This window comes from Equus quagga, chromosome 13 (assembly GCF_021613505.1).
Source record: "Equus quagga isolate Etosha38 chromosome 13, UCLA_HA_Equagga_1.0, whole genome shotgun sequence".
Taxonomy (NCBI): domain Eukaryota; kingdom Metazoa; phylum Chordata; class Mammalia; order Perissodactyla; family Equidae; genus Equus; species Equus quagga.
In genome coordinates, this window is record NC_060279.1 from 7,418,659 (window position 1) to 7,562,837 (window position 144,179).

General features: G+C 41.8%; 3 protein-coding genes across 6 annotated transcripts; all 3 read left to right on the forward strand.

Moving 5' to 3' along the window:
- Positions 1-11,823: 11,823 nt before the first annotated feature.
- Positions 11,824-38,355, forward strand: FMO2 (flavin containing dimethylaniline monoxygenase 2). Of its 2 annotated transcripts, none has more exons than XM_046681568.1 (9): positions 11,824-11,940; positions 12,272-12,442; positions 21,806-21,994; positions 24,127-24,289; positions 25,800-25,942; positions 29,156-29,355; positions 30,865-31,220; positions 33,317-33,389; positions 34,396-38,355. In XM_046681568.1, exons 2-9 carry the CDS (start codon positions 12,311-12,313, stop codon positions 34,745-34,747), a joined length of 1,608 nt encoding a protein of 535 aa, XP_046537524.1. In that variant the 5' UTR covers positions 11,824-11,940; positions 12,272-12,310; the 3' UTR covers positions 34,748-38,355. The 2 variants fall into 2 exon arrangements, with proteins under 2 accessions (XP_046537524.1, XP_046537523.1); XM_046681567.1 differs by lacking the exon at positions 11,824-11,940 and adding an exon at positions 11,949-12,170 and having other exon boundaries at positions 12,250-12,442.
- Positions 38,356-43,475: 5,120 nt separating this feature from the next.
- FMO1 (flavin containing dimethylaniline monoxygenase 1) lies at positions 43,476-77,362 on the forward strand. The gene is made up of 9 exons (XM_046683143.1): positions 43,476-43,602; positions 52,750-52,887; positions 62,558-62,746; positions 65,581-65,743; positions 68,916-69,058; positions 72,173-72,372; positions 74,119-74,474; positions 75,015-75,087; positions 76,637-77,362. The coding sequence occupies exons 2-9, from the start codon at positions 52,756-52,758 to the stop codon at positions 76,980-76,982; spliced, it is 1,602 nt and encodes a 533-aa protein (XP_046539099.1). The 5' UTR covers positions 43,476-43,602; positions 52,750-52,755; the 3' UTR covers positions 76,983-77,362.
- A 10,079-nt stretch (positions 77,363-87,441) lies between these two features.
- LOC124250837 (dimethylaniline monooxygenase [N-oxide-forming] 4) lies at positions 87,442-116,646 on the forward strand. 3 transcript variants are annotated; one of them, XM_046683086.1, is made up of 9 exons: positions 87,442-87,698; positions 91,624-91,766; positions 94,236-94,424; positions 95,055-95,217; positions 107,199-107,341; positions 108,235-108,434; positions 110,094-110,446; positions 112,483-112,552; positions 114,559-116,646. In XM_046683086.1, exons 2-9 carry the CDS (start codon positions 91,635-91,637, stop codon positions 114,980-114,982), a joined length of 1,674 nt encoding a protein of 557 aa, XP_046539042.1. In that variant the 5' UTR covers positions 87,442-87,698; positions 91,624-91,634; the 3' UTR covers positions 114,983-116,646. The 3 variants fall into 3 exon arrangements, with proteins under 3 accessions (XP_046539042.1, XP_046539043.1, XP_046539044.1); XM_046683087.1 differs by having other exon boundaries at positions 91,627-91,766; XM_046683088.1 differs by lacking the exon at positions 94,236-94,424.
- The last annotated feature ends 27,533 nt before the right edge of the window (positions 116,647-144,179 follow it).

The window sequence follows — 144,179 nt, forward strand, 5'->3', positions numbered from 1 at the left end:
CTGGGTGCCTGGATCTCTGCAGGCAGGAAAGTGGGTCTGCCTCTGCAGGGCAGTGTGGGTGTGAGGAGCAGGCAGAGAGTGTGGGGCATTGGTGGAGCATCTGAGGGCTTCTGCAGTGGGGTGACTGAGTCTGCTCCAGGTCATTGGGATGTGTTCATGGGCCAGGACTGTGTTGATGGTGGGTGTGGACCTGTAGACCATGGAGCTTATCAGAGGCAGAAGACCTGTGTTTCTCAAACAGCCACATAGGGGATCAGCCCCATCTTCCAAAGCCTGAAACAATTGTGTATTTCCATGCCTAGGGCCAGCCGGACTCAGCTGCAATCCTGAGAGAGCTGACAACAGCTTTGCAGGCTGGAGGCCTACAGCAATTGTAAGCCCCTGAACCTAGCAACCAGCCATGCTGGGGGCCTACTCACTTAACAGAAAAATGAGAATAGGAGTGTGCTGTTAGACCTTGCAGCCAACTGTGACTGTGCTGGTGCTCCCCAAACCCAATAAAGATACTGAAGGGTCCATAGCAGCCAGACACAGCTGAGAATTACAACCAGCTTGCCAGGGGGACAGTCTAGCCTCCCTGGTCACCTGCAGCAAGAGCAACGCTGCCACAACAGAAGGACACACATAGCCTACACAGGGGTCACTCCTGGAACATTTGGATTGGTGATGAGAGGGAAGCACACTGCTGGATCTCATAAGGCATCTCATACATAAGGCCACTTCTCCAAGATCAGGAGACGTAGCTGACTCACCTAATACATAGATATAAGCACAGAGAAAGAGGCAAAATGAGGAGGCAAAGGAATATGTTCCAAGCAAGGGAACTGGACAAAACTCCAGAAAAAGAACTAAATGAAACAGAAGTAAAAAATCGATCTGACAAAGACTTCAAGCAAAAAGTCATAAGGTGCTCACTTATCTTGGGAGAAGAATGGATGGACACAGTGAGAACATGACCAAAGAAGTGGAAAATATAAAAAAGAACCGATCAGAAATGAAGAATACAGTACTGGAAATGAAAAATTGCACCTGCAGTGGAAGGCAGAAAGGGACAAGGAAACTTAGAAGCTTTTGAGTAGCCAATAAACACGTGCATGTTTACTGTGTGTCATCTCTCATATGTCTCAAGTGTACTACTTCTAGCCTCATACTTGATTGGTAGTTCAGTTGGATATAAAATCATAAGCTGAAAATGATATTACCTTAGACTTTTGAAGTCCTTGCCCCTGTCTCTTCTAGCTTCAGTATTATTGTTAAAAGTTCATTGTCATTTTTATTCTCTGTCTTTATACATGACTTTTCCTTTTTCTAGAAGGTTGTGGGGCCTTGTTTTTATCTCTGCAGTTCTGAAATTTCATGGTGAAGTGCCTTGGTTTGGGGTCTTTTTTGTATCTCCAAATCTAAAACTCCACCAGTTCAATTTCTACAAAGATCAAACCTCCAGCATCTATCCTAAATGGAGGAAGGTCAGCCTCATGGTTGTGCAAGATGGGAGAGAGACATATTTGTTCCTTAAACAAATTTTCTATCAATACTGCTGTGTCTCCTTACCAACATCTTGCAGTTCCTGAGGCCTCCAATCCCTGAGCCATCCTGACATCCACTGATATGAATTCACCTTTCTCACGTTGGATCCCCCTGCAAGTACTCGGTGTTAACTTTCTCATTTCTGATGACTCATCAACTTACTTCCCATCTTCAGAAAATGTGTTGATGTTTCTTCTCTAATGTATTCTCCCTTCTTATTCTGTATATCCTTTGAGTTTATGCCTTTTTATTTTTTATTCTTATTTTAGTGGAGCCTCAAAAGGAAGCAGAAAAAAACATATGTTCATTTCACCATATTTAACCTGAAGTTCTCTTAATTACACTTGCAAGTAAAGAACGAATTGGAGGTGGTGGGGGGTGATGGAGAGTTAAGGTAGAGGGCAGTGATGGGCCAAGACTGAGAGCAAGGAGACAGTCAGGATTTTTTCAGTAAAAAGTGATGAAGATCTGAACTATGATAGTAGCAAGAATAACGGAGATAAGAGGACAAATTTGAAACAAGCTAAATTGATAGAAACAACTGGGGTTGGTGATTGGTTGTAAAAGAGAAGACAAACAGATACAGTATGCGAAAGGAACTTGCACAGCTTACAATTCAACAGTAGCAACCGTAAGTTCTAATTTCTAGCTGGTGGACAGAAGACTCCAAAGTTGGGTAAGAATCTGGTAGATGAACACAGAGGCAGAGAATTCTAAGGTAGATGAATAATCATTACCGTTTATTTGTAACAAGTGTTCTGCAATGACTGGAACTTAGAATATTCTGAAACTGATAAAACTGCCATTTTGACAGATACAGTCGGCGTCTGCTTTCCTAAGTGAACTGCCATTTACTTTTTGGAGTATATCCTCCCTCTGTTCCGTTTGTCCCTTTGTTCATTGCTGCATTGTATTAGCAATGACAATGTCAGACAAGTGCTCATGCGCTTTGCTTAGGCAAGCCTAGAATTCAGTGAAGTAATCCAAATGCAGACACTTTTTTGATCATGGACTAACAATAAGCGTTGTGTTTGTGTGTGTATTTGTTGCGTTTTCATAGTTTTATTTTTTCATGGTTCAAGAATTTTTAAGTAGGGGCCAGCCTGGTGGCGCAACGGTTAAGTTTGCATTTTCTGCTTCCGTGGCCAGGAGGTCACCAGTTCGGATCCTGGGTGCAGACCTACGCACTACTTGTCAAGCCATGCTGTGGCGGACGTACCACATATTAGAATAGAGGAAGATGGGCACGGATGTTAGCTCAGGGCCAATCTTCCCCAGCAAAAAGAGGAGGATTGCCAGCAGATGTTAGCTCAGGGCTAATCTTCCTAAAAAAAAAAAAAAAAAAGAATTTTTAAGTAAATAATGAAAAATCTTTCACATTTGGCCTCTATCTGCCCAAGTCTTGCCCCCTTCTTTTCAGTTCCCATCCTCTGATCTCCTCAGGTATCCACTTTTATTAATTCCTGAAGTTTTTCAGAAAATCATTAATTTTCTGAATATTTTTCAGAGTTTATTTATGCAAATGTGAGAAAATTAGAATTCACTTTCTTATTTTTCCTTGTTTTCACACAAAGTACAGCATAGTACGTACACTGTTCTGTGCCTTGCTTTTACAGTTAATAATATATCTTGGCAATTAACATACAGAGAACTTTCTCATTCTTCTAAAAGCTGCATATTATTCAATTGTATGGATGCACTGTAATTTATGGAACCAGTTTCCCATTGATTAACATTTCATTTATTTCCAATGTTTTGCTATTTTCTTCATTAAATAATCTTGTGCATGAATCGTTTCACATACATTCAACTATATTTATAGGATTAGACATTTTGTTTAGAAATAAACGTTGAGTGTTTCAGCAAAGCCATGATCCTTCAGACCTAGTGAAATATTTGGCATTGTTTTTTGCTTTGTTTTTATTTTCCATAAATCTGGAGCTAGACCGGTTGGTCTATGCTTAAAAGCATCGTTGAGTGATGCATGTGAGTTGTGTTTATTTACAATTTGGTTTCCAGGATGCAAAAGTAGAAAAGAGAATACAGCAAAAAGGAACATTCAGGCAGTCACTCCCCGAGAGGAAAGAGTGGGATAGGAAGATATTGGCCTTGGCAGCACAACATATCCCAACTGTTGGTGTCACCCACATGGTGTTGAAACTCCATAACTCCACCTTTGGAATATCTTTACTGTCGTTCTGGGAGTCTATTATACTCTTGTTCTATTCTTATGGTTTGTCCAGACATTAGAGACAGAAGATACCCTTCTTTATGGGCATGGAGTTTCCGTGAAGAATATGAAGTGCCTATTGTCAACTTTACTGAGAATGGGATAATCCTAAAGAAGCGAATGAGATAGGCAATGGTGATTTTGCTCCCTGGGTTTGAAGACAGCCAGGCCTGGGCTCTAAGGTTAGACTCTGCTAGAAGCTAAGCAGAGAGTCAATCTGGCAAGGGACTCAGATCTGATTTGGGGACACGGGCTTTCAGAGGAGACAATTCCAGTGTCAACTATAACTTACTCTCTCTATTGTACTATTACCCCCAAGCCTTTGTTAATTCATAGCATTGACTAGTAATCAAGCAAATGTAAGTTAAAACCATAATGAAATATCATTTTACATCATTTATATCAGCAAAAAGATTAAAGTCTGACAGTACCAAGTACCAGATAGAATAAGGACCAAGGAGAATTCTTCATTGTTGGAGGGAGCATTAATTAGTACAAACATTTTAGAGAACAATTTATCAATATCAAGTAAAGTTGAAAATATTCATACTGTATAACCTAACCATTCCACAGTGAGGCATGTGTGCTGTAGAAACTCTTGCACAGGTGCACAAGTACACAAATACAAGAATATTTATGGCATCATTGTTTGTAACAGAAAAAAAATGAAAGAATCTAAACCTTCATCAGTGGAAAAGAACTAAATGAATTGTAAATATTTGTATACAGGAATTCTCACATGATGCAAATAAATGATAAAGTTGCTTAGATTTAGAAAACATGGATCTCACAAAGATACCATTGGGTAAAAAAAAAGGTTGCACAAGAAATTTTATGGCATGATACATTTTTGTGATACTGTATATTGTTTTGATTCCTATATATTAGTAAAAGTATAAAGAAATACACAAAAAAGATAATAAATTCAAGAGACTGGTTACCTTTGGTAAGCATGGAAAGGTATAAAATCAGGGAGGGTACAAGAGGCCCCAGTTGGGTAGTGAGGACATGAATGTGAGTTAAATTATACCTTTCACATACTTAAATATTTTGTAATATATTTATAAATACTAGAAATAAAGTTACACCTCTGTCTTTGCAGTGCAACAGTGATTTAAGGAGAAGCCGTCTCAGGGTGAGGGTTTACACAGAGTTGAGCAACAAAGAACAGCTATGCCAAAAAGACATTGTCTCACAAAGTTCATCCATAGTTAAATGTTGGCAAGATGAAGAGATCAAAGCATAAAAAACAAAATAATGTTTTTCTGAACCTATAAGAGATAGAAACCTAGGAAACTATTAGAAATAGCTGAATATCATTGAAATTTTCCAGCTATGACTAGCTAGCTTGTATTTGGCCAGCCTTTCCACTGATAACAACTAGAAAAACTGTATAAAACATTATTTTTTTAAATGTTTATTTAAAGTATCAGAGAGCTACCAAAGCAGCCAGAAGCAAGATCCTGGAAAGAAGGAAAGCTCAGAGAGCATAGCCAGACATTCAGCTTCACTATTTCTTTGAGGGCGTGTACCATTAAGAAAGCAGAAACTGAAAACTTGGATTTCTAGAAATCTAAAGCAGCTAAGGAGGCAAAATTTGAAATTCAAACGGAAAGGGAAATTGGCAAATACCCAATTTGACTTGCCTGGGATTCAGAAAGGACTTTTTAGTCAGGCAAACACAGCCTCACTGCCTTCCAGAGCCCCCCAGAGAGATAATTTATGCACCTTGTAGTAAAACTGAAGAAAACCAAATACAAAGAGAATATTTTAAGACTAGACACAAGGGAATAAAAAGGATACCCTGTCTTTGAAAGACAAACAATAAGACTTACAGCTGACTTTTCAGTTGAAATAACAGAAGTCACAAAACAAATGAATAATATCTTCCACGTGCTTGGGGGGAGAATACTGCCAATCCAAAATTCTATACCTGTTGAAAATGTCCTTTAAAAATGAAGGTAAAATAATTAATGCTCAAGAAAAAAAGGAAAGAAACTGAGATAGTCACCAGCAGAACCACACTAAAGGAAATATTGGAGTTCTTTGGGCAAATGAAAATGATCCTAGATGGAACTACTAAGGAAGGAAGAGGTAAACATGTGTGTACATTTAAATGAATATTGACTGTATGAAGCAATAAACAAAACGTCTTGTGAGGTGTTAAACATATGAAGAATCAAATATACATGACAACACTACTACAAAGGTTTGAGGGTAATAAATGAATTTAAAGATTTGTGTAGACCTGACGCTGGGAAGTAGTAAAAATACAAATATAAACTTTAAGAAGTCAAGGATGCATATCGTAATCTCTAGGGAAACTCCTAAAAGAATAGTAGATGACAATTTAACAAACAAGCTAAGGGAAAAGGAAGGATAAATGTATTTTATCAATTCAAAAGTAACCACAACAGGAGAAAAGGAAAAATAAAACAGGTGAGGCACATAGAATATAGATGGTAGAATGGTAGATATAGTTTAAATGTAAACACAGTATTCCAGTTACAGACAAAAGTGTCAGACTACATTTTTCAAAAGTAATAACTGTGAGACTCTTTGTAAAAGGCTAAGTTAGAGGGAAAGGCAAAAAGTTACATGACAATGAAGTCTAGGAACTCAAGGATATGGTAGACTATGAGAATGAACATATTATTCTAAGGACTTTGAATTTTATCCTGTTAATTAGAATTAATCCAGCAAATACTGGGGCTCCCAGTCTCTATGCAGGGAGGTGATGGGTAAAAACATGAAGAACCAGCACAGCTGTTTCATAAACTCTCATTTAATTAATTACCTTGATTAGAGTCCCACAATATACTCCTTGCCCCACATCTGCCACTTCTGAATTTAGGGCTTAGAGGTAGTTTGCTGCAGTGATTATGAACACACCCTGTGGAGTTAGATGGCCCAGATTCTAAGCCCTCATTGTTGTGTGATTTTCAGCATTTTACTTAATTCTTCTGTGTATCAGCTTTCTCACTCATAAAATGTAGCTAACAAGACTTACTCTCTCAGAGGATTGTTGTAATGATCAAGCAAGTTAATCCCTGTAAAATTTAGGTAATGTTTGGTAAATAATAAGCACTACATAAATGGTTGACCTGATGGAGCCTCTCATACCTCCACTAGTAAACATATCTCCCATCTCTGGTCCAGCCTTCTCCCATGCGTTCAGAGCCATGGCTTCTACTCTGGTTTGTCAAGATGATCTCATCTAAATTCCATCTGACAAAAATTTCATCAAAATCTGGTCCACAGATAGGCAAAGTCTTCTTAGATATGACACCAAAAGTACAAGCGACAAACGAAAAAGAATAAATGGACGAATTGTCTTTTATCAAAATTAAACTTATGTGCTTCAAAGGACACCATCAAGAAGGTTAAAAGACAACCCACAGAATGGGAGAAAATATTTGCAAATCATGTAACTAAGGGATTTGCACCTAGAATATATAAAGAACTCTCACAACTCAATAATAAAAAGGCAAAATTGGTAAAGGATCTGAATAGACATTTCTCCAAAGAAAATATACAACTGCTAAGTACATTAAAAGATGGCCAATATCATTAGCCCTCAGGAAAATGGAAATCAAACCCACGATAAGAGAACACTTCACATATACTAGGATGGCTATAACCGAAAAGACAAATAATAACAAATATTGGAGAGGATATGGAGAAACTGGAACCTTCATAAATTGCTGGTAGGAATGTAAAATGTTATAGCTGTTTTAGAAACAGTTTGGCAGTTTCTCAGAATGCTAACCATAGAGCTACCATATGACCTAGCAATTCCACTCCTAGATATTTACCCAAAAGAAATGAAAAATACATCCACACAAAAATTTGCACATCAATCACATAGCAGCATTATTCATGATGGCCAAAAAGTAAAAACAACCCAAATGTCCATCAACTGATGAACGGATAAATAAAATGGGGTATCCATACAATGGAATATTATTTAGCAATAAAAAGGAATGAAGTACTAATATGTGCTACAACATGGATGAACCTTGAAAGCATTATGCTAAGTGGAAGAAGCCAGTCACACAAAATGGAATGGAATAATTGTATAATTATTGTATAATTATAATTGTATAATTCCATTTATATAAAATGTTCAGATCGGCAAATGTAGAGTGACAGAAAGTAAATTAGCAGCTGCCTGAGACTGAGGGATGCTGGAGGGAAATGGGTAGCGATTACTAATGGGTACAGGAGTTCTTTTGGGGATGATGAAACGTCCTCAAATTGGTTGTGATGATGGTTGTACAATTCTGTGACTATACTAAAAACCATGGAATCGTACCCTTTAAATTGGTGAATTATATAGCATATGAATTATATCTCAATACAACTGTTTTTTAAAAATCTAGTCCATAGAACATTTCCTTTTCTCAGTGCCGTCATCAATTTATTCCTTTTGTATAACTTTCCTACCACTTCAACGAGATTTTGGGAGGAGTAGTAAACGTGCTTGCTCAGTTCACCCTCTTGATCCAGAAGCTCCCTGGGAAGCACTTTTAAAGAGAACTGCTCCAGAAATACAGAAGGGATGGGACTACACACAGCACACAGGAGACACAGATGAGTTCATCTAAACAGAAAAAAAGTGAGTCATGGTCGAGGGATAATAAGACTAGTTTAGCTTGTCATTTGCCTAAGCTCTAAAGGAACTTAGTGAGAGAACTTGTCCTCCTGGCTCTGTGATTCCTGTTCTCATGGTTTTAGGAAGAAGTTTTTCTGTTGAAATATATAATGGAAAGTTAAAATTGAAGGAGGAAGAGATACCAAGGCTGATATATACATTGTTCTCACGAGAGTAGCCAAAATTAAGGGAGCTTGCACTCTTCCAGGAATGGTTCAGGGGGGTACCGCAGGACCCCAACCACGTGGATGGCTGAATGGTGCCGACAGCCTCCCATTCCCCTAATAACCTGCACACTTTCAATCCACTCTAAAGCCTTCTCAGCTCCCTGTGCCTATCTCGGAACTGCAATTGATAAAGATAGAATCTCAGCTCTCAGACCTCAGAATCTTTGGCAACACTTCACTATCACGTTCTGCCTGAATCCCTCTATTATCCGCCAAAAGTGGTAATCTAGCCTCTGTTTGAATACTTACAGTGACAGGGGATTCATACCTTCCACAACAGTCCATTCTATATTTGTGCAGCATTGTTAACCAGAAGTTCTTCCTTATTGTTGAGGGAAGTTCAGCTTTTCTGTAACATTCACATATTTGGTCCTAGATAGATTTTTGTGTCTACTCAAAATAGGCTTATATGACCTTTTCCATATAACAGGTTTTTTTTTTTTTTTTTTTTTTTGCTGAGGGGGTTGGCCCTGAGCTAACATCTGTTGCCAATCTTCCTCTTTTTTTTTTCTCTCTCTCCCCAAAGCCCCAGTACATGGTTGTATATCCTAGCTGTAAGTCATTCTAGTTCTTCTGTGTGGGATGCCACCACAGCATGGCCCGACAAGTGGTGCATATGTCCACACCCAGAATCCGAACCTATGAACCCCAGGCCGCCCAAGCGGAGCACATGTACTTAACCACTGGGCCATGGGGCCGGCCTCATGTAACAGCCTTTTTGAAGGTAATTATCATGTACTCTTCAACATATATCCTCTAGGCCAAACATCAAAAGTTTCTTCGGTGGCTCTTTATGTGACAAGGTTTTAAGACGCTCATTATCATCCTTGTTATTCCTGAACTTCCTGGTAGCCAAGCCAAGCTTGTTTCCACATTCGTAAAACAAGGAGGGGTGATAATGCCTATCCTTGCCTTGGTTAACCCTGAACTAATCAAATGAATGAATGTATGTGAAAGTATTTTTACATTTTAAAGCACTATTTTGTAAACATAAAATACTATTATAATGTATCTGCTTCCTGAAAGACAACGTGTCAAAACATATTAGAAACTGGTGACTCAAGATGTGGTCCAAGAACCAGCAGTGTTGGCATCACCCAGAAGCTGGTTAAAGATAGACTCTGAGGCCCACCCCATATCTATTAAATCCACATCTGCAGTTTTAAGTTTCATACACGCATTAAAGTTTAAAGAGCACTGTAGACTTAAGAGTGTGCGTATATTTTCCCTCAGCAATTCCTCTTTCAGGGTGTTTGTCTTGAGAATATGATTAGCTAAGTGTGGAAGAGATCTCCGTGAGAAGCGTTCATCACAGCATTTTTATAATAGCAAAAACATAGACACTACAGGTCCATTAACGGAAAGCTGTTGTGTGCTTTATGGTTTATTTGTGGATACTCCCATTGTCCTCAGGAGGCTTATCAGTACTCAGCCCTCCTAAGTACCATTTGCCAGCCAGCGCTATCTGCAGAGCAAGCTTCTCAGCTGGTGCTGGTGTCAAGAAGATGCCTGCTCCTAAGCTGATGGCTGCTGCTGTGGACACAGGTACATGTTCAATTTGACATAAAAGAACATTAACATCTCCAGATAAGTCACCTCCTGGGGGAGAACCATACCATTTGTCCAAGGGTTCAGTCAGCTAAAAAATTTGCTAACACATGCTTTGTTTTCTCTGTAGACTTGTCAGGTACAACGATTACTGACAGGACTTCTATTGAGATTATAATTAACTAAAGAAAGGAGAGTGAAGATACAACTGGGGAATTTTTCACAGGCTAGTTACAAAATCTGTGACCCAATTGTCAATGAGGTGATTTATCTTTTTCCTTTTTAATTGAGAAATGCGTTCAGCTCCTGTTCCCTAGTCATTGATCATCACCTTTGTTGTGTCTTTTACTCTTTTCACAGAGTTGTTCTATATATTAGACAGAAAAAGCCTTTTATCATGACCAAATTCAGTTGGGGAAATTCCAGGAAAATGAGGTTTCCTGAAAACCTTATTTAAAATAGTCAGTCTGCCCTTCACTCCTGTACTCCAGAGCCCACTTCTCTGCTTTGTTTTTCTCCATAGCACTCAGTACCATCTACATACTTGTTTAGTTTGTTTTATCAGTTCTTTCTCTGTGTCCTCCCATTAGAAAGCAGCTTCCAGGAGGGCAAGGAGTTTCGTCTTTTTTGTTCATTGGTGTGTCTGGTACCTAGGAGGTATTCAATAAATATTTGGTGAATGAATTTATGTGAAACATCTCAGGGTCCTTAGATTCACTGGTCTTGTTGGTTGAAGAACAGAGTCCTTTCCCTTCATCTTTTAGACTATATCCAAAGTGCACAGGGCTTTGTAGCCACTTGATTTACTCTTTCTAATTAATGTTAGTGCTAATAGCTGCAATTGCAAGCAAAGGTAAGTTATCCAGGTCTGTACCAAGCCAAAAAAGAGAGCAACAGACAGGGAGATCTTAGAAGTCCCACTAGGTTCATCCAAGCCAGCATCTACCTAAGGGAAAGATCAAGATGAGACATGGGTCTGGGCAGGGTAAGCCATCTTGGAACAGATAAGCTCGGTGTGCTAGGATCCAGAAGTTGTCAAGTCCAGGAACACCAGACCATAATAAGAATCTAAATTCCATGAGATCAAGGACACAATCTGTCTTATTCATTTGGGCACAGTGATATGCCAGATACAGTACCTAACCCTTGAAATGAATATTTGTTAGATAGATAATTAATCCATCAACTAAATGGAATTCATGCAGCCACTGAAAAAAGGCTGCTATAAATATAAAGTTATTGATATACTGGAAAGTGAAAAATCCAGTCGCAAATTAGAGTGTGATTCCATTTTTGTTTGTGTGTGTATATGTATGTATATATAAATATCTGGAAAGATATGCGAAAGTGTCAGCAGTGGTTATGGTTATTGCTGTATGATGGGGTTAAGAGTAATTTCAACTTCTTTTTATTTATCCATATATAATAATTTGCTAATGAACAGTGGTCATGTCCATTATAAAAAGGATTTTTAAACTATCTATATGATATGTGTGCAAGTGTCTAACGTTGTTACCGTAAAGACATTCCAGAGTTACCGTGCACTTCAGAATAAGAGCCTCTTGCACAGTTTCAGAACTCTTAAAGTCCTCGGAGTTTCAGCTGGCAGAATGCTAAAGGAAGAGTAGGGAGCTCCTCCCATTTCTCACAGCCTCCTCCAGCTATTAAAATGAGTCTGACTGCCTCCCAGCACACAACCAACAGAGAAAACTATCCTATCAAAGACCCAGTGTCACCAAAGGGCAAAAAGGAAGGTAAGGATGATTTCTGGAGAAAGCAACTGAAAGGAAAGCTCAGCACTCTCAGAAATATCACTGGAGATTTGGCTCATATCCCTAGTACTATGTTATTGAATTATTTGGCTTTGTTAAATGGGTTGCTTTAAAATGCGAAACAAAGGTGTTGTAAACAAGATCTGCAAGGAAGTCCATAAGACAACTTGGCTTCTCTCAAGGGAAGAGGAGACAGGCATTTGACTAGTGAGGTATTTTATTCAGTTAGTGCTGCTTATTAAACTACCCCTGCAACAGGGTTTAAAGACCACTACTGACCACGCCATGAAGACTCTCTTATCTTTTGCCCCAGTGAAGCAGCGCTGATTGATCAACTCCTTGGCAGGAGGCTATGGCAAAGAAAGTCGCGGTTATTGGAGCTGGAGTCAGTGGCCTGACTTCTCTGAAGTGCTGTGTGGATGAGGGACTTGAGCCCACCTGCTTTGAGAGGACTGAAGATATCGGAGGGCTCTGGAGGTTCAAAGTAAGTGAGATCTTCTTGTTTCTTACACAGGTTGTGCTGTTATTGCAGAGTGAGTCATAGCTACTCTTGGGCCTTACCTTATTGAGGGATTTCCTAAGCAACTTTGATCAGATTAATTTCATGTTGCTGTACAGGAACAGAAGACATAGGCTGGTATCTCTCCCAGGTTATAACTATTCTAACTCAGGAGGCCAACCCAGGCACATAAAGGATCTCTTCTTATGGATCCAGCAATTGTCTTGCAGCCCATATTTTTGTCAATCTCAAAGCAATATACTAATATTAGAGACGACTTTTCAAAATAGAAGTGACAGGGATTCTTGTCAAGACATGACTTCTATTCCAATCAATGAGCAAATATTTGTTCAGAGAGTGAGCTCTTATTACTACTAACTTTATTTTTCTCTGAGAGCTGTGTTTGTTTGCTTAACTTTACTGAGGACATGCTAGTGTAACTGTTGGGAAACTCTTTAGATATATTATTAAATATATTCTATTCATTAAATTCATTCTATTAACCAAGCCCAAATATTGGTAATGCTAGTTGTCCTTCTGAATTTGCATAAAAATGAGAAAGATACGTAGACAAACAGCTGTAAAGATTCATAATTATTCCTTCCCACAATCTTTTGAGTAAGTACTAGCTTACCACCTCCTAGGTGTGAGGTCTTGGGCGAATTACTTATGCCCTTCTATCTTAGTTTTCTCAGCAGAATAATGTGGATAATAATAGAAAAGTGTACTTGCCTCATAGTGCTGTTTTGAAGATTAAGGGAGATAATTCATGGAAAGAACTTAGAGTACAGTAAATGTTAGCTACAATAACTGCATTTATAGTATTTTATAGCCAAGCAAACAGAAACTGAGGGAAGTTAAGCGACTTGGTCATGGTCACACATCTGGAGGAATTGGCATTCAAACTTGGGTCAATACAACTCCTAAGCAGCTAAGCCCCTACTTATAGCAACACCCTGACTTGCATTCTTGCGCGAAAAGCTTAAACAGAAGTTTCAGCCCAGAACTCAAGAGCAGTAACTTGAGGATTATGTATCAGTTACATCTAAGTGAGGGATCAAAACAGGGGAATCCTCCAGACAGGAGTGAAGGTTTGAGTGCATGAAGAGCAGACTCTTACATCAGCAGAGACCATCCAAAGGGCTCTCCCTACAAGCTGACCAATTAGGGGGATGACAAGGACATCTAGCACGTGTGCTTTCCCAGTTGGAACTGAATCTCATCCCAAAGGAGATTTTTTAACACTGGGTTTCTCAAATGAATATGACTGTAAGACACACCTAGAGGGTTTCTTGAAGATACTGGTTCTAGAACACCAGCCCAGACTTCTGGAACCAAAGACTTCTCAGGAAGGGAATCTATTTTTAACAAGAGTCCCAAATGAATCCTATGATGAGAGAAGTTTGGCAAACATTGCACAAATACCAGATAAAAAATCTATTCATTCAATTATCCAAGGACAATCAGAGCTAATGATGAAGATTTGACCCTTATGCAGAACAGATAAATCTGCAGAGAAGAAAGTGGAAAAACAGCTTGAATCACATTCATTTCTTATGAACAACTGGGTATTAGTGGTCGTTCCTGTCTTAACCAAAAATGTGCTATTTTTGTCCAGTCTAGGTTCACATATAGATTTCATTTGGGATTTTTTCCCCCAAGTGGATTTTTTAACCTATGGAAGAAATATGAAATTGTAACAAATTTGTATTTAATAATAAATTTGTCACTGTATTGTTTTATTACTTGTATTGGGATTTAATATCAAAAAGCCAAGTGTCCCTTATTTGATTATCATTAGCTTGGTGGCAGAAGAGGGAAGAGTTACTTTGAGTGGTCTGTTAAAAATACGATTCAATGAATTCCAAGAAGGTACTTTCTGCCCCAAGATATTCTCCTGCTATCCTATTCCGGGTGTCTAAAATTTCAGAATTAGAGATACCCTCCTACAAGTTAGAAAAGGAAAGTTAGATTAAAATTTGAATTAATTAAGCCTTATTAGATATAAAATAGTTAAGTATATAACTCCCTGGAACCTGTACCAATATCACATTTCAAATCTCTCTCAAAACTATGACCAATAGAGAAATGTAAACAATTTCCTCTATCCAAAGAAGATGAAGACTCTCCCGGCAGAGTGAAACATGCAATCTGCAACATTTCCCAGGCTGCCAATGGGCCCACGTGAGGCGCTTCCTTTCCATGAGACTGGACGGCCAAAGGGAGGAGGTGCTGAAAAGGATGCTGGGAGCCTCCACACCCACTCCCAGGGAAACAGCGTCTTCACAACTCCAGAATCAATTTTGAAAAAAAAATTATTCTTTAATTTCTACATTACACACAATCCCAAGATCACTTAACACATTTAGCAGTGATGAGTTAAAATCAAATTTAAGAATCCTTGTCCCATGGCCAGCTCAGAGGGTGCTTGTTCTTCTAAAAGCTTCTCCAGCACCCCCTCATGGCAGCTTTGGAACATGAGAAGGGTGGGTAACTAACACATATTTTTAGCACTTTTTCCAGCTCTGGGAAGCACTTGATATGCGTCATCTCATTTGTCTTCACAGTATTCCTAGGAAGTGGGTATTATGATTATCCTAACTTACACATGAAGAGGAAATCGAGGTTCGGAATAAACAACTTGCCCAGGGGAACACAGGTGGAAAAAAGCACAAAAATGAAGGTCTGTAAGATTCCTGAGCCCTCACACTTAATAACCTTCCTGAGATATTGAGAGAGGAAAGCAGGATCTTCCTTCAGCCGCTAATCCACGCTGCCTCCCTTGGTGTTCCTGATACCTGTGTTCACAGGGAAGTTACCAATATACATTGGTTTTCGGTTTTTGTTTTTTAATATTTAGATATAAATATATCTTTCCCCAGCTGTATATACTCCATTGTTTTAATTTGTCTCCATATAATAGTCTCTGGACATCTCTCCATCTTGGTTTCCTCTCTCTAGATTCAATCTGAATTAGCACTTTCTCTCTTAAAATGTGACCCCTTCAAGATCCAATATTTCAAATGAATCTATTTTTGCAATATATTTTGCAATATATATTTTTCAGAACCAAAAAGGTGCTTGGTACTGCTTTAGGCAATGGAGAATGAATCAAATACAATCACTGCCCTCAAGGAATTTATAATCAATTGGTCTGACAATCGCTCACTATGACTTGAGCTTCCCTTGGGCTGCACCTCTACTATAACAGTTGAATGTTCATTTGGTTTTTCAGCATTCACAAAATAAAAGCTAACATTTATATAATTATTTTCATATGAATTATCTCATTTTACACTCTCAAGACTCCCCTACATTCGTTATTAATTCCAATTTAAAAGTGAGAAAGCCAAGGGCAAGGAGCTTGCCCATAGTGACTAATAAATGGTAGCTGATAGGGTCTTAGAATCAGCCACAATATTGAGATTAAACACACATAGGTTCATCACCATGCTTCCTCGCATATCACACTAATGATTTATACTGAGTTTGGGTTCAGTTAAAAACCCTGGGTCTTTTTTATTTGAGCCGTTGATGATCCAGGTCGTTATTATCCTATCCTTGTGAAACTGATTTTTTTAATCCCATGTATAGAAATTCACATTTTTACATATTAAACCTTATTTAGTTGGTTTGATCCTTGGTCGATAAATGTTTATTTGACATTCCAATCCTCTGTGAAGTTTGCTGTGCCTCTACACTTTAGGTATACACAAATTTTATCACCTGTATCTGTCTCCATTAAAGTTATTGTTTAAAATGTTGAGCATAAAAAGATAAAAATGTGAAGCAGTCACCTCAGATGTCACCACATGGAACTTCCCATATGGTGCTATCTCCATGCCGACCTAAACACGTACTCCATCTATTTTTCCTATGCCTCACAGCATCACTTCTGTTTCAAGTGGCATGTTCTTTTTAATAACGCATTCTGTTCACTTAAAGTTTAACATTATTCAAGACAAGCTTAGAACAAACAACCATTTTCTTTCCAGAAGAGGTAACTGCCTTACCTTTGTTTTACTTTCAGAAGTTCTCTTAGATAAATTCATCCACAAGATCTATCACAGCATAATTCATTATGACTTAGAGTTTTGCACCTGCTGCCATTTAATGGAACCAAATTTAACATGTCAGATATTTCTAACTCTCTAGACAATCAAAAATAAGCCTCTTTGCCAGCAATTTAAGATATACTTTGCTTAACTTTCCATAATATTTTTAAAGAAGTGATTTTTGCATGTATAGAACAGAATAAAGTTTATAGCATGCTATCAGCAAAACCATAACATTTGCATGCATAAAACAGAACAGTTTATAGCATGCTATAGCAAAAGCATAATGTTTGCAAGCATAAAACAGAACAAAGTTTACAGCCTACTATCAGTAAAAGCATAATGTTTGCATGCATAGAACAGAACAAAGTCTATAGCCTACTATCAGCAAGACCATCCTTATCCCATCATGTTAGTGAATGTCCATTTTAGTCTCATTAAACCCTATTTGCAGTGATGGAAAAGTGCTTCTGGTAAACGTCACTTATTCTTTCATTCATTTAACAAACATATAAACTAATTGCCTACTATGCACTAGGCATATACTAGGTGCTAAAAATACAGACATGCACAGTCCCTGCTGTCAAGGGCTCATAGTTCCGAAGGGGCAATACTAAAGAAAACCCATATCAGAGTGCAATTTTATAAGGGCTGATATACTAAGTGTTGTGGAAAGCACAGAATCTCACTCAGCAGAGAAGAGGGCAGGCTTCCTAGAGGGTATCCCAAGATGTTTTTATCTGTCTTGACAACAAGCAGAGATCAGACACATGAATATGGAAAAACAGTGTTCTAGGAAAAGCAAACAGCTTGTGCAAAGGTAGGGAAGCTTGAGAAACCTGACACACTAGAGAATATAAAGTCAGGTGATGTACCTGGAATAAAGGATACAGGCGGGTGATAACCAATGAGGTTAGAGAGAATAGCGGGGGTCCCACCATGAGGAACTGGGTCCCATGCCAATGAGCGTACCCTTTGCCCTAAAGGCAGTGAAGAAAGTGTGAAATATCTGAGTGACGGAGTTTAATTAGGGGGCTCTGTCAGTGATCAAGGCCAGAGATGTAGGGAAGTACCAGCCTAAAGGAGAGACGGCAGAATGCAGCTACACTCTGACAAAGATGGTTGTTCCCAAAGTTCAGTGTGCGTAAGAATCAGAAGGAGAGCAATTTTAAAATACATATTTCTGGGCCCAAACCACACCTACTCAGACTTTACATTTTCAAAGCTCCTCTGAATTCTTCTAATGCAACTAGTCCACACTGACTGGCATTTGGGAACCACAATTTTGCCTCAAATTGTAGGACAAGAAAGTAAAAAGAGCTTCAATCATACTTATTTTAAGTAATGAAGCAGATAGATATGCACCTGAAAGAGTGGAAAGATGGAATGATAGAATATTTTTAGAGAAATGCAATTTTATTATTTCCAACTGTTTAGATAACTAGCCATGAGAACAAAATTTGGATTGGTAGAAGTCAGTATAATGATGTTTCATAATGAAAAGTCTAATTTTATGTGTTGGTAATTCACTTTGGTAATTTGTATTAAGTGAATCCATTTTTGCTTTATAAGTTTGTTCCTTGAGTAGATTAAATATTACCTTTATAGTTTTCCTTAAACTCAGTTTAGTTTTTACAACCTTTTTATTTTATTTTTTTTTTAAAGATTTTTATTTTTTTCTTTTTCTCCCCAAAGCCCCCCGGTACATAGTTGTGTATTCTTCATTGTGGGTCCTTCTAGTTGTGGCATGTGGGACGCTGCCTCAGCGTGGTCTGATGAGCAGTGCCATGTCCGCACCCAGGATTCGAACTAACGAAACACTGGGCCGCCTGCAGCGGAGCGCGCGAACTTAACCACTCAGCCACGGGGCCAGCCTACAACCTTTTTATTTTTATAGAGTCAAAGATAAACTTCAGTCCAACCCATGATCTAAAGATCATAAATTCTAAATCAGTGCTTTCTGAACTAACTCGCTTTTGCTATATAGTAAAATTCTATATTAGTAAAGTACTCTATCATATGGTTATTTGCCTTAAACAAGTAAGTTGTAGCAAATTCCATCTGCTAGGAAATTCAGACTATCTATTTATACTTGTGCTTAAACATCATTTTTAGCAGTGCTTGTATTTAAGCAAATATGTGAGTTGAATTTATCTGTTTGGAAAACCCTCCCTGAAAAGCCCCTCATCTCTTTCTGTCTCCACGCTCCCATCCCCAAAGCCCAAACGCATTTTAATTCAATATAATAATAAGCCCCATGAAGACAGAAACTGTGTGTACCCTGTTTGCATCTTCTCCCTAACTCCATACTCAGGGCCTGAATAGGAGAGAGAGTTGACACATATTTGTCTATGAAATCAATAAGAATCATCTTCCTTTTATAACCCTGGGCAAACTCAACCAATTTTACCCAGATTTGTCTGAACACTTAGACATCTACGTTACTTCAGCCAAGATAGGAAGAAGCGCATATGGGGAGAAAGCTTTCTTTAACTGCTCTCTAAGAACCAACCCAACAATAAAGGTTATTACTTGATTTACAGAAAAAGAATAGGGATGTCATCATCAACTGGTGACAAAGTATGCAAGTAAAATCCCCAAAAGAGAGTCTTTCCCTGGCTCTGAAATTACTGAAGGGGCTCAGACATCAGAACCAGTTCTTATCACTCGAAGTCCCCTTACAACTGACCTGACGGAGGAGCCAACCACATTTTAAAGCCAATTTATTGGCTTTTGGAAAAACTAACGTGTTGTCTATAGTGTAACAGTCGATCTTAGTTTAGGTTTTCAAAACAATGGCTGGTTCAGTAAGATTAACTCTAGTGGCCTGTAATAATAGCAATAGAGACAAACGTGTACTGAGCACTTATTCAGAGCCAGGCATTGTGCTAAGCACTTTATCTAATGTCATTAACCCCTCATAACAATTGTTGAATGCTGGAATTATTAATGAACCCCATTTTGCAGGAGGAAATGAGGAAACTGACATGTAACTTGCCATGGTTATAAAGCCATTAAGAGTGGTAGAAGTGGGATATCAACCCAGTCCGACCCTAGAGCCCCATATTTAATGCCACTCTGTATAAAATTATCTGGTCTTGAGAAAAATTTGTATTTCTTTGCTTCATAAAATATTTCCAATTTTGAGAACTTGATTGGGTAAGAAACTCAGGCACTCAGTCTTGCCAAGGACATTGTGTTCAATCATGCCAAGATATCTAAAAAGAGTTTACACATCTGTTTGACTTAGTAATACACAATTTGAAGTTAGTGTTTGAAGATTAAAATACCATGATCTATTCATCCAGAGTTCAGATCATTGTATCCTTGTATATGAGACAGAAACCACTTTATATCCTAATACAAACTCCCTTTGTATTCTAATACACATAGTTAATAATAACACCACATCAAACCCTCATCACCTAGAAAGCTGGCCTACCCTAATCTGAAGAGCTTTTACCAAACCACTCGAAATTGTCACAAAGTTATCATCTGAGCCGTGATTCTGGAATAGGAAAGATGAACACATTGCTCATGGAAAAAGGCATTTGACTCCTGGCCTGTGGTATGCGTGAGTGAATGGATGGGTGGATGGATAAATGAATGCGTGAATGAGAAAGAGAGAGAAGGAATGTGTGAGGGAGGAGGATCTTTACAAATTCAGACCTATATTTAGCAAGAATCTATATATTGCTCTTAAATGATGTGATCTGACAGCAAACATTGTTTTAGCTTGGATGACTCATATTGATGCTGATAATCCTTGAAATTAGGACACAGTGAAGCCCAAAACGTATAAAGAGCTTTGCTGATAGAAAAGGCGAGATCCCACAGTTGACTCCTAACTTTCTAAAATTAAGTACAACCTCTTGTACAGAAAAGTCCGAAAACTCAGGCGTGATAGTGAGTGCGCTTGTGTCAGTTACCTTGGTGTCAGAGCAGCTACGCAAGGTGTCTTTCATATACTGCAGTGAACAGTGAGCTGTAACTGACAGCTTCTCTGAAGCTTGTAGCTTCCTCAATAACGATAGATAACAACAATACCATTGAGCGCCAACACATCCCTGTGTTATAGATGAGAGGGCCGAAGCTCAGGGGCACGGGCTGGACCGGGCTCACGCAATCTGAAAGAGATGGATTCAAACCTGTGCAGGACTCCAAAGACCAGGTCCCTCTGCTAGTCCAGGCTGCCTCTTTTGGTGTTGCCAAAAATCTAAGGAGCTTTGATCTAAAGATTTGGCAGGAAAGTAACAATTTTCTATGAATAATGATAAGAAAGGAACATGCACAATTGATTCATTGTGGTGACACAATTAGAGTTGAATATTTACTTTCCTTTACTTACTATTCTATGCTGAGACTTCAGCACTGTTTATGTAAGATTAAGTAATCTATTTCAATTAATTAATGAGTTCCTACAACCCTGTCATTTCTTAACCCCCCACCCTAATGCTGAGTCCTAATAGCAACTACAATTTGCCTGGTTTATGCCTTAGTCTCTGCATGTGCAGAAACATCTATTGAGGAGTTCTTGGGTGGCATTATTTAAGTTTTCTTATAAAAGCCTCTTTGATAACATGCTGATTTCAGGGACGTTGAATCGCCATACTTGATTCTTGTCATGATTTAATGTAAAGGACTTTATCATTATGCAGAGCACTTCTTGTAGAGGAAATTTTAAACTCAACTGCAGCATGTGCTGCCTCCGGTTTGACCAAAGCGTACTCACTAACATTCAGAATCAGGTTTAAAATTTTATTGGTATTGATGCTTTTCACCTTTGTCACTTGAGGAAGGTTGATTTGCATAAAGCATAAAATGAAGGTGGGGGATTCAAATTAAGATGTGAAAACTTCCTGCCCCCAAAAGTACTCATTTTAACTGAAATTCTCTATTATGTTCTCTGCCCAGTGTCCCAGGGTTATTGGTTCCTAAAGAGGTGGAAGGTGGATGTAGTCTCCCCAGGGGGAATTTCGGAAGGGGGATGACTGACACTTAGTGGATAGAGACTTGGGGTGCTAAATATCCTGCAATGTGCCAAAAGAAGGATTGTTCCCGCTCCCAAGTCCACCAATGGCAATAGCGCCTCCAGTAAGCAATACAGGAAGGCCTCAGTGAGGCCCTATCACACAAGATAACAGAGCACATACGCTGCCCCTCATCACTAGACATCTCAGGCACACCACAGCAATGAAAGAGGACCACATCCTCTGGGGGTTAGATTTGGAAGAAGAGGAGGAAATCAAAGGATTTTCTAATGCATGATCATCACTCTGATCTGATCTTTTAGGAAAGTGTTGAAGATGGCCGAGCAAGTATCTATCAGTCTGTCGTCTCCAACACCAGCAAAGAAATGACATGCTTCAGTGACTTTCCCATGCCTGAAGATTTTCCAAACTTCCTGCACAATTCTAAGCTTCTGGAATATTTCAGGATTTTTGCCAAAAAGTTTGATCTTCTAAAATACATTCAGTTCCAGGTATTGTATTGGGAATGGTTTTCTCTACATTAGTTTAGCTCACATTTAAATAGAGAAGTTGCTCTGATAATAAAAGAAATTGTGAATAAAACAAAATATTTCAATCCAATTCTTTGCTAAAATATAATAGTATGATAGAAAACCCTAAAAGTAGTGTCATCACCCTGATATTATACATTATATACGTTAACAGAAGAGGAAAAACATCTGTTAAAATTAAAAGTTTGAATGATGAGGATATTGATGGTGAAACAGCATTTAAACTAATATCTATAACCACTGAGGACTCTTAGCCTCATTTCTCTTAAAATGACATATGAAAAAAATCAAACGGCTATTTCATTTTCTTACCTTCTTTAAAGAAATGGAATTTCTTAGGAAAATGTAGTAAATAAACTCATAGCTCTCCATTTATCTCAGAAGCCTGTAGAAACTATTTTTGCTAGTTTTTTTCTTTTATATGCATTCTCTAGCAACATAAGGATGGCCTGATGATTTTGAATACAATTAGAACCACATTTCCTGTGCTTTCTCAAAAATAAATAATCAAAAAGAGACAAACAATATTCTCACTAAACATGTTGAGTTTTTATCAATAACCTACAGTCTGAAAACTAGTAACTGTGCTTAGGAAATAAAATTTAAATTATATCTCTGAATAAGTAAGTGCTAGTGGAGCTTATTTTTTTTTAACACATCTCATTTTCCCAGTAACTTTAGTTTTGTTCCTAGGTTTGTATTATATTAATTTATAAGAGTTGATTTTGGTGGAAATCTATATTTGTAAATACCACTAAAATGCCCCATTCTGTCTAATGTAGCTTTTTCCCACAATTCCTGGTAGATCCAACCTATGAGTGAGAGATTCTTGCAGAAGCTTTTCTAGGTCTTCATCCACTTAGCAATCAATCTATTTAACTGGTATGGTGTCCTCTTAGGATATATAATTTATATTATCTGTTCTTTTAAAGATCATGTTTGAGTTGCAAGGGAACTGTTTTTCTTGTTTATTGTGTTACTGCTATTACTATTTTCTGCAGGTTGGAGAGCAGTTAGGAAAATTTATTTCCACTTATTGATCTCTGAGTTGGCATAAGTCATAAGATGTTAGAACTCAACTCGAACTATAAAAGGCTCTGTTGCATTTCTAGTAACCTCCCAAGTGATATTGAAGGTGTCGGTCCTCAAACCACATTTTCAACAGCAAGAATCCACAGTACTTTAGCTAATACGCTATTCTGAACTGCCAATCTGAAATCTTTACTCTCAGCTGAAAATGCCCAGACACTTTATACTCCTTTCACAAGCTTTATACTAATATTCCATATACACTTTGAAATTGGAACAGCTTTAGAAACTGACAACCAGGCATTTTGAAAAATATCTGAAAATTTGAAAAGCATGTGTAAGGGACTCAAATACTCGCAAGAAAGAGGAGAAGCATGCCATTCCTCTGGAAGTGAGAAAAGCTTCACTTCCATTTGACATTGTTTCTTAAATACAGCAGACACTTAACATTTATTTACACTTTTCAAAAATTCACAGACCTCCAGACAGTGAGCTATATTAAAAAAAAAAATCAATGAGCCAATAAATTATTGCATCCAAATGAGATCATGAGCTGTATTGCTAACATGATGCACTGTGTTTTAAAAAGAATAAATACGGACAACCACCATTCATGGAGTGCTGACAATGTGCCAGGCACTCTGCTAAGTGCTTCACATGAATGATCTTCTCTAATAGAGTCTGCACAGAGGTAGACACATAAAGGTTCTTGATAAATACTGATTGTGTGATCACTTGAATGATGGACATGTGTTTTGTATCTTGGAGGCCCTCATCTTCCTCTTCTGTGTCTCTCTCAAGTCCTTATTCAGTCCTTCACAGGCTGGTTCTCACTGCTGGGTCAGGCCTCTTGCACAAAGCAGCCTAACTTTGACAGCCCCCTCCCAAAGAAGATTGAGAAAGCGCACCTAGTAGTCTTTGCCTTAAGTGTCTTGGAATGATTCACATGAAACCTAAATGGAGTCATACACTGCACTTTACCCGTCCCCACTCCCAGGGCACTGGACAAGGCCCATGTCATGCCAGAGTAGTTCTCAATGATGCCTTCTCTGTGTTTGTTCAAGACAACTGTCCTCAGTGTGAAAAAACGCCCAGATTTTTCATCCTCTGGCCAATGGGAGGTTGTTACCGAGAGCAACGGCAAGGAGCAGCGTGCTGTGTTTGACGCAGTTATGGTTTGCAGCGGCCACCACATCCTCCCTCACATCCCACTGGAGTCATTTCCAGGTGAGGCCTGCAGGGATTCCCAACTTTTCAGAGTACCTGTCCAGGTACTTTCTATGCAGGTTGGATTGACAGGCAGAATTAGCTGCTGCAACTTGGCATAATATTAAGACAGGGATGGAGCTGGAAAGATGAAAGACTCTACATACCATCTTTGTTTTTGTTGACTTCTTTGGGTCTTCATTACACAGGGAGTTCAGCTAACCTCCAAAGTCACTAAATCTTCCCCAGAATTTCAGAGAATTCTCATCCAAACTGGTTCTCTGTTGGAAAAGCCCTTTTAGCCATGTACCCACCTTGGCCTTTTTCTATCCTGCTAAACACCTGTGACTTTGTTATGTCCTTGGAGCCTTTCCCACAGAACCATGCTCATGGACATGGTGACTGGGGAGAGTTCCTGGAAATAAGTGCTCCTATAGGACAGAGATGAGGGACAGCGGAGTGCAGGGGAGGAGTACACACAATGGAACGCTGCAGCCATCTGTCCAGGTACCTCCCAGACTCTTCCCTCAGAGAGCATAGTTCCTCCCAAGACCCACAGGAAAACATCTAATATAGTGGGTCACAGTCCAGGCCTCACATATGAACCACTGTGGAGCTTCTAAAGCCTTGATGCCTGAGGCCCCACCTCCAAGATTCAGTACGTATAGGGCAGGTCAACTGGGGTTGCTCAAATGATTTTAATGTGCAACCAGGATTGAGACCTACTGATCTAAAGCAATGGTTCTCAAACAGAATCATCTAGAGGGCTTTTTAAAACACAACTTGGTAGGCCCCACCCCTAGTATTTCCTATTCAGTAGGTCTGGTGTGTGGCTGAAAATTTGCATTCCTAACAAGTTCCCAGGTGATGCTAATACTGCTGGCCAAGGGACCACCCTCAGAGAACTAATGACCTAAAGGTTCTTTCAAGCAACCCATCATCAATGGCAAATAGTTTAACAAAATCCTGTATTCCTGAGAAAGGACAGAGAGGTTTGCCTTCAAAGAGTCTTGTCCAGGAAGTTATCTCAATGAGGAAACCATCCCTCACCTTCTATGGACCTGGTTTTTAGTTTTAGTTTTTGTTTGCTTTTGCAAATTAAGGATGATAAATATTATTTTACTTTTTACACAATTACAATAATATCACTTCATAATGTATCTAAGAAACATTTAAAAGAATATATACTATGTGATATTAAAATATCATTGTACAGTCTAAAATAGAATGATGGGTAGTCATAAGGCAGCATCTGACTCTGCTGTATTCATCAAAACCATTTGTTTGTTCTCTAATAAATACGTAAGCTGCAGCCTCTCAAAGCAACTCCTTTAGTCCTATACCTTATGCTTAACCCAACATTTCTTATATACTTCATAGTTTGAGTTTGTCATTTGACCTAGCTATTGTAACCCCCCTAAGAGGGGAAGGGGCAAAACAATGATTGGTCCAAGAAAGGAAAAGCTAACAACACGGTTTTATCGAAATTAACTTGACATAGTTCATGGACTTCTCTCTTCTTCCCCTCTAGGTATCGAGAGGTTCAAAGGCCAGTATTTCCACAGCCGCCAATACAAGCACCCAGAGGGATTTGAGGGGAAACACATCCTGGTGATTGGAATAGGAAATTCCGCCTCAGATATTGCTGTTGAGCTGAGTAAGAAGGCTGCTCAGGTGCGACACTCTCTGTTTACCTTTTACTATGGAGGAAAGGAAAGGGGAGGGGCATATGGGAAAATCCCAGCCGTATAACCAAGGTTCCATAACTCATTAATTTGTTGGTTGGTTGGTTGGTTGTTCAGTGTGGTATCATAGAACATCTGGAAGTCCAGAAGCCAGAGTTTACCTCCCAGCTCTGCCATTAATCAGCCGTATAACCTAGAGTGAGTCATTTTACTTCTCTGGGCTTTGGCTCTCACATTTTAAAGGGTAAATTTGAACCAGATGACTTTCAGCACAAAAGGCCTTATTGACCTGTTCATATTCTGGGGAGTGCCTTTTAGAAATTTAGTGCATATCTGAATTCTATTTGAAATGTAAATAATCCTTAGTTACCCAAGGATCATGACAAGGAAGATTAAATAGACAGACTCCCAACCAAGACCATAGATATTTAGGTGCTCCCTGAGGCCTTCCAACCGCTATCATCTTTACGCCCTCTCAAGAAAGAGTCAAACATTACAAGATGTAGATAATGCTTACAGCTATGGTTGGGAATGGCAGGAAAGAAATCTCTTCTGGGCCTAGGCAAAGATGGGAAAATAGCTAAGGTTGTTCTCCCTAGAGCATTCCATCTCAACAGGGCTGAACCCCGGGGCCCTATCACTCTCTCACTGGCCTCCTCAGCATGGCGTCTTCTGGCTACACAGGGCTTACTATGGCTGTATCCTCACCAGCCAAACCGTCCTGTCCTGAGTCTCACGCTTTCAAGGCTTAAGATGCCGCATAGCAAACATGAGAAACAAACATGGTTCCTCTCCAGCAAGTTAATGCAGGGGTTACCCTGGGACCGGTCAGAGTCCCTGTCAGTCGGTATCAGTCTGGGGACAGAGCAGGTCACTAAGACCAGAAAGAAATTTACTAGACCCAAGAGGTTCTCACCTTTTTTGTGGAAAGAAATCCCTTTTCACCTTTCAAAGCTTTAAGACCCTGATGTGAAGAACAAGCGAGGAGGCAGTGACTGTAAAGGCTTGGAGCAGAACAGAGTTGGAGAGGGTGAGGCCCCAGCTCCAGCTCCTTCCTGTTGGGAATACCTTCCAAGCCTGAGGAAGGGAGTATGAGAAAGGGAGCTGACGGGGCTATCAACCAAGTGGCACTCCAGACTAAACCAATGCATGTCGTCAGGTCAGTGATTTGGCCTTAGCACAGATGTCCCGAAGACAGCAAATCCAGGATTGCAAGAGCCAGTTCCTTGTATGGGTCTTGCCAGGTAAAAAGACTTCTATGATGCCAGATTCAATATTAAGAAAGCACCTTGGCTATATTTGTGTGCCTTACAGCTCCTTAAGCGATCTTTTCAAGAGAATGTCTCTTGGATATTTATTACATTAATAACATCAATTATAATTATGATTAAAACCTGTTATACAAAGTAATGTACTCTCAACCCTTTTGTGAGAAGACTTACCAGAGACTCTCCAGGAGCTATACGTAAGGGACAGAACTAGGTGTCCCTGCAAAGCTGAGCACTGCAAACTAAACTCACCACAGTCCTGAGTGTGCTCTGCATCTGTTGAAGGAAGTTCACATTCGTAAGTACACTGCATGCTCTACCATAGTCCAAAAGCACCACTCAAGGTACTGTGGGATAGTGCTGACTCCTCCACATGCTTTCCCACCCAAAACCAAATCTCCGGCCCTTCGCCTGATATTTGCACCTCAGAGAAAGCAGCCTGAGCCTAAATCCTCAGGTACATCACCCTGTTGCGGCTAGTAGAGCTAGCCAGGTTAGGCTCCCTGCTGTAGGGACGCGACAGGAGAAAGACAGCAAATAAAGCAGGCAGAACATCCACTGTGAAACATGGATTGATCCTAAGGAAGAGGAGGGGACAGTAAGTAATGGAAACAGAACTCATGGAAACATCTAAGTATAATGTCTAATACCTGATCAAAGCATTGCCAAGTCAACATAAGGGCAAGAACAGGAAAAAGTCAGGACAAAAGTGTATTACCACACACAGACCAACAACTCAACACTGCTTCATGCAGGTGCTACTTCACAAGCTAAGGCTTTGAGGCCCTTCCCAGGAAAATTTGTCTCCAAATTCTGGCTCACCCCAGACATGTGGCACTGTATGAAATGCCTCTCCTCCAGCCTAAATTTACAAAATAATAATAGCTAGCCATGCTTATCACCTGCCAGGCAATATTTTAAGTCCTTTACATATATCATCTCATTTAATCTGCCATAATAATCCCATGAAGTGAGTACTGTTAGCCCCATTTTATAGAGAGAGAAACAGAGGCACAGAGAGGTTGAAATAATTCACCCACAGCAACGCGGCTTGTAAGTAGTGGAGCTGAGATTCAAACCCAGGCAGTCTGGATCCAGAAGTCCTGGATCTCGAGTCCATGATCTTAAACTCCTAAGGAAATCGGTTTCCTTGCAAGAGAATCTTATTTAAGTGTTTGTCAAGGGCAGCCTTTTACAACAGAACTCATAGAACGGTATGTAAAATTTTGAGAAGCAAGTCAAATATGCATTTAGACAATGGGGGATTAACAGTAAACAAGGTGAAATGTCTATTTGAAAAGAGATTTAAACGTACATTTCAAAAACAAGGGAAACCTAAGTAAACAAGGTAAAGAATACATCGAAAGGGGGTTCAGATATGCACTTGAAAAGAATGGGAATCACAGTATAAGCTCAGTGGTTTTACCTTTTAAAATACATTATGAAGTTCTTTTAAGGATGGGAGGAAGCTGATTTCCCTTGTTATTCTCCCTCTGGGGTTATACAGATTCATACATTTATGCCTATCTAGTCATTAGGCTGTAAACATACATTCCCTAGGATTATAATTGCTCACCATCACCACAACAGGGTGGAAAGGTAAGAAGAGAAAAGCGTCGAACCACAACTGTAAACATGGTGAAGACTTGTGGATTTCATGATTGGTATTAGCCCGAAGGTTTTCTCATGTCTCCATGATGTTCTCAAGACTGTTGTAGTCTTCCTCTATCAGTGGACCACTGGGCACCCCTTTTACGATAAAGCTGTCACAGAGCAGTGAAAACTAGAAGGTTCTTCACTTTGAGGTCAATCATCTTTAAAACAAAGCATTTCAGCAAATTCTGGGGCCAAACACATGATATATCACCTACATAGTAGGTCCTCCCAAAAGGGAAGATGCCGTAGTGTAAACTGTATTTCTTTTTGCTTAACAGGTGTTTATCAGCACCAGACATGGTTCCTGGGTCATGAGTCGTATCTCTGAAGATGGTTACCCCTGGGACATGATCTTTCACACCCGATTTAGCTCCATGCTCCGAAACGTTCTGCCACGAACAATTCTAAAATGGATGATGGACCAACAGATGAATCAGTGGTTCAACCACAAAAATTATGGCCTTGAACCTCAAAACAAGTAGAGTTATTTTGCTTTTTTATGGTAAACTCATTGGTAAGCAAGGTTGTCAGAAGTGCCTCTCTTCACAAAGAGCCACATTGCTAAACAGCATTACAAACTACAACCTAACAGTATAGGTATCACATAGGTCCTGGAGTTTGAATTCCAATTTTGTTCTGTACGCCTTGTAAAAAGTAAATACTCAGGAGATGAAGTAGAAATATTATGAACTGCTCTAGAAAGCAGACCTAGGATCAAGGGAAGAGCTTTCTAATACCTAAGCTGTCCGACACTGGAAAAGGCCACTTTAAGATATTGTGAGCTTCCTTTCAGAGGGGTGTGGTGGGAAACATGTCCCAAATTCTCCATCTGATAACTCCTGCTTTGTTAGTTCTATACACCACGAGGATTCTTCCCACGGACATCTTTTGAAAACATGCTGGTTGTCTCTTTGCCAAAAAACAAATCTCTGTTGATCTCAAAGTTAAATATCACTGACCTTATAAACACAAGAAAACATGAATGCTTATTTTTCTTTAGTTGATAACAAACTCCTCCCCTTTAGAAAAAAAAAAGAACAGAAGAGCTTTCAACAAATCTTTCAACAAATGCCATGGGACTGTGTATTCTGAGGTCTGATTGGTGTGGCATGTATTGTCTTATATATATTTTTTTTTTTTTTTGCAAAATGGTTCTCAAATCTATAAAAAAGGGAATTCCAGAAATACAAGCAGGCTTTGCTCCATCACCCATGCTATCACATACAGAGACTTCATAGATATTTGGGGTCAAGAAACATCCCCAAACTTAATTTTTTTTTTTTTAAAGATTGGCACCTGAGCTAACAATTGTTGCCAACATTTTTTATTTTTCTGCTTTTTCTCCCCAAATCCCCCCAGTATATAGTTGTATATTTTATTGTGGTCCTTCTAGTTGTGGCACATGGGACACTGCCTCAACATGGCCTGATGAGTGGTACCATGTCTGTGCCCAGGATCCGAACCCTGGGCCACCGAAGCAGAGAGTGGGAACTTAACCTCTTGGCCAAGGGACCGGCCCCTCTAAACTTAATTTTATACATTAATTTTCACACTGATCCCTTAATGTTTCAAAAATAATGGGAATTCAATTTTCCCTTTCTTACTTATTATCAGTTAGAGATTAAATGGAACAGCAAGATAATTAAAGGTAGATGACATAAAACAATGGTGGAAACATCACTGGAATACTCAGGAATTGACCACAGGCACTGGCATTTTGCCTAACTCCTTGGGGATGCCTCCTTTTTTGAATTGTCTTTTACCCATGTCACCTACATGTTTTCTACTATTTGCTGAGAGGAGAGATTTTTGACATGAGAATAAAGTCAGATAGTAAGATTTGGGGCAGGCCAACTAGTCAAGTTAGAAAGTTTTATAGATATTTAAGAAACCTCTTTATTCTAGGAGCCAACCCTATAAAAACTCAGGAGAGTTTGAGACTCCTCATTAAAAGCTCCTTCTAAGTGTTTTCTTCTGTGTGTTTCAGATACCTTATGAAAGAACCTGTACTAAATGATGACCTTCCAAGTCGTATACTCTATGGAGCCATCAAGGTGAAATCGAGAGTGAAAGAGCTCACAGAAACTTCCGCCATCTTTGAGGATGGAACAGTGGAGGAGAACATTGATATTATTGTCTTTGCAACGGGATATACTTTCTCTTTTCCCTTCCTTGAAGAATCACTTGTTAAAGTAGAGGATAATATGGTCTCACTGTATAGATACATATTCCCTCCTCACCTGGCAAAGTCAACCTTGGCATGCATTGGTCTCATCCAGCCCCTAGGTTCCATTTTCCCAACTGTTGAACTTCAAGCTCGTTGGGTGACAAGAGTTTTCAAAGGTAAGTGAGTGGGCGAATGAGTGGCTGAGGGTCTTCACACTTGGTGGAGTTTGCTCAATAATGAGTTTAAATAAGAACTTTGCCGAGAAGAAGGTTACCAATCTGGGCTGCTCTCACAAGATTAGCATCCTACAAAGTTAGTGGAGAACTCACAAAATAACAGATGCAGAGATGCAAGAGTAATAAATATCTGCAATCATTCCTTTGAAATAGTAATTCAGAGAATTGTGATTGGCATAAAGTTAAGTACATGTTGTTCTTTCCTTGAATCATGAGAGAACAGCTAAGAAGGAAGACATCTATGACTCCTGGTTTCACCTATATGATGTTTATAAATTCCTCAGAATAAGTGCAAATCAAGAGACCTAGGGCCTACTCCATACTTAACTCCAAATTAACTCTCAACAGTTAAGCAGCTCAACTTCACAGATCCCTACAAAGTTGTAAAATTATTGAAAGGTTTCTATCTGAGCATCTGTATAGTACTTTGCGCTCCAGAAGACTATTATCTCTTTGACCATAGGGTTCAATTCAGCTCAACAAAAACTCATTGCATATCTAGCCCTGTGTTGGAAACTGGTGGGATAGAGAGAAATTTAAACAGATTATTTCAACATAATAAGACAAATGCGTTAGTAGAGGAATGCATGGAGTGTGTGGTAAGAGAAAGGGCACTTAGCAACAGCAAGGTGGGATACAGGGAGGGCATGTGGTAAGGAAAACTTCCTAGATGACTGAGTTTCTCAGGTGCAGAAAAGAGAATCGTTTGAGCCAGAGCACAGAGGCATGAGGAAAATTACAAGCTACTTGCCATTCCTAAAAGATGAGGTGTGAGGCGGAGAGGGGTGAGAGATATTCTTAGAGAAGAAGGGGCCAGGACACAGGGATCTTGTAAGGCACGCGAGGGAGCTTGAAGAGAAAATGTAGATCAGCTCTTCCCAAATCTGGCTATGCATAAAAATCACCTGGCAGACTCTTAAGGACCCCGATTAAGAACAGCCTGAGAACCTAGACTCTCAGTTCAGAAAGCTCTTCAGGCATAGGAGCCAATGAAAGTTATACGCAAGGAATAGATATTATCAGATTTACAGTTTCAATAGATTATTTCACCGTTAGTCTGGAAGATAGATTTGAAGGCGAAAAGAGTGGAGTCTCAGAGACCAGTGAGAAGGCTACTGCAATAGCCAGCACTAAAATCTGATGCAACCTGAGCCAGGCAAAGAGGCAAGGTGGAGACAAGGATGTAAATGTGAGAAATAGTTACGGATAAAATCAGCAGGACGTAATGATTAGCTCAATGTAGGAAAATAAGAGAAAGAGAAAGGAATTAAGGATGACTTGCAGATCTCTGACCATAGAAACTGGATGGACAGCAGTGCTGTGAATAGAGAGGGGGCGTGCGGAAAAAGACACAAGTCTGAGCAAGAGGGCTTCAATGATGGGCTCAGTTTTAGACTTGGTGAATCTGAGACGTCTGATGACAAGCCATATCCAGGAGAACTCATCATTTTTCAATATGTCTGAAGCTCAGGGGACATTTGCAGACAGGAGATGGAATCCTAAGCACACAATGGTAACTTTTGTATCAATCTGCTTTCTCCATCCCCACTGCCCTCCCTTAGTTTGGGCTGTTGTATCTCTCATCCAGTGTACTTCAGTACCCTCTTAACCAGTCTTGCTGCCTTTAACCTCACCTTCCTGCAGTCCATTTTCCAAAATTCAGCAGCTAGAGCGATCTTTCCAAAAGACAAGTTTGATCTTGTCATCTCCTAAAGAAAACCCTCCCATGGCTTCCCATCACCTTCAGAATAGAGCTCAAGCCACCTGGCATGGTTTCCAGGCTCCACCGGCTTGCCTTCCCTCCCCCACCTCTTCTCTTACCCACTCCACCTCAGAGTTCCTGCTGAAGCCTGTGTTCCAAGGGCAGCATCACATAGAACTCAGTGGGAGTGGCGCGCCCTGGTGTTCAACAACACAGCAGCCTTGACTGGTAAAATGCACGTAAATGACCAGAGTTTAATTACAGGAATCAAGTACTAGATAAGGCAATGATATTGAATCAAACCCACTACTCAAACCAGCCTTTCATTTTCTAGGCTTGTGTACCTTGCCCTCAGAGAGGACTATGATGGCGGACATTATCAAGAGGAATGAAAAAAGAATTGACCTGTAAGAACGTTTTTTTTTTTAAATTCTCTACATAGAGGAGTGTTTCCCAAAGCATAGTAATTTAACTACCTGCAAGAACCACCTAGCTGTTCGTTAAAAATGTAAATTCCTGGACCACAACGCAGACCAACTGAATCAGAATCTGATTATCTGTATTTTTATGTTCTTCCTAGGCGATCCTTACACATACTAGTGTAAGAACCCACTACTTAAAGATAGGAATTTTACCCAAATCAGAACATTTTTCCTTGACTTAACTTCATTCCATTTTTGTGTGATGACGAGATGAGAGTCCATATCTTCTCAGACCACCCCCCTACACACACTCTATGGTTAGAGAATGGGATGGGAGCAATGGTAGTGACAGTAGCCTGGGTATTTGGAAAGTTAGCTGAGGGATCTCCCATCAAAGTAAATTAGAAAGAAGTTGGCGTGAAGTGATGGTTCGAGGATTTGTACTTTGTGATGAGGTGGAATGGGGTTCAATAGTGATCGAGCACCCTTGGAAAGTTAAATGGGGGGGCCTTACTTCACATGTAGGTGTTATCTCATGTTCAAATTGTAATTCATCTACCATGTATTGACTGTCTACTATCTGCCACCCAGAGTGCCAGGTACTTGAATAATTTAACAAGCAAATATTAAGCCTCTCCTCTGTGCAGGACACCGAGCCAGGCTTTCATTGGTGTTATCTCCTGAATCTGCAGTAATCCTGACTAGTTTGTATTTGCCTGAAGACTTGAAGCTGCTTAGTTAATATCAAATAATAATTGTAGTTATAAATCTTGTCACATTCCTAAAACTTTTAGGAGTTCACAGCTATTTATTTTACAGCCTACTTTCAATGTGGGAGATGGGTCTTGCGATGGAATACACTGACGCTTTCCACGAGAGATTAATTCAAAACTCATTATTCATTCACTCGTTCTTTTGACGGCTGTTGAGCACCTAATGTTCATATATAACTTAGAACATTTTGTGAATCTGCCTTTTTGTCCCCGTTAAGGTTTGGAAAGAGCCAGAGCCAGACATTGCAGACCAATTACATCGACTACTTGGACGAGCTCGCCTCAGAGATAGGTGCGAAGCCAGACTTCCTTTCTTTCTTGTTAAAAGATCCTAAACTTGCTGTGAAACTCTATTTTGGACCCTGCAACTCCTACCAGTATCGCCTGGTTGGGCCTGGGCGATGGGAAGGAGCCAGACATGCCATCTTCACCCAGAAGCAGAGGATACTGAAGCCTTTGAAGACACGGGCTCTGCGAGAGTCATCTAATTTCTCTCTTTCCTTCCTGTTGAAAATCCTGGGGCTTCTTGCTGTTGTTGTGGCCTTTTTTTTCCAACTTCAGTGGTTCTAATCTGTCAGCATTTATGTGCCTTTGGCCTTATGTCAGTCAGCACTTCCAAAACAAAAGGCTAAAAGAAAAAATATTAAATCTATAGCCTAAACTTTAGATAAGAGGAATGGAGCAAGAGTGGTAGCTAGAGAATTAGCAGAATTAGCTCTATGCATAAAACTAAAATTGTGGCACGAAATTTCTTTGCTGTTCTATCCTTCCCTCAAGTCCACTGGACTCTCCAGAAAAAAACAACAAAATAACGCTGGCTAAATAGTGCTGCCAGCCATGATACAGGAGAGTTGTGTGGACAAATACTCGAATTACACAGAATGAAAAGCAGGCCCCATGGTTTAAATCATTGGAAAATTTAAATTGTGGGTAAATATTTCACCTCCTGTGTGACATCCTCCATAGTCTTCCTATCTGGATTCTGCTTGGTAACAAAGTTCTCAGATGTTAGGTCATGCTCCAGTTGTTGCTAAGTGGAGAATCACACAAAAATACTGGAGAAAAAAACGAGAAGAGAGACCTAGAATACAACAGCAATGCTCAAACTGACTTTCAGGGCCTCATATTGAAAGCTGAGCAAATAGCCACATATCTTATATTTTTCTTATATTTTGACAGAAGCACTGCTATAACAATAAAAGTAAAGTTGGCATATTAGCTATATACATAAATATACATATGTTTAGAACTTATCACAGACCAGATATTGTGCCATGTGCACATTGTATGTATTATTTCACTTAATTCTCAGAATGATTCTGTGAGATGGGTGAAGCCATTAGGCCTGTTTTACAGATGATGACACTGAGACTCAGCGCAAATTGGGTGATACGCCCAAGACCACACAGCGGACCTTATAATGGAGCTGGGATGGGAACCCGCGTTTGCTTCACTCAACTGAAGAGCTTTCTGAAATGAGAGTCTAGGTTCTCAGGCTGTTCTTAATCAGGGTCCTTAAGAGTCTGCCAGGTGATTTTTATGCATAGCCAGATTTGGGAAGAGCTGATCTACACTTTCTCTTCAAGCTCCCTCGCGTGCCTTACAAGGTCCCTGTGTCCTGGCCCCTTCTTCTCTAAGATATCTCTCACCCCTCTCCGCCTCACACCTCATCTTTTAGGAATGACAAGTAGCTTGTAATTTTCCTCATGCCTCTGTGCTCTGGCTCAAACGATTCTCTTTTCTGCACCTGAGAAACTCAGTCATCTAGGAAGTTTTCCTTACCACATGCCCTCCCTGTATCCCACCTTGCTGTTGCTAAGTGCCCTTTCTCATCCCACGCACTCCATGCATTCCTCTACTAACGCATTTGTCTTACTATGTTGAAATAATCTGTTTAAATTTCATAGCCTTGTCTCATGATATACTTATTTACAAAAGCTTCCATTACTGATAAGGTATTTATCACCAGTTTATTTTCTTCATAATCATGTATACTTTACTTTTGGAGGAACTTCACGTAGAAAACAACACTCTTTTTGCAAATATGATCTGATTCATTTTATTTTTCATATTTGGTTTATATTTTAGCTAGATCTAAAAGGCATTTGAAGAAATTTACAATGAAAGACACCTTTACAACAACATTTAAAATAATCATTGACATTTTGAAAAAATAAGCATCCAGGAGGGAAAGTATATCTCCCAAGTTGATGGAAAGCATAATGATTGAGCCTTGCGTTTGTCTCTAACCTTGCAGATAACCCAGGCAAAAAGTAAAACAATATGTAATCTTTGTCATCTGATAAAAGGAAGCACACTGGTTTGTTAGGGGAGACAAATATTTTCTTAGAACTGAAGCCGAAAAAAGACACAAGCAATTCAATGTCAATAGACATTGAGCAACATAATAGATAAACATCTGGTTATGAAACATTCATGCGGCCAGTCTTTCAACAAACTGTGTTTGTGGAGAGAAACTCATCTATAAGCCCAGACCAAGGCCTTCAAAGACAGGGAAAAGGTCAAAGATTAAATATTTAGGGAAATTTCTCCTTTACTCCTCCAAAGTCTTTGTGGACTTTTTTTTACTTTGGCCTGGATTTCTCCCTCAAGGGCCTAGAACAATGCAATGGCAATCTCTGTCCGTGGAAACTTTTTCTTTAAAGTGCATTGAAATGACACCAGCATTTAAATGCAAGATTTTTGTTTTCATTTCTCTTCTAAGCAGATTCCTTTGGAAAAAAAACTGCAAATGTATATATACTTAGTTCTTGAGTAAAACCTGATTACTTTGTTAATTATTAAGGATTATTTACAAGCCGTTATGTTAATAATAATAATAATAGAATTTATAAAGCCTTTATAGCAAAAGCAGGCAAACTACTGCCTCTGGGTCAAATCCAGCCCACTACCTATTTCTGTAAATAATGTTCTATTGGAACACAGCCACACTCATTCACTTACTGTCTGTGGCTGCTTTTAGCTGCAATGGCAGAGCTGAGTAGTTGCAACAGAAACAGTATGGCTCCCAAAGCCTAAAGTATCTACTCTCTGGCCCTATACAGAAAAAGTGTGCCAATCCCTGCTTCGTAATGTGCAAAGCATCGTCCTAATTGTTTTTCCTAACTGGCCTCATTCATCGTTACTGCTCCCCAGTGAAGTAACTACAGTTATTATCCTACTTCTACAGTGGAAGAGATTGAGAAACAAGTGTCAGGGTGATGCTGATCAGTAGGAAAAAACAGCTCTGTTAGGACAAAATTATTATTTGTTTTAAAGATTTTAGTTTTCCTTTTTCTCCCCAAAGCCCCCCAGTACATAGTTGTATGTTTTTAGTTGTGGGTCCCTCTAGTTGTGGCATGTGGGATGCCACCTCAGCATAGCTTGATGAGTGGTGCTAGGTCCATGCCCAGGATCCGAACTGGCGAAACCCTGGGCCACTGAAGCAGGGTGGATGAACTCAACTACGAGGCCACGTGGCCAACCCCAGGACAAAATTATTATTAAATTTATATCCTTAAAAATTTTAGAAGAGCAATGATCTCTTGAAATATTTCCAAATATTCTAGTATCTTTTTAAAAGCATAAATAGTTCATTTTCAGAGTCTGAGATTGAGTAAGGAAGACTCACTCAGTCTATTCTTCTGCCTCCACACATCCTGAAACGGGACGCACTCCCAGACAAAGCATCTATGGTAGTCTGCTCCGAACTATGATCAGACCACTTGCGTCAGAAAGCCTCGGGGAGCTTAGAAAACGGCAGATTCCTTACTATAAATGTAATAATTATGCAGACTTGCTGAATCGGAATCTCCAGTCTTGATGAGCTCCCTAGAAGATTCTTGTGCACACTAAATTTAGGAACCTTTGGTTTGAGGTCTCTCCAAAAAGCTGCTTTCAGAGATTAGTCCATGACCCTTTCTACTCCTCAGGGCCAAATTCCTCCTTAGGTGCAGCCTTCTTGCTTCTCGCTGCAGTTTACAACGTTGTGCTTCTCCCAGAAAGGATGTTGGCTGGTCATCACCCTCCTCCAAAATCTCTCTCTGTGATGCTCTCCTTTACTAACCTTTCATTTTAACTCTCCTTCTTTATATGATAGCTCCTTGATTTTCCTTACCAAGAGCCAAATATATCACATTTGTTCCTTAAAGAAAAATAAAGATATTTTTAAAATAAAACTCTTGGACCGTGATACATAACACATTTTCAAATAATAAAGATTTTAAAAGCTTAACCCAGAAAGAACGCGGCACTTGAATTATAACGATGGCGGCAAAGGAAGATTATAACTGGTCTTTCAGCGCTGTCATTGACCTGCCACCCCCAGTGCAGAGCGTATGGCTGTGCCCCAGGAGGCAGAATGTTGTTACATGGAACATAACTCACTTTTGTGTCCCGTCTGCCTTATGACCAGATCATGAATCAGTGACGCTAAACAAGAGGTTCTTGAGACTAGACTCTACTTAATCCAGGTTAGATGCCACAATGAGATTAAACACGTAAGGGTTTTATTAAGGAAAATGCCTGTATGAGGGAAAATAGGGAGAGCACAGGAAAAGTCATCTCAGATTTCTGAGCCTTAGTTTTCTCATCTGGGCATAAAAGAGGGGATCAGATGATCAGTAAAGCCCATCAAATATGCTACTCTGTGACCCTGTCATAATTTCTCCACTGTCAATTTTTGAATGATGGTTAAATTGAACGTCATTTTTATCATGTTCACTGGCACTAATGGCAAAGATGACAATTTAGTGCTTAGGAGCCATCAACTCCAACTTCTAGGAAATACAGAAATCAGGATACTTTGGCACTCTGCAGGGTGATGCAATAGTAGGAATTATGCTTTGGAACCAGAGAGTCATTGCAAGTCCCTGAGTCATTTTAGGGGTGGAGGGGACTGACCAGAATGCTCTCAGATAAGGAGACAGAGGCTCAGAGAAGTCAGGGCACTGTGCAGGGCCACACAGCCTGTCTCATCTCCTGAATACCAACTGGTATTCCTTCCACTACCAGTCCAAGCAAACCACTGGGAGAACTGGCTTCTTTAGCCTTGTGGGTGAGAAGTGTGTATCCAAAATTTTTATTTTTACACCTGGATGTCCATCTATATATGCTACATATTCTGGGAGGGGAATTTTCCTCGTAACTATTTTTTAAAGTTTTATGGTTAAACATTCCTACACTTTGAGCTGCTGGCCAGTAGGAAGCAATTGACTCTACAAAAGCATCAATTTCTCTTAATGTTGAAGTATTTCAAGTTCTAGCAACCTAAGTAACCTGGATAGAGTAGTAAAAACATCAATCACTTATTGATCATTTATTATGTTCTAGATGTTATAAAGAGTTCCATGTTATTTCGTTGTATTTAATCCTCATAACCCATCTTATGCAGCAGGAAATTGAGACTCAGAGTGGTTAAATGATTTTCCCAAGTTATGTGGCTTATAAGCAGGCCCAGCTGGGTTTGACTGCAAGGACTGTCTGACTCTGCAGCCTGTGCTAAATGGTGGTGTACAGGATGATGAATCAATAAAAAAAATCATTTATCATTTCTTCATTTTCCAGCGTCTGTCTTATATCCAAGATAAAATATCATGTTAGTCAATTTTGGTCCCTCTGTACACACCAAAAACAGAACTGATCCCCAGGGTACTAAAAAGTTGCTGAACTACAAGTTGTCAAAGAAGATTCAAAAATGCTTTTAATATGTTTGTGTCTAATAAGATAATACAAAGTTTGATTCATGTATTGTATCTAATAAGGTAATATACAAATGTATTAATGTCATTAATAAATATTACATAAATTTAGGTATTAAAGAATCTAAATAAGAGTGAGAACTGCATTTGTTGGGGAAAAAATGTCCTCATAAGCACCTGGAGGGAAAAAGAGAGACTTGAGGTTTGGGCAGAATAGGGTTCTTTAGGAGAAAAGAGAGAAATGTTCAAGTTATTTAAAAGAGGAAGGAAGAAAAGAAAGGCTGAACTAAAAGGAAGAATAGAGCCAGTGGGATAGCAGAATGCAGTGTAGAGTACACTGCTCTCCCTGTGACTCCTTGAATATTCCATAACGTTATCAAACACAAGAAATCTTTAGTGGACATGAACTTTTCGTGGAATAGCTAAGCTCTGTACTTATATTGGTATGGGACAGAACAATAGCAGCACAGTCAGGGGCCAATGCAGACACAGAGAAGACATTAAGAAGGAAGCAGAAGTAAGGAGAGGACTGTGAAGTTGAGGGCATGTGCCTAGGGACAAGGAGACCCCATCCACTATGCAAGCTACATATATTATATTTCAAATAAGTTCTCAGATTGCCTAAGCCTTAGATTTCTCAAAAGGATCTGTGTATCACTAGAAAGACCTGCTTGGAGTCCTGACTCCTATAAGACTCAAAACATCATGAGAAACCCTGGATATCCCCTCGAGCAAGGAGCTAAGGCCTGCAGTTCATTCATTCCTTGAACATTTATTGAGCACCCACTGTACGTCAGGTACTGTGCTATGTCTGGGAACACGCAGATGAACAAGAAAAACCAGATGCAAACTTGTGAGGTTTAGATAGCTGGGTTCTGTAGCATTTACAAAGCGCTTCCACAATTACTATCTCCCTCATCCCTACCACAACCTAGTGTGTTAGGCAAGGCAAGGATGATGATCCCATTCTACAGGTAAGAATACTGAGGAAGTCTGATTCCTTGCTATTGTCCTTCCTGCTTCACCCCACTATGCTATGTTAAATATTTCACCATGTGAGCATTTCCCATTAATTACAAACTTGTTAGGCAGTTAGAGGACAGAATCTTAAGTGATAGGATGGTTTCTAACTCACTGTTGCAGGCTTTCCCACAAGATTATCATCAAGCTACAGAGACATTTAAGGGAACTCTAAAGGAAAATGGCTGCTGTTTGCTCTAGTCCTTCGATGGTAGAGGTGTGAGTCATGGGTCATCACTGTTGGCAGAGAAAAGATGCATTTCAAGCAAAATAATTGGCCTTAAGTACTCTCTCCATCTTCCCTCTCAGTGTTACTATTCTGCAAGTGTGTTCTCACAAAAAGAAAAAGAACAAGCTCAAGGTGAAAGGGACATAAGGAATTACTCCCTCTTAAGAACATGTGCATTCAAATAAAAACAAACCAAAAAAACTACAGAAGAAGCCCCTGTGGGGAAAACCTGTAGGTAGGGAGCCTCTTGATGCTTTTTGTATTTTAGAGTTGAGGGGTAGGGCGTTGTGATTGTTTCAATTTTGTTTTTGGAGGGAGAAAGAAAAAAATTGTACTGAGTAGGTCCAATTTACAACTGAGACTAAAACTAAGTAAATTCTATGCTCTCTTTGAACTCTAAGATTCTATGTCTGTAAGTATGAATCAGAGCAAAGGAAGAAAGGGGAGGAGGTGAGACTTCAGATGACTTAGAAATACAATGAAGATGCCAAGAAACATCCCTCTCATGCATCAGTCAACAGAAGCTGGGCACGATGCATTAACAACCAATCCCCAAATCTCAAGGCCTGGAAATAAAACAAAGATTATTTCTCCTTCATGTTATATATCCACAGGGGCTAGGCTCTGCTCAGCAGTCACCCAGGCATTCAGGCTAATGGAATAACCATGTTGAAAGTTGCTGGTTACGGAGCTGAAGGAAGAGAAAGTGCCATGGGATCTCGCATTGGGAATTAAAAGCTCTGAGCCCAGAAAGGACGCATGTTACTTTGGCTCACGGTCATTGGCCAGAATAGTCACATGTTCCCAAACCACTAAAGGACCAAGAAGTTTAATCCTACCATGTGCCCAGAAGGCAAAAAGTCCAAAATATTTCCTAAAGGGCATTATTGTCTACCAATCTGGCTTCTTAGGGTCTAGGTCTGCTTCAAAAAGGGACCTGGATTACTTTCCCTGTCCCATGACCTCAGGTACAACCAATTGACAATAAGCCCTAAAAACAGCAGAAAGTGAAGGTGCCATTGAAGGCCAGTCTTCTCAATTTTAATTACTATAAGACTCTTGTTGAGTATGGAAAATTAGATGATATAATAAATGATGTTTATGCTCAACCAACGCTTTAAAGTTCTTTGTCTCTACTTACGTTAGCAGCCTGCCTACTAAGGGGAATCCCTCTGTGTGCACCATGTACATATCATGATAAGTGCCTAAAAATTGGAATTTGGGACACTAATTGTGGCCCCTGCTCTCAAGGTGTCCCTGACTCAAAGTTAAACATATTTTGGTTTTCAAAAGGACACTTGAACTAATAGCAGTCTTGAAAGCTTACTTTCTGGGTAAGAAGTAAGCTTTGAAATCATCAAAATATGATCATCTTCATAGGTACAGGAAAGCAGCTGAACTCACCAGAGCTAACAATGCTGTCTCTGTGCCAAGTCTTTAATAAGCAGGAAATAAGGCAAAGGGTGAGTCTAATGAGCAAGCCACAGACTCAGGGACACACAGGCTTTCTGGACGCAGGGCCAAAGTGTTTGGTTATACCGTATCGAAAACCAAGAAAAAAAGATTTATTCTTCCAGAACCTTCCCTCTGCTTCAGTCTTACCAATCTGTCCTAGAGTTTACTCCTAGAGTACTGTGGGAGTCACTTCAATGTTACAAATCAATAATCAAGACACCTTCTCTGGTCTGTCAACGACATCATCATCATTATCACCATTGTCATCGCCATTTGCAGAGTGAATACTATGGACAAGACTCTCCACATAGATTCTTATCTAATCCCCACCACAACCCCCTGAGGCAGATATTACCATGCTTATTTTAAACTGATGAAACTGAAGCTTTGAAAAGTTATAGAATTTTCCCAAGATTACTCTGATAACAACTGGTGAAAAAAATACTTGAACCCAGGACTTGTGACTCCAAAGGTCATGTTCCTCCAATATATTTGTCATGTTTCCCAAGTGCCCGGGCAATAATCTACACTTTAAACAGCTTTAAGAATTGAATTTAACAATACGGGTGATATATGATTTTCAAATAATAATTTTCTTTAAATGTGAAATGGATCAAAACCCTTAAAAGTGAATCTTAGATGTGGCAGCTGTTGACATGATTGTCTTATTTTATTCTCCCTCCTTTGAGGGTGAAATTCATGAACAATGCAGATACTTTTGTGACTCCCTACTTAATTTCTATTTTGGAGGGACAAGAGTGAGTCTAAAGTGCATATCAGCAGTGCTTCTCTCAGCATTTCACTGTTGCAATTAATCAAGTTAAAATGTAAACAAAGGCTAACCTTAGGTTCCCAAATTCTGCATAACATTCCTTATCTCTTAGACAGGCTTCATCCAGTGTGCTGGGGACTCCCAGGCCAATACTGGCTCGCGCTCACGCTCATCCACTTCAATTTCTGCTACATCCAGAGTCCCAACCGTGCCCGGGCCCTCACAGCACCAGGAATTCCAAGTACCTAGAGTAAGTAACCAGATATAATCTGTAATTCCTTTGGAGTAGGGAGGGGGGCCCAGATTTTTTCCTGTTTTGTTATTGTGTGTCAGGAGAGAATCACCTCACCAGAATGCCACTCCCTCAGTCTCTGCCCTGGGGAAGCTATGAAGCCACTCTCTGCCCCAAGGTACAAAAAGAACAGTAAATGTTTGAGTACTTGTAACAGGACAGTAAAGACAGATATTATCAAGTCTTCTGTGTACACTGGCAAGTACACTGCTGGGTAGATTAAATGGTTAATCAAAAGGGAAAATTGAATTCCTAATGCAAAGGGAAATCAGTCATTTTTCTTAAGAGTTTCCATTAATATCTTCTAACATGGTGTCAGACAGTTGTTTGGGGGTTTGTTTACCAAATGTTGGCATTTGGTAGAAATTGGGAGAGAGAGGCAATCCCCCTTTGGAATCTGACTTGTACACATCGACATGTTGTCCTTTTTCCTGTTCTTAAAAGTGTTTCATTCTATACATTGTGCATAGATGAGCATGCATTATGTGCGTTCCATTCTATGAATTATGACAACATTTCTTGATTTGCATACTATTGTCAGATCTTTTTTGCTGATTCCACTCCCAGCTGAGTTCACAAGATTATAAATTTCAAGGGTTTTGAAAATCTGTTGTAAACATCCAATTTAAGGGCATCTGATTTACAGATGGAGAAACTAAGTCTCAATTCTTTGTTATTGGTTTCCCCTCCAGCCTAAGGAATTTCTATGGCACTGCAAATTTAGAACCTGAAAGAATTTTTCTTATCTGGTGGTTGTGGTTAGGAACAGGCTAGAGGAGGCAGGGAACAGCTGCTGGAGGATAGAAATCCCAGAACACGGCCCTGCTCTGACCCGAGTTTCTTACCTGTTTGTGTTTGTTTGTTCCCAGGGGCTAAGTGGGCCCATCACTCACCCTCAATCGCCATCCAGCTAAGTCTATCTCTGATTGCTCCTGAAATGCACGGCCCACTTAAGGACATTGTATCATTGTGCATTCATGCCAGTATCCATGGGCTAAGAGTGTGTGTGTGTGTGTGTGTGAGAGAGAGACACACACACAGACAGACACACAGACAGACAGAAACAGGGGAAGAGAAAGAGGGATGGAGATATAGGTAAAAGACTGGATGCAAGTCTGACAGCACCAATGAAGGTGGCGTCCTAAGGAAACATAATGGGTGACTCACACTGGAAACTGTTAAGAAACACACGTTAATTGATACAGTGCTGGACTCAGATACAGGATAATTTGCATTTTCCTGACACCAATAGATGAGGTCTCCAGGTCAATTAAAAAAAAATATCGAGAATAAGACTCTAACCCAGAGCTTCCCAAACTTTGCAGGTTCACGGGCCCGTTAATGGATAAGTAATCCTTTCACAGTGCCCCCAGGCTATTGCTCCTCATTTAAGTCAAATCCAAACAACTTAAGTATTTCTGTTCTTACAGCTTTATAGTTGTCTGAAAAAATACTACACACATTGAAAGAAAAACAATACTTTTATTTTATTCTTGAATAATCACAGTTACTTAACAATGAGGTTTATGTGCCTGCTGGGCACTGCACAACTTCTCAACCTTGAAATCAAATCAGACATCATCTCTTCATTTCCCATTCCACCTTGACCAATTTTCGTGCAGTACTTGCTTTGATTAGCAGGCATTTGGTTCTGCCCAGAACATCCATAAGATATTTGGTCCACTCCAAAAGGTCCTTGATACATGGTTATGTTTGGTCCTGTCCAAAATATCCACGGAGACATTGGGTCCATGCCAAAAGGTCCTTGATATTTGGTCCTGTCTAAAACCATTTGGCATGAACCAAATATGCCCATGGTGGTTTTGGACTGGAGCAAATGTCAAGGACCTTTTGGCACGGACCAAATGTCTAATGGGCCAAAGGTCTTATGTTTTGGACAGGACCGAATATCCAGCAAGGCTTGCTTTTTAATATTGCAACTGCCCAAAACCCAGCTTTGCAAAGATCTGATGTCATCAAGTGGAACACAGCCCTATCTGCTATTAAAGCAGTGAACTATTTTCATCTAATACTTCGCTTGGTATTCAATAGATGTGGAGTATTACTGTGCTTTCCTCAAAATTTTCAAATAACTTACAGCACCTCTGCACACAATTTTGGGAATGACAGCACTAGCCTCATGTTCTGACCCCCTCCCTATATGATCCTAATAGACTAAACTGGGCACTCAATCTGATTTCGGTACATTACATATTTGCATTTTACTTCTTTGAAGCAGAGGAAGCAGTATAAAATGCCCAGGGGAAGAATAGCAGTTTCTGACCCCGTGGTTAAAAATTGGCAACCATTATGCAACTTGATGCAGGGTCGGTGAGCCGAGGAGTCAAAAGAAAGATTTCTTAGACTCTTAAGATCTGGCAGTAGTGCTCTTTTATTTAGAGAATAGTGTGGAATAGCATGGGGACAGGACCCATGGGCAGTCAGAGCTTCTGCTGCCACTGCTTCTGCTGCCCCCGCTGGCATGGGGACAGGACCCATGGGCAGGCAGAGCTGGTGCGTGGGGACAGGACCCACGGGCAGTCAGAGCTCCTGCTGCTGCCCCGAGTTGAGGGTTAGAGCTAAATTTAAGGCATAGGTATGTGAGTTATCTCTTTACAAGACAAAGAATATGTAAAAAAGTTAAAATGGTATCAGTGCCCCTATGGTCTGGCCATTTGGCGGTCCCACAACTTTTAGATAAGAATCAAACCGGATTGAGTAAATGGCAGAAGTCACGGCTTGAATTTTATCCTCGGCTAAAGACAAAGAGGATTTGTGTGGGGGGGGGGCGGGGAGGGGGTCAGTTACATGAGGTTGCCAGACAGTATTCAATTTAAGTTCTTGCCTCTGGCATTGATTAAGAGCTTCTAGAGATAAGACCATCCCCCCTTCTTCCTGGCACAGAGAGGGAGGCATCTTCACAGATAGAGGTTTCCCTTAGAAATGTAAATGTTTCCCAGCAAAGGGGCAAACAAATTCCACTCCTTGGAGCCTGAATCTCATCTGTAGTTTTAAAACTAACCAGCCTAAAAATCCTCATCACAACTGACAGTGATTTTCCAACTCATTTGGTAATTTTGTGTTGCTTAAATTATTTTACTTGTTATTTTTTATAAATTCACTTTCATCCAGTGACACTTACGTTACCAAGTTAGTCATATTTTCTTAATTTTTATTACTTATTTCTTTTATATTTAGTCAGTTTGAGAAGGCTTTTTTCATTAAAATAACAATAATAAGAAGAAACACGTTGCTTTTAAAACCTCCAACAAAGAAATGACCAAATTTTTACTAAATATTCACATAAACAGCAATAACATTTTAAATGTTATGTTTGCATTAGCACGTGCAATAGCATGCCAGCAATCAGTGGCACTCACGCACTTTTCACCCTACTAAAATTTCCTACTGTGTTATCAATCACTCTGCCTGAAAGCACAGCAGTCAGGGACTGGAAATGATTTTTGGTTAAAAAAAATAAGAAAGGAGGACAAAACTTTCTCTAAAAAGCACTTAATTTTTTAATCATTTTGGTTCATGTAATTATCAGTGGTTGAATGCGTGGTTGGACGCGTTCGGTGTCATCAGCGTGTGAAGGCAGCTGCTCCCTTGGGTGCCTGTGTGCTCACATATTCTCATGTCTGCTTTCCAAACATCAGAACAACTCAAATGAGACTAAGCAGATTTGAATGAAAAAATTAAAGACAGAAAGGAAAAGCCCTCAAGAGCGACTTTGAAACCCATTTTGTGCCCTCGTTTTTTCTTTTTCTCTCTTCCCCTTTCTCTCACCATCATCCTTTTATTTCTCTACTTATTTCCCTCACTTGCTAGAAGACAACCTTTAGATATACATTTCTAGTTTACCCCGATGGCTCTGATTCCAAATATTCTGTAACTTTGTCTTTGTAAATAAACCCAAAATTGTCAAGGCAGATATCCAAGAAAATATCAGATTAAAGAAAAATCTCCTGAAGATGTAAAAATAACATAGCAACATCTATTGGGGGCCCAGCATGTCCCAAGAATTGTGCTAAATGCTTCTTTACATTACCTGATTCTTTCTCACAACTGGGTCTATCTCTAGCTTCATTTTGGAGAGAAGGAAACTGAGACCCAGAAACAAGTGACTGGACTAAAGTCATACTGCTGGTAATTAGCCAACACTGAATTCAAACCCGGGTCTCTGACTTGCAGCTTTCCCACTGGCCCACGAAAAGCCTCAGGGAGATTCACTGCTCCGAGAAGGCTGGCTGCATCTGGTCCACAGTGATTACAATGGTAGCCTGGAGCAAGAATTTCTATTTATTGAACATTTGATAAGAGGCCATTTTGAGGAAGGAATCTCTGACCCAGGACATTAGCTCCCAACAAACACAGTCGTGCGCCACATAATGACATTCTGATCAATGATGGACCACATATCTGACAGTGGCATAAGATTAGTACCATACAGCCTAGGTGCGTAGTAGGCTATACCACCTAGATTTGTGTAGATACTGCACAGGAGGAAGAAGTTTTCCTCTACCCTTTTAGGTTCTTCTGGCTGGTCTAAGAATTAAATTGACACGAGACAGATTAACAGGAGAAAAACAAACAAGAGTTTAATAACACACGGGAAAAACTCAGGAAAACTGAGTAACTCGCCAAAATGGCAGAAGCTCTCACCTTAAATACCATCCTCAGATAAAGACAAAGAAGATGTTGGGGGTGGGGAGAGTCAGGGACTTCGAAGGCAAGGAAGGCAATTCACAGGTAGGTAAAAAGGAGCAAATGTTTGGAAAATAAGTGTTTGGCCACAGAGAAACAGAAGAACACAGAAGGGAGCCCAACAACAGGCTTTTCTAGGTTCCTCCCTGTCTACCACCCAGTTCATGTTATGCTCACTTCCTGAGACAGAGTTTTTTAATGGGAATTCTTTTAGGCAGTTAAGGAGGAAGTAACAAGAAAAATGTTCTCAGTCTTTTATTTCTTAAAAATAATCAGCCTAAAATAATCCTCATGTTAAAGAGACCCATTTTGGGGTGGCAAATTTTATTCCCCTTCAGTGTACTCTACGATGTTCACACAACAATAAAGTTGCCTAATGATGCCTTTCTCAGAACATATCCCCATCTTTAAGCAATGCACGACTGTATTTGCTCAATTAATTATTTTTTCATTGAAAAGGCTATAAGGAGATGAATTAATTTATTTTACCCATCAGGAAATCAAGCCATTGCCAAATACATATGCCACCAGTATAGACCAAGTGTGCTACCAGGAGCTATGAGAAAATAAGAGACAAGCCAAAGAAAATGCCCTACTTTGGGGAAACATACAGCCTTAGGCAGAAAGAAGACTAACAGATATGACCCAGTGAATCAACTCTGCAATGCAGTCTCCTCTTGTGAGGAACACACTACTTCCTCTAGGTATCAAGAGAATGGCAAGCTCACCACAGAGTCAGGTGGTCATAGCGCCTCTGAGGACCATCTCTGGCCCGTCGTCTCACTGCCCCCTGTCTGGAATGCACTTCCTCCGCTCTCCACCCATTGAAATTCTATTCACCTTTCAAAACCTGGAGGAAAGAGTATTCCTCTCTGTTGCTTTCCTACCACCCCGAAGTCAGAATTAGCACCTCTTCCTTCACACTCTTAATGCAATGTATACATAAGACATCTCTCTGTTTTAGCACTTGACACAGAATGTTGTAATTATTTATTTTCGAGTCTGACTTCCCCTCCAGAGTGATAGATACTCTAAAGACGGCATCATGTCTTGTTCACCTTTTGCACGCCCCCCCATACCTCGCCTGGGGCTTAGCAATCGAAGCCCCTCATTGAGTGTTTGATGGCAAAATTAACCAGAGAACGAAATCATAGAATCTGAGTTGATAGGCCCTTCTAGAGCATTTGATTCCACCCTTTGCATGATCTATTAAGCTCCCACTTACAGTATCTCCAAAAAAATCATCATATAGACTCTACCTGAACAAAGCAATGATCAGAGCTTGAAACACTGGGAAGTGCTTATATTGAGCTGAAATTTGCCTCCATACAACATCTTCTGTTCCCCCATTGGCCATAATTCTAAACCTCTGTCTTTTTTTTTTTGCAAAGTGAGCCCAAGGCAATTCGTTTCCCTGCCCAAGCCCTCAGCAGTTAGCTCACAGGGAACCAGGTCCCTGGCTGGGCTGCCTTCTGACTGCCATCATATTTGGAGCAGATGCATTTCTTCTTACTGAGCCAGCCCACTGCTTTCAATCAGCAGTGTGAGCCTGAAGCAACAACGTCCTAGGCAAGGCAGTACACAGCACTGGCTCTTGCTATCCCGGGAGCCCGGACACCCTCTCTCCGGGGAAGTCACAGCTCCCCCTGCTGACCGACGCTATAGTTTCAGTGGGGCCTTGCCCGGGAAATTGCCCCGCCCTCTCTCTCAATCCTGCTGTTGGAAATGCCTCCGCGCTCTCCCCTCACGAAAGGAAACTGCTTTGTTTCCTGGTGTCCTCCTGAGGGCATGAGTGTCTTGCTTTAATCTGACCTGCTGTCCTGATGGAGCCAGCACGCTGGTGCACACAGCTGCAAATACCACATTTATATGTGCAATCTCCCCCGCTTTGTTCCTAGAGCCACTTTTCCTATAAGAGTGGATATTCTTCATTGAATGCCTACTATGTCCCACAAAAATTAATAGCGTTATATCCCATTTTACAAATGAGGAAACTGAGGCTCAAAGGGGGTATTTTCCTATGCACCACGCTGATTCGTGATAGAGCAGGGATCTGAAACAGACGTGTCTGGTCCCAACACCCACACTCACTTCACTGCATCACCTGCCTTTCGAAATGTAGGGTCACTTTCCTCCTCTAGGACCCAGGGAGGGGGACGTGATATAAGGTTGTTGGTTCAGTGATGTCCATCAGGCGCTGGAGCATGACTTCCAGGAAGCTCTTCCCCAGCAAATCAGATCCAGTTGCTACTGGGAAGCAACCAGCCCCCCAACACTTTTACCGGACACCTGAAAAAAGTGGGCCTTTTCATTTCATTCAAAAAAGATTTATTACACATCCATTACTGTATGTTCCAAGCGCTGCCCTAGACACCGAGGCCACAGCAGAGAAAAACGCAGATGAAGTCTCTCTCATTGAGCTGCTTCCCTCAGGTTCCCAATCCTAAAAAGCAAAAGCTGTATATCGTTTTGTGGAGAGAGCTCATCTGCGAAAGAAGAAAATAGCAACTGTTCAGGAAAACTGCCTTTGGGGCTGCTTCTCACATCTCCTCAGTGACCCATGTGCTTTAAACGCTTACTAACTTGGGAAGATAAAATTGTCACAAACATATTAGGGAGTAACCTCTAAAATCCCACGATCTAGTGTTAAACGTGTCTGTATTGACCAAAATGCTGTAGGAATTAAAAGAACAGAGGATCACAGATGGGAAAGGCAGAAGAGGAAACCAGTGTGGGGCAGTGTTTTTATAGTGAAAAGAGCTTACATTTATTGAGCATTTCAATGTGCCAGGAACAGTTCTAAGCCAATTGACATGTGTCAACTCACTTGATCCTCACAAAACACTGCAAGGAAACTGCTCACTATTTTCTCCATTTTTGTGATGCACAGAGGGGTTAAATAACTTGCGCAAGATCACACAGCAGTAACTGACAGAGCTGAGCTTTAACCCAGGCAATCTAGCCCAGAGCCTGGTTGCTTAACCAAGACACTGAATTGCCCCTCAGCATTCTTACAAGTCTGTGTTGACACGTGGCCTGGGACCACACAATCCTACACCTGGAGCAATGGTGACAGAGCCATGTTCCTGGAGGGGAATCAGTATCTGATGGAGAGAAAAGGGATGATTTTCCATGCCTACGTTTCCACCACACACCCTCCAAGGCAGCACCTCTTTCTTCCGCTGGGGACCATCCCCTGGCAGCAGGTGGCAGGAGGATGGACAGCACAGCTGGGACCCTGTCCCTATGCCAAAAAACTGACACTCACCCAAGGCAGTGTGTCGGCTCCTAGTGCCTCCACCAGCCCACGTGGGGCCTTGTGTCGTGTCACCACACCAATCTGAGCTTCAGTCTCGTATGTTTATTTGAAATCGTGTTTGACAAGGCTATCCTTTCCTGGTGTGCCGCTCTATCTCGTTCTCAGGTTGGTGAAGGGAGGCTGAAGGCAGCAGCCCAGTCCAGAATGTAAAACTCCGTCCACTAAAGGGTCAACTGCAGCCACTCTGCCAGAAGTGACAGTCTTGGCAGCAACTGTGCTAACATTTGACAGCAGCTCAGAGTGAAAGGGTGGCAACATCCCAAGCATGTGGCTAAACTAGTGAACTGAACAGGTCTCTTCTCACATTCGTGACACCTATACAGACTCAAACAGAGCAAATCTCTTAATCTTCCTAATCTTTTTGTTACTGAACCAGGTTCATTTTTGCCCGCCGCCCAGAATGCCAAACACTGAGGTGACGAGATTGCAGCAGAGAGAGGGTCTCATCACAAGGCAGCCACGTGAGAAAGCGAGAGCATGAGCCTCAAATTCACTTCCCCGAAAGTAGGGACTCAGGGATATTTACGGGACAGGCACAAGGTGGTCTGAAATGTGGAGAGAGGTGGTTGGAGGTGAGGAGAGGTGAGGTAATTGATGACCTGCACAAGCGTAGTCAGACTCCATGCCTCTTCACAGGACCCATGTTCACAAAACGGCGGCATTAGCATGATCTGAGGGTGGAGTTTTTAGTCTCTTGACGTCAAAGGTCCCCTATCAGACATCTGCATGGGTCCAGTTGATGGGCTGGTGGTCTCAACCGGCCTGAAGTGGACAAGGGGTTCTAATTCCTGAAGAACAGCTCACACACCCATTACCATGGTGACCCAGGCTCCAGGCAGATGTTATCTATAGGAGCCTAGTGGGAGTCAGACAGCACATTGCCTCAGCAGCACAGTTAACGATGGGCGGGTTAACAGCTAAAAGCTGTAATCAGTAATTGCAAAAAGGAAGAAAACTTTAGTTCCTAGCTATTCAATCCTCAGTGGCTATTTCACTTTTCCCTGGTTTCGAAAGCAGCCAAGGATGGGGTGGGGCTTTCACCTGTGAATAAAATGCTCTGCTTCGTTTTCTCCACACAGGACAACATGGCCAAGCGAGTTGCAATTGTCGGGGCTGGGGTCTGTGGCCTGGCCTCCATCAAGTGCTGTCTGGAGGAAGGACTGGAGCCCACCTGCTTCGAGAGAAGCGACGACCTTGGGGGGCTGTGGAGGTTCACTGTAAGTGAAGTTTCAATAGCTTTGTCATGCGTCTGTTGGGAAAAGGCTTGACCGGTGCAAAAAGAGATTAAATTTCTTCCACAGGGGCTGGCTGCCCTGGGGAGGGGCTAGATACATCTGTTAAACAGGAGGCCGAAAAGGGTCATCGAAGTTGATAAAAGAAAGAAGCAGGGCACAGCCTGGGCTTGGGCAGGAGGTGTGTCATGCGCCTTACAAGCTTTATCCAGAGCCAAGAGGAAGAAAAATGCACACCAAGGGTGGAACAGGATGGAGTGGCTGGGACAGGCCAGTAAAGCCCAGGACAGGGGGAGCAGGCACAGAACTGGGGATCTGAAGCAAGGCCAGAGACGCAGTGTTCAGGGCAAAGGTGTAAATGCGGCACAGGAATTTCAGCCTCTGCCTGCAAGACTGAGCAGCCTGCACTGCAGCTTTGTCCAGACCTGCTCCACCTGAAGTAAAAGGACACAGGCCTCAGCTTAGGAGGAGTCCTATACTCGAGGTCCTGCCATCCCAACAGGCCCAATCCATGCTAAGAGCAATCAGAAGTAGATAGTGGGGCTTTGCAGTCCTTTTTTCCCTGAGCAAAAGAGAAGTAATATTCTCAAATTTCAGCAGGGCTCCATCCTGGATTGGAGGGTGGAGAGAGGTGAGGAATGAGGAAAGGCAAGTACACAGCCCACCTTTGGCTGGCCGGGGACCCAGGGGGATCAGAGGGGCCCTGCCTGAGGCTGTTGAACTGGGAAGCAAGGCAGGAAAAGCGTTCAGGGAGCTCCATGGCTCAGCTGGGGAAGCGTTGGCATCGGATCTCCCCAAAACTCCTATTTTCCCTCCTTGGGGGAGTGAGAACATTTCTCATGAGCTTCAACGTGCTAAGGAAACAGCTGCTAGGAATAGTGAAAAGAAGCAAGGTGTCAGATATTCTGGTCTCAGAGCCCCTACAGGGCTGAGGGAAAGCATTCCCCCACCAGAAGGGTAGGACTTGGAACTAGAATAAAGTTAATTATTTTCTAACTCAGTGAGCAAAGTTCCAGAGAGCCCACGGTTCCTACTTCAGTCGCAGTCCTCCCAGCGTAGGCCAGCTTGGCTCACAGAAAGAACTGCGCATCTTTGTTTTTTTTTTTAATTTAAACGTTATATAGCTTTCAGGTGTACATCATAATATATTCGAAATTCTGTGTAGATTACATCATGTTCACCACCAAAAACTAATTATAGTCCATCCCCTCACATGTGAGCCTAATCACCCCTTTTGCCCTCCCTCCTTGAATGGTAACCACCAATCCATTCTCCATTGCTATGTGTTTGATTGTCGCTGTTTTTTTTTTTTTTTAAGATTTTATTTTTTCCTTTTTCTCCCCAAAGCCCCCCGGTACATAGTTGTATATTCTTCGCTATGGGTCCTTCTAGTTGTGGCACGTGGGACGCCACCTCAGCGTGGTTTGACGAGCAGCGCCATGTCGGCGCCCAGCATTCGAACCAACGAAACATCGGGCCGCCTGCAGCGGAGCTCGTGAACTTAACCACTCAGCCACGGGGCCAGCCCCTATTGTCGCTGTTTTTATCTTCCACTTATGAGTGAGATCATACAGTATTTGACTTTCTCCCTCTAACTTATTTCACTCAGCATAATACCCTCAAGTTTCATCCGTGTTGTCGCAAATGGCCGGATTTCATCATTTCTTAGAGCTGAGTAGTACTCCATTGTGTATAAATACCACATCTTCTTTATCCATTCGTCCCTTGATGGGCACCTAGGCTGCTTCCAAGTCTTGGCCATTGTGTATAATGCTGAAATGAACATAGGGGTGCAGGTATCTTTATGCCTTTGCATTTTCAAGTTCTTTGGATAAATACCCAGCAGTAGGATAGCTGGATCATATGGTAGATCTATTCTTAATTTTCTGAGGATACTCCATACTGCTTTCCATAGTGGCTGCACCAGTTTGCTCTCCCACCAGGAGTGTATGAGAGTTCCCTTCTCTCCACATCCTCTCCAACACTTGTTGTTTCCTGTCTTGTTAATTATAGCCATTCTGACTGGAGTGAGGTGATATCTCATTGTAGTTTTGATTTGCATTTCCCTGATAGCTGATGATGTTGAGCATCTTTTCATATGCCTGTTGGCCATCCGTATATCTTTTTTTGGAGAAATCTCTAAGAACTGCACATCTTGAAAATGTGTCCAACCACCAAATGTGACCATCGAGGCATAGAGACCTCCCCAAGGGGACTAGGGAAAAGAGCACATCTGTTCCCACAACTCAAACTGCGTAGTTTCACTAGGACAGCAGAAACCTGATACCCATGCCCACTGAAGCCATTGCCAGTCAAACATGATATCCTTCCCCTGAGGAACCTCAGAATCCTTCTTAACACAATACTCTAGACAAGTACTATTAATCCATCAGAGTTGGGAGTTAGCTCACAAGATGAAACTGCTCAGGTAGAGAGGTAATTAGCAGAGTTATTTGGTTAAAGTAATCTCAGTCAAAGCAAAAAAAGTGAGTCCAGAGACCTTGGCATACTAGACAAAAATGCACCTTATATAGGTCATGGACATCTAGTTATTAACACAAAAAAGTCACTGATCTAAGAATCAACAGAAATAAGTTCTAGATCCAGCTGTGCCTAACTGGCTGTGTGACTTGGGCAGGTCAGACACCTACACACAAAGCACTGTGGGGGGACACAAAAGTGAACAGGATTCACCGTGTCCTCAGGGAGCTGTGAGGCCGATGGGAAAAGTGCAGGACCTTGCAAGTCAGAAGCAGTGCTGTGGAGTGGAAATGAGGTCAGAATTGCATCCACTTGAGGGAAGCCAAGGAGGGCTTCATGGAAGAGATGGCACGTGGTGAACTTTGAAGGATTTCAACAGGCAGAAGAGATTGAGTGGGAGACACTAGAGAGGGAATCAGTACAGAAGAAGTACTGGGCAGGCTTGGAAAATAAAAGTAGCTTATTGCTGTATGTGGTACTTGGAAGAGAAATAATGGGAGGGGAGGGTGGTGGCTGAAGGTTTGGCCAGGGGATTTGTACTCAATTTAGAAAGCAATGGATAATGAGGAGCAGAATTCAGAAGACGTCATTGTTGTTGATGTTATGTTTGTTTTGTTTGCATGATGGGAAGACCCAAATATGTTTATAAGTAAAGAGAAAATATCTGGAGGGTAGGAAACGATTGAATATGTAAGCCCAAATTGGGACAAGATCCTGGCAGAAAAAGGAGGTCGTGGAATTGTAGGCCCAGGCGGAAGCATTCACCTTGGAAAGGCAGAGAGAGACAGCTCCCTCGGAGACTGGAGGGGAGGGAAAAGTGAACGCAGGAGAGGAATTCTGAGGTGGAGGGGAAGAAGATGCAGGAGCATGCACATCAGAGGCCTCAATTCTTTCCAGAAAATATGGCGTCTGTGGAGGGTGAGGAAGGAGTGGGCGTGGTGCACGGGGGTGGAGAATGAAGGAAAATAGAGAAGGCCATGAAAAGATACTGTGAGGCACGCGATAGGCATCAAAAGGAGGAGAAAGAGGGTGACCCAGCAGTAGCCGAGTGAATTGGTGCCCAATTAACGAGTCATCCCAGCCCCACTGCCTCCCATTAAAAAATGAGAACAGGGAACCAGTTTGGGAAATGGGTAAAAGCTGAATTACTCCAGGCCGGGAAGCAGGAAAAACCAGCCCTGCCTCCATTCAGCAGCAGTCTCTCGTACTCCCTTGGGATTCCTCCAAAGCCTGATTGAAAATCCCCAAACTAGGGGACCTTGAAGGGGCCTTCCAGCTCTAGCAGGCTAGGAGCCTCCTGGGTCTTCCTAGAGACATCCTTGTCCCCCTCTTACCCTTACACACACACACACACCCCACAAAAGTTTGGGTAGCCATGTCAGTAACACTGTAGGTTCATCACCTCGATTGTACGGTAATATTGAAGAAGTAAAATGTGAGGAACTTCCTGCCACTCACTAGAACTCTTAGAGAAACTCAGTACAGGAAGGGACGATGACAAATCGCCTTCATGGAGAGCCACACTGACCTCATCTAGAGGTAAAGATACTACCCTGGTAGAAACAAATCCAGCTCCATCCTTTGCATCCCTGAAACATATTCTAGGGCTTAATAACCCTGCCTGGGATGGTCTCCCTCGTTATGGGCATCAGGGTCTTCTTCTCTGCACATGCATCCTTTCATTTATGCAACAAACATTTATCGAGCACCTACTGTGTGCCTTATGGACCACATACTTTTTAGACTCAGTGAGGGCAATGATGAAGTGTAATACTTCACCCCTTAAATCACTGAGGAATTGCTCCTCAGCTGTTTCTTCTCTAGGCTTGATTCTTACAATTTTTCTTTAAAATCCTTATTTCAAAAATTCAGTAATCTTGGTAGGTTTCCTTTTATTCATATATTCAACAAACATTTATTGAATTCCTATTATTTTTGAGGGGGTCCACCTGACAGGCCCCTACCCTTTGGGGGCTTTCTCAAATCTCCTCTGAGCTTGTAGGTCCAAGAACTGGACTGTGTCCACCAGTGAGAGCCTGCCTCTCATTGAGGAGAGGAGGTGACAAAGTGAAACGGGTTCTTGCTGCTCAAAGGAGAGGGAAAGAAGAAGGAAATATTTGTTCCTGGAGAACAAGAGGCGTGAATGCCATGCATCGAGAGGATGTCTCTGTTCAGGAGTGAGTTTGTATCATTTTACTTCTATTTTTAAAATGGGTAAAGAGAAATCTCTGACCTGACAAAGCTCTCTTCCCACCGCCTATAATCCTCTCTGAAGGACACAAAGTTTGAGAAAGTAAATCCCCACGGTAATTGTAGAAGAATAATACAAATACCATTTCTTAAGAGCTTACCAGACACCGTTCAAAATGTGTTATAACTATCATTTCAGTTTATCCTAAGGGTATGAACTATTATCATTCTTATTTATAGCTGAGGAAACTGAGACACCGAGAGGTTAAGAAAATTCCCAAGGTCACCCAGCTAAAAATGTAGAGCTTGACTATGAAGCCAGGCCTGACTCCAGGGTCTATGCTGTCAAGAACTACACTCCATGCATTTTCAAAGTCTGTTTCACAGCTCAAGAATGAGGCCAGGCAAACCCTGGACTGTTCATGGAATCCCACCAAGTCCTCGCAGAGAGTGGTGACTTGCCCACTGCGTTGCCGGACCAAAGTGGACCAGCGAGCCCAAAACCCCTCCATTCCTGCTCTCATTCTTTTCCCTCTCTCCACAGGCCAGCCCTCCTCCCCTCCAGTCATTTTTCCCTTCAAGACAAAAACGTTTCTCCTAAGTGGGCCCATCAATTCTCAGGAGGCGTGTCCTTCCACACTCGGGGTGCCGGGGCCACTGGCAGACTCACGCAGAGACAATGCTAAGAGTGCCTGCAGCCGGGGATCTGGGAATCGCTGGGCCAGGTTGCTTGTTCACTGAGGCAAACTCGAGACCGTCTTCTCTGTGTGCACGCTAAACACTCCAGACCTGGGGGTTTTCCAGGAGAAACAATTGGTGGGAGGAAAGAGAAAGGAGAGCAAAGAGGTGGCCTGAGATTCCACCCTCAGGGGGAAGTTTCCACTCTCAACTACAGTTTCCCCTCAGCTAACACCTGTGAAAGATTCGGTGTTTCCTGGAAGGTTTTCTTCTTCCTGCCCTTACAATTATCTTCCAAAGTTTGGCAAAACAGAGTAGTTCGTTTGGGTTTTTTTCTATTTTTGTTTGTCCATTTGTTTTAAGGTCCCATAAAATATGATTCCCTGGTTTATCCAATTCCAGTCAATCCCCACTACTTTCTGGTATTTAAATGTCATATTTAAGTGTCATTACAAAATGCTTTAAAATTTTGGGGGGGGCCGGCCTGGTGGCGCAGTGGTTAAGTGCGCACGTTCCGCTTCTCTGCGGCCCGGGGTTCGCCGGTTCGGATCCCGGGTGCGGACATGGCGCCACTTGGCACGCCATGCTGTGGTAGGTGTCCCATGTATAAAGTAGAGGAAGATGGGCATGGATGTTAGCTCAGGGCCAGTCTTCCTCAGCAGAAAGAGGAGGATTGGCAGCGGATGTCAGCTCAGGGCTAATCTTCCTCAGAAATAAATAAATAAAATTTTTTGAACTATTTTTATGGAAGTCTTTACATGTATTATGCACACCTCTATCTGTCTTAAACAGTACATATTCCAAATTTAACTTTTTACTGTGGTTTACCAGAAATTGACAGTATTAGCAAAGTATTATTGACTATGGGCTGCTCTCCGATGCCAGAGAAAAGTGGGGGAGCTTTGGCCTAATTGGCTCCAAAATGTTTGTAACTGATGTTTTCTCCTTAAACAATAATTTCTTCCCTTGCTGTTTGCTCTCGCTTCTCAATATTACAGCTCTTTACAACTGCTCATATTCTCTTCTTTTCTAAAACCCAGGGGAGACTTTGATCACTTTTAATTAAATCAATCCAACACTAAATTAAGTTGTAATACCAGCTTCAAGTTTAAGGATGTTCTAAAACTCTGCCGTCCAATTAGGTAGCCACCAGTCTCAGAGACCATGAAATGGAGTTGATACAACCAAGGAACTAAATTTTTTATTTCGTTTAATTTAAATTTATTTTCATTTTAAAACCGATATTCAATTCAGTTACTGAAGAACTTTTAAGTACAGTTGTTAAGAATTTGAGTATGTGAATCCACTATATCCAATGAAAATTGAACATTTGAATTGAGATGTGTAAAATGCACACTGGATTTGGAAGACAGTATGAGAAAAAAGAAGGTAAAACGCTTCATTAATATTTTTTATATTAATTATATGTTGAAATTATAAAATTTGGGATATATTGAGTTAAATAAAATATATTATTAAAATTCATCTCACTTGTTTATTTTTACTTTTTTGTAATGTGGCTACTGGAAAATTTTAAAGTGCACATGTGACCTCCATCCCATTCCTGCTGGGGGGATTGCACTGAAGCCGTGTTACTCAGAGCACGGTCCATGGCCCAGCACGATCTGCACGGGAGCCTGTTAGAAATACAGAAGCTCAGGCTCACCCAGACCTGCTGAATCAGCAGCTACATATTAGTAATATTCCCCAGGAGATTCTTAGCAAAATTGAGAAACACTGATCTAGGGAGCTGTGCTTCTCAAACCGTGGAGAAGAATCAGATTTTTTTTTTTTATTTCTAATCAAGTATCGACAATTGTATTTGTAAAATATAATAAAAATGTACTCTCAGAAAAATGAAAATGAAACAAAGAAAAATGTCAAAATATAACTTCAAAATTTGCATAGAGTCAAAAAACATAAAAATAAATTTTAATAAATGTCATTAAACAAACACAGAAATAAAAGAAAACAATTCCAAAAAAGTGGACACACTGTTCTTTGAGAGCGTGTACATAGGCAACTAATATAGAGAAGCAGTATTACACTTGTAACTTTTTGCCAAACAAAATATTATGTGTGTAATAGCAGTTTTTAAAAGTGTAGGCGCACTTTTAATATGCATTATACATATGAAAATTTAAGGTTTTTAATGTGATAATTCAGCTTGCTTCTTGATTGTCAGTTGATCTGATCTGGGTTGGATGGATGGCAATGCTCTTTGCAAGGGGTAATGTGTACATAAACTGTTTCTAAGTTTTGCTTAATAATAGCACACATGGTAGAGAAAGGAGGCTCACAGAAGTATGTGCACTGGAATGGAAGAAGGGATTTTCAAAGCAGTCTCAGCAAGCTCAGGATATTCATTTTTTTAACTGCTATCCAAGATGAAGCAAGTAGTGCTATGATTTTAAAACTTATCTCCAATTCTTTATCAGCAGCCAGTTTTTATGCACTTTTGGATAACATTTGCAAACATATTGTGATATAATCCTACTCACGTGACTAGTACACAGCTCAGATCTCATGCAACTCGTCACGAGTTGGACAAAACTGACACTGACCTCTGTCTCATTCAGCATAAAAGGAGTCCACATGCTTGGATATTGAGCAATGTCAAATTATGGCTATAAAAGTTCCTAGACGTTTGCTCTCAATTTCTGACTTATCTTGTCATGGACTAGTAACAGACAGTTCACGTTGGTACTACCCTGCAGACGGCCTCTGGGAACAGCACTGCTTTAGATCTTTCTGCAGAATGAAAGACCAGGATTTCAATAGTCCTCTTTCTCAGATGCCTTTTAGACTCCAGTTTGCATGATTTGTTCTGGATAAATGAGACTGTCAGTCGTGGGGCCACATATCAGCAAGATCTAGTGAACTCATCAGTTGACGAGATCAGTGACATTAATTCAAACCACAAAGCTATGTTTATAATTGTATTCTCTGTGATCACTAGATGTTTCATTCAGATATAGATTCCTATCCTTTGAGGGAATAAAGTAAGCCCTCTCCACATGTGAGGTTTGTGTTCATGTTTCCACTTTTTCATACAAATAAAATAATTTTTTTTCACAGGGAAAAAAATGAACTATACATATTCAAGAGGGTAAATAGTACTGAAATACTAAGGACCTGGGGCCAGCCCCTTGGTGCAGTGGTTAAGTTCGCACATTCCGCTTCTCAGCGGCCTGGGGTTCGCCGGTTCGGATCCCAGGTGTGGACATGGCACTGCTTGGCAAGCCATGCTGTGGTAGGCGTTCCGCATATAAAGTAGAGGAAGATGGCCACACATGTTAGCTCAGGGCCAGTCTTCCTCAGCAAAAAGAGGAAGATTGGCAGCAGTTGTTAGCTCAGGGCTGATCTTCCTCAAAAAAGAAAAAAATACCAAGGACCTTCCCATTAAAATCAGAACAATCTTCCATAACACATCTAAAAAACAGAGGAAATGTATGTTAAAGACCTTACTAAAACTGCTTATTAGTCAACCTGTGGTAGTTGTTTGAGATGTTGATACTTGCTAGTCATTCAAGTCAACACTGGGGGTGAAAAATTGGTTAGTGTTGCACCATGCACACAGTTGTCCAACCTAGAAACCTTTGACCTGCTCCCTCTCCCAACTCCTAGATCCAAACGGTTTCACAATCCTATCCGTCGTACCTTACTGCTGCCTCACGGATCCCACCTCTCTCCGTTTCCGCTGCCATTGCCTCCCGCAGGCCCTCATTAGCAATCAAGTGGATTTGTGTTTCACACTCTGAAGGAGCCTCCTTCCTTCCTTTCCAGATGCCTCTAATTCATCTTTTGTAGAACCAACATTATCTTTCCAAAATTTAACATGAATCACTTCCATGTTAAAACATTCAGAAGACTGCCATAACCTTCCCATAAAATCCAGATTCCTTGACTGTAGATACAAAATCCTTCACGATCCGAAACCCCTTCCCCATAATCCTTTCAACGACACCCTGTGAAACTAAAGTATCCAGCAATTGTCCATCATCCAGATGCTGCTTCCTGGCTCTGGGCTATTTCCACTTCTCCTGTACTTTCCAGTGATACTGTGTGAATCTGAACAGGTGAGTTCATCCCAGGTTTATTTGTTAGAACATAATGAATGAAATTATAATTCTGATCACGAAATTCATAGTATCCAGTGCTCACCATTTCTATAACAAGTCTCATTAGAAAGGGTCACCTTAATCTTGGTCAGTGTTGGAAATGTCTAAATGTAACATCTATTTCATACGTGTGTATGCACATGCGCAAACACACACGTGCTCTTGTGCCTGCACTGTTTATACAGGAACATGTTGAAGAAGGCAGAGCCAGCCTCTACAAGTCTGTGATTTCCAACAGCTCCAAGGAGATGTCTTGTTACTCAGACTTTCCATTCCCAGAAGACTGTCCAAGTTATGTGCCAAATTCTCGATTTCTGGAATATCTCAAGATGTATGCAAACCGGTTCAACCTTCTGAAATGCATTCAATTCAAGGTAAGACCCGGAACGTCAGATAGCAGTCAAGAAGTATTTCCCACCTATTTTCTATAATCTCTCTATAGCCAAGCCCTGGAGTCTTTAGATGAGATAAGGAACGGGCAGGACGACCGATGACGTCTGGCTGGTTTCCTTTTCCCCTTGTGCTTACATCCTCTGGAGGTGGAGGTGGATACTTTGAGTAAGGATTCACATGTGTAAATTTTTAGTTTGCCGTCCTTAAATCCAAGTGTCCAAAGAGACTTAAAAATAGCAAACCTCATTTTCAGCTTGGGCGAAATGCCTGCTCGTGGCGACACTGATAACTCCTACCAGCCCCTGAGTACTTGCTTCCTGAGCAGCCCTTTATAGGAATGGACCTGTGCAATGGCCCATACACAAGACAACCTCACTACCTGAAGGAAATCTTTTCTAGATATCCTTGGGAATAGAAAACTCTTGGAATATTGTTCCTCTGGTAGAACCTACCCACCTCCCCCCCCATTTCAGAGGACAGAGATGAAAGGAAGGCAGAAGGACATGGGCAAATGAATAGATCCTTTCTTTTTTCCTGTTCTCCCTACTTCTCGAAGAAACACTTGGAAATCCATGGGTCTCCCTTCTCCCATCTACCTCCCTGCCAGATATGGGGGTGGTAAGGGATTCATAGGGAATTACACAGAGAAAGCAATGTGAATGGAAAGCTTGACTAAAACAAGTAGCAAACAAGATTCAAATTCACAACCTGAAAAGTACTCCTGATCAAAACAAAATCACTATCTCGAAGAGATATCTGCACCTCCGTGTTCATTGCAGCATTATTTACAATAGCCAAGACACGGAAACAACCTAACAGTCCATTGATGGAGGAACTGATAAAGAAAATGTGTTCTATATGGATATATAACGGAATATTATTCAGCCATTAAAAATGAAGGAAATCCTGCCATTTGCAACAACATGGATGGATCCTGAGGACATTATGCTAAGGGAAATAAGTCAGACAGAGAAAGAAAAATACTGTATGATCTCACATGTGAAATCTAAAAAAGTCAAACTCATATAACAGAGAAACAATTGGAGATTGCCAGAGGTTGGGGGAGGGGGGGAATGGATGAAGGTGGTCAAAAGGTACAACCTTCCTGTTTTAAGATGAGTAAGTTCTTGGGATGTGATGTACAGCATGGTGACTATAGTTGACAATACTGTATCGTATATTTGAAAACCGCTAAGAGAATAGATCTTAAAAGTTTTCATCTCAAGAAAAAAATTCTGACTATGTGAAGTGATGGATGTTAGCTAAACTTACTCTAACAATTGTTTTGCCATATAAACATATCTCAAGTCATTGTTGTACAACTTAAACTTGTACAATGTTAGATGTCAATTATATCTCAAAAAAACTGGAGAAAAATTAAAGTACTCCAGTTTCCCAAAGAGTATTTTATCCCACTTCCTTATTTTACAAGGGACACAGTAAAACTAAAACACTACCATAGTGAATGGATATAATACCCATAAGTATTTTTTAATGCATCAGAGTTCCTGAATCTGAAGCATTTTCTTTACTACATGCTGCCTCAGCTTGCTTTAAAATAACTGAAAAAGAAAAACGAAAAAGCTAGATGTTCACAAAAGTTTTAAGAAAGTACACATAGGGCCAGCCCGGTTGCATAGTGGTTAGGCTCATGCGCTTCACTTTGGCAGCCCACAGTTTGCTGGTTTGGATCCTGGTTGCGGACCTACACACGCCTCCTCATGCTGCATGTGGCGTCCCACATACAAAACGGAGGAAGACTGGCACAGGTGTTAGCTCAGGAACAATCTTCCTCAAGTAAAAAAGACGAAGATTGGCAACAGATGTTAGCTCAGGGCCAATCTTCCTTGCCAAAAAAAAAATTTTTTTTAAAACAAAATGTACACACAAGCAGCTATCTGTGAGAGGTTTTGTTCTTCTTTCTTCCCTATAAATTCCAAATTTGCAATAATGAACTTTCATTATTTTTAATATAAAAGTAAACTTTATTTTGAAAGATTTTTAATTAACTGAAAATTTACATTGACAGAGTTGCTAATACAAATGTAGAAATCCAACAAGCACTTCAAATGTTATAAACCAAACAGTGAACCTGTCAGGAAGGACGTGAGAAGCCTGTCTTCTTTGAAAACTGAAAAAGAAGAAAAGGCAACAAAGTCTCTTGGTCAGTGGAGCATTTATGCTTTCAAATTTGACTTGTAAATTTATTTTATATATTTTCTGAATCAGAACCTAGTACCCATGGACATATATGTACTCAATGGGGACAAAAATTAGACTATTGGAAATTTGGACTACTCCCAAAAAATTCAGGCCATGAAGTTAGCACTTTTCAAGAGTTGTCTAGATCTGGGAAAAACTTCAGCAACGTTTTCTATAAGACTTTTCATAAGCTAAGATACTTGGGACCAAATTTGTATTTTCAATTATACATTATCCATGTCTCTACCAAAGGAACTGTTGTAAAAGAGGCAGCTCTATGGGAAATATACATAATAGAAAGAATGATGAATACAACAGAAGACTGAGGTTATCATCTTGACTCTACCACTTACTATGAGAATTTGAGCAAATCCCTTCAAATCTTCGGACCTCCCCGCCTCTCTTAAATACCCCTCTACAACTCTAAGCTTAGAATACTTCCATCAAGGAAATTATGATTAATCTGATAGCCCAGTTAGATATATAGGGTTACGTTTATCAATTATGTTTAGTCTGGGCTCTAGAACACTTGAAATGTCAATTAGCACATCAGTCAGCAAGCCCTTACTGGAAACTTGACAACTATTAATCATGTCTATGATTCTTTTTTCAGACTAAAGTCTGCAGTGTAACAAAACGCCCAGATTTTGCCGTCACTGGCCAATGGGAGGTAGTCACTCTGCGTGAAGGAAAGCGAGAGTCCGCCATCTTTGATGGTGTGATGGTCTGCATTGGTTTTCTCACTAACCCATTTTTGCCACTAGACTCCTTCCCAGGTAAGGCATTTTCTGCAGCTGACCTTAGTTTGTCTCATGGGAGCCGTCGTGATACTGGACTGGTCTGGGAATGAATTCCTATGATTCCTCCGTTAAATAGTTAAAGTGATGAGGTATAAGGGATTTTTTTCTAACCAGCATTTCCTGGCCATTTTTTGGCTTTCATGTGTTCCAAACAACCTATGAGTACGGAAGAGTAGAATGAATAACAAATAAGCAGTTTTATACTTCTCCAGCTTTCAGTGTCCCTCCCTAAGTGCCTGGCAGCAGTTGCACGTCTTCTAAGATGCGGGATGCTTATGCAAGTTGCTAACCTCAGCAGAGCACATAGCTAGAGCTGAGTTTAGAGGCCCACAAAGGTCACTTGGTGAATAAAGGAAAAACTCATCTGGTTTTTGTTTGTTTGTTTTATAGAAGTTTAGTTGGATCAGAGGTTTACGGCATTGAGTCCATAAACCTCTGGGAGGGAGATGAGTCCTGGGAGGCAAGTTAAGACATCTTTGGGTCTCAGTTTCTTTATCTGGCTTTTGCAGCCATGATCCATGTTAATCTATGCCAAATTTCTATTGGATTACAACTCAGAAGGAATAGAAAATACAATGGTTTGCTTTATTTCATCTGCCGTAAAGATTCAAAAAGTTAAAACTTTAGGAAACTTTTTTCTGAATCATCTAAATATGACCTGGAGTGATCTCAGGCCTCATCTTATAATAAACTCACGTACTTCCAATGGCCCTTGGTCTGTGCCCAGAGGTTAGTCAAGTCAGGTCAAGTTAGGATAAAGCATATCCTGAAAACTGCCATAGAAGAGAGTTCTTGAATTGGAAAGCACCAAGTTCATTCTTCTTCCCAACGCAGAAAACTCTTCTCCAGCATCCCTGAGAGACTCAACAGCCTCTGCTTGAACACATTCAACAATGAACTCTCACCACCCCACAAGACAACCCAATCCTTTGTCAGTTCTTGCCTGCAGAGAAAATCCCTGAGCAACAAGCTACTCCAAACTCCCAGGAAAGAGTGCCTGGCACAGGATCTCTCCAAGAATCCAGAAAGTTCCATGGCATAGGGAGTACATTGCATTTATTCAGCACCTACAGTCTATTGCACGAGGTGCTAAGAATATAGAGGTAGATAAGATACGTAGCCTTTATAGAAGGTATAAATAGTGTTTCATAGGAGTCCAGTGGAGGAATCACAATCTATATATTACCCGGGGTATTATCAACTCATTCTACAACACTCATGTCCTCCAGGGATTCTGGATCGGCCCCCTAGGGGTCACTCAGGTCAAGTCAGATTAAGATAAAGCATACCTTGAAAGCGACTGAGCCAAGGTATTCAGTTTGAACAGGATGAGCTGGGGATCCAGAAGGTATAGAGTCTAGGATACACAATTAACAAGCTGTATAATCTTGGGCCTTCCACTTAACCTTTCTAAGCCTCTGTTTTTTTTGTCCACAAATTGAGGGGCTTGGACCACCCACTTATGCAACAGCATACAGCACAAATCACAAATCCAGCGAGCAGAGCTCTGCAGAACGTGTAGTCCTTCTCAATATTCGTCTTACCAGCCACCACCAATTGGCCATTTGAAATCCCCGGCTACATGATTGCTAAGGAGCCTTTGAGCTCTAAAATTTTGTGTCTGTAGACTTAAAATGGAATCCTCCAAATCTCACCATCTCCCTCTCTGCCTCGCAGCAGACTTGCCTAATCTGTACACACTCCCTGGGGTAGTTGTTAACTATTAGAAAAATTCAAATTCTTTCAAGACATTCAAAAGCATGTCATGAGCTCCGGAGGCAATTCCAAAGAAAATGTTCCAAACAGTCTTAGTAAAAATAATAGGTATCACAGAATAAATGCATAAATTCCCAAGATGACTATTTTTATTCTTTCAGATGTATACACTCTGGTGTGTTTCCTAACACAACCACATTCACCTAGTAAACTTTCTTTCTCTGTACTCCTGTAGTATAAGAGGAGAAATTATTAGTCTGATAGGAGACCCAGCCACAGAGTCTCCTTTTTGCCCATTTATGATCCAAAAGAGCCCAACCCAGAGAGAATCTAAAATAATCTAACATCCAGGGATAATTCCATGATTCTCTTTAAGCTCGTCTAGTTCTCACTTCTCTGCCCTTCTCTGATCTATATTGTGTCCGTGTGCTGAGTTAATATTTGAACTTAGTTATCATTGTTAAATTCTAAAAGCTCTGGATTGTGGTTGGGTTTTAAGTGGGATTCATGTCATAGTTCAAATGATTCAAGATGAACTGAAGAGTTACCAGGTGTTGATAAGGCTACTTGTCACAGGCGTCCATGTTTAACCCCTGAGAATCTAGATAGCTCATCACTTTTTCTGGAAAACAACAGGTTCTTTGTGTAGTCCATATTACTTTTGCTTGTGTTGTGAAACCTTGAGAGTATTCTCCAAAACACTCCATTCTCGTTTGATGTTTCAACGAGCTTTGGCATCAACTGCCTGCGATATCCTGTCTGGTTAGAACAGCAGATCTAATCCGAAGTGGAACTAACATAGTCCCCCTTTCTCTGAGGCAGCTCTGGCCAACTCAGCAATGGCAGCCTCAGTTACCATCGGTTCCCAATGTAAACTATCAGTGAACTTGCCACACATACATGGATCTTTTGGAATAGGAATCACATTTTATTTACTTTATTTCCCCAATATCATCTAGCACAGGGCAGGTGTCCAAAAACGTTTGCTGAATTGAGTGGAGGCACTGATTCCTAATTCCCTTTAACTTCTCTGCTCTTGCTTCTTGCTTGTGAAAAGCTCTACATAAATCGAATATTAGTAAATAGACATTACAGTCCCATTGATTGCTATCAACTTTTAAATGGTGATGACTCCTTACACTTTCGCTCAGTAAGTACGCCATGATATTTCAACTTAGTAGTTAATCATCTAGTAAATAAAATTAAAGGCCTATGTAGTGAGATGGAGTAAGTACGTCCATTAAATAAATAATCACTCACTAATTTCTGTATCATGTAAAGTCATGTATTCACAGTTCAGATTTTCTTAAAATCAAGTATGCTATTAAAAACAACCTAAATAGTCTGTCAATCATTCAGTTATTAACTGAACAATACTTATGTTTTATTCACTGATCCTGTAATTTCTCTACTTGACTTATTTTTTCTATAGGTATAAATACCTTTAAAGGCCAGTACTTTCATAGCCGACAGTATAAACATCCAGATATATTTAAGGACAAGAAGGTTCTTGTGATTGGAATGGGAAATTCCGGCACTGACATTGCTGTGGAGGCCAGCCACGTGGCAGAGAAGGTACCATTCTTGACATTGCTTAGTGAAGAGCTTTATCTTCAGACGCATGCCTCAAGCAAACAGTGTACGACACCATGATAAATGAGGAAAGGTTTGAAAATGCCTAAAACACACACATGTACAGGAAGCAGATTTTTTAAAGTACTTTTTTCTTAAATGTTCATAAATTTTACTGCAAATTCTGTCATCTTTCATCCAAAACCACTTCTCTTCCTATTTTTGTCATTTTCCTACTCATCCAACAAGAGTTACAAGAGATGTCTGTTTCTTACCCAGTCCCATAGGTCAGAAAGTCCTGGCAGTTTTTCCCTGCTAAGATCTCCCATTTGCTCCCTTCTTTCCTTATTAATTGCCACCGCCATCATCAGATCCGTACTACCCCGCACTAAGATCATTGAATTGTCCTCCTGATAATAACTGTAGAAATAGTTGCTATTTATTGGGGCTCACTCTGTGCTAAGTGCTTCACTATATGCTTGACTGCATCACGCAGTCATCAAACAAGACACTGAAGTAGGTACTGTTAGTATTCTTGACTACAGATGAAGAAACTGGGGCTCAGAGAGGTTAAGCAACCCACCTAAAGTTGTACCTCTAGCAGGTGGTAGAGCCAGTCTTCAAACCCAACCTCTTTGCTTCAAAGCCCCTGCTCCTAACTCTACCCTGCAGCCCTGCCCTGCGCCCCCAGTCCACGCACCCACGTGCAATAATCCATCCAGATGGCCAACCACCAACAAACACACCCTCCGAAAAGCCTGCTCTCATTATGACACTCTCATGTTAAAAAGCTTCTAATAACTCCCCTTACCTAGAAAAAATAAGAAACTGCAGATGCATTGGCCCCGCATTATAGTGTTCTCCATATTCAGGTCCACATCTGCCATTTTAACGTTATCCCCCACTGTTTTCCCACAGAATCATCAACTGCAGCCCACAGGTCTTCTCAGCCCTTGCAATTCCCATGCCTCTATCTTTCCCTTGGCCTGCACCACACCCCTCCCTCTGCACTGCTCTTTTCTCTTTACAATGTACATTTCCATTCCAGCTATCTCACCCCAACACAAAGTGATCCCTCCCTAGTAAGAATTTATGTATTAATTGTTGTTTACACTCCTCAGTTGGCACTTTTTAATTCTTAGCATTGCTAATTACTTTTTATCGTATACATTTTCTTTCTAACTATGCTATAAACTCATTGAGAGCCATTCAGCCAAGAGACATATATTGACTGTTGGCTTCCGATACGCGGAATGCTGTGCCAGGCACTGGGGATACGCTGCAGAACAGAACGACAAAAACAAGATTCCCACTATCAGGGAGCAGAGAGTCATGGGGAAAATAGATGCCAAGTCAATAAGTATAAATACCTAGATCAATAATGGCAAGAATGAAAATAGCTACTAATAAAAAGGATTGAGGGGCCAGCCCCATGGCCGAGTGATTAAGTTCACGTGCTCAGCTTTGGTGGCCCAGGGTTTCGCCGGTTGGAATCCTGGGCGCGGACATGGCACCACTCATCAGGCTATGCTGAGGCAGCATCCCACATACCATAACTAGAAGGACCCACAACTAAAATATACATACAACTATGTACTGGGGGGCTTTGGAGAGAAAAAGGAAAAATAAAATCTTTAAAAAAAAAAGTAAGAAAAAGGGTTGGGAGTGTATACCTTTGATAGTCCCTTCTGGGACTTTAGAAAAAGGACTCAATGATCAATTGATTGATTGATTGATTGACTGATTGACTTGGAGAGACTTAGCAGTTTGGTGGAGCTATCCTGAAGGAAAAGAAAGGAGGTCCTGAAACAAAATGTTCACAGTCCCATCTACCGAGATGACCATATGTGGGTAGCATATTATTATTTCTATTTCTCTAATCATTTAGAAATTTCTTCAGTTGGAGAATATACTTTGGCATCCATCTTGTCATTTCTATATCAACAAAGAAACTCCTCTTGAGGAGAACATAATTCATTTCTACCAAAATATCCTATCCAGTTGCACATCCTGACACAGAGGCAGGTTCAGTGCAAATATGAGCAGGGGGGCAGCCCCGCAGCCGAGTGGTTAAGTTCAGGCGCTCCACTTCAGCGGCCCAGGTTTCACCAGTTGGGGTCCTGGGCACAGACCTACACACCGCTCATCAGGCCATGCTGTGGCAGCGTCCCACATAGAAGAACTAGAATGACCTACAACTAGGATATACAACTGTGTACTGGGGCTTTGGGGAGAAAACAAAAATGAAAATTGGCAACAGATGTTAGCTCAGGGCCAATCTTCCTCGCCAAAAATAAAAGCACACTTTAAATAAATAAATAAATAGCCTACTCGTCCATTTAAAAAAATACATGAATAATGTCAGAATCATTGATATGCTCCTAGTTCTTGCCCCCACATATCCCATGTAGAATATACTGCTCCATTTTAAAGCCTAACAAAAACACTGACACTGTGGCCGTGGTCACCATGCCCCAGTTTGTTGGAGAAAAAACTATCTGTTAAATCAATCGTTTTGTATGCAAAGTAACAGATTGGTTGACTAAATCTTTCAATTTTAAACAGTTGTATAGACCACTCCTTATTGCATAGATACCAAAACGATTATTAGCTTAGTGACCTCAGTCAGCTGGTAAACTCAAACAGCCGATCAGGGAAAAAAAAAATATTTCACCAAAATAAATTGTACTGTCAGTTCAAACAATGGATTCTTTTGAAATCCTTCCTAGACAACTTTTAATTGCTGCCATACCCTGTTATTACTGCCCACAATTAACATACAAAGTTGTTCATTCGCCTATTTATTGTCTTCTTACATGAGACTTTAAGCTCCCCGTGTCTTGCCACCACAGCTCATTGACCACAGTGTCTAGCACTGAGGCTGATAAGTACTCTGTGACAAGTCCTAAGGCATTTTTACACTCTAGATACTCAATCCATTATCTGAAAAGAATGACTTTAAAGTAGGAGTTAGAGGAACCAAAACTATCTTGTCAGGGACATATTTTGAGAGTGGCAGACTTTTTGGTGCCGTTCAATTCATGATCTTTTCAAACGTCCGACCAGGCCAGCCCCGTTCACTGTGTGAAACTGACTGACCTCTTTGATTGCTTCCAGGTGTTCCTCAGCACCACTGGAGGGTCATGGGTGGTCAGCCGAGTCTGGGACGCAGGGTACCCATCCGACATGGTGATGCAGACTCGATTTGAGAACATGTTCATAAATTGTCTCCCAACTCCAATTGTAAATTGGTTGATGGCAAAAAGGATGAACAGATGGTTCAATCATACAAATTATGGCTTGGTTCCAAAAGACAGGTAAATACAGTGTATCTGCCGAGGGCTATCAGGAAGAAGGCACCTCAATCCTTCCAGTGGCATATCCAAACCAGGCAATTACCCAAAAACATGATTGAGCATGAAGGAAAACTTCATACCAATTTACTTGATCATAATACTAACTGTTCTGGAGTTCTCAGTAAGTGAAATTGTGTATTTCGTCTTGTCAACAACCCTTTAAAGTGAGTATTACTGTAATCTCCCTTTTATTGTGGGTAAACTGAGGCTTAACGAAGTTCAGTCACTTGCCCAAACTCATTTAGTAATAGTGAGCTCTGTGACCTTGGCAAGTTACTTAAGCCTCAGCTGCAGCAATCAAAGGAGAACGATCTGTCTAATATTCTTTTGACAAAAGCAACACGCTTGCCTTGTTTCACTGTGTGGGAAAAGTTGACTGCCCTTGTGGCCCTTCACCATCTCTAATAGCAGTGCCTTCTTGCCCGTGTCAAGATGACCTTTGTTTTCAGTCTTTCCTTTCAGTTATAACCTACAATTTATCCTGTTAACAAGAATCAATAGTTTTGCCTCCTCGTTCATTGTTTCTACAATGATATTCCATTATCAGGGTGCACAGCCTGGAGATCCTGTCTCATCTTCCTCCAGATTTCACTCTGGACCAGCACGGATCAGGTGGCACCCAAGCCACCACTGACGGCATGCAGCTTCCTGCTACAGGCACTTCTTTCCTCTTGCTCTCTTCATCCTTCTCTCGTGTACCTTCCTCTCACCCTGATTTGCCCTTCCCTCTTTTGTCTCCATGTTTTCCTTCCTTATTTCTTGCTTACTCTCTTCCATCTCCTACCTGCAAGCCTCTCAGAGGTTTTGACCCTTTCCACTAGAGCTTTCTCTACCATAAGTTTTATCTAGCCTGGATGTTAGCTCGTGGAACTATAAAGAATTTGACTTAATCCCATATACCCTAGAAAACGTGAAAGGAGCCTGAGGAATGATAATCCCTTCTCTCTTGGATTTATTTAATCCTTTATCAGTTCCAAAGTTCTTGCATATATACTATTTCATATGCTCTTCATCCTCCCCAGTGAACTAAGGATGGCAAGTATTAGTACCCTTATTTTACAGATGAATAAAAGCAAGCCTGCAGGGACCAGACGACTTTCCCAAGCTCTGTTAAGTTTAGACTTTGGACAAGAAGCCACCCTTATTACCTCCTATGCCAGTGCTCTTTCCATTTTATCACACTGTCTCTTTCTCTGCATTCACTATAAGCCAAAAATGGCTCAGCTTATTTAAAACCATCTCACAGAGTATTTGTTTAGTGATTCCCAAGGCATACCCAGAAAAAGATAATTCTGCCCTTGTTCTTTTTAAACACATGCATGTTTTCCTTATACAATTGCTTCCTATGAGGAGAGAGCTTCCAGCCATTCTCAGCTGATGTAGAAGTCCCTGGTTTCCCTTATAGTCCTTCTCTTCAGCTATCTCTACAGTGATAGTGAAAGCTGAATGCTGAAATTCAGCAAAGGAAACAGGAGCCAGGAAAGCTCTCACCTCCTTCTCCTCAGGCTTCCAAACTCTAGTTAACGATAAGCACACTTCATCATCCTTTCTGGACATTCATGAATCCCCTCGCACAGAGGTAACTTCTCCCAAGACTGGCACCTCCTGCCTAGCCAGGGGGAGAGTTCCAGAATGAAGAGCGGAAGGAGGGAGGGCTGGCTGCATTGTTCACTGGCAGTTCTCTTCTCTGTCTATGATTTTGTTTAGGACTCGGCTGAGAGAGCCTGTGCTGAATGATGAGCTCCCAGGCCGTATCATCACTGGGAAAGTGATCATCAAGCCAAGTGTAAAGGAGGTGAAGGAAAACTCCATCATATTTAACAACACCCCAAAGGAAGAGCCCATTGATATAATTGTCTTTGCCACTGGATACACCTTTGCTTTCCCCTTCCTTGATGAGACGGTAGTGAAAGTTGAAGATGGCCAGGCGTCACTATACAAGTACATCTTTCCTGCTCATCTGCAAAAATCAACCCTGGCCATTATTGGCCTCATCGACAGCTTAGGCTCCAGAATACCCACGGGAGAAATACAAGCCCGATGGGCTGTTCGTGTCCTGAAAGGTAAGTGCATGAGAAACAGCTGGGCACATGTTTTCAGTTTGCCATGGGATTTTGGATACTGGAAATCTCCAGACCACCCCCGGCTCTGATCTAAAACAAGAGAATCTTTAAAATCAGGATCCATTTTATTGTTCACTGAATTACACTATCATAACGAGTTTGTGTCATTACCAGCACAAAGGATAAATGAGGGGTCAAAAAACATAAGTTGTATCTACCTGTTATTTTGCCTGAATCAATTGGTTCAATTAAAAATCAAAAGTTCAATCAATTGAGGGATATAATTCAGTTAAACCAGTGGTGAGATTCTGTCTTATCAAATAACTAGTGAGAGAACCAGATACTTCTGTTTTCAGCTGGCGGTATTATTACCAGGAACACACCGCCAGTCCACGTAGACTGCTAATATTTTTGCCAGAAGAACAGATGAGTATATGGCTACTAGAAACAAAACAGGAGCAGTGGGTTAAGCATCTTTACCCACCAAGTAAGCACGTAGGTCTAAGGTTAAGTTGCATTTTCTGTTTGTTTGTTTCACAGGTGTGAATAAGTTACCACCACCAAGTGTCATGATAGAGGAAGTTAACGCAAAAAAAGAAAACAAGCACAGTGGGTAAGTTAGCTACAAATACACCCTTTTTGAATCATAACTGAAATTGGTAAAACAACAGCAAAGAGAGGTGAGTTACACTGGAGAAAAAAGAAGCAGCTGAGACTTAGAGGAAAAACACTAGGATCAGTAGTTTAAGGAGAGAGGAGGGAAAAGGACATAGAGAAGTTTTAATGTCCCCAAATCATCACTTCAGACCAGGATTAGCTAACACCACGTGGAGTTTGGATTCTAAATCAAAATATAATTAACCCTCATCTACCAGACACGGTATTCAATGCCTTATCCATAAGCAGCAGGCAGACTGCCATGTTCATCCTCCGACACTAGAAGGGTCTGCTCATTCATTCATTCACAAATCTATTCAGTTCTATTGTCTTTATTCAGACTGCTACCAGGAGTCAGCACACTACGGCCTGTGCGCCAAAGCTGCTGACCACTTGCTTTTCTCTTTAACGTTTTTAAATGGTTGGAGAAGAAGAGGAAGAAGAAGAAGATTTTGTGATGTGTGAAAATTGTATGAATCTCAAATCACGGTGGCCATCAATAAAGTTTTCTTAGAACATAGCCCCACTCGTTCACTTGCGTATTGTCTAGGGCTGCTTTTGAGTTATAAGAGCAGAGGTGAACAGTTGAGGCAGAGGCCATAGTACGGCCCTCAGAGCCTAAAGTATTTACCGTCTGGCCTTTTGCAGAATAAGTTTGCCACCCCTTCTCTGGAGGACAGGTGTTCCCTTGTGCTCCGCTTTTTGGTTACCACTTGAGGGCCAGGGGTAACGGAAGGGAGAAGGCGGCAAAGGAGGGAGTCTTGGGGACGCCCACTCTCACTCCTAATCCAACTAACACATCTCTGGTTTTATCTGTTTTACTGTTTATCTGTTTTGGCCTTTGATATAAATTTTCCCTTGAAAAAGGGGTTTCTGTGGCAGGAAAAAAAGTTTTAAAATCACATATATATTTCCAAAACTCTATCCTTGTCAAAGTGCTCAATCCCAAAACAGTAAAAGCATTTGAGATGTCTCTTCTTCATCCTCAACCTGCAACGTGATTTGGTCTCCATTATGGGGCTGTAGGGTAACACTGATGATTAATTCAGCTATACAATGTGAAAGCTTCCTGTCACATAGGCCAATCAATGACCCTAGAGACTAATACTAGCCTTACAGGGAATTCTGTCCTATTGATTTTTGTGGCTTTTTACATTATACAAATCTACCAATAATTGGGTATTAGAAAGATTTAGGAAGAGTAAAATTATGTAAAATCTTTTTTTCTAGAAATTGCTAATCATTTGACAGAAGAACTAAGGTAATACTAAACGCATTATGAGCATTTGGAGCTCTGTACATACAGAGTACCTTCTCGGGGAACACATCTTGTATTTAAATAATTCAATGAGACCATTAGACAGCTATGGGCACAGAGGGAAGAATACAGAGCCATTCCAAATTTTGCAGCATCGTTGTTTACTTTTGGCACTTTTACTTGTTCTAAAGTTATCATTATTTTATCTTTTTGTCTCCCCCTTTATCCCCAAACTTCCTTTATAAAGGTTTGGCTTACGTTACCGCAAAGTTTTACAAACAGGTTATATCGCCTACATAGATGAGCTTCTGACCTATATGAACGCAAAACCCAACCTGTTCTCTATGCTCCTGACGGATCCACGCCTAGCTTTGACCGTCTTCTTTGGCCCGTGCACACCGTACCAGTTCCGCTTGACTGGCCCAGGGAAATGGGAAGGAGCCAGAAATGCCATCTTGACCCAGTGGGATCGAACAATCAAGGCCACCAAAACTCGAACTGTAGAAGAACCCCCATCTCCCTTTGCAAGTTTACTTAAACTCTTCAGCTTTCTAGCTTTGCTTGTGGCCATTTTCCTGATTTACTGTAAGTAAAAAATTACCTTAATGGCTCATCAGATGCACACAGTAGATTTTCAGTGCTCTGCTTCCTCCCTTTCAGCACCATTGCCTTCACAGCTCTGAGCCACATCTGAGTAATGAAGGCTACCTCCTGCCCTCCCGTGACTAGCCGCAGGCCTACTGCTGGTACCCCTGAGCCTCTCTCAGCTCCATCTCCTTCTAATGCTAGAGGAAGACAACCAAGATTTCTGTGCATTTGAAGACTGCGGGAAAGTTCCAAGTTCATTTTAGAAGAGAGAGCTGCTCTGGATAGCCCTCTGAGCAATCAAACTCTTTGCCACGTAAAGTATTTTCATGGATCTCAACTAAAACCCCCTACTTCACAAAAGATATGGCTGTACTGAAATGGTGTTCTTATGGTATCAGCTGATTAAAAAGAGAAAAACAAACTAGAAACTGATTGTTTCAAGTGGTCTTTGATTCTCTTTCAAAGAGTTGGGGAAAAGATGAGGAGAAAGAGAGAAGGGGATGAAGAGTCTGTTAAGAAAGGCCTTCAAGGATAGGGGGCTTCACTGAGTTTGTCAGAGTGTTTTTAAAGGAATGTACCTACCTGAGGGTGCTCATCCCCCTAGAATGTACTCTCCCACAAAACAGGGTGCTCCAGCTAGCACAACAGCGACCCGAATCAGACCCGCGCCACAGGAAACATACACCTCCACCTGCTCTCGGAGCCACCTCCAGCAGCCAGAGGAGGTGACCTCCTGCTTGGGTCCTCCTTTACAACCCTGATTTAAGAGGCGAACGTTTAAGCCGCCTCCTCTTAAGAGTCAACTAAATCCAATTGGAATTCATTAGAGAAAGGCCACAGCGGAGAAGTCTTTAACAGAGAGACAATAGGAAGAAAGAAAAAGAAGCTCAAAAGCAAAACCGTGGCAAAAGCCGTTTCTGACCAACTGGACCCAGCCCTGGCTTCTCTCTCCCAGTTACATCTGAGGAGGATGGGACTCACAGCTGGAAAACGTTTGGCCTTCACTTCTCCTCCTTGTTGGCCTTGGTTGGCAAACCTCACCTAACAGAGAGGATTGGATGGGGGAGGGATTCGAAAGCTCTGGAGTCAGGAAAGAGTGAGCTCCATAGCTAAGCACAGACGCAGGGCACTTCTCCTCCACTCTGGCCTGCTCTTCCGGCTCCTCTTGATTGTTCCATGTTTGACTTTCCTCCTGACCTATTTCACTTCTTAATGTTGTGATTTCTAATAAGAAATATACATTTGGTCTTTGTCTCTGTTTCTGGCACAGAGCTCCTAAAACCCGTCAAATCTCCCAAGTGATAAGAGCACGAAGGTGTCTTTTGTCATATGCATGAGGTGACTTTTGCACCCCACCTGAGGATGGGGACTGCTTAACCAAGAGAACCAACCACGTAATTAGAGGGTTGGAAATTTCAGTCCCACCCCCCTGACCTCCAGGGATGGGAGAGGGGCTGCAGGTTGACCCAATTACCAGTAGCCAATGATTTAATCAATCACGCCTATGTAATGAAGCTTCCATCAAAAGCCAAAAGGATGGGGTTCAGAGAACTTCTGGGTTGGTGAACATGTGGAGATTCGAGGAGCGTGGCAGTCCTGGAGAGAGCATGGAAGCTCCACACTCCTTCCTACATACTTTGCCCTGAGCATCTCTTTCATGTGGCTGTTCCTGAGTTATATCCTTTTACAATAAACCAGTAATCTAGTAAGTAAAATGCTTCTCTGAGTTCTATGAGCTGCTGTAGCAAATTAATCAAGCCTAAGGAGGAGGTGGTGGGGACCTCTGATTTATAGCTGGTCCTCAGAAGCACAGGTGGAAACCTGCACTTCCAATTAGTAACGGGAAGGGGGAGCAGTCTTGTAGGACTGAGCTCTTAATCTGTGGTTTCTGATTCTATCTCCGAGTAGATAGTGTCAGAATCCTGTTAAAATTGTAGGACCCAGCTGGTGTGCGAGAATTGCTTCGCGGTGTAGGAGAAAACTCCCCACACACATTGGAATTGGGTGCAGAACTCTTAACATAGAAACTCATAATGAAAAACTGCTCTACTGAATACAATCTAGATGACTTCTGGAAATGCTTTGTTCTCCCTTGAAGCAGAGATGACATTTTAACATTCCTCATGAAGTTGGCTGGGGAAGTTCAGTGCCCAGCTAGGTAAACTACCCAGGCCACAGTGGCATACCACGAGGACACAGCTGGAACCTAAGCCTAATCTCATCTATTGTACTGAATATGTTGCACTGAGAGATGGAATATACAAATGGCCAAAGGCCAGACTATCTTCAACAATACAGCTCTGACCCATAGCCTCTGTGGCCATCGGTCTAGAACAGTCAGAAGTTGGTCAATGAGTGCCAGCTTCTCTAATTTTTGCCCCCATCTCCAGCTCAGGACTAACAAAAGAAAGTCAAATATACTCCCCAAACCAGTCACCTATCATGCCTTGCTTCTGGTTAGCCCACCCCCACGGTCCCAGTGCCAACAAGCTCCAATGAGAGCATACCCGAATCCTTCCCCTTTTCTCACTAGAGAAAGAAATTCCCCTGTCTGCCTTTGAATCTCTGCCAAATACTAGCGATGGTAGCTGAGTCTATTGCTATAGAAGCTCTGTCTTCATGAGGAAAGCTGTTCTACACGATTTAACAAATAAGAAAACTCAGACAAGGACATGTCAATTGATTGTCCAAGGTAATGGAGCAAGTGGCTGAGTCAGGACACAGGTCTCCAGAACTTACATCCAGGGCTCTTTACTCCACCATTTAAGCCTGTGGTTTCCAACATTCAAATAACTTCAGAAGTCTTAATAGTGATATCATGAAAGTCATATGACAAGGATATTACTCCTTGAAAATATCTGTATGTCTCTCTCCCTTTCTCGCTCTGCCTATGGGTATGCGGACCCTCTGTGGATGCACATTTTTCCCACTGTGTCCGGGATTTTGCAGGCCTTTCCCCTTCTGTACACCGCTATGTTTCTGAATCGCCACGTGCATCTTTTTCCCTATTTATCTCTCCCCTTCTTCTCTGACCACGACTATGCTGGACCTACTGTATGCCAAAAGTAAAACAGACTCAGTAGAAAGAAAGGGTTCTCATTCTTAGTCTTGAAATTATTCCATAAACCATACTGGAAGACAGTATTGTTTTTTGCCATTCGTTAAAAAAAATGGTAAATCTAATTCGGTGCCAGAAATCTAGAAAAGAGGAAACATAAACACTTTGGCTTCTTGCACATCCCTTAAATCAGAAGGGCTTCTGAGGCATTTCACCTCCCAGATTAATTTTACATTTTCAGAAATTCTTTTTAATGTATACAAATAGTACCCCTTTTGGGGCCAGTTTTAGGTAATGATGTCTATCTTTTTACATTCCAATGCTCTGGATCTTTCAATGTGCCCCACTCTGCGGAGGTGCTTAGAGAACTGCGCCCAGTGCAGAAGCTCTGCCACTTAGTAGCTGTGTGACCTCGAGCAAGTCACTAAATTTTCCTAAACTAGAGTTTTCCTTTCTGTAACACAGGATTATAATACATCCTCCTTCATAAGGGTCTTATACGGATTGAACGATTTGACCCACGTAAAGTGCTTCACGAAAGTCCTTGTAAGTGTCAATAACTAATCGCTATTGTTACTGTAACTCGCTAAGCAGGCTGCATGTTTTATTGCGTGCTTTATTTTCTCTGTGCTGTACACCTAGCTCCCCATTGGACATTTCCGAAGAATATGCCATGGGCTTCTCAAATGCAACATGTGCAAAATTAACCTCATGTTCTTCCCCAACAGCCCCCGACTCACTCCCTGACCTCATCCACTTCACCCTCTGTAGGGGGAAAAAAAATTTAGGGTATTTCAATAAATAATGATATAGAATTGCACAGTTTAAAAATAAATGGCATTCAATAAATATTTGTTTTCTTCTCTCATAGTCAAAAAAACCTAAATAAATAAGTTAGTAAGTAAATAGATATCATTGTCTAAAGCACACCCTTCAGGGTTATCTGATTTTGATTCCATGGGAGCTGTTTTAAAACATTTTAAATTATAGACAACTAATAGTAATGCTAAATCATCCTTGTCTGTAGACATGTAAATTATATCCAATAGTGGTTTAATTGGCTTCCCGTTCTCCACTGTGGAAGCCACTGTTTGCCTCCATTTGCATATTCACGTCAATATTCCTGATCTATAAATGTGAGTCTCCTTTGTGGTAACATCTTACCAATTCCCTCTTTAATAACAAGTTAAGTAAACTCTTTAAACGATGTTAATTTTATATTTATATGAGAGTCATGATTTTGCCTCCTTCCAAAATTACCTTTTCACACCTCTCTCAAGGACTAGCAATACTGCTCACCCGTAGTTTTCCCCTGAAATACAAAAGAAGCACCTTGACCCTCTGACCCCCTCACCTCACCTAAGTCCCATCAAGTGTGACCCTAGCACAGAGCAGGGGTCACGTGGAACCGTGTGTGAAAGCACAGGCCACAGAGTCGGACCGCCAGGGCTGAATCCCACTTTGCGGCACAACCTTGGGCAAGCTATTTAATCTCTTCTAGTTTCAGTTTCTTTGGCTGTAAAATGAGGAAATAAAACTTTAGCACTGTTGTGAGGAGGAATAAATGAAAGTAATGCACGTAGAGCACTTACCCCGGAGCCTAGCATACAAGTGCTCACTTAAAGGGAACGATATCTCACAGGTTCGTCTGCCCCTCGCCCTCCCCGCTTCCTCACTGGCTAGCTCAGGCTCATTTCATTTCTTGTCTAGGTTACTGCTCCCTGTCCCACTGGCCCCGCTCCGGCCCCTTCTCCACTCACCTCTCTGTACTCCCCCTGAGAATAATTGGAGGGTGCTGCCATTCGCTGTAGGAGTCATAGGAAGAGGAGATAAAACAAAGAGCTTCTTACATTCTCCCAAACCCACTGTGCATTCTTGACCACTGCTTCCCAACTGAGGAAGTTTCTCATGGAAGCTGCAGATAGTTGAGAAAAACAACACCTTTTAGGGTTGTCTTGTCCCTGTTTTGAGACAGAATACGTTACTTTTAAATAGTCTAACTTCAGAAGATTTTGATTTAAAAAAGAAGTCTGCACTTAGTTCTCTCTCTGCAAAAAGTAGAACTTCATTAGACATTTTAAAGTCACATAAACAGTTTAAGCCAAAAGGGAAAATATGAGACCATCAGCTTATATCGACAGGATAAGACTATTGAGCAAATTTTCCTACAGAGTAAGAGTTATACTGTTTAACTAAGCAATGTTGTTATTTCTGACGTCTGTTTTCATGGGAGGGCAAGCAGCCTTTATAAGGAGCGTGACTGTGATTAGAGTTATGGCTGGATTAACAAACCAAGAAGGAGCAAGTGGCTGGGGAGAGAGGCTAAGCCTGAACGTCAGCAAAGGAGGAGCGTGCATGTCACCACAGTGCTCTTCTGTAAAAGCTGTTCTACAAAATCAAGACCTAAAAGGAGTCAAAAGGACATGTTCCAGGATATTAGAAGAGGAGGGTGGTGATTGTGGAATGAAATATTAGCAAATGCATTTGAGGACAATTTGCAGTCTTTACTGAAAAATTTTTTTTTTTTTGAGGAAGATTAGCCCTGAGCTAACTACTGCCAGTCCTCCTCTTTTTTGCTGAGGAAGCCTGGCCCTGTGCTAGCATCAATGCCCATCTTCCTCTACTTTATATGTGGGACACCTACCGCAGCATGGTGTGCCAAGCGGTGCCGTGTCCGCACCCGGGTTCTGAACCGGCAAACCCCAGGCTACCGAGAAGCAGAACGTGCACACTTGACCGCTGCGCCACCGGGCCGGCCCCAGTATTTACTGAAATTTTAAATACACATATCCTTTGGCACGGTCATTATACATCTTAGAATCTATCCTATACAAATAGTCATGTGTACAAAGATATGGATACAAAGATGTTTACTGCATTATTTGTAGCAATGGCAAAAAGAAATAACAGGGTCAGCAGTGGAATGGCCAAATAATTCGTGGAACATCACAACTGCAAGAAACATACTGGCATAACGAGGAAAAATTGCGGCTCATGTCATTAGTGTCTAGCGGTAAGATGGGTTTCGCGGTTAACTTAATCCAGTGGCTGCAGTGCCATCTCTCTCCAATCCCCTTGGCTCAGCCCTTCTCCCTGGACCATCTTCCTCCCCAGCATGCTAAGAGGATAGCTGCTACAATTCCAGACTACACCCTATAGAAAAAGAGAAGCCCTTCCAGAATTCTTCCAGAAGTGGAATATGGCAGACAGCAACTTGCATCCCAAAAGTCTGCTTACCCCTTCTTCCTGATCACATGGCCACCTAGCTAGAGACAACCTTTCTCAGCCTTCCTTGCAGCTGGTGTAGCCATGTGATCAAGTTCTTGCCAATGGAATGTGAAAGGAAATAATGTGTGTAATTTCTCCCTCATTTACTTAAAAGGAAATTGCTTACTCTAGACTTCCTCACTTCCTCCTCCCTGCAAGCTGTGGTCATGGCAGCAACTCAGCTTCAACCATGCAAAGGACAAAGTCCTCAGAGATGGTGGAGGAACAAGATAGAAGGAACAAGATTTCCTGAGTGACCCTGGCAACAAAGCGGCCCTAGCAGCCTAGACTGCTCAAATTGTTACAGGACAGAGAAATAAAATTTTGACTTGTTTGTTCCATTGTATTTAGGGGTCTCCGTCGCATCGCTTCCCTTTTATACTAACGTATAGACCCTAAAGTCGCCAGGGAATCTCTCCTCATGTCTCAAGTCCTCATGGCCTGAATGCATCAAAGCCTCCTTCTGAAGGCAAACATTTGCCAGGGGGACATGGATTCCTCTTTGACCAAAAGGCCCACACCAGGAGCTGGGGGTGGGGTCCACTGTCTCAGAGAGGCCCGAAGCTGCACAGAGGAGGAGTGCATGGATCTCTGACTCAGTGACTCTCTCTTCACCATTACTCCTGTCATAATTCTCAGTGACTTCAAAATCAGGTAAACGTCTCCCCCATGTCATGTCTTTAAACTGGGTACCACTAATGATCTTAGCTTCCACCTGTCTCGGCCACTCACTACCCTGTTCATGCTCTAGACACTGTCCAACAGAACTTTTTGCCATCAAGGAAATGTTTAATCTTCACTCTCCAATGTGGTAGCCACCAGCCACACGGTTGTTAAGCACTTGAAATGTGGCTAATACCAGCGAAGAAACGAATTTTTAATTTTATTTAATGTTAATTAATTTAAATCTGAATTTAAATAGCTACCTATGGCTGGTGGCTATTATATTAGACAGTTCAGGTCTTGACCTTGTCAAATGGAGGATAAAAATCACATGATCATCTCAATAGATGCAGAAAAAGCATTTGATAAAATTCTACACACTTGCATGATTAAAATTCTCAACAAACTAGATGTGTAAGGACTTTACCTCCACATAGTGAAGGCCATATATGACAAGCCCACAGCTAGCGTCATACTCAACGGTGAAAAACTGAAAGTTTTTCCTCTAAGATCAGGAACAAGGCAAGGATATTCACTCTTGCCACTTCTATTCAATATACTACTGAAAGTCCAAGACAGAACAATTAGCCAACAAAAAGAGACAAAAGGCATCCAAATTGGAAAGGAAGAAGTAAAACTATCTGTTTGCAAATGACATGACCTCACACACAGAAAACCCTAGACTCCACAAAAAAGCTTCTTAGAACTACTAAGCAAAACTATAGTGGTTGAAACAGTGTGGTATTGGCATAAAGACAGACAGGTAGACCAGAATCGAGAGCCCAGAAATAAGCCCACGCTCATATAGTTAATTGATCTTCAACAAGGCTGCCAAGAACACAACATGGGGAAAGGACAGTCTCTTCAACAAATCGTGCTGGGAAAACTGGATATCCATGCCCTAAGGAATGAAATCAGACCCTTATCTTACACCTCACACAAAAATCAACTCAAAATGGATTAAAGACTTAAAAGGAAGACCTGAAACTATAAAACTGTTAAAAGATAACTTAGGGGAAAAGCTCCGTGATGTTGGTCTTAGTAATGATTTCTTGGATATGACACCAAAGGCAGAGGCAACAAAAACAAAAGTAGGCAAATGAGACTACATCAAATTAAAAATCTTCTGCACAGCAAAGGCAACAATTAACAGAATGAAAAGGCCACTATGGAATGGGAAAATTGCTTGTAAACCATACATTTGATAAATGGTTTATACCCAAAATATATAAGGGACTCCTACAACAATAGAAAAAAATGAATAACCCAATTAAAAAATGGCCAGAGGACTGGAATGGACCTCTCTAAAGAAGACATACATATGGGGGCCAGCCCAGTGGTGCAGCAGTTAAGCTTACACGTTCCGCTTCAGCGGCCCAGGGTTCGCCAGTTAGGATCTCGGGTGCAGACATGGCACCACTTGGCAACCCATGCTGCAGTAGGCGTCCCACATATAAAGTAGAGGGAGATGGGCACAGATGTTAGCTCAGGGCCAGTCTTCCTCAGCAAAAAGAGGAGGATTGGCGGCAGATGTTAGTGAAGGGCTAATCTTCCTCAAAAACAAAAAAAAAAAGACATACATATAGCCAACAAGTATATAAAAAAGTGCTCAACATCACTAATCGTCAAGGAAATCCAAATAAAAACCACAATGTGATATCACCTCAAATCTGTTAGGATGGCTATTATTAAAAACAAAATAAAAGGTAAGTATCGGCGAGTATGTGAAAAAATTAGAACCCTTGTACACTGCTGGTCAGAATGTAAAATAGCGCAGCTGCTATGGAAAATAGTATGAAACTTCCTCAAAAAAATTTAAAATAGAACTACCATATGACCCAGCAATCCTGCTTCTGTGTATTTATCCAAAAGAATTGAAATAAGAATCTCGAAAAGATTTCTGCACTACCATGTTCATTGCAGCATTATCGACAATAGCCAAGATATGGAAACAACCTAAATGTCCATGGACACATGAATGGGTAAAGAAAATGTGGTATACACTCGTGATGGTTTATTGTGAGAGCCTTAAAAGGGAAAAAAAGGAAACCCTGTCATATGCAACAACATTGCTGAAACTGGAGACATAAGCCAGTCGCAGAAAGACAAATTGTATGATTCTTCTTAAGTGAGGTATCTCACATGGTTAAACTCAGAGAAGCAGAGAGAAGAATGGTGGGTGCCAGAGGCTGCGGGTAGGGAGAAATGGGGAATTGTTGTTCAATGAATATAAAGTTTCAGTTATGCAAGACGAATAAGTTCCAGAGATCTGCTGTTCCACACAGCGCCTACAGTTAACAATACTGCATTGTGCACTTAAAAAGACTTTCCTAGACATGGTAACGGTAATGTGACAGTGTGGAAGAATGCCCTTATTCTTGTGAAATGTGGGCTGAATATCCTGATGGCATCCTAATGTTTGAAGACCACTTTTAGGTATGTGTGTATGTGTGTGTGTGTGCGTGTGTGTTTGCACATGTGTGTGGGGTAGAGAGAAAGAGAAAGAAGAAGAAAATGTACCAAGAGGTTAATAGTTGATGAAATAAGTGAGGGGTATGTTGGTGTTCATTAACTTTTTGTTCATTAACAAAGCTGTCCTTTCAACTTTTCTGTGGGCCTGATGTTTTTCAAAAAAAATTTTAATTTGTTGCCAGCAGAATATTTCATATAAAAATCTGGATTTGTAGTTTCTATTGAAAAAATCCTAAAACCTTGCAATATTGGGCTCATGCTCTCAAATGGCACCATATAGCTGAACCTAATAGACCGGGGATGTCCTTTCCAGTCAGATCTTATCCGTCCCTCTTCCCTCCTTTGGGTTGCCCTCTGACCCCTGTGGGCATTTGCATTCGTGCTCCTGGTCTAGAAACTGTTCAGTGAACCTAAGATGGTCTTTTGTACCAGCTTCCAAGCACTCACTGGAGAAGGAAAAAAACCAAAAGAGGTGATGCCTACTTCGTATTCTGTTACTGCCACTGCCTCTGTAATATTCCTCTTCTTGTGCCCTAGGTTAATATCTAAAACCACTCTTATGCTTTCTCAAACACATTTTGCCAACTCCCTCTGCTGACTCTTTCTGAAAGGATGAAACTGCTTAAATTCCTTGTAAGTTCTGAATTTTAAAATCACACTTCTGAGGTTAGAGAACTCTAGACATGAAGGCACTGCGCTCAAGAAGGTGAGAGTTCCCTAAACTACTTTCTCCCTTGGACAGCTCCCGCGGTGGTTCGAGGGGCTGACACGGGAGTCAGAGTTGAGTCAATAGGACGAACGCCTGTTCCTCGGAGAGCTGGGATTTCGGGTGACTTGGCGCCCTCTAAAGGCTGCAATGAGAAGAGCAGCGCTTACCACGTGCTTCCCTTCAGGTTTAGGTCATGCCGGAACCGTGACGTTCAGGAGGGTGGGGGCAAGGGGCAGAAGTCGTTCCTGTCCTTCGAATCCAAAAGCAGTATTCTAACGCGTCATTTAGCCCTCCCTTGAGATCACGGAAGTATCAAGCTCGTGTCCTACACAACTTTTTTTCCCTCAGCGATTATACTTTCTGCTGTCAGCATGACAGAAAAGACGAATGGTCTTTGTTTCAAACTAAGAGCTCTTTGACTAAAGTTAGCCTTCCTTTATTTTTTAGAACAGAGTTTGAGTTTCCAGATTTTTTTTTTTTAAAGACAAACACTATCTTTGGCTACTGGCTTTGAGAAATAATTTGTCAGAATATCTACTCTATGCCAACAAGGTAAGTGTCCTCGATTTTTCTTTCTTAATGGGGAAATGTTTCCAGAAGCTGCTTTTGCAAAGGATGAATATTCTCCTTGCTGAGTGTGTTCCCTAAGAGTAAATGTGATTTCTCTTCTTCAGGAGCCTCTTGATTAGGATTAAAGCAACAGAATTAAGGAGAAAGTCAGGAAGCAAGGGAACATTGTAAGAAAATAAAGTCACCATGTAGGAGGAAACCATCAAAAGGAAGGGGTCAGTGAGAATAACAGAATCAGGGGGCTCTCTGTGATTCTAGACCCACCTTTCATTCATCCAATGGATGAGATGGGAATGCCAGGCATTGAGAAACTCAAAATACTCCACAAGTGGTATGATGGTGAATCCTGTAACAAAGCCAGAGCATTGGCGGGGTGATAATAAGAAATATAAACAGATCAAATTCCAAACTCAAATAAATCATATAATCAATTACATGATTTGCAAATCACCCAAGTCTCCCTATTTCTCAAAGATGATTCCTATATTTTCTGATCTATCAGGTGTAGGATGGGATTTTCATGTTGTTCAAAAGCCCAGGTCAATAGTTTAGGGCTTGTTTCTGTTAAGGAACTAAATATAAGCGACCTTTGAGCTACAAAGGGCCTTAGGTGAACATAGTTTATAGTTTACAAAGAGCTTGCACACACCTGTGTCCTCTGGCCCTTCAGTATTCTTCCCCGCAGTATTCAGCCTGCAGTATTCTTCCCTACGTTTCGATTCACATCTATTTTTTGCAACAATTACTTGGCATTCACTTATAAAAATAGTTCTTTCGAGCTGGAAGGGAACAAAGAGAAAACTACTAGAACCCTCTATTTTACAAACGTGGGAACCATCTCACAGGGAAATCAAGAATTTTGTCCCAGTCTCTGCAGCTGGTTAGAGGCAGAAGCGGTGCTAGAACTCAGATGGTCCAGTTTCCATGGCACTCACTAACTTCCCTTGTTCACTTAAAGATATTTTTTAAAGGGCTGCCCTCGCTCAGAAATTCATAGTCTGCAAATATGGTCATTTTAAGAGGTGCAAATTCCCGGTTTGTTTTTGCTGCTGGTATAGTCTCTTAAGTCAGTCTGTAAAGGACAAGATGGTTTTGGCCTGGAGACACAGCCCACTGTGTCTCTGACTGGGTCTCCAGGCATAAGTGACAGCCCCAGACTGTGTGCAAGCATTCGTATCCAGAGCTCCCTGCCATCAGAGGACGTCCCATGTGACATCCTGTGTGTCAGCCTCTCTCCGTACAGTGGCATCTCCTTGTGGACAGTCACTGGGTCTTTTTTCTCTACTATTATTTAGTCTAATTCTTAATCGTCTTTGGGGCTCCCACACTTGGCTCAGCACCTGCCCTTAGAAGTACCGAGGGTGTATCTGTTGAATGAATTAATTTGCTGCCAGTCCAGTCACTGCAGCACATTTTGCATTTTACCAGTTCAATTAGCAGCCGTTTCTTTCGTGTTATTACTGCAAAGACAGTCCACTGCCGAGATCTGACGACTCCAGACCTCTACCTAGCGGCCTGGAAATTCCAGTGTTCTTTTTGGTGGAGGCCATTTATTTCCGATTAGAAGCTGTCTAGGGGCTGGCCCCGTGGCCGAGTGGTTACATTCGCACGCTCCGCTGCAGCGGCCCAGGGTTTTGCTGGTTCGGATCCTGGATGCGGACATGGCACCGCTCGTCAGGCCACTTTGAGGTGGCATCCCACATGCCACAACTAGAAGGACCCACAACAAAAATATACCACTATGACCTGGGGGCATTTGGGGAGATAAAGCAAGAATTTAAAAAAGGAAGATTGGCAACAGTTGTTAGCTCATGTGCCAATCAAAAAAAAAAAAAAAAAAAGCTGTCTAGACCTCCTACTCCTCAACCCAAAGGAAGACACAGGTATGTTTACCTACTCGTTCCCAGCCTTGCTGATAAACTGTATCTGTGTGAGCTGTCTTTTCCAGGGAGAAGAGAGGAAAGGAGGGAGGCCGGGCATGCACGCTGAGTAAATACCTGGCGCTAGGCACTTTTGTGTAGGTGATATCACTTTGTTTAAACTCAAACAATCCTTCAACATAGCTATTTTTCCTATTTGACAAACAATAAATCTTAAGGTGTTTAAATCTTCAGGTGTTTAAGTAGGTTGTTCTGGGTCACGTGGCTAGTCAGTTGTGGAGACAGAATTCAAACTCAGTTCTGCTGCCTCCCTAGTCAGTTCTCACTGCAGCCTCCCCAGCTCTCCCAAATCAACAGAGACTCTGAAATAAACCAAAGTCAGAGGGGAAGAAGTTACCTTTTGCTATAAATAATGAAGCCAGGCGTGAAGTCTCATCCTTACAAAGGGCAGGATGGCAAGTAAGATTTGGAAACACAGCCCTGAGAAATACCTCGGATCCTTGGCGCAAGTCCCCAGATCTGCTCCCGGGGAGTCTGAGGGGTCCAACAGCTCGGAAGTCTTCCTCTGCCCTCTGTAAAGTCAGTAAACCCACTATTTCTGTGCATGGGGGTTCTGATCCAACTACGAGGCGGGCCATGAAGCCATAGGGACAAACTCCCCCAAGCCCGTCCCGAAGGTGCAGCAGCAAACTGAGCCCAGGGGAGGGAAGAGACTGGGTACCCGGAGGTCATAGGACCCCTCAGGCTCTCAGACCAAAGAGATGCACACATCCAGGCTCAGAGTCAGAGACCCAGAGAGACTCCAGACTCGGCCTCCTGTTAGCAGTGTGGCCTTAAGTCATGTGAAATGCTGATGTTCTGTGTTCTCCCATTTACTGGTGCCCAAGGTCCGATAAATACTTTCTCTCTTGGTTCCCCCAAGGCAAATACCACTATGAGAAGCGGCATAACACTACACAGATCATGTAAGGGTCACACAGCAAGGTCGCTCCTCAAAAAGTACCATGTCTTCAAAGACAAAGTCAAATCAGTTATAAATAGTTTATAAACAAATGCTATGAGGTCTCCACTGCTCTTCCCGTGTTTCTGAACCAGCCAAGGGGGTTCAGGGGAAGGCAGCACTTGCAACTGCGTCCTCCTGACACATGAAGGGCCTCAGTGTGACATGAACCTGATTTGCTGGAATTAACTAAGTGGTTAGCCCATCCGATCAAAGCCAAAGCTATGTTGAGGCTTGCAGAAGCCCAATTATAAAATCAAGGAAAACTGGTTATAAATCCCCATGACACATGTTTCCTTCAGTCTCCCCTAACAAGCATGGGCATTTCTGTATGACCTCATCTTGGACTTTAGAATGTCCCATATGACTTTCCTTGGGCACTTTGTTCTGTGTTTGGTCAGTTAATCTCGCCTCCATGCCAGGTTAAGAATCTCCCTCAATTCATATGTCTTTCTTGCATGGCAGGACATGGCCGAGGACCAGCCATTCTTCGGGACTCTAGATGCTTTGAATAAAAACTAACATTTCTGCTGACTGCAGGTCCTAGAGTGCAGAGTGGCTAGGTGATAGCAAAGGGTCCCTTTGCTACTGAAGGAGTCTAAAGTTCAAAGGAATCAAGGTCCTGGCTATACTACCTAATAGTAAGAGCTAAATTTAATTGAGCACCTCCTAGGTAGCAGACACACTTCTACAACCCTCCTAACATATACCAGTCACTTTAATTTCATAACAAATATTTAAAATAAGTCTTATTGTTATTATTTCCACCTGCATTGTACTGATAAGGAAACTGAGGCACAGAGAGGATAAACAACTAGCCCAAGAACACACCATTAATAAATGAAGCCAAAACAGGATTTAAACCAAAACAGTCTGATTTCAGAGCCCTCATTTTTAATCAAAATGTGATTCTGCCTCAGCTCAAAGACGAAAGGAGCATATTTATATCACAACAAAAGTTAAGTTCTGCGACAGGAGCTCCCTTCCAGCCTTATCAAATAAAGACGCTTGCTCGGTCTTCCTCCAGCAGAGCACAGCATGGCCAAGCGAGTTGCGGTGGTTGGAGCTGGTGTGAGTGGCCTGTCGTCCATCAAGTGCTGCCTGGATGAGGACCTGGAGCCCACCTGCTTTGAGAGAAGTGATGACATCGGGGGACTGTGGAAGTTCACTGTGCGTAGTTCAGACCCTCCCACTCTCATCAACCATGATCTGGCCATTTGCTTTGTCCCTGCTCAGGCGCAGTGGCTGTAGCCTCCTTGGTGATCAAGTAAAGGAGCAGCTCACCACAACAACACAAGCTCGTGCACAGTGCCATGCTAATAACTCTGCGGGATGCAATCTGATAGGAGATGAACCTGCAGAATTGGCAGAGCAGGGACGGGGACAGTTGAAAGAGAGAAGAAGGAAGGGTTAAGTCTTGTACGTACACATAGTACTGGAAGTTGTGGCAATTTCCAGACCATGGACATTCTAAGATGTAGTAGCAAAGTGTCACGTAGGGTAAGCTGAATGGCGTTGGTGAATATGGAGCAGAGGGCTCTTTAGGAACGATGGAGGCTGGCAGCAGGGAGTGGAACCCCCGCCCCCAGGCATTGTTCGGGTACTTTGGGAAAAGAATTGGCAAGGGTGAGGCAAGAACCCAGACCTTGAAAGGTCAAGGGGTGGGGCAGGTAGCTTTCACATTATCAGAACAAGAGGAAGCCAGGCACTGATCACGCCTTCTTAGGAGTGGAATATGCAGCCTAGCGGGTCATGCTCAGAGCTAGGCCAGCCGGCAGATGACTTGAGCATCAGAAAGTGGGGCTGGAAGTGGCTAAATATCATGTGTCTCTGGCCAGGATTGGTCCTGGTTACTGGGAGTGGCAGGGTCTTCAGTGGGGATGGAGGGGTCTGCCCCAGTGGTAGGGTATAAGGTGTCAGAAGATGGGAGACCCAAGTACTAAGTGCATCAAGGGGAAGAGAAGAGCAACACTCAGTGTGAGCTCAAGGTGGGGGAGAGTGCTGAAAATTGGTATGAATGAGGGAAGCCTTCATGGGGGAGGTGGCATTTGCCAGTCTTTAGTGAGTGGTGAAGAAAACATAATAAGGAAATATATGTAACCAGGAATGGTCACAATGCTAGGATTATAGTGTACTAGGAAAAACAATTCTTCTGGTGTACTGTGAGCTTCATCAAGCCACCAAATGTCAATGTGGAAAGAAAATATTAGGCCTGGTTTGTGTACCTTCTTCTATTGACCCCATGGTTTGGTCCCTTTCTCTTATTCTAAAGCAATATTGATTAACTTTAGAAAATAATACTGAGTGAAACAAAAGTAAAAATACAAATTAAACATAATACCAATACCCACAGGTCAGCACTATTAAAATTTTGATGTAATTTCTTCATATATATACTTTTTTTTTCAAAAATGCAATTGTAGGGGCCAGCCCCATGGCCTAGTGGTTAAGTTTGGCATGCTCCACTTTGGCAGCCAGGGTTCATGGGTTCGGATCCTGGGCATAGACCTATGCCACTCATAAGCCATGCTGGGGTGGCGACCCACACATAAAATAGAGGAAGATTGGCATGGATGTTAGCTCAGGGCTAATCTTCCTCAAGGTAAAAAAGAGGAGGATTGGCAACAAATGTTAGCTCAGGGCTAATCTTCCTCAGTAAAAAAAAGCTATTGTAGTATTAATTTTCATCCATTCTATAAGTACTCATGATGTCCCTCTACCAGGACACAATGGGGGACAAGATAGACAGGGACCCTGCACTCCCTACAGTCTGGGGGGGAACAGAAACAGTAAGCAGATCATTACAGTGCAGTGTGATCAGTCCTGTGTTAGCAGTACAGCGTCCTGTGGGGCCACAACAGCTGCCTTCTGCAGATCTGTTGGGACGTGGAAGGCTTCTTAGAGAAAGTGACAGCTAAGAAAGAGACTTGAAGGAGAAATAGAGATTAGTTTCAGCCACAAGAAGTTCATTGGTGCCTTTAATATAGATCATTTTGTTTTGTTGTCTTGGTTGTTGAGTGATGGAGACTGAGACAAGACAACGACGAGTTGAGGAATCCATGAGAAAACAGAGGCTGCCAGTATCTGATTATTCTTTCATGAAGATTGAGATAGGACAGAGAGAGACGAGGCTAGAAGAGGAGATAGGTTGAAAGGGGCTGTGTTTTGTTTTTAAAATTAGAGTATTCAGTATTTTAAGTGCTGGTGAGAAGGAACCGACAAAGAGAGAGTGACTGAAAACATACACAGACAATAAACAGAAAAATCAGTGAGAAGTTCCCTGAGCAAAAGCAAGAGGAAGAGGTTCAGAGCCTGAGTGGAGGGATCAACCCCAGCAGGGGAAGGAGGAGAAGATGAGCAAGTTAGACCGTGGGCCCCATCTTCAGGGATCCAGGTAAGGGCAGTGTGAGTCTTAGAGAGCCCTGTTAAATGATGTTAGCTTCTTTGTAATTGGAGACAGATACTGCATTTCATCATTCCAATCTCACCAATGATTTCTAGTAACTATAGCGTGGGGACCCAAGGCTAAGTCTTCCTGGAACTCTTTGGAATTACACGTGGGACGCTAACTGCTGACAATCTTTGCTCTCTGCCTCCTGTCTCCTCCACCCCATCAGGCTAACTGTGCTTTCACCACAGGAAACTTCTAGAGATGGGAGGACCAGGGTCTACAGGTCATTAGTGACAAATATCTGCAAAGAAATGTCGTGTTACAGTGACTTCCCCTTCCAAGAAGATTATCCCAATTTCATGAAGCACGAAAAATTTTGGGGCTACCTCCAAGAATTTGCTGAGCACTTTGACCTTTTGAAATACATTCGGTTTAGGGTAAGACACCTTGGGTTGTGGCGGTTGATGAGTAGGGACTGGCCCATTCAGTGATCTAGTAGAAAAGGGATGCTTAAGTAAACTGCTTCTGGATTTTGTCTCTATAAAGGCAGATAATAAAGACTCCTCACTTCTGCTTCTCGTGTTTTACTCAAACAAGTCATTAAAATATTGAATTTCCTGATTCCTCCTCTAAATCCAAACTCTCATTCAGGATGAAATTTAGAATTTTTTTGAGAAGAAAGGAAAAATGAATTTTGTTCATGAAAACCATTGGGAAGAAGCACCTAGAAGTCTGAACCACAGAAATTATAATGGGTCAAAACTCATTTTCCTAAATTTTTCCAATGCATTCAGTATTTTAACTCATCTCCTTCTCACCAGGAATAAAAACTGAATGTTTCTTCCTCCCAATGAAGGCATTCAGATGTTTTGGGTCCTAGTCGATATGACTACTTCTGAGACTTGGCATGAGTTACTTAACTTCTCTAGGAAGAAGATAAACCAATTGACAGATCTCCTATAATGGGACTGACTTGGCCCACTTGAAATAACAAACATGGTTACCAGACCAGTCAGTGCCTAAGGTTCCAAGGCATTTGATAGAAAGTGTTGGCCTTTTGCTTCCAGACCACAGTGTGCAGCATAACGAAGCGTCCAGACTTCTCCGAAACTGGTCAGTGGGATGTTGTCACAGAGACAGAAGGAAAGCAGGACAGAGCTGTCTTTGATGCTGTCATGGTTTGCAGTGGACGCTTTCTGAATCCCCACTTACCTTTACAGTCCTTTCCTGGTAAGTCATTTTTACCTGATGCCTACCCTTGTGGATTCTTCTAGAAGAAAAGTTATTGATTTGTAATTGGAAATAATTTCTAATGATTATAGACAAGTTTATGTTCACTCTCAGAAATAACATACAAAATAATTTTGAAGGGTAGAAACCACCATGTAGGTGTCAGGTCTTACTATTTACTTATTAATATAAATGCTACTTTTATTTTTTAAGCTTTAGCATGCCTATCTAATTGAAATTCAGTGATCACATAAGGCTCAAAACTATCATATCTGTCATGAAAAAAACAGGCTTTGAGTTTTGTCATTGAATTACAAGTGACCTGTCATTTAATACCTTAAAGGAAGTGAGACTATAAGGAAACTTGACAGATTTTTTTTAAGACCAGAAATTATACATCCAAAGGAATATTTTCACCCTTCAAAATAGTCACCACAATACTAATCTGTACACCTCTTATACCAAGGCCATCAATACAAAGAAGTCCTAGAAATTCCCTTTTGGAAATGCTTTTGGTTCCAACAGCACATTCTCACACTTGGCAAATCTCCATCTTTTGAGATCATATGAGGATTACTAAGACACAGTAAAGCTACTCTTCTTCTGTCACTTGTAAGTGGCCCTAAAGGCAATTGAGCAAGTGAAGTTTGGAACTTAACTGAAAGAACTTTTAAGGGAGGAAAAGTATGAGGAATAAGGTTTTCAAATCTTGGCCAATAAAGAAAAATTAAATATAAGTCTTATAAACATAATCTCAAATTAACAAAATATCCTATTCAAATAAAAAATGTGTTAGGGATCAAGTGAGAATTCAATACATAATTTTGCAAAGAAGCAATATCATAAATGATGGTTCAGCTTCAGACTTGCTGCCCATCTGGGGGCGAAACACACAACCACACAGTACTAAAGGGATTTATAACCACCTCTTAGAACAGTGTTTCTACGAGGAAATATGTTACAAGGGTCAAACAAGTGATGCTTTTGGAATTTAGTGTCTTGTCGGGTTTGGGATGGCGCACCCTTTACTCCTAACTGCCTGCAGCTCCACTTAGACTATATGTAAAGAACGCTGTTACAAAACGTCAATCAAAAGCGGAGAGGGGAGGAGGCTTGTGGCAGGATGAAATGTATAAACTGGCAGAGCTGGTCCCGAGGGAAGAGACTGGATAAACATAAACTAGAATAGCAGGGTAGCCTTGGATCATTTTGAGAGCAGACATTTCTACACACATTAATGACCTCTGGAAAAAAATGATTGCAATAGAAATATTGAGGTGCCCCTCTTTTCCCCTACAACCAAGATTATGGAGAAGGAAGAAACCCACACATGTGGACTTCAGAGACTCCTCTTGGGTTTTGACCAGACTTTAGAAGGATCTGTTACAGGGTACCCCAGGACAGATAATCCCAATTTCCTCTGTGTTCCCAGAGTGAGGTATCTTGATGAGTGGATATGGTGTAAGGTTTCCATGGGGTCCTGGTCTGCTACAGTTCCATCGGGGCAATGACCCTTGATATGTGGCCTTTAGCATAATGGTCGTGAACAAAGTTCTGGAGTCAAACAACCTGGACCAAATCCTGGCACTGGCTGCATAATCTTGGGTTAACTTAATCTCTCTAAACCTCAGCAAAGTGGAAATGAGTTCTTGTCTCACAGAGCAGTCATGAGGATTAAATGTGATCATACACGTAAAATACTTAGCAGAGCGCATAGTTAGCACTCTATAAACAAACATTAATCACTGCTGCCATGAATCATGACCCACAGTGAATGATTATCCACCTTCTGAGAATTATCCATAAGAACCTGCTTCCTAAGAGGCATGTGATTCCACCTAAATGAGTACTTAGCCCTCTTAGTTAAGTTGTAACCCTGGCCTGTTTTGGGTGGCATCTTTTGGGTGGCGTATGCTGAACTCCTTCCCTGGTAATGTAAATATTTCAAACACCCAAGAAATCCAGAAAATACCATCAAATAGACTTATGGTTCTCTCAAGGAAATGTCAAGGCATTGGAAGACAAAGCTCTGACCAAAATCCAAACAGTTTGGGAATAGATACAGTAATTTCTGTCCATCGTTACTTACTCTAGAGTGCAAAAGAGCCACAACTGTCTGTGTAATGATTAAAAATGCTGTCAAACCCACTCTGACATCTGGCTGAAGTTAACTCTTTTTAAGATTCCTTTTCCGCTTTTCACTAATCACCACAGCATCTTTCACGAAGAATTTTAAGACTAATGTTGAACATGAATGTTTTACTTGAAAACATGAACTCTTCTCCACACAGAAAATATCAGGACTAGCTCTGCCTTATCTGTCAAAAAGACCTTTAGAAAGGATAAGCTTTGTCTTCTCCCTTCCTCTGCCAGTTCCTCCTCCCACCAAACCCTTCACCCACCGGCTGCAGTTTCTGACTCTTCCAGAATTGAAGTCTGCAGAAAGAAGAGAAGTCAGGTGGAAGAAAAGGTTTTACTTGACTGGTGCCAATCAAGTGCTAGCTTTCTCCATCCTTGGAGGTGTTTAAGATTGATACTTTGTGGGATGTTTTCACAGGTTCTGCTTCAGAGAGACACTCTGATACTGGGGATCTCTCACTGCGGCCCTACATTATATGCCACACGCTCTCGGGCTGGCCACTTACAGCTCCTTAAATCCTGGTTCCTGCCCAGGAACCACACAGGAGTCCACACAGACTTCTGTTAAGGTCTCATTGCCTGTCCAGATACCTACCTGTGCAAAGTCCCTTTAAATTGACGCCAGACGGCCTCTCTCCTAAATGGCTCTCATCTGGTCCATGCGAAATACTGTGTATCTCACACTGTCAACTTGCTACCAGTGCAGCCACCATCCCCTGAAGACAGTTCCACTCACAGCCTTTCAGGCATGGGTCAAACACCAGTCTCTGTGCTCCGTAGACTCCAAGGGTCAAGATCTCACACTTCTCTCCTTGAAGCCCCGTGAACCTGGCTCCAAAATCAAGAGGATAGAAAATGCCACCGCACTTTAAATGCTTTCATGAAATTCTCCAATTTTCAACTCCTGGCCCACTTCAACTTCAAGTCCTTGTTAACTTTAAACAAATAGCCACTTGTTTCTCCAGCAAAAATGGGTTTATTCAGGATTAGCAAAGAATTGTAATTTGGGGTCTGCAACCATGGTGAGCCATGTGTAAGCCCCCAGCAGCAAGGGAGGAGAGACTCTTTTACAGGGGGGAAGAGGACTTTGGGGGAGCTATTGTAAAAAAAAGAGTCTGTTGGAGAAATCAAGAGTTCAATGTGTAATGGCTTTTCATCGGTTGGGTTTGACAGTATCTCATTGGCTGAGCTTCTTGCCAGTCAAGAAGAGAAAGTGTTTCTTCTTCCTTTTGTGCTCTGCTATATACATAGGGTGTGAGAGCTTTCCATTTTGGCTGCGTGACTCCAATTTAATCAGATTTCTCTTTGTGTGTGTGTGTGTGTGAGGAAGATTGGCCCTGAGCTAAAATCTCTTGCCAATCTTCCTCTTTTTGCTTGAGGAAGATTGCCACTGAGCTAACATCTGTGCCAAGTTTCCTCTATTTTATGTGGGGTGCTGCCACAGTGTGACTTGACAAGTGATGCTAGGTCCATGCCCAGGATCTGAACCCAGGAACCCTGGGCCACAAAAGTGGAGCATGTAAGCTTAAGCACTACACCAGTGGGCCGGCCCCAAGATTTCTGTTTATTGATTTGGCATTTTCCCCTTTTGATCAAGATCTTTCTCCAAAAGCATTGCTGATCAAGAGTCAGGTTTTTCTGGTTTCAGCAGCTTTTTGTCCCTTGATGCCAGGAAGGACCTTTCCTTGGTCATGTCCTACATCAAAGGGAAAGTACACAAGTTAGAACCCTGCTGAGGTCACATTTGAGAAAGAAGGAGGGACAGAAGAGAGAACTCCCTGGCATTTTTCTTTTCTAAAGTCTGTATGTGATCAAGATCTTCGGAGAGCATCTGAAGCATTATGTCATTGTCAAAGATTTGACAAATTTCCAACAGGCCTGGTCTGGGCATCTTGGGAAAGCCGTCTCGTCAGATGTTGTCTGCTTCAATTCTTGGAAATTTTTACTTCCCGGTCACCAGATGAGGTGCAAGGCTCGTGAGGGTTTGGTGCTTTCCTTAGATGTGTCACGTGGATCCAAGAGTCTACTCCCTGGAGTTTTGCAGCACAAGGGTTGGTTAGCAGGACCCAGTAGGGGTCATTCCAGCGAGTCCTTCTGGAGGTGTCTTTCCCAAAGGACAAAATCTCCAGGTCGCAAGGTGTGATGCTTAATGTCTTGATCTCCCTGGACCGTGCTCTGAAAAGATTGCTCTACCAAAACGTGTTTATTTTTAATAGAATCATAAGGCAGAATTTATGGGAAAATAAATAGCATAATTAGGCCTTTGTAATACTGGAGTATATCTCCCTCTATCAGCTGTGGGTGAAAAGAGGCAGGAGCCAAGTGCCCTGGGCGTCCTGTGACCGTCTCAAAGGGTGACAGGTTATCAGTTCCAGAGGGGGTGGATCTGAAATTTAGAAGAACCAACAGCAATGCTTTTGCCAAGGTATTTGGAGAGTCTCTACAAATTTTGCCAAGTGAATCTTAATAATACCATTAATGTGTTTGACTAAACCAGAGGATTGGGGATGGTAAGCACAGTGAAAGTGTTGTGAAACCAGCCAAACGGTGCAGACTTGTCGAAGTACCTGACCAGTAAAATGGGTTCCTCAATCACTAAGAGGTTCAAGTGAGGTTCCCCAGGTGGGGGAAATCCTTTCCAAAAGGACTTCAGCCACTGACGAGACAGTAGCCTGTCTGCAAGGAAAGGCTTCAGTCCAGTGAGAAAACATACAAACCGTGACTAAAACATATTTGTATCCATGAGACAGGGGAAGTTGTATGAAATCCATTTGCCAAACTTCCAGTGGTCCATTAGGCAGTATAAAATGTCTGGGAGCAGAATGAGCAGGCGTCTTGTATTTTGGACAAGTGGGACAACTGAGATAGGCACTTTTGGCAGCCTTGTTAATATTTCTCCACCAGTATTGATTCATGAATGCTGTCATCTTGTCAGTAGATGAATGGTTTAATGCATGTTCAGTGGTTAGGAGAGGGAATTTTAGAGTCTCTAGGATGACTGAGTTGTTATTTGGTTTGAACAAGAGCTTTCTTTTTATCAATCCAACAATTGTTGAATTTCCCACCTTGTTTTTCCTTTCCTGAGGCCAATTGTTGGGCTTCTCTAGTCAGCTTCTAAGTTATCATTTGGAAAAATATCTCTTTGGACCATGACAAGGGCTTGGCTGTTGTTGGTTCCTTTAAGGGCTGCATTTCTGGTAGAAATATCAGAAAGGAGATTTCCTTTAGCTTCCAGAGAGTCAAGGTTAGAATGCCTTGGGATCTTAATAATAGCTAAAGCAGCAGGTAAAAGTATAGCATCCAATAATTCCGGAACATAGGGACCATTTTAAATTTTATTTCGGCTGGAAGTAAAGAAGCTCTGTTACTTCCACAACATTCCAAAATCATGAGCTACTCCAAAAGCATACCTACTATCAGTATAAGTATTGACAGTATTGCCTTTGGCTGAAGCACAAGACCATATAAGAGCATATAATTCAGTCTGTTATGTCAAAGTAGCCATGGGTAAAAGTGCTGCCTCAGCAGTGTCTAAAGGCATTACAATAGCATACCCCGCACAATATTTTCTATTGCCACCTTTTAAATAAGAAACCAAGAGAAGTCAACATTACCCAAAGGAGTTTTCTGCAGATCATCATGGGGAGTCAGGAGGTGATCCATCAGCATTAAGCAGTCATGAGGGACTTCATCAGTAACAGAGGGGAGAAGAGTAATAGGGTTAAGATTATGACAGCATAAAAGAGTTATGTGAGGAGCAGTGGACAGAACAATTTCATAGGAGGTGAGGCAGCTGGCTGAAATATGTTGAGTGGGATGAGAATTCAAGAGAGCTACTACTGCATGAGGTACAAAAATGGTTAAAGGGGATCCTACAGTGATTTTCTCAGAGGCCTTAACTGAAAAAGCAGTGGCAGTAATGGCTCTAAGGCAAGGGGGTAATGCTGTGCCACAGGGTCCAGATGCTGGCTATCATGCCCGATGGGCCAATGGCGGTCCCTCTGTTTTTGGGTGAGTACCCCAAGGGCATTTCATATACAAAGAGGAAAAAGGGACTCTCATAACTGGGATGTCCAAGGGCAGGTAAGTTCATCAAACTCTCCTTGAAGGCCTTAAAGGCTACGTCATCTAATTCTTCCCATAAAATTGGGTTGAGGTGTATGTAAAACATACAGAAGTCTGGCCACAAGAGAGAAATTGGAATCAAATTTTGGCAATAACCAACTAGCCCAAGAAACCCTCACAGTTGGCACTTCGTTTTTGGTTTGGGGAAATTTGGGACACCATCTAGCCTACCTCGATCTAGATGGAGTCCTTGTTCTGATGTCAGATGCCCTAAATATGGAATCTGGGTTTGGCAAACTGCATATTTCTCCTTGGTGACCTTATGTCCCCTTAAGGCTAACGCTTTAGCAAGTGGATGCTGTCTTCCTGTGGGGAGACGTGGGAAGGAGAGCAAAGAAGCAAATCATCCACATATGACAACAAAGTGGAGCCCCTGGGGAGCTTTATATCATCCAGACCAGCCTTCAGGCTTTGTGAAAAAAAGAAAGACTCTCAGTAAAATCCTGAGGCATCACTGTCCAGATGAATTGTTTTCCTTCCCAAGTGAAGGCAAAAATGTATTGACCAGCTGCATCAACTCAAGTGCTAAAGAATGCACTGCACAAATTAATTGCCAGAAAGAATTTGTTCCCAAGGGGAATGCCTGTAAGTAGGGTGTTAGGGTTAGGAACAACAGAGTGTTGAGGGATAACAATGACGTTTATTGCTCAGAGGGCCAGGACAAACCTCCACCCCTAGCTCTTGGGTTTTCTCACAGATACAATAGGAGTGTTACAGGAACTAGCATAAGGGATAATAAGGCCTTGTTTTCCTCTGTTCTGAGCTTTGTACCTTGAAGGGCTTCTTTACTTATACAGTATTGATTAATTCTGAGGAGAGGTTTTGAGGGATCTGTTTGAATCTTTTTTTTTTTTTTTTGAGGAAGATTAGCCCTGAGCTAACATCTACCACCAATCCTCCTCTTTTTGCTGAGGAAGACTGGCCCTGAGCTAACATCCATGCCTATCTTCCTCTACTTTAAATGTGGGACGCCTGCCACAGCATGGCTTGCCAAGCAGTGCCATGTCCGCACCTGGGATCCAAACCGGTGAACCCTGGGCCGCCGAAGCGGAATGTGCAAACTTAACCATTGTGCCACCAGGCTGGCCTCGGATCTATTTGAATCTTGATGGGAGGAGTGCTGTGAATTTTACCAATATCATTGGAGATTTTGCCCATAAGGAGGGTGGTAGCTGACTCAGTAGGGACAAATGATCCATGTTTTTCCAGAATCAGCTCTAGTACCACCAGAGATGGAACAAATGAAAGATGTCAAAGGGTCATTTAATTCACCAGGTTGGCTGTTTTCATGACGGCTGTCAAATTCTAGAATTATTTCTCCCTTTCAGGAGAAAGAAACTCTAGCATGATACTTTTCCAAGAAGTCTTAACCTTATAAATGAATAGAGGCAGAGGAACTAAGGAGAAAAAGGTTTGTGTCTCTCAGAGGGCCTAAACAGAAGGGAAGAGGTTGAGAGACAGGAGCCCTTTGAGGTTTATTAGAGATCCCCACTACTTGAACTGTTTCCGTGCTCCAAGGCAGGGGCTGCTTTATAGAAGTGGCGTGGGGCTGCGCACCTATAGTCTGGCTCCAGCGTCAATTAGGAAAGAAGGAGATCCATTCCCAATCTGGAGAAACATTTCTCCAGGTCATTTAAGAGGGAGGATTGGGAAGAGCCACCATGTTTCTTTGAAGCCACATCATTGAGAATTTGAAGGACATTGGAAAGGCTGGTTAGAGGACTTGAAGGCAGTTGTAATAATCTCTTTTCCAATGTCTTGGCTCTTTGCAATAATAACAGAAATTAGGAAGTTTTTGGTTTCATTTAGGGGGTTTCATTTGCTGGAGTTGAAGATTAAGAATTTCAGCAGTCTTTCTTCTAGGTGACCCTCTAGAATGCAAGAGAGCTGGTTTGCCAGGTTAACTAAATTTGAGGTGGACATAGTTTTCATTCCATCCTGGTCCTTTTTATTAGAAGCAGAAGTTCCCAGTTTAGCCCATTAATAAACATAGAGTTAAAGCTACCCAGGTGGAAGCACCATCTGAAGGAAGACCAGAATTTTCTTTAAAGACAACCTGAAGTCAACTGTAATAAGCACGAACAGATTCGTCAGGTTTTTGTGCACAGGCTAATTTTGTTGCAATCAACAGGCTTCGAGAAAGCCCTAGGAATTGCCTGATGAAGTTGTCTTGCAATCACCTGAGCCTGATCATGCAACAGATTTGTGGCTTGGTCTCCTGGTTGTAATTCTAGAGACCTTTCAGGATTTTTCCCAATTAGCAGTTTTCATCCAGTGCTGGGCCTGGCCTTCACCAACGAGCATAGGAACTAGCTGATATAAGCCAGAGAAACCAGGTTGATAAGTTTGAATGACTATATTAAATTCCTCCCCAAATCTGTGAGGATCTTCACTTACTTTGGGAAAAATGTTTGACTGTGGCTCACAGTTCAGCCTTGTTCAGGGAGTTGAAGAAATTAAGGGTTTAGCCTCAGCATCCTCAGAAGGCTTAATTTTAAAGGGGCCAGTTCTGATAGGTACAGAGGAAGAGGGAGTGGGGAGAGGTTCAGGGAAAAGGGGGAGTTCGGCAAGAGAGTTAGTGTGGGGGAACTGAGAGTATGGAGGGAGTGTAGCCAATATAGAAGAGAAGGAGAAAGATGGTGCTGGAGGCAGACCCTGAGACAAAGAAGCCAGGGAAGAGAAACAAGATGGCACCAGGGAGAGCAAGATGAGGCTTAAAAAGCTATTTTATCTTTCTTTAATCATTTGCTTGCCTCAGGTAATCTTAAAATTTTATTTTGCAAAGAGGCAATTTTAGACTCCTGATAACATTTGGAAGCCTCAGAATACCCATCAAAAATAGGCATTCCATTCAGTTTTGGAAATTACAGAGCTGTAGTTGTCTAATTCAGCTCTTAAAAAAGTAAGTTTGATGAGTTCAAAAATTTCCCATAATTGCCCTTGATATTATAAATCACTTTTGGTTAAATCAGTGTATTTGGTGAGAAATGTGCATGAGGAACGACTCCAGTTTTTAAAAATAAAATTGACTGGGTTCTCTGGGCATGGGAGGGACAGCTTCAAAATATTTAGATAACTGAGATCCCCTTTCTTAGAGGTTTTTCTCTAGAGCAAAGAAATGATTCTCAAACAGCTGAAATAGCTTGAAAAGGTTAAATAGCTTGTTACTCCAACAGCTTGAATAGCTGAAACAGCCTGCAGGCTTAATACCAACCAGTCCCGATAGAACAGTCCAATTTCATCAAGATGGACCAAAGGTCTAATCAACACGGTTCCAAAGACCAGTCTGGTTTCTGAGCAAATTGGACTGAAGGTAGGTCAACTCCAGCTCTAAGAAGCAGTCTGCTCCCAAGGGAGTCTTGCCGAAGCCTGGACCAGCACGGTTCCAAGGAACAGTCCAAAAGTTAGACCGAAGGCTGAGCAGATGCAGTAGAAACAGTCCAGTTCCCAAAGGAATCTGGCCGAAGCCTAGCAAGGTTCAAAGAAACAGCCCGATTCAGAGTCAGGTCAAAGTGCCCCCCCGAGTACTCGCAGACAAAGCCTTAACCAGAGAAGGATGAAGCTTTCATACAGCTCTCAAACAGAAGCTGAGGAGCCTCCAACTCGAACAGGGTGGAAGCTTGGGTCCAGGTGAAAAGACTTACCCTCGAACTCCAGGGCTGATGAGAAAAGCAGCGAGTTTAATGGGCTCTTTTGTGGGTACCATATTTGTTTGCTCACCAGCCCAAGTCATGAGGGGTCTTCTCTGGATCCCCATATGAGCCACCAAAAGGCTGACCTCCAAAAAAGAGACAGCCAGGCGGCCAGCCTCGTGGCCGAGTGATTAAGTTCACCCGCTCCACTTCACTGGCCCAGGGTTTCACTATTCGGATCCTGGGTGCAGATATGGCACCGCTCATCAGGCCATGCTGAGGCCACGTACCACATTGCAGAACTAGAAGGATCTACAACTAGAATATACAACTATGTACTGGGGGGCTTTGGGGAGAAAAAAAAAAGATTGGGAACAGATGTTAGTTCAGGTGCCAATTAAAAAAAAAAAAGAATAAAAACGAGAGAAAGAGACAGCCAGTTATTTCTCCAGCAAAAATGGGTTTATTCACGATCAGCAAAGAATTGCAATTGAGGTCTGCAACCATGGTGAGCCATGTGCAAGCCCCCAGCAGCAAGGGAGAAGAAACTCTTTTACAGAGGGGAAGAGGAAGTTGGGAGGGCTATTGTAAACAAGGAGCCCATTGGAGGAATTGAGATTTCTATGTGTAGTGGCTTTCCATTGGCTGAGTTGTGACAGTCTTTCATTGGCCTAGCTTCTTGCTGATCAAGAATAGGGTGTCTTTCTTGCTGTTGGGCTCTGTTATTGACAGTGGCAGGAGAGCTCCCCCTTATGGCCTCCTGACTCCAATTTAATGAGGTTTCTGTTTATTAATTTGACACCATCAACGTGAGTGAGGGGCTAAGGATGACAAAAGTGGTCTGTGTACCATTCTTTGCAAATTCTGCATAGTTGGTTTAGCACCTCACTTGGAATGTGGCAACTATTGTATTTAGTTTTCTGCTTTTGAAACCTCAGCAGGCAAAGAATCTTATTAAAACATCACATTGTAAATAGTAGCTATTCAATAAATGTTATTGAGTAAATGAATGAATTAATGACTGAAGGGTAGGAGAATGATATATTCTAGGAGACACTTTCATCTTTGTACTTTAAAGTTTGAAAAGTACTTGAAGCATTGAGGTAGGAGGCTGCCAGCTCCTCTAAACTGCAGAGTTTCCCTCTCTGATTCCTTGTCAGTGCCTCAGCTCGCCCATCAATGGGTCTAACAGTCACTCTGACTGGCCCCATCACTGTTGTTTCCTCTGCCACTTCTCATAATTTTCATTATAATAATGGAATAATTTCCACTGCTGCAGCCTTCACTGTATACACCCCTGCTTCCACTGTTCCTACCGTTCTTAGCTGATATGAATCCTTGATTTATATCTACCACAGAGATAATTACCAAAAATAAACCAAGAGGGGAAATATTTGGTAGCCCTTCTCACATACGTAAATATCATAATAGTGATATATGTCTATTGACAGAGTGTTAGGAGCTTGAAAGGTCAGTCACAAACACAAATGTAAATAAGAATAAAGTATAAATGAGCGTACAGTATAATAAAGCATTAAGCATATAATAAAGCATAAAGTAAAATAAGCGTAAGGTATAAGTAACAAGCCTAAGTCACAAGAATAATTATTTTATTTACACAAGAACTTGCCACAAATTTCTTTTGTGGAAAATTTTAATTGAGTTAAAATTCAATTTGTAAATATGTTACATACACAAATCACAGTCTTATAGAATGTATCTATTGTGTAAAATAACTTGAATCAGTAATCTACTTCTTGCCTAGGATGTTCAGGGTCATGCATGAAACGTTTATTATTGCCTGCAGTAAGCTCGATTTCCCTAAGTCATTGCTTTCAAAGGGAACACTCGTATGGAATATAAGTTTTCCCATATTTTTAACAAGGCATGTTGTACTAAATCTATACCTGGGCACACAGCGTCCAATGGGATAGGGATATGCTGGTTCTACTTTCTGCGATTAGCAGCAGGAGCAAAGAGCTGCCGTGTTTCTGGGACTTCCCTTTTCCCATTGACCCTATGCCTGCATACTAGGGAATTATAACTTTAGACATTTCTGGTTTTCTTATCCTTCCTTTCCCTCAGGAATCCATAAGTTTAAAGGCCAGATCCTGCACAGTCAAGAGTACAGGATCCCAGAAGGCTTTGAGGGCAAACGCGTCTTAGTGATCGGTCTTGGGAACACTGGAGGGGACGTTGCAGTGGAGCTCAGTCGAACCGCAGCTCAGGTACACCTCTCTGAATCCGCACCCTTACCCCCAGCATCATTTCTGGTGGCTGGAGAGAGGTATTCAAGATATAAGACACACCGGCCAATTGCTAAGTTATGTGGACACAGAGTGAGTGAAAAACACCTCTAAAAATCCTTAAAGTCACTCATGATCCTCCCTGAACGATTTAAGGATCCATGCTTTACAGAACTGAACCATCTCCAAGAAAGGGCTAGGAAGATTGTGTGGCTGCAAGACCACTAGGCATTTTTCAGAGGTGCTCCTTCAGGAACAAGACCAAATGGGCAAATTGCTCCCCCCGGACCAATTATCTTTCTGTTACACTCTCCCTTTATAATTCTGGCAAAACTTCCATGTAAGAATAGAAAGGGGAGATTGTTTTCTGAACATCTCCAAGTTTTCTGTTAGAAATCAGATTTATACTTTGTTTTAAGATAAAAGCAACTCTTACTTTGCCCAAGAAGTATGCAAAATGATTTTAGAAGGTCCAATCATAGATTCACAAATTAGAAATCTATTCCACTTTAATATAAATTATAGGACAATGATTAGATCTGGAAAGAATAAATTTGTATTTAATTCAGTTAAAACTACCTTCTCAAAACTGCACTTTAAATTCCGTATTACTTACGTGTAAAAAAATTGCGCATATCTACTGGTACTGCAATACTTTACATTAAACATGATGAAAATACTTAACAGGTCAGGTCAAAGTGATTTGCAAAAACAATGACAGCAACAGAAAAAGATAGTCATTTGTAGATCAATGTACAAATTCACAATCATCTGTTATTATAAGACCAGAATGTCAAAAGACCATTTGAAACACATAGAGGAAAAATACCACAAAATAATGGACATGTACTTATCCTTCTTGCCTTACTCTTTAGGTATTTCTCAGTACCAGAACTGGTACCTGGGTTAACAGCCGCTTTTTGGAAGGAGGCTACCCATTTAATATGATGGTTGTGAGAAGATGCCGTAATGTTATTGCACAAGTTCTGCCTTCATGTGTACTAAAGTGGATTCAAGAGAGGCGGATGAATAAAAGATTTAACCATGAGAATTATGGATTAAGTATTACAAAAGGGTACTTAAATTTTTTTTATTTAATGATAAAATTATTGAATCAATATTTCTCATTCTAGTTTATTCAGAACTCAAAATGTTCAATAATTGTGATGCTGTCTTTGTTTGTCCTGTTCTAAGCTTATTTCATTAATACAATGTCCATCAGGTACCACAGCAGTTCTTGAAATAGGAGTATTCTCTGTCTGGTAGCAAAAATAGCACTTCATGAGGCTAAAAGAAAATGAAAGGTGAAAACTTTTCATTTCCAGCTTGAAAATCAAGAAATGTAAATTGGCTTTGAGGAATCTTAGAATGGCTGCCATCTATAAATATAATGTTTGCAGTATCAGTGAGTACAGATGGTCAGCTCTCGCTAACCTTTAATAAATGTCTACTCTGGCTGAATGATTAGAGGTATGAAATTCCAATAGGAATTCCTGGAATTATATATTTTATTTTATTTATTTATTTATTTATTTATTTATTTATTTATTTATTTGAGCAAGATTAGCCCTGAGCTAACTGCTGCCAATCCTCCTCTTTTTGCTGAGGAAGGTTGGCCCTGAGCTAACATCTGTGCCCATCTTCCCCTACTTTATATGTGGGACGCCTGCCACAGCATGGCTTTTTGCCAAGCGGTGCCATGTCCACACCTGGGATCTGAACTGGCGAACCCCAGGCCGCCGAAGCGGAATGTGCACACTTAACCACTGTGCCACCAGGCCAGCCCTTGGAATTATATATTTTAGTATACCTCTGTATATAGAGTTACAAATTGGCAAGAAAAAGAAAACCTTTGAAATGCATGTGAGGTCATTAATTGTGACTTTTTTTTTTTTTTACTGGGAAAGATTCACCCTGAGCTAACATCTATTGCCAACCTTCCTCTTTTTTTTTTTCCCTCCTCAAAACCCCAAGTGTGTAGTTGTATATTCTAGTTATAGATCCTTCTAGTTATTCTATGTGAGCCACCACCACAGCATGGCTACTAACAGTCAAGTGATGTCGTTCTGCACCCAGGAACCTAACCCGAGCCACTGAAGCAGAGTGCACCAAACTTTAAACACTAGGCCATCAGGGATGGCTCTAAATGCAATTTTTATTATATTCTTGACCTAATTATTTTTCTTTGGTAATATATCTTTCAACTCATAAGGAAAATTAAGGACAACAGATGATACAATATGTAAATTTTATGAAGACTTCATGTCTGCTATAATTCGGTGGAATGATGTTCATTATGAAATATCAGTATATAAAATAGATTCAGACTTTCTGATTTTTATCCCAAAAGTTTCTTCCTAATTTTCTCTTTGCCTAATATCAATCCTTTGAGGCCTAGGTGATGTGAGACCTGAAACTGATCATCACATGGTTGTTGTGTACTCGATCCTGACACTCCCAGAAAAGCATTGCTCCAGAAATTAATTCCAAGAGACAGAGGATTTTAAACCCCAGGCAGGAAAGAGTAGGTTTAGTCGTTTTCCACATGCCTTCTATTGGAAAGAGGGAAGCAAAACATGTTTTAGAAATAGTAAGTCAGGGGACTTTGAGCTAGACGGTGGCCAATTTACTGCCTTGACTTGGCAGACAATTTCCCTGAATTGACCAAATACATATTTGCTGAGGTGTCTCATAGATATCACTACAGGGAATAATTTTCTCCTCTGTGTCCAAGGAAAAAACCAAAATTTATTGTGAATGACGAGCTGCCAACCTGCATCCTCTGTGGGACAGTCACTATGAAAACCAGCGTGAAGGAGTTTACAGAAACTTCCGCTCTCTTTGAAGACGGGACGGTGGAAGGAAACATCGACACGGTGATCTTCACCACGGGATACACATTTTCTTTTCCCTTTTTTGAAGAACCGCTCAGAAGCCTTTGTACAAAGAAGTTGTTCCTGTACAAGCAGATCTTGCCCTCCAACCTGGAGAGGGCAACGCTCGCTCTCATTGGCTTCATCGGCCTGAAAGGATCCATTTTATCAGCCACGGAGCTCCAGGCACGATGGGCCACACGAGTATTCAAAGGTACCTGACTCTATTTAAAGCCCCATGTGGTCAACTGAGTCTTCAAATTAGAGCCCTGCAATCTAGCCGAAATCAAACAGGTGTGAGCTAAAGCAACCAGAATATCAAAAAAAGTTTAATGAGTAATTAGTTTTATATATGTTACGATGGGTGTGTTTATGTCGCTAATGTGACTTAGTGGAAAAAGAGGCTTTAACTCTGTAGATGGGATGACTTTGGACGACAGAATATAATCACATTTCTCAAATTAACTGAAATTATTGGAAACTTCAGGATCCTATTCTATTCTGTTCTACTCCAGTCTACTCTAGTCTATCTACTCCTAAGCCTTTCCACTTATTGCTAGAAGTAGAATTTTATATTGCTTCCAAAGAAAGATATTGGAATAATATCCACTGTGACTAAAGTTGGGATCTGAGGAGATAAGGACCTTTAAGAAATGCCCATCAATATATTCTAGGCGCTGGTCAGTAACCGCTGTCGGTTGTCACTGGAGGAGCGCAGGCGGTGGAGTCAGGGCTGCCGGGGTCCAATCCCACTCTGAAACTCGTCAGCTTTGCAGGCTCTCTCTAAATCTCAGCCCCTTCGTCTATAAAATGGTGATCATAAGGCCTCTTTCACGAGGATTTCGTAAGCGGATGATGTCTACAAAGCAGTTAGCACAACCCTCTGCACCCAGCAGATGCTCGGAGGGGATCGCTACTGTTCTTCCTGTCGCTGTTATTATCACTCTCGCGAAAGTAGGGCAAGTTTCAGACTAGTAAGCATTTTAAAGAATTGCATTTGTATGATTTTTAAATATAAACAGCAATCACAGTTGGGCCAACCAGCTATCCTTGGGCAGAATTTTGTCCTTAATGAATAAAAACAATCACCAGTAATTTATAAATAGCACGTAACAAGCACTAAGCAGTTCTGACTTCCATCACACTGTGCAAATGTAAGAGATATCAACTACACTTAAACACTGTGTGTTCTCCTAAGTGGGCAGACATGTTGTTTGAATGTCTGGGGCAGGTGAGCGAGGAGGAGGGGGAGGAGGTTAGAAAATCTCATTTATTTACATTACAGAAAAATTCCACAGCCTTTCATTAAATTGCCACAAATTTTTATTTCCTTATGGCCAATTAAAGTGCTTTCACAGCATCATCCAATTCCACTAAAACCACAGAAGACTTTTTTTTGAAGTATTTTATAATGAGCTGAAAAATGCTTATCAGAATGAAAGAGCTGACAAAACAAAACTCGACGAGATGGCCCCAGAGGAGGAAGTGCTTCACAGAGAGCCCCCAAGAGGCAACCCAGGAGCCACCACGTAAAGTCTTGCTGGCTTTTCATAGGATGAAATGACCCCAGTGGCAAGTACACCACAGAGCTAAGTCAGGCCTATCTTGTGCAGATATTGACCTCTCACCCTGGGGTGGGCACTTGGCACCCGAAGGGGCAGGACCGGCCAGAAGAGCAGGGTCCAGGGGCTGAGACTGTAGATGGGAGATTGGGAACAGGCACGTCCTCTCGCCTCAAGCAGACGGGGCCTCTGTGAGACTGAGACCACCAAGCCCCTACTCGCGAAGGTACCCAAGTGAAAAAAGTGAAGACATGCCAAAGTGGGGTTATAAAAACGGGGTCATTGTAAGTGTTACCATTAAACCAACTAATAGGATTAACACACACACACACACAAATACAACTTGGAGATATATAAACAATATAACATAATAATGCAATATATAAACATATATAATGTTAGAGCAGAAGAAGAGCCGGTGCGATGACCAGTGATGACCAGTGCAGTGCAGGCTGAGGACTGGGCCACAAGGCGTCCATCCTCACAATTCTGGCTGTAGAGAACCCTGGGTAAGTGAGTTTGGAGGAGGATTTTACCTCCAGAAAATTATCCTCTGCACTCCGATTCCCTTCTAAGCTTTGACTACCTCATGTCCTGAGGTTGGAGCAGTGGGAGGCCAGAAATGACCGGGAGAACTCAAAGGAAAAGCCACATGTGACTTTAGTGTTGTTTTCGATTTTTCTCACAGGACTCTGTAAGATACCCCCATCCCAAAAGTTGATGGCTGAGATTACTAAAAAGGAGCAGCTCACAGAGAGGTATGAAATATATCTTACTACAGGGAAAACTTACCAATATATTCTGATTAAAAAAAAGAAGAAAACAAGATTCTCAACATAAAAGCCATTCCTAGAGAAGCAGTATGGTGGGTTGGCGATAACTGCATTGGGGGTCAGAAGAATATGTTTTTAGTCCTTACTCTCCTTAGACATGTCAGGTGGGGGTACCAGGTCGCCCCAGTGGAACACAGAGCTGGTCCCCAGCAGAGGACAATCATGTCTTCACTTGAACCCGCAACTCCATTCGGTCTTTGTTCTCTTGTCTCTCAGGATGCTCTTTCTCTGCGCTTACTGCTGTCTCCTCTTCCTCACTGCTAAAAATTGGTGAACTCGACCTTAATCCTCAGAGCTCTTCTCACTTCGGTTAACACTCACTCCTAAGTGGCCTCATCCCAGACCATGCCTTCAAATGCCACCGTATACTCAAGGCTCCCAAACTTGTGTCTCTAGCCCAAATCCTTCCCTGGAACTCCAGCTCGCTCTAGATATCTCCACTAAGATATGTACTGGGCATCTCAATTTAATACGTCTAAAAATGAACTTTCAACCTCCACCAGGTGCCCGCCCATCCATCCTGCACGAGAGCTGCTCTGAGACTTTTCCCCTTTTCAGTCAATGGCTTCCCGTTCCAGTGGGTCAGCCAAAAAGCCCTGGAGGGATCCTTTCTCCTCTTTCTCTCACACTCCCATCAGAAAATACCATGAGTTCCTACCTGCAAATAAATCCAAAATCCAGACCCTTCTCTTGCCCCTGCTGCTGCCACCCCGGACCAGGCCACTGTCATCTCTCACCAGGACACTTGCTGTCACCCAATATCTGGTCTCCCTGCTTCCACTGTGGCTATTGTCTTGACACCACATTGAGAATGAGCCATGCCACATTGCTCTTCTGTTCAAAACCCTCTGCTGCCTCCGATTTCACTGCCAGAAGCTTCTCTGCAGCTCCGCAGCTCTACAGAACAACCAGCTAGCTCTTTGCCCATATCGCCTACCATTCTCCGACATCACTCACACGGCTCCAGTCACTCCAGCCTCCTCCCTGGTCCTCAGCACGCCAAGCATAGCCCCCTCAGAACTTTGCACTTACTATTTCCTCTGACTAGAATGTTCTCCCCCTCAGATACCTGCAGGCTCCCTCTGGTTAAATATGGCCTCATAAGAGAGATGCCTTCTCCGACAACACCGTATAAAATGACAACCCATCCAGTCTCATCATTGCCTCTCCCCCTTACCCTCCTTTATATTTCTGCATAATACCCATTGCCACCTGATATATATCCCCTTGCTGTTTTTTCACAGCCTGTTGATTTCCCCCATTAAAATATAGGCTCCTTGACAGCAAGGACTTCATTTTATTTACTGCTGGACCCTCAGCACCTTCGATGGTGCCTGTCATATGATAGGTACTTAATATTTATTTATTTATTGAATGAATGAATGAACGACATTGGGACACCATGAAAGTTTACTAACAACAGAAATAGGTAGGAGTAAAGCTTTCAGATACACTATACTCATATTTTCAGATACACTATACTTACACAGATATATCATACACTGTACTCACATACTCAAATCTGTGTCATGTTCAGTCCTGGTACACCAAGTACAGCCCTCCCAACTCCCAATTAACATCACTAAAAATAATTTGGGTGGCCATATATGTGATGCTTTCTGATCATGTTCATTCATTGAACAACCATTATATTTGGACAGATCAGACTTTATGCTTATATCAAATTCAAGAATCTGAAACATTATTTAAAGCTCCTCTCCCAATTGCCTCCTTTAACTATCTCCTTTAACAAAATTAATTACCCTCACAAGTACCCTCTGTAGATAAACTCCTCTTATTTTTTTCTTTCCAACATAGAAGAACATTTCCAAACATAGTTGGACTCCAATAAAAAGCAACAAAATGGTGGGAAGAGAGGTAGACTCTTATAACTTGAAAATGAGAAGCGATCCATCTTTTTTCCCTTTCAGGGGTATGATGAAAGATACCAGTGAAGACAAACTCGACTTCATTTCCTACCTGGATGACCTTGCTGCCTGCATAGGCGCGAAGCCCAATGTCCCATTTCTCTTCCTCAAGGATCCCAGACTAGCTTGGGAAGTCTTTTTTGGACCGTGTACTCCTTACCAGTATCGCCTAACAGGCCCTGGAAAATGGGATGGAGCCAGAAATGCCATCCTGACCCAGTGGGACAGGACGATGAAACCCTTAAAAACTCGATTTGTTCCCGATTCCTCCAAGCCTGTCTCCATGTCACATTACTTAAAAGCTTGGGGGGCATCTGTCCTACTTGCCTCTCTTCTGCTGATCTTCAGATCTTCGCCTTTATTCAAATTGGTGCGAGATAAACTACAGGATAGAATTTCCCCTTATTTACCAGTTAGTATCTGGTGAGCATGAATCTGATTGACCACAAGGGTTGCACTAAATCATGTTGATCGTGTCTCCTGATATCTTGTGCAACCCTTCTCTCCTCGCCACCATAGCTGCGATCACCCAAGGTCAGGTCCAGTCACCTCCTATCTGAATTATTGTACCTTCTTCTCTGGTCTCAGTACCTCCTTTCTTGCCTCCCTTTCCAATCCTTATCCTACTCTGCTACCTAAGCAATTATTCTAAAATGAAAATATTGTCATTGTTCCCATCAAGATCCTGGTTGGGAATAAGACGGCACTCAAACTATGTAATTTGTGGAAATTTTAATATAGGGATTATTTAAAAACTTTGGCAGATTGTAGAGAAATCATATGGATAATGAAATACCCCCAGACTGGTAATAGCGAGGTATTTTTACCATCCCTAGGCCTAATGAGGCAGGGGGTGAAAGCAATTATGAGAGAAAGAAGGAGAGATTGACAATGTGGAGGGGCCACCTCGCAAGAGCTATGACCTTCAGCTGACAGATGAAGGCAGTCTGGGGTGCCCCCACAAGTACAGAGCTGGGGAAATAAGTTGCCTGACCTTATTCTCTTCCCTCTCTCTGATCCCCTGCCCTTGCTCCCCAATGTTCTAACCCAATCAAAACTCAGAGGGCAAGGTTGCTAGCTGTTGTGGATTGAATTGTGTTCCCCAAAAAGACATATCCAAGTCCTAACTCTGACATCTGGGAATGTGGCCTTATTTGGAAATAGGATCTTTGCCAATGGAATCAAGTTAAGATGAGATCATACTGTAGTTTGCACTAGATCCAATATGACCGATGTCCTTATAAAAAGAGGATAAAACAGATAGACACAGACATGGTGGAGGATTCCATTGTGTGTCTACAATCTAAGGATCGCCAAGCAAGCAAACACGGGAAACTAGAATGAGGCATGGAACAGACTTTCCCTCAAAACCTCTTGAGGGAACCAACCCTGCTAACACCTGGATTCCAGACTTCTAGCCTCCAGAAAAGTGAAAGAATAAGCCACCTGGCTTGTGGTACTTGTGGTACAGCAATCCTAGGAAACTAATACACCAACTGATGTCGTCCGTGGAGCTCAGCCTCCTCAGGCACGGAGCAGAGTGAAGATGACAGACGGTGCACGTGGAACGGCAAGCAGAAGGATCCAGCGCAGACGTGTTGCTTTCCAGTTTACAGTCCTTCAGTTTCTCCCTTGATTAGAGATAACAGTCCAAATTCCTTGACCTAGAAGAGGAGACCCTTCATGATGAGTCCCTTTGCCCAGGTCGCCAGCATCCTGTCCTGCAGCTCCCCACCACCCCATCTCAAACTCTACCACCCAGTGCTACCAAACAACGAAATGTCATAGCTCCTCACTTTGGCACAAGCCGCTGTCTCTGCCAGGCACGAGGATCTACCCCTGACTATTTGTCTTTCAAGAGAGAGCTCAGTGTTCTCCCTCTGTGAAGCCTGCCCTGAACCCCGAAAGGAGAGTTGACCACCCTGCATAGTGAATGCCCCTCAGGTACTGCTGTTGTTGCTCTTTTCTTACTGTAGTATAATTTTGTTTTTGTGTCTGTCTGCCTATAAGTGGTGAGTTCCTGAGAGAAACCATGTCTTGTTCAGATAAAACAATGTCTGATACAAAGTATTGCTAAATAAATATTTGATGACCGAACAGTGGCCTCACCGGCTGACATTCCCCGCCTGTCCTCTTCTACCCACATTCTGTTCTTTCGCCAACATGATAAATTATCTCAGATTTCCTCAGCCATGCACCTGGACCAGGACAGTCCACCAACAGCTCATTTTATAAGAAAAAGACAATTCATATGGCAATTAGAGTAAATACAGCTCTGTAGTAACCGGGAGCCGCGTGAGCTGACTGAAAGCACTAACTCCAGAATTAATTCTGTTAATTCGTTAATTCATTCAACAAATATTTATTGAGCACCAACTGTGTTCCAAGCACTATTCTAGACCAGGAGGACACAGCAGTGAATAGAAAGAGAAACATCCTTGGCTTCACAGAATTTACAATCCAGTGTGAGAGGTAGAAAATAGACAATACAAATGGATAGTGATAAGTGCCATGAAGAAAAATAAAGTAGGTTTAAGAGACAGAGAGTGCTAGGGGGTTAGATAGGATGCTCTTGAAATGTCCTTAGCAGATCTTGCAAGAAGTGAGGCTATAGCCCATGTGAATATTTTACGGAAGGCTGTTGTTTCGGGCCGAGGGATCAGCAAGGAGAACATGAAGCAGGAATGTTAGAACAACACCTTCCAACCTGGCTCACATCGTGGCACATAGAAATGATGCTATTTGTATGCCACAGTGGGATAAACTGGAGGGGTGGGCGCATAATTCCTAATTAAGTTTTGTTTTTTGCTTTTTTTTTTTTTGCTTGAGGAAGATTGCCACTGAGCTAACATCTGTGCCAATCTTCCTCCATTTTTTGTATGTAGGACACAGCCACAGCGTGGCTTGACAGATGGTGCTAGGTCCACACCCGGGATCTGAACCTGCAAACCTCGGGCTGCCAAAGCGGAGCACATAAACTTAATCACTACACCATGATGCTGGCCCCCCTAATTAAGATTTTTAAGGACAATCTCTTCAAGTTAGCTTAAGCTAGTCTGAAAATAATGTAAGACCATTTCATGGCCATTCAAAAAATCACAACAGTTGAAATATTTAAAGAATGTAACTTTTCTTTTATTAATAAACATAACGTTAAAAGACTTTTGTATCATAGGAATAGATTCCAGTCCAATCAAACTTTTTCAAAACAAGTAGCTCAAGTAAGACAGTGCGAATTCGTAGACGGGGCCTGAACTAGTAGACGGGGTGCGCTTGGTCAGAGCATTCACCCTGCAGGCGCATTGGCCACAAATGCACAGAATTACCTATTATATGTGAAGATGGGATGGGAGTTGCAACCGCCAGGAAACCCCACCAACTCCATGCCCCCTCAACACTCCACCCACCACCGCCACCACCGTTCCTACCAACCCACTGTACCAACTCCGCCAGCAAGTCCACGGCCCCTTGTCCACAGTGGGCAATGGCACATTCTGCAGGTCCTGCTAAAGTGAATGCTCAGGTGGTTCAGCTCAAACCCCAGAGCAGCCAGGGAAAGCATCAAATGCAGCATCCCCGCATCGTGCTGACCCCCTGACCAGACGATGCAGAGCAGGCTGTCGGAAAGGCTGCTCCTGGTCTCAGACCCCCGCCCAGGCGCTCCGGTTGTCCTGGTCTAACCTGGCCTACCTGAGGGCTAAGGGGACCAATTTCTCCAGCACAGTGGGTGGGAAGCTTTGTGTTAGAAGACCTGTAAGAAGAAAATGTGACAGAGTGGAAGGGATGGGGCAGGAGAGTGAAAGGAAATGAAGAACAATAGGAAAATATTCACTAGTGAATATTTGTGTATTATGACAATTTCACTTTCCTGTAATCTTGTAACTTGAGAGATTCAGATAACAAATCCCCAGATAAGAAAACTCCTTGTGATTATTTCCTTACATCTCTTCTAGGTTATGCACTCTTAGAAGGCAGGAGCAGAAAGAAGCCTGATGAAAGGCACTTCAATAAAGCAGTTCATTGAATTGAATTGGGTTTGCCCAGGCTAACAGTTCTCTCAAAGTCCCCCAGATTTAGGGCAGCCCCAGTGTCTGACTGGTTAAGTTCAGCACACTCCACATTGGTGGCCCAGGTTTAGTTCCCGGGTGCAGACCTACACCACTCATCTGTCAATGGCCATGCTGTGGTGGCAGCTCACATACAAAAAAAAGAGGAAGATTGGCAGCAGATATTAGCTCAGGGTGAATCTTCCTTATCAAAAAAAAAAAAGTCTCTCAAATTTATTTTCAGTAGACTCTGAGAATAGTCTGATGACTAGAACAATGGCACTGAGGTCCATGGGGCCCTCAGCAGGTCCAATGTCTGTACTTCTGAGTACAAGAAATGTGTCAATTCTCCTAAATCAGCAGGAGAGAAGAGAGATCAACAGCCACTGTTTATTAAAGATAACCTTCTTATACTGCAAAACTTCAAACTTCCCTAGAGAAAAATAAGACTAAACTCTTACTTGAGCAAACAGGGTCCAGGAGTTGACTCTCCTTGCAATATTGCTTGTAGCAAGACAGAGAGTTGGGGTGCTCCACGTGGTCTCTGCACCTCTCTGTGAAATGTGCCATGCTCTTTCTGGATCATGTATGTTCCCAGATACACTTTGTCCCCACTCCTAATGCTTCCTCCTGTGAAAGGACCTCAGTGGGTATGGCCCTGGGCCTCTCTCCATCGCTTCCTCGCCGCCTCTGGGTCTGGGCAGGTACAGTGATTCATCTGTCTGGTAAATCTGGGGAGAGTAATTGCTCCCCCACCAGTTCTGCAGTCTTTCTGGTGGGAGTGAGCCTGCCTACAGAGAGCGTATGTTCTCTGCTCCAGGCACAGGATGGGGGTATAAATGGCAGCCCCATATATTCTAGCTTAACCTCTATCAATAATTAAGTGAATATTTTGGACTCAACCCTTACTCTTTGTTTTATTTGATAAATTGTCCGGAACTCAGGTGAGGAAATTAGGTACTATTTAGGGGTGGGGACTCTGAGACCCCAACCCTGTACACTGTACACGTTGCCACTTGGTTGTACTTCTAAATCCCACTTCCTAGTGTCCCCTTGGAATCACGATCTTTACTGGTACATCATTGACATGCGAAATAAAAACCCCCCGACTGTCACATTCCTTTCTTTTAATTTATTGGCTTGCTATTGTATCAGCTTCCTACCTTAAAGGATTATCCACATACTTTCACCTACAACTTACTCTCTATATTGCCTCTGCTTTGGAAACAGAGATCCACTGGCAGTAAAGGCTGACAGGCGATGACTCTATGGTTTCACCCCAATCCGAGCTCCCCTCACCCCTTAATGCTCACAACAACCTAGGAGGTAAGTCCAGTTGTTATTATCCTCATTTTACAGATGAAGAACTTGAAGAAGAGAGGTTAAGCAATTTTCCCAAGGTCACACAGCTACTAAGAGAGATGGAACCACGATTCCAACCAAGGCACAGCTTCCCTCTAGAGTCCCTGCACTTCCCCACATATCACTGTAGGGGAGGAAAAGTTGTCCTCAACCCTTTTAGAGTCCCTGGCTGGCTCTGAAAATTAAACCAACAAAGACAGACTAACAGGAGAAAAGCACACAATTTGTATTGAATTTTTACACATACATGGGAGCTTCACAAGAAAATGAAGCCCTGAAGAAGTGACCAGAGCAGGAAGTTTTTATACCTCTTAGACAAAGAGACGATAAATTTGTGAAGAATTGATGAGACAGAGGGGTTTGGGCTAGGGGATGTAAGAGGTGAAGAAGTCACTAGGAAGATAAGGGTTAGTTCAACAGGGTTTGCTTGTACAGATTTCTCAGCCCCACATTCCCTGTCTCTGGTGACAAGAATGCCTTCCTTCCTCGGTTCAGGGCAGGCACCAGACACGGGAGTTTCATGACTGTTTCAGGGAAGAAGGTGGGGGGGGTGCGACCTTCCTGCTTCCACCATTTTCTCAAACTCTTCCAGCTTAAGATACTCAATATGCCAAGGCGCCATATTTGGGGCATGTGTCCTGAACCTCATCAGCTGCACCCGCTTAAACTTACCACCGCAGATACACAGGCTAGAATGAAAGTTACCTGCTCACACTTCGGAAGAAGAAATATACAAAACACAGAAATGAGGCCAAGAGGATACCTGCATGCCCTTTCAATGTCACACTGAAGCATGGTTTAACAATCCTCATAAGAATTATTTCATTTTCTGGGAGAATTTACCGTTTTCTGTCTTTTCTATTTGCTATTAATCAGGGACTCAGAATCTATGAAGCTATGTTAACGTGTAGATTTCAGTCCAATGAAGATGCAATTTTCCCAAGGTCACACAGCTACTAAGAGAGATGGAACCACGATTCCAACCAAGGCACAGCTTCCCTCTAGAGTCCCTGCACTTCCCCACATATCACTGTAGGGAATGAGGATAATAACAACTGGACTTACCTCCTAGGTTGTTGTGAGCATTAAGGGGTGAGGGGAGCTCGGATTGGGGTGAAACCATAGAGTCATCGCCTGTCAGCCTTTACTGCCAGTGGATCTCTAGTAGAAGAGATAATCCCAAAAGTTACGGTATATTTCCCTGCAAAACATTAATCAGTTTCGTTTCTAAATTAGATAATATATTCTAACAATTCTTTATTAAACTGCCTATAAATACCCAGTTCCTTAAATGCCCTCTGAACTGACTTTACCGTCGTACTGGTTCCCTCACTAATTAATGATTAAATCTTTGACACAGGTTCATTCTATGTTTGCAAAAAAATTATGTTTATAACTTCTGAAAAGTACACTTTTACACCCTAGAAGTGAGAGAACCATTACAAGGACTTTTCTAAATAAGTCTTTTCCACAACCAATTAAATCTGGCGAGAAGGGCCTGCCTGGTGCCTGCGACTGCCCCAGAGTCACAGCAGCAGGGTGCAGGGGAAAGGGCAGGGACTGTAAAGCCAGAGCGGCCTGGGTTCACATATGACCAGGTCCCTTTCCGGCTCAACGATTTGGGGAAATTCACTCTCTTTCTCTAAGTCTCATTTTATGTCTATGAAATGGGGATAAATATTTCTACTAACAGAGTTATCGTGGGCATTAAATGAAGTAATACATCGGGTATTTACACAGAGCCTGAGTCCTAGTGGGTGATCAGTACACATGTCAGTCACCTCCCTTTTTCCCAGGGCGATGCTGGCAAATGTCTTGCAACGACTTTCCAAAAGAAAGGCAGTTTGCGGGCCGGCCCGGTGCCGCAGCGGTTAAGGTCGCACGTTCCGCTTCTCGCCAGCCCGGGGTTCGCTGGCTCGGATCCCCGGTGCGGACATGGCACCGCTTGGCACGCCATGCTGTGTGTGGTAGGCGTCCCACATATAAAGTAGAGGAAGATGGGCACGGACGTTAGCTCAGGGCCGGGCTTCCTCAGCAAAAAGAGGAGGACTGGCAGTAGTTAGGTCAGGGCTAATCTTCCTCAAAAAAAGAAAGAGGCAGTTTGCAGTGTCTGCGGATTTCCACGGCGCATATACTCCCACCCTGGCTGACTCAGCCCGCCAAGCTGAATGCAGAATCAGGAAGAGAGCCTACAGCTGGCCCCCCTCGCACGTCTCTACAAGCTGGCTCACTCTCCCCCCGTTCTCCTAACTCCTTCTCCTCTGTCAGACCTCAGCTCAAACACTTCATCAGGGGAGCCGCCCTGATCCCCAGGCTAGATCAAGTTTCCTGTTATTTTTTCTCACGGTATTATATGTCTTTGCTTCAGAATCCTTCTCACAATTTGTAATTATAGATTTATAATTATTAATTAATTAACATCTATCACAATCATTCTGCTGTAAGTGCCAGGAAGACAGAGACCATATCTGTTTTGCTCTCCATTATATCCCCATACCTAGCACAATGTCTGTTACAAAGAAGGGGCTCGATAAGTACGTGGTGAATTAATCAAGCAAACAAGCAATTGAAGATGGATGGATGGATAGATGGCTGCATGGATGAATGGATGGATGGATGGATGGATGGATGGAACTGAGTTTTTGTCCGTCCTCCAAATTTTATGCAGTTACTTCCCCTCTAACTGGTGTTCAGCCGTCCTCCGAACACTTTTGCACAAAGTTGCTCAAATCAGTCCTCTACAGAAGCTAAACATTTCCCGATGGCTGGAGAACCACAGTACAGTGACGTACTTCCTAAGTGGAAAGTATCATCATCTGACTACTTGATGCCCAAGGACTAAACGCCACTTAACTTCTGCAGGGCTGAGTTTCATCAGTGAACTGGATATTCCAGTGCCAGCCACTGCTTCAGCCAAGTGTGAGCTTGCCACCCAGCCACTGTGCCTCAAAAGTCAGCCTCTAGAATTCAGACAGTGCTCCAGAGTCCACTTTGGAACTTGGGTCCCCATCCAATTTCCTTCTCTTCTGCATATGTTTCTTACCACTACTCATATATAATGTCTTCTATCCAAGTTACATGCTAAGATCAACATTTACTCAGCTTGACTCTTCTAGAGAAATAATTTTCATTTGTAACTAGAAACATTTTCCCATAGTCAGAATGATCATCTTCACTATCTAAAGATGTATTTTTTCTTTTTTTTTTTCCCCAAGGAAGATTAGCCCTGAGCTAACATCTGCCAATCCTCCTCTTTTTACTGAAGAAGACTGGCCCTGAGCTAACATCCGTGCCCATCTTCCATGCCACATCCGTGGCACATGTTGTATGTGGGATGCCTACCACAGCGTGGCTTGCTGAGTGGTGCCATGTCCGCACCCAGGATCCCAACCGGTGAACCCCAGGCCGCCGAAGTGCAACGTGCGCACTTAACCACTGCCCCACTGGGCCAGCCCCAATATACTTTTTTCTGAAAGTGGATTTTTAAATATGAAATTGATTCAAATGTGTTAAAAATGATTAAAGAAGACAATTTAGGTGACACGAACTTTAAAACTTTGTGAAAATTAATAAACAGAAACCTCATTTAAAATAGAGTTGGGAGGCCAGAAGGGGGAGCTCTCACGCCCTGGGAGGACGGCCGACCCAGCAGGAAGAAGAAAGACTTCCTCTTCTCGCCCAGCAACAGCTCAAAGACTGTCACAACTCAGTAAACGGAAAGCCACTATATTTCAAACTCTCAATTCCTCCAGTGGACTCTATGTTCACAGCAGCCCTCTTCCCCTCTATAAAAAAGTTTCTCCCCTGCTTGTTGCTCAGAACTTGCCCATGGTTCACCATTGTTGCAGATCCCAAATTGCAATTCTTTGTTGATCACAAATAAACCCATTTTTACTGGAGAAATTACTGGCTATTTGTTTAAGGCCAACAACTTCAAGAAGCAGACTGTTTCCATTGGGAGAACAGCAAACTGGGCAGAGGGCAGGAAGTTTTTACAGGATAAGGAATAAACAACAAGGAAGAGAAAAATAGAAAATATCTGATTGGCTGGGCTGCATCGTTTACCCTGGTTCCAGTGGGAAGGAACAAGGAAATAAACACAGTATAGAGCCCAGAGTTGGCTTGGCTGACTGCACATACTTCATTTCTGGTCAAGTGGAGCATTTACAGGGACAAGAAAGTTATCTAAGTTTTGGTTTGCTGACGTGACACCCCAGGCAGGAGTGGCTCCATCTTGGGCCTAGAGATTTATTTCAACAAATGTAAGGAGTTATTACTATTAATTAAGAACCTAAGAGCTCTTCCTATTCAGATCTCCTTATACAGACTTTAACATACTGGGAGAAAAGAAGTCAAAGTTTAAATAAAAATAATTTGTATGAGAGGTCACTTAGGTGTATGTGACATTATGATTTATAATAAGAAATATGTATTTGGTCTTTGTACCCATTCCTGGCACAGAGATCCTAAAGCTTTTGAAATTTCCTAAGCAATGAAAGATAAAGATGTCTTGTTAGTCATAACAAGCCCCTTTTAACCACACCTGAGTTTATGTTAATGTAGTGAGTTTTGGAAAGCCCCTAAGGATGGGGCCTGGTTATCAGGGAACTAACCAAATAATTAGAGGGTTGGAACTTCCAGCCCCACCCCTGGACCTCCTGCCAGGGAAGAGGGGCTGGAGGTTGAGTTAATCACTAATTGCCAATGATCTAATCAATCATGCCTACTTAATGGAACTTCCAGAAAACACAAAAGGATGGGATTTAAGGAGCTTCCGGGAGGTGCTGGGAGAGGGGTGTAGGGCAGGAAGACTTTTCCTCACCTAATGTGGCTTCGTCTGGCCAGAGAACGAATTAAATTCACATGAGACAGAATAGCAAGAGAAAAATTTTTTTTAAGATTTTATTTTTTTCCTTTTTCTCCCCAAAGCCCTCCAGCACATAGTTGTATATTCTTCACTGTGGGTCCTTCCAGTTGTGGCACGTGGGACACTGCCCCAGTGTGGCTCAATGAGCAGTAGCCATGTCCACACCCAGGATTTGAACCAACGAACCACTGGGCTGCCTGCAGCAGAGCTCACGAACTTAACCACTCAGCTATGGGGCCAGCCCCTGCAAGAGAAAATTAAACAAAGCTTTATGAGGACCATGGCCTGGGGCCTTTCTTCCCAAAGGAAGAAAGGGCACCGAAGAAGTGGGGCGCACATAGTGGTTATATACCCCCAAACAGGGTGTTTCACACATGATTGAAATGTCCCTCACACAATAGTCACAAGATTGCCCTGAAGGCACAGCGCTTGATGGACACAGCAGGAGGCAAGTCTATTGTCTTGAGCTGGGTGGTCACAGGTGAGCGCATCAATCAGTTCCTAGCCTAAGGAAAGATGCTTAATCCTTAAAGAAATGCCAGCGTCGGAGGGGGAGGGAAGTCAGCTACAGGAGGTTACCAGACAAGCACAATAAACAAATGCAGATTTAAGTCCTTGCCTTCCCCATTGATTAAGAGTTTCTAGAGACAAGTCATCTCCCCTTCTTCCTGGTAGAGAGGGGGATATCGTTACAGATGGAGATTTCCTTTACAATGTAAATTTCTCTTAATAAAAGGGTAAGCAAGTTCTACTTTTCAGTTGCTTTCCTGTCTGCAAAGAAACCAGCCTCAAATAATCATCATGCCAAAGAGACATATCTTGGGGTGGCCATTTCCAGGTCCCCACAGGGGCATGTCCAAAGAGGGCATGGCGGCTCCACACCCTTTCCCACATACCTTGCCCTATGCTCTCTTCCATCTGGCTGTTCCTGAGAAACCAGTATTCTAGCAAGGAAACTGTTTTCCTGAGTTCTGTGAGCCATTCTAGCAAATTAATTGAATCCGAGGAGGGGGTTGTGGGAACCACCGATCTACAGCTGGTGGGTCAGAAGCACAGGTGACAACCTAGACTTGAGATGGGCCTCTGAGTTGGCGGGTAGGGGCGTCTTGTGTTCCAGACTTGCTTGATGTGTGGAACCCCCACACGTCTGGTGTCAGAAGTGCAGCAGAGTTGCAGCAGAGCAGGAGAGCAGAGGAGACCCAGCGGACTGTTCTCCCTCTACAGCACGTGCACAAGTCACCTAAGAAAAGAGGGGAGGGCGAGTCGCCACACTCATGAGACTTCTGAAATGTTTCACCTGGCACTGCAGAATTCTTTCTGGCAGATTTTTTTCGAAATTTCAACCATTTAGCACAATTATCAGCAAAGTGTGACCTGCAAGTCATATGCTACCAAACTGAGCTTGCACTGCAGTTTGAAATCTAATTTCAGGAATCCTTGGATCCTAATAACGGAGAAACTGAGATCTGCTTAAAGAAACTCACCCCAGCCTAGTCTGACCCTTGCTGACCACGCATTTCTGATCAGGTCTCACAGACGGGGAAGGACCAGTCACCTGCCTGCCCTGCTGCGTGTGCATGTCCATGGGAGACATGACCGGAAAATCCAGTCTGGGTCCAGACTTGGGCCTTCATAAGGGGTCATGGTTCGGGCCGACGCCGAATGAGCTTCCCTCAGAGCAGCAGCTGTGAGTTTCCCCACCCCCTCGGTTGAGAATGAAACACAGGTCCCAGGGATGATCCATAACCCCAGAGCACTTTAAAAATATTATTAAAGTCATTTGATCTTTTATCACTTACCATCGAATTCATATTTTTTAAATGTAAAAGTATAATTTAAATGAAAGAATGCAATATTAACAAGCATTATGAGGCAAATCACATTTCACAAAGTCATTCAAGGAAATTAAAAATAAACCAGCTGTAAAAGTGTCTTGCTCAAGAGTGGAATATTTTCAAAGCTCAGCATCACAATTAGCTACTTTCGTTATGCAGTTTCTGAAAATTTATGTCCCCAAAAAGAAATCCTTCAAGTGAAGGGGAAATCATTTTTTTAAAAAAAGGACTAAGCTTCAGACATTGCGTTTTCTAGTTTAATAACAGTGTGTACAATGATTTAAGAGGAAATAGGCGAAGCTCAAAAGCATTTATTTTCTGGGACTATCCTTCTAACACCTCAGTCCTCTCCAAGTGGAGCTCGCTACAGCTTTTCAAGGAACTCCTGAGTCCCCATGGGAATGTAATCAGCGTGCCTGTCATTCACTCTGTAGGACAGGAACAGAACTACGTCCACACCCACACACGCGCAGACCCCATTTGACCTCACTTTACTCGTACCAGGCAATCTGGTCTCCCTCAACCATCCTCAATTAACATTCAAGTACCCAGCAGGTGAACAATAGTCAAAAAATCAGGCGTAATGATCCACCAGCAGCAGCCAAAACAATAATAGACAAAAGCAGGGAAGAGGAGGGACCAAGAAGGAAGATGGGGAGAGGCAGGCACTCCAACTAGAACAGTAGAGTGCTCTGGAGTCACGTGGGAGAATTAACTGCTCTACTAACCTTCGAGGACACAACTAACTGGAAAGACAAAACCAGTCAACCACAACAACACAGCTCCCTGGGCCCAGCTAGCAGAGGGTGCCTGAGCCTCGCTAGCAGTGGTCTGGGAGGGAAACGCTGAATGACAGCTAGATGTATATCAAGGCACTTTAGCTGGACTAACTCATCTTTTTTTTTTTTTTTTTAAAGATTGGCACCTGAGCTAACAACTGTTGCCAATCATTTGTTTTTTTTTATTCTTCTCCCCAAAGCTCCCCAGTACATAGTTGTAGATTTTAGCCATAGGTACTTCTGGCTCTGCTACGTGGGACGCCCCCTCAGCATGGCCTTGATGAGCAGTGCCATGTCTGCGCCCAGGATCTGAACCAGTGAAACCCTGGACCACTGAAGAGAAGTGCGAGAACTTAACCACTCGGCCATGGTCACAGCCTCTCAAAATCTTCTTTTAGGAGGAAATTTGGTTTCTGAAAGCAGCCAAAAATTATTTACAACCCAATGTGGGTGTTTAAGGTACAAAGACGAACTGAGAAATTTCCTTTCTATTAAAAATAAAATGTGATATAAATAATGAAACTAATTTGCTTTTGTGATTCTAAGAGTTCAAAAAATGGAGAAAGGGCAGCTTGGTTAAACTAAGTAGCCTATCCCCGAAGGGAAGAAACATTCATTCTGAAGTATTTTTGAAGGTGTTGGATAAACATCAGTCTTATTAAAACTTCTGGTTAAATAAGGCAGAAACAATGCATTGATTATTTTTATTTCATCTCTTTGATACCTCACCAAAACAACAGGAAAGGAAAACAAAAGAGAATGGAAGACAACAGCTGCTGGGCAATGTCATCATGTTTTCAGTAGATGAAAAGCAAATGGAAGAGTAGTAACTGACAAAGTGAGAAAGTTTACAACCTAAATTATCACGGACAGAAATACCATCAGAAGCCACACAACCTTGGAAAAGCTCAGGATCTAGAGGCATCCAGCACAGCCGAGGGCAGGGATGGGGCAAGTGGATAAAACCAGGTGGCTTAAAGTCTCCGTTCAGAAGGATGAGCCCCAGATGCCCTCTCCATGCCCTGTGTCCAGAATACCGGCAGCCAGACAGAAGAGTGGCACATTCCTCTCCGGAAAATCCAAATGGCTCCAGAGAAAAACTTCTGGATTCTGACTTTTAGGAGTTCCCCAGCAAGAAGAGGAAGAAACCTAAAACTCCCAGCCTGATTACTTCATGACTGATTGTACTAGTTGAAAAGCCCCGCACAAGCATAGAGTCACAAATCAACAGTGTGGTGCTGTGTGTGCCCTGAAACGTGAAGAGAAAGACAAGGGTCAACATGTTTTTCAGGAAATCATCTAATACGGAAGGTAGAGACCAAAAAAACACAGAAGAAAAGAATTTGGAGGAAATAAAAATAATGCATGAGTTAACATCAAAAGAATTATAATCCATGTCCTCTGAGCTACAAAAGATAGTATTGGACCCATGGAACAAGAATAGTGTTGTAAAAGGAAGAACAGAATAAGAATGAACTTATAGAAATTATAAATAACAGTGAAATGGACCAGCCCTGGTGGCCTAGTGGTTAAGTTTGGTGTGCTCTGCTTCAGTGGCCCAGGTTCAGTTCCTGGGCACAGACCTACACTGTTCTGTTAGTAGCCACGCTGTGCTGGCCACCCACATACTAAAAAACAGAGGAAGATTGGCATGGATGTTAGCTCAGGGTGAGTCTTCCTCAGCAAAAGAAAAAAAAAAAAAGAATGAAAGATAAAATTCAGGAATTCTCATAGAAAGTGAGACAAAAAAATAAAATGATGGGGGCCAGCCTAGTGGCAGAGCAGTTAAGTTTGCACGTTCTGCTTTGGTGGCCCAGGGTTCGCCGATTCAGATCCCAGGTGCAGACCTATGCACCACTTGTCAAGCCATGCTGTGGCAGGCATCCTGCATATAAAGTAGAGGAAGATGGACACAGATGTTATCTCAGGGCCAATCTTCCTCAGCAAAACGAGGAGGATTTGCGGCAAATATTAGCTCAGGGCTAATCTTCCTCAAAAAAATAAAATAAGTGAAATAAAATGATGGACAATAGAAAAACTAAGAAAATTCAAGGACCCATCTAGTAAATGGAATATCTGAATAACAGGAGAAGAGAGGAAGCATGATAAAATTATCAAAGAAATAATACAATTGTTTTCCCACAAAACTGAAGACCCAGACTGGAAGGGCCCCCTGAGCACCCAGCACAGTGGATGAAAAAAAGCAAGGCATGGCAGAGTTCTGTTTTAGATGCGTGAAGTTTGAGCAGCTGTGACAAATACCAGTGAAAAGATCACATTAATAATTAGATACAGGAGTCCAGAGCTCAGGGGAAAAGTCAGGGCTGGAGCTGTAGACTGGGATCCATTCGCTTATAAAAGTATTTGAAGGCAAAACACTAAATAAAATAACCTACGGATAGTTAGATAGAAAAGGGGAGCAGGAAAAGGACAGACAGAGAGACAAGGGAAGAGAGTAGGGCTCAGAGCAGAGTCCTGTAGAGGAGGCTGGCGACACTCAGGGCAATGTGACATGTCAGGGGACCAAAGGAGAAAGACTTCCAAAGGTGGGTGAGGTCAGCTGCATCAAAGGCGGCCAGGGTGGAGGGAAACAGTACAGAGGAGATTTGATTGTTGGACTTAGTGAGGTGGAGAGCACCAGTGACCCTAGTAAAAACTGCACATTTTTCAGAAGCATTCATTTTACTCAAAGATTAGAATTGGGGTAGGGTGGGATGGAGAAAGATGCAGGATATTAATAATTTAAGTGCCAAATAATATAAAACATTGGTTTTGTTTGGTTGTTTGGTTTTGGGTTTTTTTGCTGAGGAAGATTAGCCCTGAGCTAACATCTGTTGCCAACCTTCCTCTTTTTTTGCTTGAGGAAGATTGTCCCTGAGCTAAGATCTGTGCCAATCTTCCTCTATTTAAATGTGGGTTGCTGCCACAGCATGACTGATGAGTGGTATAGGTCCATGCTTGGGATCTGAACCCACGAACCCAGGCTGCCAAAGCAGGGTGCACCACACTTAACCACTACACCATGGGCTCAACCCCTAAAACATTGTTTTAACATTAAAATAAATGTGGACAATTTATGGAACAGAATACAATATTTGCATTAATTTTTGAAATAAATCAGGAGACTTCAAAGAAATCAGGCTATTTGGGGGCTTTGCTTCCACATGCTCCGTCTCAGAACCTCACAGAAATACTTTGCTCGGTGACCAGGGCTGCCCAGACTTTAATAATATTAATACATTAATAGTTCTGTAGGAAAGTTTGAGAAACCCCACACAAGACACGGAAACATTAACAAACAGCTCCTCCTGCTGACCCAGTTTTCAAAGACGCTTTCAAAAGCCACCTTTCTGAAGGCAGGATTGAGGGACATTTAGTGAATCCTCATGCAACAGTGACTGGTCCCGCTCACACAGCATGTTAATCCCTAGCCGCCTCCTGTCACTGTAGGCTGTACTAGTATCTGCTATGTATTTGAGGAAATGCTTTCCTGTGTCTTTCCGAGGAGTCATTTACAATGTCTATGTTTCATAAATGAGTTGTGTGCCTCTGTTTTTCAGTGGCGGCACAACAGTCCCAAATGGATGGATTGGACTCCATCAGTGGTTTCTAACTCCCCTGTTATCTCTTCAGGGGAACAAAGATACTTGAATGAGAGGGGAAAACTAAGGCATGGCTTCCCCACAAACCCACCCACACTCCTGTTTTTTTTATCTGCTATACGTATTGAGGTACCCGGTGATATATTCTTAGGGAAAATGATACCCTGCTAAAAATTCGGAAGTCATTGGCAGCGGAGGATTCTGAAGACTCAAAGCCAAACAAGCCAAATAAATGAAAACCTTACACTCTAATAGAAAAGGATTCTATGTTTAAATGTTAAACTCAGTCATCCGCTTACTGTCCTCCCTGGTTCTGCATCCAAGTGGAGATGCCCAGCTGGATATTCAAGCCTGGAGCTCCTGAGAGACAGTGGGTTCTCAGAAAGAGAGGACTGGCTGATACAGAACGCGGCATTTCTGCATAAATTCGGTGGGAGTATTTCTTAGAATGTTGTTCTGTCTATTAACTGCTGGTACAAATTACTAAAAGCAGTTCTGGGAGGGACCAAAATGGTCCAGTACAAGTAAGCAGGTGCCTGACGTTCTAGAACGACTACATATCCTTTAGAAATCTTCCCTGAATAATATTCTTCCTCTCAAATAAGTTTTCGGCAAGAGATCAGCTCCCTGCAGATATGCAGTCAATTAAGGGAAGGTGTGCACTTTGACAATCAATTCTGCCCATGTCTGCAGAGACATCTGGACAACCATGAGGACTCAGACTTCTATACCACAGAGCTTGCTTGCAATAACTTTAGCCTGAAAAATTCTCTAAGCTCATCTTTCCAACTGCCCAACTGGTGAAAAGAAAAAAACACAACTTCGATGAAGTGTTTTTATTTTAATTTTAGCAGTGTACTCTGTGACGAACCCTTCACGGTATTCTAATTGCAATATGTAATCCTGGGTAATTAAGTGAATCGACTTACTTGTTTATTTTGTATGAACCAATGAAATGTTGGAGGATAGCTCCTGAAGATGAATATATAAAATAGGTGTTTCCCCTGCCCTCTTAGAGCTTACATTCAAGTGGAAAGATGGAAATGAAAGAAGTCATCATGAAATAAATATATAATTACACATTGTGGAAAATGCCTTGAAGGAACAGTCTAGAAAGACAGAATGACAGAGTGACCTAATTTAAACTGTGAAGGGATGTGTTGAGGAAGCTCTCTCTGAGGAAGTAACGTTTAAGCTGAGATGTGAAGGATTAGTAACAGCTCTCCAGCTGAAGCGTGGAGGATTAAGCCAAAGAAAAGGAAATCAATAATTCAAAAAGATTTATGCACCCCTAAGTTCACTGTGGCATTACTCACAATAGCTAAGACATGGAAGCAACCCAAGTGCCCATCAATGGATGAATGGATAACGAAGATGTGGTATATACATCCGAGCCGGCGAAACCCTGGGCCGCCAAAGTGGAGCCGGTGAATTTAACCACTCAGCCACGGGGCTGGCCCCTGCCCGTTTTTTAAATTGGGTTGTCTTATTATTAGGTTGTAAGGGTTCCTTATATATACTCATCCATAAAAAAAAGACAAAATCACGCCTCTTGCGACCACATGGATGGACCTTAAGGGGATTATGCTAAGTGAAACAATCCAGATAGAGAAAGACAAACACTGTATGATCTCACTCATATGTGGAAGATCAACAAGCAAACAAACACATAGATATGGAAAACAGCTTGGAGGTTACCGGAGGGGAAAGAGGTCAGGGGAGGGCAAAAGGGGTAAAGGGGCACACATGTATGGCAATAGATAAAAACCAGACTATTGGTGGTGAACACGATGCAGTCCATACAGAAACTGAAATAATAATGTACACCTGAAATTTACACATTGTTATAAGCCAGTATGACCTCAATAAAATAATTTTTTTAAAAAAAGAGTGGAGGATTAAGGGTATTTCAGGCAGAGGACGGCCAGTAGGAAGTCCCTGTGGGAAAAGAGAGCACAGTGCGTTGCTGGGAATAGTCCTGTCGGCTGGAAATCAGTGAGCAAGGAGATTGGCGGCGGAGGATTCTGAAGACTCAAAGACAAACAAGCCAAATAAACGAAGACCTTACAGGCCGCGGGAAAGATGTCCGCTTTTACCTAAGGTAAGACAACTGTTACAACAGTAAACCAAAAGTACCACAGAAGGATTTGTTAACAACTCTATTGAAGTATAGTTGACCCACCATATAATTTATCGTAAGCCTACAGTGTGATGAGTTTAATAAAGTTATACTGTTGGGCAACTATCATTACAATCCCCCAAAAAAGTATATTTGTGCCCCTATGTGCCTGTTCCTCCCCACCCCTAGCCTGAGGCAACCGCTAATCTGATGTTGGTCTCAGCATAGTTATGTCTTTCCTAGAAATTTCATATAAATAGAATCAGATACTGTGTAGGCTTTTGTGTGTGGCTTGTTTCATTCAGCACAATGTTTCTGAGGTTCATCAGTGTCCTTGTGAGCATTAGGAGTTTGTTCCTTTTTATTGCTGAGTAGCATTCCAAGGTGTGCATATAACACGTTTATCCATTCCCCAGTTGATGGACATTTGGATTGCTTCAAGGGGGTGTCTACTATGAATAAGGCCACTAGAATATTCCTCTACAATCTTTGTGTGGACATATGTTTCACTTCTCTTGGGAAGATTCCTAGAAGCAGAATTGCTAGGTCCTATGGTAAGTTTCTGTTTAACTTTTCAAGAAAACGCCAAACTGCTTTTCCAAAAGTGGCTACATGATTTTACAATCCTACAAGAAATGCATGAGTCTTCCAGTTTTTCTACATCCTTACCAAAACTTGTTATTGTCTGACTTTTTATCTTAGTCATTCTAGTGGGTGTATAGTACTGTCTCTTTGTAGTTTTAATTTGCATTTTCCTAATGAATGATAGTGTTGACTATGTCTTCTTTTCTATGCTCCTGTGCTGTGTGTATATATTCTTTTTTTGTCTTTTTTTTTAAGAGGTAACATTGGTTTGTAACATTATATAAATTTCAGATGTACATCATTATATTTCAATTTCTGTGTAGATGTGTATACATTCTTTGATGAAGTGTTTATTCAAATTGTTTGCCCATTTTTTAAATTGGGTTGTCTTATTATTGAGTCATTAGTGTTCCTTATATATTCCAGATATGAGGGTTTTTTGATCAGATATATAATTGTAAATATATTCTCCTGGTCTGTGCCTTGTCTTTTCATTGTCTTCCTATTTAGGAATTTGAATAGATGGGGATAAGGGTATGCAAGTCATGAAGCTATTACAGGCAAAAGATGTGAGTTTAAAAATAGGGGCAGTGAAGGTGGAGGAGAATGGACAGATTTAAGATACATTTTGAGGATAGAATCCACAGGACTTGGTGATGGGTTAGACATGTGATAGGAAGGAGAGGGTGTCAAAGATACTCTTGGTTTTCTGACATGAAAATGGAGGCACCATTTTCTGATAAGGGGAAGACACTATGAAAATCAGATTTGAGAATGGGGAGATCAAAAGTTAGGTTTAGGGGCCAGCCCGGTGGCACTGCAGTTAAGTTCGCACGTTCCGCTTTGGCAGCCTGGGGTTCACCAGTTCAGATCCCGGGGACAGACGTGGCACCACTAAGCAAGCCATGCTGTGGCAGTTGTCCCACATATAAAGTGTAGGAAGATGGGCACAGATGTTAGCTCAGGGCCAGTCTTCCTCAGCAAAAAGAGGAGGATTGGCAGCAGATGTTAGCTCAGGGCTAATCTCCCTCAAAAGAAAAAAAAAGTTAAGTTTAAGTAGGATGGATGTGGGGGTGTAGATGTGAGATGTTTGTGGGACACCCAAATGGAGCAATTCAGTAACCAATAGGAAATGGAAATAAGGATCTAGAGCTCAGAGACAAATATAAACATATATACATATAGCAGGGGAGAAAGAACTATTCCTGTACACTCTGGGTTTCCTCTGGCTGGTCTAAGAATTACATTGAGACAGAATAACAGGAGATAATCAAACAAAGTTTAATAACATGTATACATGGGACAAACTCAGGAAAACTAAGTAATTTGCCAGAATGGCTGAAGCCACCACCTTAAATACCATCTTCCACTTAAGACAAAGGAGGATGTTGGGGGTAGTGGTTTGGGACTTCAAAGAGGAGGAAGGCAATTCACATGGAGACAGAGAAGCAAATGTTTATAAACAAATGTTGACCATGCCTCTCAAAGACAGTGAGAGATGGAGAGGACTTCATTATACTCTAGTTATCTGATGGTATTAGCTCCTTCCTGGAACAGGCCTTCTATCTTAAATTCTTTTAGGCAGTTAGGGGAAAGGTCAAATTTTCTTTTAGAGACCTTTGTTTTTAAAACTAATCAAGCCAAAGAAACACACTTTGGGGTGGCAAATTCAGATCCCCCACAAATGTGTGTGTGTGTGTATAAATATACATATATATATATGATATTTTTTAACAATAATTTTATAGGATAGATTCTTATGATGAGGATTTTAGGCTGGTTAATTTTAAAACTGCAGATGAGAAGCAGGCTCCGAGGACCGGAGTTTTGCTTGCCCTTTGTTGGGAAACATTTACATTTGTAGGGGAAACCTCCATCTGTAAAGATGCCTCCCTCTCTGTGCCAGGAAGAAGGCGGGATGGCCTTATCTCTGGAAACTTAATGGGGAAGGCAAGAACTTAAGTTGGTTACTGTCTGGCAACCTCATGTAACTGATTTAAGTTGGTGGCTTCTGGCCTTTACTTAATCCGATTTGATTCTTATCTAAAAGTTGTGGGACCACCCAATGGCCAGACCCCACCAGCACTGATACCATTTTAACTTTTTACATGTTCTTTCCTTTGTCTTGTAAAGAGATGGCTCACATACCTATGCCTTAAATTTAGCCTTACTCTCCACCCATGTTTGCAGCAGAAGCGGCAGCAGCAGCGGCTCCTCCTGCCCGTGGGTCCTCTCCCCAAACAGCAGCCTGACTGCCCATGGGTCCTGTCCTCATGCTATTCCACACTATTCTCTAAATAAAAGAGCACTACTGCCAGATCTTGAGAGTCCAAGAAATCTTTCTTTCAACTCCTCTGCTCACCAACCCCGCATCACTTAGAAGTAGGATTGCTGGGCCAATAGATAAAATGATCGATGCCACTGTTAAAGAACAAAATTCAGCTGAGTAAATTTTAAAGCTCTTATTGGTTTTATTTAACAATTCATGAATCAGGCAGCATCCAATCCAGCAGACAGAAAGTAGCTGCGAGGAGCTGTACACGATGGCCACAGAAGCTCCGTGGCCTTCCCACATACCTTGCCCTCTGAATCTTTTCCATCTCGGTGTTCCTGAGTTAAATTCTGTTATAACAAACCAGTAATCTAGTAAGTAAAATGTTTCTCTGAGTTCTGTGAGCTGCTCTAGTTAATTCATCAAACTCCCACCAAAGTGGGGGTCATGGGAATCTCTGATTTATAACCGGGAACACCTGGGACTTGTGACTGGTGTCTGAAGTGGGGGCAGTCTTGGACTGAGCCCTTAACCTGTGGGATCTGACACTAGCTCCTGGGCATGCGTGTCAGAATTGAGTCCAATTGTTGGACACCCTGCTGGTGTCGAAAAACTGCTTGTTATTGGTCGTGTGGGAAAACCCCCTCTCCACACACATTGGAACTGGTCCCACGCATCGGAGTTGGGTGCAGAGGCTTTAGCAACTTTCTAAGCAAATGGGCCATTTGTATTTTGTAGGGACTTGAAATTGGCCACCCCAAGATATGTCTCTTTGGCATCAGGATTATTTGAGGCAGATTGCTTTTGATAAACTGGGACAGGGAAGGAGGCTCTGAGGAATGGAACTTGCCCTTTGTTAGGACACACTTACATTTGTAAGGTAAATCTCTATCTGTAAAAGGTGCCTCCCTCTCTGTACCAGGAAGAAGAAAGGAGATGACCTTCTCTCTGGAAACTCTTAATCAATACCAAAGGCAAGGACTTAAAATCTGCATTTTATTGTGCTTCTCTGGTAACCTCCTGTAACTAACTTCCCTCCCCATCCCAATGTTGGCATTTCTTTAAGGATTAAGCATCTTTCCTTAGGCTAGGAACTGATTGCTGTGCTCACCTGTGACCACCCAGCTCGAGACAATAGACTTGCCTCCTGCTATGCCCTCCGAGATAGCAGACCACTACCTGCTGTGTCCATCAAGCACTGTGCCGACAGGGCAATCTTGTGACTATTGTGGGAGGGGCATTTCAATCATACGTGAAATATCCTGTTTGGGGGTATATAACCACTATGTGCACCCCACTTCTTCGGTGCCCTTTCTTCCTTCAGGAAGAAAGGCCCCGGGCCATGGTTCCTCATAAAGCTTTGTTTAGTTTTCTCTTGCTATTGTCTCATGTGAATTTAATTCGTTCTCCAGCCAGACGAACCCACATTTGGAAAGAGGAAATGTCTTCCTCCCCTACAATTTCCTCCTCTGTGGTTTCACAATCCCTATTGTTTGACTCTTTGATTTTTTTTAAATTAATGATTATAGGAGCTCTTTTTGTTTTATGAACATGAACTCTTTGTTATATTTGTTGCACATATTTTCTCCCAGTCCGTCTCTTATCTTTTATTTTGTTTATGGTAGCTTTCATCATGGAAATACTTTTAATTTTACAAGAGCACTTCTGTCTATCTGTTTCTTTGTGGCTTCTAGGTTTGGTGTCTTGCTTGTGTCTCCCTCTTTGAAAAGTTACTAAAATAATCTTTGTTTTACTTTAGCACATCACAGTGTAGCTTCTTATGCTTAATCCTCTAAGAAATTTGAAATTTATTTCATAGCATGCTGTGAGATAAGAATAAACTTTTATTTCTAAATAATAACCCATTTTCTCAGTAGCATTTATTAAATACTTTGTCATTCCCTTGATTTGAAATGCTGCCTTTAATATACTAATTTTCATAAATACACACACACAAGCATTACTGGATTCTCTAAAGTTGATCTAAGACATTCTTTTTCACAGTAAGAAATTACAGTAATTCCTGATAATGAAATCGTGGTATTGATACCAGCTCAATACAAGGCTGACATAAGGGAAGCCATATTGTAAAAAAGAAACCATATTGTAACTTTGAAAGACCTCTGATTAACCTAGACACACTCTGTAGATTTTGTGGCCCCTCCCAGCTGCTATAAGTTGATAACTTTGTTCTTTTGAGTTCCTTAGGAATGTGATGACCCCCGGGCAGAGAGTCTATGCTGATAGCCATGATCAATGACAACTGAAAGATCAGGGTATAGGGTCTTGCTCCGGTGTCAGTCTCTGTTGCATATCCAGTAAAACAAAAGACTCAGGAGCTGAGAGCAGATGTCTGCGCCTACCCAGAGATCAGGTGGATGCCTCCACCTGGACACCAGATGCCTCCCCCACCCAGAGACCAGCCACCTATATAACTGGCCTACAGTCTTTGTAAGATGATTCTTTCTGACATTAGTCGACCATCTTCCCACTTGCTAGGAAGCTGTAATAAAAAGTCCTTTCTCTCCCACCACCTTGCCTCTTGACTATTGGCATGTCTTGTGGCCGGCAGATGACCCCTGCCCCCTTGGACGGTACCAGTATTAGCACATAGGTGTACGTATCTCCTTAGTAAGGGGTTTTGCACCAGCTCAGAGAGATATGATGTCAAGCCACTAATGAAGAGCTGCTTTAAAAGCAGGGTGTCAGCTACATCACATTACATTTTACTTCCAACTGAATTAAATATCTATTGACCCAGATTTCCATGATGCTATTAAAGCACAGCTTCTACATTAGCTTCAGTGGTTCTGGGGATTATATGAAGCTGAGGAGCTAAGTTCAAGAATAGATTCCTGACCACAGAGGCAAAGGCCAAGGGCACGTCAATAAAAGCTGCAAATAATTTTTTGCTGTTTCTAAGAGATTTCGTCACAAGGTGATGGATGAGTAAGACAATGGTCAATAAGGGAAGAGCAGTATCTAATTCTTTCTTCCTTGTCCTGAAAACTATTTACCTGAGGGACCGCAACTGGAATCTGACCAGGAGGAAACTTATTGGCTAGCATTTTAGATTTAATAACTAGTGAAATAAAGCTCTATAATCTGTGAGGTATGAAGAATTGACCTTTAAAGAATGAAATAGACCAGATGGGACCACAAATGGGATTAAAACACAAGCAAGTTCTATAAATTAGAAACCATTATTCCACAAGCCTTGACTATCCTAGAGGAAGAAGATTTCCAACAGACATTTGGTTTATTTGGGGCCATGCTATGTGAGAGAGTTCTCAGTCAGAAAAAGGGCTTAGAGTTGATGCCCTTCTTTAGTTTTCCTCTGTTGTTATATTCCTAAGAAAATAAGAGCTTGGGGGCCAGCTCTTATTCAGATCCTGGGCACAGACCTAGCACCGCTCGTCAAGCCATGCTAAGGTAACGTCCCACATAGCACAACTAGAAGGACCTACTACAACTCAAATATACAACTAAGTACTGGGGGACTTTGGGGAGAAGAAAAAAAGAAAAAAGATAGGATTTTTGCATTGAGTCAGTTCTTCTAATCTTATTCAAATTAGAGCAATTTACTAGATACCTTCTCAAAATCCGTATCTAAATAGCTACTATTTATGGAGCAATTACTTTAAATGCCAGTCAGCATCCTGTTATATTTCTCATTAATATTTACAACAACCCTATTAAATATCATTGTCCCCCTTTTACAGATGAAAAAACTGAGGCTCAAAGAAGTTAAGTAACATAAAACCAGTGTATGGCAGGCCATAATTCAAGTCTAGGTCGAGCTGATTCCAGAGCTCGTGTTCTTAACCATGATACCATACCAGGTCAAAGTCGGGAACAGATAGAAGAGCCAGGGTAATGGTGTTAGATAAGTAGGTTGTCATCCTTATATAGCGAGGAAACTATTAGAAATAAGAATTTATCTGAATTTCTTTAGAGAGAAATGAGAAGAAGCAATGTTGATTTTCAATAGACCCAGGTACATGAATCACCTGACAGCTGTGGTGCTTACTTTAAGAAGCTGAGTATTTGGGCCAGCCCGGTGGCACAGTGGTTAAGTTCATACGTTCGGCTTCAGCAGCCCAGGGTTCACTAGTTCGGATCCCAGGTGTGGACCTACACACCACTTGTCAAGCCATGCTGTGGCAGGCATCCCACATATAAAGTAGAGGAAGATGGGCACAGATGTTAGCTCAGGGCCAGTCTTCCTCAGCAAAAAGAGGAGGATCAGCAGCAGATGTTAGCTCAGGGCTAATCTTCCTCAAAAAAAACAAAAAGAAGAAGAAGAAGCTGAGTATTAAGCCAGCTAAGTATTTGATTCAAAATATCAAATCATACTCATCACTTATCCTAACTGGAACAGTTTCCCATCTATAAAATGTGTTAGATTCAATGACATCTTGAGCCCATCCTGCTCAAGAACTATATGATTCTCCAAGTATAGAATTGTAGGAAGGACTGGCACAATAGCAATTTCTGAGGAAAAAAAAAATGTTCCAGAAGGATTATTCATTATGAACTGAGAAGCACAAACAAGTGGATGAAGGTAAGAATAGCATCTAAATCAAAGGAGGTAACAAGTTAAGGGCGCTCTGTACTTCCCAGCCCACATTCAGAATATTATATTCTAAGAAATGCATTCTAACAATGACGCTGATAAAGTAGAACGTAATAGAATGTAACCAATAGAGGGTGATGAGGATGGTGGGCCTCAGGATGTCATGTGCCATAAAGAACATCAAGAGGAGGCTGGAGAGTTAGGAAACATTTGTTTGGAGTCCCTGGTAAGATTTTCTTCCCACAACCTTACCTCCCACAGAAACTACCTAGGAATCCAGAGAAAGAGGCTACAAATGATCTGATTACCCACCTTCTCCTAAGACATCCCAAGGACTAATGTCACCATGCCCCACCTTCCTATTTGCCTTAGTTATCCACAAAAGTTCAAGTTTCCAGGTCATCCATCATCACCAGACTCCTCTCCCCATAGGACGCTGTACATACTTGACTGGCCCAATCTTCCTGAAGCACTTAAACCTTTCTACTACGTCCTATGGAACTCACAGATGTCATCAGCCAAATGTCTACCCTTGAACACGTCTCAGTTCCCTACTCTGTGCACTTCCCAATAAATAGCCCCTGCGAGTGTACTGCTACACCTGGATCCTTGCTTCCCAAGTGAATGATTTTTTTTCCCACATTCAACGTAACACAATGCCTGCACCACCAGGCTGGCCCCAATTCCAATATTTTTTTACCAAGATAACTAGAAGAATACAATTGCCATTTCTAAACATTCATGTGCATGGCCACAGCTTTGCCACTGACAATCTGAATGACTTTAGACAAGTCACTGCCCTTCTCTGAGCCTCAGTCTTGTCACTACACCATGAAAGATTTAGACTAGATCAGAGGTTCTCATGCTCTCTTTGATGTGTGTGCCTCAGGAGGCTGCTCAGGAGACAGGAAGAAAGTCAGGCACATTGGATTGTGGGCTTCGTATATCAGGAGTCCATCTAAGGCTTATTTAAAAACAGTAATCCACTGCTAAAATTGAGAAAAAATTATTATCATTGCTGTGGACTGAATGTGTCCCCTCAAAATTCATATGTAGAAACTCTAATCTCCACAGTGATGGTATTTGAAGATGGGGCCTTTGGGAGGTGATAAGTTCATGCAGGTGACTTCCTCATGATGGAATTAATGCCACTATAAGAAGAAACACAACGGTTTCTCTCTCTCTCTCTTTTTTAGGTACTCACATACAAGGAGGGGGCCATTTACAAACCAGGAAGAGGGTCCTCACCAGATCACTGCCCAGCACCTTGATCTTGGGCTTCCCAGCCTCCAGAACTGTGAGAAATCAATATTTGTTGTCTAAGCCACCTGGCTATGGTAATTTGTTACAGCAGCCTGAGCTGAGCAAGGCAATCATCTTACCTAGATGACTTGAGAGATCCCTTCCATTCCATCTGAAGTTGTATCAACAAGCTAAAATGAGTGATCTGTACAGTAGCATTAGTCCAACTCTGTCACATCACTGCAACAGCCAGCAGAAAGATTGAGTGGGTTTTGCTGCAACCTGTCACAAACAGTATCAGTACTGTAGCCGTCACTCAGACTAACAAACCTTCGGGTGTGCTTTGTGGGAGAGAATCCAGGCTGGGATTGCTCTGACAACATAGCACGGGATTATTTTAACAGTATTGAATTACTCACATCTCCTTGGACCTGGGTTTGAAGTTTCAGCAGCAGTTTCCTTTTGAAGGCTCTTTCAGGGTTCCCTTCCTTTCATTCCTGACTCAAGCCTTCCGGCCGTAAAGGCAAATTTTTAACTGACTCAGCTCAGGTGAATGAGAGGGAAAGAGAAACAGGAAACAATTATATAAGACTACATTTGCATACAAGCCAGTGTCTTTCCAGAACATTAATTTCTCCTAAAACTGCTGTCTAACTTTCAAGTTCATCTGGTATTTTAACACAATGTTTTACTTCAGCATGGTCCGCTCTTATTATTTGACTAAAGAATTTCTGAGTCCTCTGCTTTGTTTGTGCTGTTTTCCATAAAAGGAAATGGGGTGAGAAATGCTGAAATAGTTCCACCCAGATGGTTAAAGCAATGTAGAGTTGGACAGAATTAAACTCACCTTAAAATAACTTGCTTGCACAAATATCCACAAGTGGGATAGCTGGATCACATGGTAGTTCTATTCTTAATTTTTTGAGGACTCTCTATACTGTTTTCCACAGTGGCTGCAACATTTTACTTTCCTACCAACAGCACACAAGGGTTTCAGTTTGTCCATAGCCTGGCCAACATTTGTCTTTTGGGGTTTTTGGTTTGCTGTTGTTTTATATAATAGCCATCCTAAGCAGTGTGAGGTGCTGTTTCACTGTGGTTTTGATTTGCATTTCTTTGATGATGGGTGATGTTGAGCATCTTTTCCTATTCCTGTTGGCCAAATCAGTATCTTGAAGAGATATTAGCACTAGCACTCTCATGGTCATTGCAGCTCTATGTACAATAGCCAAACTGTGGAAACAACTTAAATGTCCATCAACAGATGAATGGATTTTTAAAATGTGGTATATACATACAATGAAATATTATTCAGCCTGAAAACAGAAGGAAATCCTGCCGTGTGTAACAACATGGATTAACCTTGAGGACATTATGCTAACTGAAATAAGCCAGACACTGGAGGACAAATACTACATGATCCCACTATATAAGGTACCTAAAATAGTCAAACTCACAGAAGCAAAGAATAGAATTGTGGTTGCCAGGAGGGAGAAATGGCCAGTTGCTAGTCAACGGGTATAAAATTTCACTTATGCAGGATGAGTAAGTTCTGAAGATCTGCTGTACAACATTGTGCCTGTGGATAACAATAGTGTACTGTACATTTTAAAATCTGTTAAGGGGGAGGTCAAACGTTAAGTGTTCATATGTGTGTTTATATATATGTATGTTTAAAAACTTGCTTGACATTGGCATATTCTTTGCATGACAGTGGTCAATGGTTATTTATTATCTGTGGACCTTGGGCAAGTTATTTAACCTCTCTTTCTATTTCTTTATCTGTAAAAAGGGCACTAATAGCACCTACTTCCAAAGGATATAACGAGGATTGAATGATTAAAGTGCTTGGAACAGCGAAGGGCATGATATAAGGCATATACTCCTGTACTAACTTTTCTTGTTGCGGTATTTATCCTGAGGAGTCATCAATAAAAGAGAAACATCACCCAAAAAAAATCTCCCAACAGCCTAAGGGCAAAACTCCCCCTCTTGTCTCCATTGAAACACTATCTACCGAAATGCTTTAAGCGCACAAAAACCTTTAACAAAACTACTGATACAGCGTCTTAGCTAGTGACACGCCAGTACAAATGAGACAGAATCGGGATGGGACTCTGCCCCTCACCCTTAGCCACCAGATCTGGCACCTCCCAGCTTAACTATTTTGGAAGCCAAGATAAGCAACCTTCCAACCAGAAAATTTCCCCCCAGCAATCAACCGACTGCCGTGTGAGCACAAAGCCTCTAGATGACCCCTACACTCCCTTCCTGGGGCAGAAGTAGTGAGCAGCACCACCGTGTTAGACCCACCAGGCAGGGGCAGGGACCCTAACTCC

What these genes read in the sequence shown, in the direction of transcription:
- FMO2 (XM_046681568.1), top strand. Translation starts at nt 12,311, where the DNA reads ATGGCAAAGAAAGTCGCGGTTATTGGAGCTGGAGTCAGTGGCCTGACT. An exon ending in CCCACTGGAGTCATTTCCAG is followed by an intron (nt 24,290 to 25,799) that starts GTGAGGCCTGCA and finishes CTTCCCCTCTAG; the next exon opens with GTATCGAGAGGTTCAAAGGC. An exon ending in AATGAAAAAAGAATTGACCT is followed by an intron (nt 33,390 to 34,395) that starts GTAAGAACGTTT and finishes GTCCCCGTTAAG; the next exon opens with GTTTGGAAAGAGCCAGAGCC.
- FMO1 (XM_046683143.1), top strand. Translation starts at nt 52,756, where the DNA reads ATGGCCAAGCGAGTTGCAATTGTCGGGGCTGGGGTCTGTGGCCTGGCC. An exon ending in GCCACTAGACTCCTTCCCAG is followed by an intron (nt 65,744 to 68,915) that starts GTAAGGCATTTT and finishes TTTTTTCTATAG; the next exon opens with GTATAAATACCTTTAAAGGC. An exon ending in CCAGCCACGTGGCAGAGAAG is followed by an intron (nt 69,059 to 72,172) that starts GTACCATTCTTG and finishes GATTGCTTCCAG; the next exon opens with GTGTTCCTCAGCACCACTGG.
- LOC124250837 (XM_046683086.1), top strand. Translation starts at nt 91,635, where the DNA reads ATGGCCAAGCGAGTTGCGGTGGTTGGAGCTGGTGTGAGTGGCCTGTCG. An exon ending in ACCTTTACAGTCCTTTCCTG is followed by an intron (nt 95,218 to 107,198) that starts GTAAGTCATTTT and finishes CCTTTCCCTCAG; the next exon opens with GAATCCATAAGTTTAAAGGC. An exon ending in TCAGTCGAACCGCAGCTCAG is followed by an intron (nt 107,342 to 108,234) that starts GTACACCTCTCT and finishes CTTACTCTTTAG; the next exon opens with GTATTTCTCAGTACCAGAAC.